The sequence below is a fragment of the Onychomys torridus genome, chromosome 3, assembly GCF_903995425.1.
Source record: "Onychomys torridus chromosome 3, mOncTor1.1, whole genome shotgun sequence".
In the NCBI taxonomy this organism is placed as follows: domain Eukaryota; kingdom Metazoa; phylum Chordata; class Mammalia; order Rodentia; family Cricetidae; genus Onychomys; species Onychomys torridus.
In genome coordinates, this window is record NC_050445.1 from 81,346,195 (window position 1) to 81,490,373 (window position 144,179).

The 144,179-nt window shown below is 40.2% G+C and overlaps 2 protein-coding genes across 2 annotated transcripts; both read right to left on the reverse strand.

The window, feature by feature from the left end:
- Window positions 1-5,852: 5,852 nt before the first annotated feature.
- Window positions 5,853-67,941, reverse strand: Orc5 (origin recognition complex subunit 5). The gene is made up of 14 exons (XM_036182582.1): window positions 67,768-67,941; window positions 65,012-65,104; window positions 63,546-63,746; window positions 58,388-58,462; window positions 53,879-53,990; window positions 50,047-50,177; window positions 44,078-44,126; window positions 43,906-43,996; window positions 41,425-41,477; window positions 40,124-40,236; window positions 38,771-38,818; window positions 29,732-29,842; window positions 15,259-15,371; window positions 5,853-6,656 (listed from the first exon to the last, which is right to left on the reverse strand). Exons 1-14 carry the CDS (start codon window positions 67,837-67,839, stop codon window positions 6,611-6,613), a joined length of 1,308 nt encoding a protein of 435 aa, XP_036038475.1. The 5' UTR covers window positions 67,840-67,941; the 3' UTR covers window positions 5,853-6,610.
- Window positions 67,942-107,636: 39,695 nt separating this feature from the next.
- LOC118580071 lies at window positions 107,637-120,728 on the reverse strand. Its single transcript, XM_036181881.1, is given in 4 exon segments — window positions 107,637-111,442; window positions 111,445-112,123; window positions 112,493-112,800; window positions 120,722-120,728. Coding segments are annotated over 4 exon segments (4,800 nt in total).
- Window positions 120,729-144,179: the final 23,451 nt, after the last annotated feature.

The following is a 144,179-nucleotide window of genomic DNA, read 5'->3' on the forward strand; positions in this document are numbered from 1 at the left end:
ATCTAAGATTCTCCAAGGAACTATGATCAACTGAGCTTGTTTTTTTCTTTTGGGGCCATAATAGAGCTTACTAGTTTATCATTACTTCATGAACTGAAGGGATCAAGGAGTAATATACATAGCACAAAATTAGTAGTTCAAAGAATATAGGTAACAAACAGGCAATTCTTGAAGAATATTCATGGCTACCTTCTAGATTGGTTTCCCCTAATCATAGCATGGGTATTACTTGGAGGACTAACACATGTTAATCATGAGATAACTGCATCTATTTTGGTGGTGCCTCCCTATTATAGATCCAAGTACCTGCTTCACATAAGAATTTCAGTGGTAACATGTCCAACACTGAACCCATAATCTTCTCTACTCCGCAGGCTTGGTGGTCCCCAGAAAGTCCTGTTTCAGAGGATAGCTCTACCAATACTGGCATCAACTGCTGTCCACAGATCTGCTTCCATTGCTCACTGCTGTACCCCTTGCATGTAACACACTGTGTGGCAGGTAGCTGGCATTTAGTTTTTATGCACACATGCTACATTATGGAAATTGTCATTATATCAGACACCCCAACTTCTTGAAAGTGCAATGAAATGGATTAGTTTATTCCAAACCCTAGCAAAATTGTAATGCCTCTAAAGCCCAGGCTCTTCCCACTATCCCAAAGCTACTGCTATTTATTCAAACAGTTGGAATGCCTTTCAAAAGTCCTGCTATTACTGTGCATCAACATGCAGTTAAATGAATGAATTGATTATAATTTTCTCTGCTCTACCAAATCCCTACTTCTCACACTGTGCCTCATGAATGCATGCCACTGTTGGAAAATGAGCACTAACTGTGTATTCAGGGCAGTTAATGCAAAATTTGAGCAAAACGTTGCTATCTTGATAGGAAAGATTTCCTTGAGTCCTACTAAGCATTTTTGAAGGCAAATTGTGTCAGCAGAGTGAAATTACATGCAAAATTATCAACACTATTCACATATGATAGACAGCACCATATAAAGAAGAAACTTTTAAAAATGCAGGAGATGAAGCTAACCATCAGCCTCTAATTGCCTCTAATCCAACACTCAGCTCATGGTAAGGTGTGAAATGCAAGCAATTTTGTACATGACTAAAAGACTTCAGGTAGCACTGGAGGAAGTGTCACAGCTGATTGCACATGCAGCCATTCCTGTATTCTGTCTACTATTTTTAAAACTTACTGGGTGCTTAATGCGGTAAAGGACTTGGTACACTGTACTTCTCTGCATGCATGAGCAGAGTGGTACACATTGAATAGATTATTCTATATTAGTTTCTCACACTCTAGAATTAATTACATACATCAGTAGTTGGTTAATTCAGCCTGTTGGACATATACTTCCTAGTTTTTCACTTATAAGACTTGAGAGCAAACAATGTAAGTCCCAGGTTGCCTGTTCTCTGACTTGATTTCTTAGCTAAACTTTTGACATTCTCACTGGATCCTGAAAAATAAGTAATGAAGTCTACACATGATTTCAACCTTGGTACAACAGACGTTTCTTTGTTTTTATTATTGAAAATAGATTTTTTTCATACAATATATTCTGGTTATGGTTTCCCCTCCCTCAACTCTTCCAGCTCCTATCTGATCTACACTTTTTCTTACTCTCATTATTAAACAAAGGTCTCAAAAAAAAATAGATAAAATAAAAACTAATTAATAGAAAAAAACAGAGTCAAAGAAAAAGCACAAGAAACATATAGACAGAGGCACATTTGCACATACAGAAATCCCACAAGACACAAAATCAGAAACCACACTATATAAACAAAAGACCTGGAAAGGGGTAGGGGTGGGGAGACCAGACAAAGCATTATGAGACAAACAACATCAAAAACCCCTCAAAGAACAAAGAAACAATCCTTTGAAAATACCATTGAGTTTGTTTTGTGTTGGTCATCTAACTGCTGAGCTTGGGGCCTACCCTTAAGTGTGGTTTATAACCAGTGAGACTCCTTTAAAGAAAAATAAGTTTTCTCTTGCAAGTGGCTATCAATTGGGAGAAAGTTTTTGGGTTAGAGATGGGGGCTTGTGTCTGCTTCCCCTCACAGCACTGGGACCCTATCTGGCTTAGGCCTGTACAGACCCTATATATGCTGCCCCAGTATCTGTGAGTTCCTATGTGCATTGGTCTTGCTGTGTAGAGACCACCTTGTTTCCTTGGTGTCTTCCATCCCCATTGGCTCTTACCATTTTTCCACCTCTTCTTCTACATAGTTCCATAAGCCCTGAAGGGAGGGATTTGATGGAGACATCCACTTAGGACTGAGTGTTCCAAGGTCTCCCACTCTCTGCTTTGTCTAGTTGTGGGTCTTTGGATTTATTCTTACCTAGTGCAGGTAGAAGCTTCTCTAATAATTCCACCAGTCTGAGTATAGCAGAACAATAGTATTTGGTTTACTCCTAGGTCCATGGCCTTTCTAGTCTCATGTTCTTGGTCAAACAAGCAATGTCAGGCATGGGTTCCATCTTATGGAATTGACCTTAAATCCAATCAGATAGTGGTTGGTTACTCTCATGAGCTTTGTGCCACTATAACACTAATGTGTCTTGCAGGCACATCAACACTGTAGACTGAAGGGTTTTTGCAGCTGGGTTTGTATACATTTCTCCTCTGGTAGCATATGGAATACCTTCCAATACCATGAACACTAGTCAGTAGAACTGATGGCTTCTAGGTAGGCAACAGCTTGACCTCTCTGTTTAATCATTTATGTAAGTTATGTATATTGTGTACCTTAATAAATTTATCTGGAGTCAGAGAACAGAACAGCCACTACGTTAGACATACAGGCCAGACTGTGGTGGCACACCTGCCTTTAATCCTGTCCTTTAATCCAATCTCTGCAAGTTCAAGGCCACACTGGGAACAAAGCCAGGAATGATGGCACACACCTTTAATCCCAGAAAATGATGGCAGGAAGCATAAAGGTATATAAGGCATGAGGACCAGAAACTAGAGGCTTGTAAGCAGTTCAACTAAGACCCTTTTAGGTGAGGACTCAAAGGCTCTTGGGCTGAGGATTTCCTAGGTTTTTATGCAGTTCAGCTGAGATCCCTTCCAGGTGAGGACTCAAGGCTTTCAGTCTAAGGATTTATGGAAATAGGATCAACTGAGGAGTTGGCGAGGTAAGGTTGGCTGTGGCTTGTTCAGTTTCTCTGATCTTTCAGCCTTCACCCCAATATCTGGCTTCAGGTATTTTTTTTTTTTTTATTAATAAGACCATTTAAGGTTTGTGTTACAGTTGTCTACAGGAATAGAGCCTTATCATCAATTTGTGGAGGGTCTTGGCAAAAGCCTAGATTGTTTAGGGGTTTCCATAGGGTTCCTTTGGTCAACAGTTCAATTAGATATAACCCTTCCTGGTACTGGAGGTTTCACTTGGTGGTGAGAGCTATCTAGTTGGGGCTTTGTCTCTCTGATTATTTGGTGACTAATTCTGCTATAGAATGTATATTTTACTATATTTAGCAATATCTCTAGCCTCTCTGTTTCCCTATACATGATCCAACTGGACAAACTAAAATGTATCTAGAAATGCTAATGTTTCCTGGCAGGCAAATTTGCCCCCACTGGAAAACAACAACTGCTTTAGCTGTATGAACCAACTCAATATTCTCCAATGATTATCAATCAGCTATTGCTGTAACGAAGTACTATTAAAAAGAAAAACTATTATAGCAGTTTGAGAGTTTTGGCTGAGAGTTCAAGTCATGTGGCCCAACTGCTTTGGGATTTGTGGCTGAGCAGTATACTAAGGAAGGGAATGTGTAAAGGAAGCTACTAACTCATGACAGCTAAGACTCAAGGACAGAGAAGGGGAGAGACTCCCAGGATCACTTCAAGATCACACTTTCAGTGACCTAACTTGCGCCCATTATACTGAAAGTCAAAGGTTCCACTGCCTTGCAATAGAGCTTCAGGCTGGAGATAAGCTTTTAATGGTGCTGTGGCACTTATCCCAACCAGGGCAACGAAAAAAAGAGGTGCAGAGAAGTTAGGTAACATGATTAGGGCCACAAAGCCACAGTGATATAACTGGTTTGGCCCAAGGCAGTCAGATTTAATAACTCCAGGGCAAGTCTTTACTTCAGCTTTATTATGGAGACTTGATCCCTTTATGACTTTCAGGCTTAATGTAGTGTGGCCTGGTGTGCCATTGCCCTTTCCAGAGCTGTGGAAAAGAACTTCCTCATCTATGAAGGCTGGTCAGGGAATGAAATGACAAAGAAGGAAGAAGAAGGAAGATGACCTTTAGCTGTGTGGTCTGCTCTTGGTAAATTAAGGAGTGTATTGTCAAAGATTTACACACACACACACACACACAAAAAAAAAAAAAAAAAAAAAAAAAAAAAAACCCTAAAAACTCACAGCTTAGTAACTTTCATCACGTACTTACAATACTTCTAGACTAGACCAAGGTAGAGTAGATAGTATGTAAGTTGCCTCCTCTCTTAACAGAAGTATCTGGCTTACCAACTGTTACCATTCAGAACTACCCCTTGGGGACCTGCCCAGTGTCCCGAAGTCAGCACCCCTCCCCCTTTTCTTTCTTCCTTCCCTCTTCCCTCTCACCATAAGGTTGTGCACACCTCTGCTTTCCCTCTTTCCCTCTCTTTCCTTTCTGTCTATTCCCTCTCCCCTCCACCTTTAATAATAAAATCTTCCATGTGGATGCCATGTCTGCACTGTGTGAGGAACTCTCCACCATGCTAGGCTGCTGCCAGCCATGTCTACACGGAGTGCATCCTTGGCCACCTGCCGCAGGGCATCTTGGCTCAAATCTACCAAGGCCTCTTGCACACCACTTTACAAAACTAGCTAGCATGATTCTCACTGTTATATTTCTTCCTATAATTGGAGAAATATATCTTCCAAAGGGAAGATATCATTTGCAGATGACCCTTGTTAAAATGCTAATATGTGTATTAAGCTCTATTAGTCTTCATTTAAATAAAGTGATCACATTATCTATTCATCTAGCAAAGCTATTAGAAAGTAAATTACAAAATACCAAACTTCTGAAGGCCCAATCAGAGCAGGGAGATGTAATTAGGGTACTGTGGAGAAAGCTACTTCTAGGTCTGGCAATATGGCATGAGATGATTCAGGACAGGAAACGTGCTGTATAGAAAACAGGTAACCAGCTGCCATGAGGAGCAATGGTGTCTCCCACCAGAAACTCCATCCCTGTCTCTTCTTATCCTCAGTTTCTTATCTGCCAATTGCTCCCCTTTCTGGTATCTGTTTCTAACTCACACTTCAACGTGATCATGACAGGTCACTCAGTACCTGTCCCAGGAGGCATTGCTCTGAATGGTTACCTAAAGGCTGTCTATTCTCCACAGATCTCTGCATTTGGAAACCCACATGTGGATCTGTACTGTACACAGCTCTTCCCTGGTCCTGCCTTCACCTAACATCCTGGAAGCAGGGAAACAACTTCCTGGAAGAGGGTGACAAAGCACACTCACTAGCTGTGGGTAGTGCCTTCTGACTGACAAGTTTCCATTTTACATCGTAAGGCAGAAAGCAATTTCATTCCCCCTCTCTCTACTCCTTACCTCAAAATGAAAGTGAGAGGGAAACGACCTGCTTCCTTTGAATACATGTCAGATAATCATTACATAAAAAGGCTTCCTACCTAGGAATGTCAACTGTGAGAATTTTTCTTCAAAAGGTGGAATGGAGTAAATTGCCACCAAAACTTAAACTAGATTATAATTAAGCACTTTAAACTTGTCTAGTTTTATAGCATTGAATGGTAACAGAAAACTACTTTAAAAATATGAACAAGTAAGACAGTCAGAACCAAAGCACATGACTAATGTAAGAGGAAAGATTTTATTGTGGAGCTTTCAAAAGCTAACAATTTAAAGAAAAAGAAAAGGAAAGAAAGGAAAACAATATACTGGTAAAAAGTCAGCTTGGGTGGTTAACTGTGAGAGTGTCCAGATAAGCCTTTCTCATATAAGCACTGTCAGATTAGCAAGCAGAGCTAGACATAAAGCTGGTGTGTGTACATTTGAACAAGCTGCCTTGAATTTGAGAAAATTAGGTTAAAAAGATAAGCATATACAGCTTAGGTTTTTAAAAAATAACATATTTGACAAGTATGATCTTTTAAAATAGTGGCCTTAGGAAATCTGCTTTGGCAAGAGACTGCAAGGGCTCCTGTGGAGAGGAAGTGAAAAGGCTGGGCAGATAAACAAGGGCTGCTGGCACATTCAAAGCGCAGGGGATAGTTCATAGAGCAAAACATAGTCCCAAGTAAATGGGTTTCAGGCAATTTCAGTGTTAAGATAACATCATTAAGAGTAGAACAGATTGTGCACAAACCCTGCTGTTTATAATTAACACATTGCTTCCAAATACTCCCGGGCCCCTGGTAAATAGTCTTCTGCTCACATCTACCCAGACCAATCAGGGTATTTTCATCAGATTCCATGCTGGGCCAGCACCTGTTTGGACAAATCCAATAGAGCCAAAGAACTCCTTTCCCTGGCCAGCTAAGTAGCTGGATGAACACAGCTTGGCTTAGTCATTGTCACAGTGTCCATATGGCTTTGAAGCTTGTTTTCACAAGAAATCATACAAGTATTTTATTATGTCAAAGTTCACCGTCCTAGAAACAAAAACAGATAGTATGTTAGCACCCTCACCTTCTACCTTTCAGCTTCATATGATTGCAAAGCAAGTGGGAAGTAATTTACAAATGGATGATGCTGTCAGATGCACCAGGATAGGGCTGGCATGAGTTTTTTAAATATAACAGAAAACACAATTTTTAAACCATTTTTTGAGCAAATAGAAAGTTAATTTTACTTAAAAACCAAGTTAGAGCTCCTTAACATTTGGTATTTGAAGTATATTGTAGAAAGTTTAGATTGTATTTGAAAGCCACTTGCTTCCTGCTTAATAATCAGAATAAAGTAATTAGAGATGCAAAAGTATTTAAATTTTGTTTGCTTCAGAACACTGTTCATCTTCCAAACCACCTGTTTTATCCTCACATAATGCACAGCTCATCTGTCCTCATTTGTAGCTTTGATTATCTTCAGTCTTTTAACAGCAGCTGACCTGCATGGACATTTCAACTAAATCTGTATGATCCAAGAATATGATACAACAAACAACATAGATGTATATTTTTATACTCTATAAGCAGGCAGAATAAAATAATAGAGGAAGAGACATATAATTATTTTCCTTTCTCCAAACTCATTTTTCACTATAAATATTCAGACTTGGAGGTTTATTATTTGACTAAATGGTCAAAATAATTAGATATAATGATCTAGCAATAAGTATAAAATTAAAGCCTTAAGTATTCAGTTCTGTAAAAATAATCAGCCATGTGAGAACAGCCTTTTATAGTCACTAATTGCACATTCTTATTTATTAAACTATCATCAATTATTCTTTTTTGTCTACTACTTTATAATACACTTTCTAAAAAAGTTTCTACACAAGTGACATACCAAATATTTTTTTAAATATGGACAGGGAACTATCGATACTGCTTTTGAAAAAACATTTAAAATAGCTCAAATTGTGAGATGCTCTGCTTCTGTGGTACCCAACATTAGACTGAAGATTGTCATTGTAACAGTGCCTCCCTGAAAAACACCAAAACTTTCCAAGTAACATAAAGATATCTTGTCACCATCAGCAGTGATAAAAGTGCCAAAAATGCTAACTTAAAGTAAGCTGTCCCTACCCAGACGTGGCTGTGCCATCACAACACTGTTCTGTTTTCACGGCCTTTTACTTTCCTCTCAAATTTAATGGCAATAAAGTCCAGATTTTAAAACAAAACAAAAAAACCAAGCAAACAAAAAACTCTTTTCAGCCAGTCACCTGACTTATCAAGGGTCTTGAGAGAAACCAGATATATGGTAGGCTACGATTTCTCATCCACAAAAAAGAGATGTATTTGTACACCTTTTTGAACACATTCCCTCTGATGGCTTTGAATGGTAAGGTTGGAATTATAATCTAACGGAGTAAAATGGATTTAATGCCTTCTTTTTTATTCGGTCTAGGTGAAAACAATGAAGAAGTTAAAAACAACTCAATTACAGCATTAGGAGGTTCTCTATATTCCAAAGCCGTATTTAAAATGATCAATATGAAGACACATCTACATACTAAGAATAAAAATGTACAGAGAGAACACAGAATCACAACTGTGTTGCAGTTACCACTGAAAAATGTTCATCCAATGGGCTAGTACTAGAAAAATGCATAGACAAATGAAAACAGATTAATTTGTGATAGGACTCTTTTATACATTTCAGTAATTATTTGGATGGCTATAGCACAGTTTATGCAATGAAATTTTAATAGAATAAATGGCATGATTTAAACACCCTAAGCAACTTAAAAGCAGTCATTTATAAAAGATAACCGTATTCTATGTCTCTACTCTGTCAGTAAGCCAGTTCCAAAAACTCAAATCATACTGTATAATTTTTTTCTTAAAGATTTATTTAGGAATGGGTGATGGCTCAGTGGTTAAGAATATGCATTACTCATGCAGAGGACCCAAGTTTGAGTTCTAGCGCCCACACCTGGTGGCTCACAACTGCCTGTATTTCTGGTTTCAGGAAAATCCAATTAAAAACAACAGATTTATACGTAGTATTTACAAAGCCCAGAAGAAAGCAATGAATCCCCTGGAATCGAAGTTACAGATAATTGTGAGCTGCTAGCCATGCTGGTGCTGGGAACCAAAGCCAGGTCCTCTATAAGAGCAGCAAATGCTCTTAACCACTGAGCCATTGCTCCAGTGCCCTTGTCAGAATTTTATAGCCCAAAAAACAACTAAGTGACCAGGGAATTGAATGCGTAAGATCACTACTTTATATAGCATTTACTAACCAAGGTGTCCAAATACTTCTATAGTTCCTCCAGCCCTCAATAAGCAGGCGACCTGCTAACTGACCCCCATCTGCATCTTCTGAAGCAAGTCAGAATTGGACAGCATAACCACAGAGGCAATATCAAATATCATGCTGCATGCAACTACAATAAATGCTTACAGGGCAAACAATCCACTTTAAAGAAAGTTTTGGTCTATGGCACCTGTACACCTGTGTTTACTTCTGGCTCTTCTTGAGTTTAGATACACAACAGACACCTATAAATACAGTTTTAAGACTCTGGATAACAATTACTTAGTGCAGGAGGTTCTGTTTCCCATGAAACACAAACTATTTTCTAAAGGAAGCAGCTAGAAAAAAATAAGAAAATACAATATGGATGATAATTTCGTGTAATTCTTTTTGTATGTATGTATATGTGGAATATATGTGTATATGCAGGCTTGCATGTGTACCTGGGGGCTTGAGATTGACACTGTGTCTCCCTTGATCAGTTTCTACTTTACTTACTGAAGGCAAAATCACTTGCTGAATCTAGACCTCACCAATTCTAGCTCTGCTCAGACACCCTGTCCCTGCCTCTCTTGTGCTGGGATTACAGGCAGCTGCCACATCTGCCCAGCCTTCAGCTGGTTCTGGTGGCTGGAACTCTTGTCCTTAAGCTTGTATAGAAACGTTTTATTCACTGAGCCATCTCCTCAGCCCTCCTAGGGGTAATTCTTAAATCAGAATTGAGAACAGAACTAAACCATGTAAGGATTTAGTTTTATCTGTATCTTTTTATTTCACTTTGGCAATTCTTTTACTCACAGAAAAGATCTTTTTCTCAGGCTTTCATACTTTGTGGGTAGTTCTGAGTTTGGCTTCTTTTAGTAATCTGTTTCTTTAAAATAAAAAACCACTTATTTTACAACCTTGAGACATCGTGCAGTGTCTGGCCCCTATGGAGAGCTGTACACCTAACTTTCGTCTCACAGACTCCTCCTCAAAAGCTCCTGGGAGGTGAGTTCTCTTCATTCTCTACTCCACATTCTGATTCCTCTTTGGAAGCACTTTCCAGTGGCTTTTCTAACCAAACCTTTCCACTGTTCTGGTCCTCTGTGTCTTCAATCAATCTCCCTTCTCTCATTCTAGGCATTAACTAAAATATGGCTCTCCCTGAAGGGCACAGTTTCCTCTTCAGTTCTTGCTAATGAAGCTCTGTCTCTCTTCTATGTGCCAAACAGTTCAGTCAAGTGAAGTTGGTGTCTTTGTGTAAAAACCCTGCTCTTGAGACCCAGACCATCCCAGTCACCACCCTTCTTTCTACCTTGTTACCATTTCCTAGTCACTGAATAAATTAGCATCTAGGCTTTGCATCCTAAGACCTATAAATTCACTGCATATTTGTCTCTTCATCTTTAATAAATATACTGAGAAATAGCCTACCTCTCAAAACATAACCTCTGAGATGTTATTTGTTCCTCTTCAGGTATCTGGGGCATCTAGGGATAATTAGGCTACAAACCCTTCATTTTATTTTGACCTACAGATACTGAGCGTTTATGTGCTAGACATAAAACTCTTGGTTCTTGGCTGCTTGCCTTCCTTTCTATCCAGCTCAGACTCCACAGTTTATCAAGAGCTCACTTGCTAGCATCTACTGAACTCATCTGGCAAGACCCCAATATTATGGGATTTCAATTATTATTCTTTGCAGCCCTGGTACCTAGCATATGGAATACTGCTGGAAAAGATCACAGGCCTCACAGACTGATGCCACTGTAAACTCAGGGTCAAGAAGTTCAAGCTCTCTCAGCATGTCGCTTTTTCCTGGGAGCACTGGCTTCCATGCACATAGCCATTGATTCCAACATGACACACTTTTCTCAAGCTGCTACTAACTCTGCTTTAGTCACAATTTCTGCCTCCTCCTCCATAGAGAAAGCAGAAGAACCAGGTGAGAATTTCCTTAACTTTTTACTGCTAAACTCAGCACCTGACTCTGTGCTGTTCTGTTCTGAGGCCAGAGCATAGTGCTGTCCCGTCTTGGGCTCTGTCAACTCCCTTCTACTATCCAGGCTTACAGTGCTGCAAAGATTTTGTGTTTTAAGTTATCCTTTTTGTTTTGTATCATTAACTTTCTTCTGTTTTCTCCTCAGCATTTAAATATCTTCAAAGTACAACTAATTATATAAACACACACGTGCTGCACCTATGTCATACTTGTTTCTGTATCTCAAAAGGTCTAACACCATGTTTGTTTACAATGGGATCATGAACATTAAGTGCATAAAAGAACAAAAGCTAAACCTGTGCTTGCCGCATCTACTTTCTTATCAACACTGTTTAAATGGCCTGGAATGTGACTTCCACCCTGTCACACCACTCCAGGTGCTGACATTACAAATGAGTACTCCTCCTGTGACCATAGGACTCTGATTACTTGCTCTCTTTCTAAGAAGACACGTGAGAGTTCCTCATACATGTAACTCTATATAACTACTTTATTCACTTATGCTCTACCATGACCTCTTCCCTATTCTTTCTTTCCTTCAAAAGTAAAATTCTTAATAACTGCACAGTATTTTTCCTAAGAAAATAAATTATTAATCAATCTAATAGTTTTTTCTTTGCTATTTTGCTGGCTAGCTGTTATTGTTTTGCTCATTTAGATACAAACTAGCATGATCAGGGGTAGGTCTGTAAGTTCAAGGCCAGCCTGGTCTAAGACAGAGTTCCAGCACAGCCAGGACTACACAGGAAAACCCTGCCTTGAAAAACAAACAAAACCAGAAAGAATAACTTACCAAACCCAAGCTCAGAGCCCCAAACCCATCCTGCCCTACCCACCCTTTTCCCTCCTGCCTCACTGGCTTCCCTCTGGGGTTCGGATCACCCTACTTCACTGAGGAACCTCCTAGATCTTATCCCAACATCACCTTACTTGATGAACATGGTGGCACACAGCTGTAGACACAGATCTTGGGAGACAAGAGGATCAGGAATTCAGTCCATCCTTGCTAAATGGCAAATTCTAGGCTAGCCTGGACTACATGAGACACTTCCTCAAAAACCAGCTAGGTTTGAGCTCAGTTGTGTGTCACTGCCTTGCATTCTGTCCCCAGCAGTGCTTAAAAGCTAGCCATGGTGGGACTGGCCTGTGGTCTCAGCACTGGGGAGCTAGAAGCAGGAAGGTCAGAAATCCAAAGCTTTCAGCCACATACTAAGTTTGAGGCTGGTGCAGGCGAAATGGGATCATTAGACACAAACTATGTAATCTGGGAAGAGGGAAGCTCAACTGAGAAAATGCCTCTATCAAATTGGTCCACAGATAAAGTGTGCAGGGTAATTTTTATTTTATTAATGATCCATTGATTGATCTGTCCTGGGTGGCATAAAAAGCAATAAATGACTCATGGAAAGCAGAGATCCCCCCCCACCAACACACACACGGTCTCTGCATGAGTTCTTGCCTCTAGGTTCCTCCACTGCTTGAGTTCCTGCCTTGGTTTCCCTCAGCAATGGACTGTGCTCAGGAGTGTGAGCCAAATAAACCCTTTCCTCCCCAAGTTGCTTTTGGCCACGATCTTTCTTACAGCAACAGAAAGCAAATTAGGACAGCTGGAGATGCCTGAAATTAGGACCATCTACCTCCCTTTGATAACTCCCCAAAAGTAGGACCATCTACCTCCCTCTGATAACTAGGGACTTCTTCCTTTACCCATACCTCAGTTTTGAATGAGACTGTCTTTTTCACTCTTTCTTGCTGTCACCTCTGAAAGAAGGCCATATGCTTTCCTCCTACCCAACGTTCTGTTGCTATTGGAAAGTACGGGAGTGTCTGTAATATTTACATAGTACACACTAACATTACAGCACTGCACTAGGCCTGATGACAGGGCAGCTATAGACATAAGGACATTCTGAGCTTCAATTTCATTGACTAGTTTTCAGAAAGCTGAAATTTAAGCTGGAAAGCATATTATAAATCAATATGGCATCTTCCCAATTGCAGAGGAAGTGGTGAGGATAGCTCTGGTATGTCTGAAAGGGCTTAAGAAACAGACTGAAATAAAAAGAATATATGATGAACAGAAGTGAAGAAACTGCACACAAGAAGTAGGGAAGCATAAAAACTAGAAAATGCAAGTGTGGCTGAAGTGTGAGTCCACAAGGGTAAGGGACATACAATATAAGGAAAACACAGAAGATTTGTTACTAGAACAGTGAAGTTAAATTTTTATAGATCTTCCTGATTGTAGTGAAGGCAGTAGGTTATAAGGAGATAGGAATAGAAAGAAAATTAATTAGGAAGCTACTAAAGAATGAGGCAACATCAAAAAGTGATATAGTCATGGATTTGTGATCTATGAGAGACTATAGACCTAATGGAACAGTGAGCAGACATGGACAGTATGTGTACTGGGTGGTTTTGTGTGTCAACTTGACACAAGCTAGAGTCATCAAAGGAAGGAGCCTAGGGTGAGGAAATGCCTCCTTGAGATCCAGATGTTAAGACATTTTCTCATTTAGTGACCAATGGGGGAGCGCCCAGCCCACCGTGGGTGGTGCCATCCCTCGGCTGGTGGTCCTGGGTTCTATAAGAAGGTGGGCTGAGCAAGCCATGGGAAGCAAGCCAGTAAGCAGCTCCCCTCCACAGCCTGTGCATCAGCTTCTGCCTTCAGGATCCTGCCCTGTTTGAGTTCCTGTCCTGACTTCCTTCAGTGATGAATAGCAAAGCTGAAGTGTAAGCCTAATAAATAAACCCTTTCCTCCCCAATTTGCTTTATGGTCATGGTGTCTTGTTGCAGCAACAGAAACCCTAATTATTACAGTATGGAAGAAAAAAATGTCAAGATCACTCTCAAATTCTAGAGCTCTGCAGCATGGCCAACTGTAGGACTGACTAGGCAACACTGGGAGTAAAGTCGAATCTTCCCTGCTGGTATGTGGAAACAGGTGAGAATTTCTGAGTTCAGTCTCAAGGTGGACTATAAATGTCCAATAAAGGTCAAAACTGTGAAAAACAAATGGCCTTTAATAATAAGGGGCATTACTGATGGTTGCTGAAGTTGCAGGTGTAGCTAAAATTGCCTAGGAAGGAAAGGTACTGTGAGGAAAGATGCCAGGATCAAGCCCCCAGGAACAGCTCCATTTAAAGGCCAGGTGGGGAGAACAGGCTGGCAAATGAACCTTGGCAAAACCAGTGGAAGAAGGAATCATGGTTTCTAAGAAAACACAGCTTTAAGAATAGAGTGGTCAGTGGTGTCGAGTGCCACTGAGAAACAATATGAGAGGAATGGGCTCTAGGGAAATGGAGGAGGAAGAATTATGAGCACAGGTGACGAACTCCTTAGGTAGGTAAGGTCCCTATCCCTACCATCTCCACACAGGAAAGGAAATAAAGCTGATGGCTTCAATACTTTTATGAACAAAGCATAAAAAGAGGGAACAGAGACATTGTGACTAAATAAAATCAAGAATCTAGTAGGCAGGAGAGGATGCTATAAACTGCACGCTTTCTTCCTCAATGCCTACACTGCTGTGGCTGGGAACCTGAAGCAGGGTCATCTCTCCTCAGGAGAATAAGGAAGCAGATGTAGATTACCAGTCTTGAAGCTAGGGACAGTGCAGTATGGGAGTGGGAACAAGGAGGTTACTGAAATGATTTTGGAAAATGAAAGTTTTGAAGGGCTTGACGTGGAGAGAAGAAATTGCTGCCACTAGACAGCTGCAGGGGCAGTAGGATATACACAGTCAGGTTTAGTTAAGGAAGAGAACTGGGAGACAGTTGGAGCTCACAGGATGGAAAGAGAAACAGGTCAAGTGAGCACAAAAAAAAGCATAAAACGTTACCCAGAGTAGAAGAGAGCAGATGTGGGAAGGGGTGTGTTTACAGTCTAAAGTGTCATGTTTCAACACATATGAGCTTTCACATCCAGTCATCTTATTATTATTATTCTCCCCCCCCCCCGCCCCCGCAACAGGATTTCTCTATGTAGTTTTGGAGCCTGTCCTGGATCTCGCTCTGTAGACCAGGCTGGCCTTGAACTCACAAAGATCCACCTGCTCTGCCTCTTGAGTGCTGGGATTAAAGGTGTGCGTCACCACTGCCATGTCCTCCAATCATCTCTTAAATCTCACCTTCCAAAAGTATTTCAATAATTTTATTTCTGGCATTTAACTTTACATCCTTGGTAAATTTGACTAGAGGATGTTACAATGGAACTTATTTACTCTTGGCAATTAAATGATCTCTCCTTGTTTAAATTACTTTTTATTATTTAGAAAGGATATTCTTATTTAGCACATCATCTGCATAATGGTGACATTTTGCATTAATAGATAATCTAAACTTACCGTGCAATAGCTCTGATGAAATCTAGTGAAACTGTGCATTTGTACTTTGGTCCATCAAGCTGATCATCATGACCAACTAGAGTTAACAGCTGTAGAGTCACTAGGGAGGTAATCTAAAATTGAAAGGATATTTTTATGAGAAATTTAATGAGATTAAACGATACCTTTATTTATTTACAGTGCTACTAATAAAGATATAAATGAATCCACAAAGAATACAAGTATTTTAAGCTTTGTACACCCAAATTTGTATGTATGTTTAAAATCCTAGTTAACAATGAAGGGTACTCATTAAAGAGCCCTAGTGTGTTAACAGATTATTCAAAATATTTATAGCATTTTCTCATGTAAACATCATTTGTGTGTGTGCAGATTCAGGTGTGTGTGTGTGTGTGTGTGTGTGTGTGTGTGTGTGTGTGTGTGAGAGAGAGAGAGTGTGTGTGTACGCAGTTGAATGTGCATGCATATAGAGGCCAAACGTAAATTCGAGTGCCTTCTGTTTTGTTTTTCTTGAGACAGGGTCTCTCCTTTTAGAACCCAAGGCTCATCTGTTTGGCTAGTTTGGTAGGCTAGCGAGCTCCAGGGATCTGCTTGTCTATCTCCTAGGCTCTGAGATCACAAATGTATGCCACCAAGCTCTGCTTTTCATGTGTGTGTGATGATGATCAAATCCAGGTCTTCATACTAGCAAGCACTTTTCTAGAGCTAGCTGCACATGGCAGATGTTTCTACACAAGGAAGCTCCTCTGACTGCTCCAGCATACATGCATAGGCATGCATAAGACAGAGATGAGACTGTTTTCCTATCCAGCTCTTGAGGAGTCAGTGACAAATCTGACACCCAAGAAAGAGACACACAAGAGAGTCATTCCTATCATTAAACTCCTAGAAGCAGAAACTGATTTATACAGCCTCTAGTTCCAGCAAGAAAAGCAACAGAGGAAAGTATATAGGCTATAAATTAACATCATAGAGGGATTTAATCTTTGTTGGAGAAAAGCTTCCTAAACAAAAACAAGCCATACTCTCCTGGAACACTGTAATCTATTTTTAGCACAATCTAGTTTACAGAAGGCCTGTCATTCAATTGAGTTTCAAATTACCCTGATCATATTTCAGAATTAAATACTAACAAAGGCTTACAGAGTTTGGTAAAAAATAACCACAGCAGAAGAAATTTCCAGTTCCAACAAGAGGACAGATTCAGATACACTGCTTCTCCCTGTTGAGTACAACTAGACCTGGATATAGTATATAAGGGTCAACCAAGGAGGCTGGGAAAGGGGAAAGGACAGTGGACAGTGCAGAGACACCAGGTTTGGAGGAGCAATACAAAGGAAAAAAGTTGGAAATTCTTTGCAACAGTACAAAGGAAGTCAGGTCTTGCACAGCTGGTGTGCAAGCCAGGAACACAAGATTCATAGCCAGCCTTATTCTTCCTATGGATAGAAGACAGTGCTGTGAAAATGAACTGATACACCTGTGTCTGGCAAAACTATCATTTGCAAATGAAATGGAAATAGACATTCTTAAACAAGAGAAAATTAGATAATCTGCCATTGGCAGACCTACCTTTAAAGAAAAGCCAAGGGAAATTCTTTAAACAAAAGTCTAAAAGGAGCATTGAGCATCAAAAAGAAAAAATAACAACAGAAAGCAGATACGTAGAAAAAAGCAACAGCTTCTTATGAGTCTAATATTTGATTTTAAATTGTATAGTTGAAATTTTTTTGGGGGGTGCCAACCAGCTCCCAAATAATGACATGGAGACTTATCATTAATTATAAATGCTTGATCTTAGCTTCGGCTTGTCCCACTAGTTCTTTTAACTTAATTTAATCTGTTTCTATTCATCTATATTTTGCCTCAGGGCTTTTTAAAAATCTTTCTTTCATTCTGTATGTGCCTGCTTTCCTGCTTCCTCTATGTCTGGCTCACTGGCTCCTAGCTTTTCCCTCTCTCCCTCCCCCAAAACTTCTCTCTTCTCTCTCTGTGTCTCTGTCTCTGTGTGTCTCTGTTTCTTTCTGTCTCTCTCTCTCTCTCTCTCTCTGTCTCTCTCTCTCTCTGGATTCCTCCTCCTACTTATTCTCTCTGCCTGCAAGTTCTGCCTATACTTCCTGCTTAGCTCTTGGCTGTTTAGCTTTTTATTAGACCAATCCAGTGTCTTAGGCAGGCAAGATAAACAAATGCAACACATCTTTACATAGTTAAGCAAATATTCCATCCCACATCAAAACTGTAACAGCATCATATATTCAAGGCAATGCTATTTAATAAGTGTAAATGGAAAGACCTAAGTAGAAGAGCAACTGAACAGCTTCATATAAAACCCTGAGCACTAAATTTCAGAGTAGCTTCAGTTATAAGAGCCAAAACAACACCCTCCACCAACCACCTCCAAACTAAAACACTTAAATAATTTCTATGTTCAATGGGCTCATGGTACGTTGCATTGCAGAAAATTAAGCAATAAAAACAAACGTGCTAAGGAGACTGCTCAGTGGGTAAAGTGTTTGCTTTTAACCAGCAAAAGGAACCTGACACCTAGTTAGGATTCCCCAGCATCTACATAAAAAGCTGGCAAGGCAGTGTGCCCCTGCAATGCCATCTCTGAGGACTGTGAAGAAAGGTGGATTCCAAGAGTTTGATGGCCAGCCTGTCTAGTCAACTGGTGAGGGAGCTTGCCTCAGAAAATAAGATAGAATGACAGAGGAAGACACCTCACATTGACTGCTGGCATACACACCTGCACACAGGCACACACTACTGATACATGAAAGGTGAATCTCAGTTCCCATAGACTGGGGAAGGAAAGGAAGGTTTAAGGGTACAGCTGTCAATGGAAAATAGGGTAAGCAGATCCTCATGATGATGAAAATGGTTTGTACCTTGAGTGTGGTGATAAATATGCAAACCTAAAGAGGGAAAATTTTTCCTTAACCAAAGATGCAGAAATGTACATAAAGACGAATGATGTAGGGGTTGGAGGGGTAGTGTCTCCAGGGTGTGATCCTTAGTACCAAAACAAAGCAAACATTTAAAAAAGCAACACCTCTGCCTCCCAAACAACAGAAATAAGTATAGGTAACCCCAAACATATAGAAAATGATTACATGAAGAGTGGGGAAACTGGAATAAGATCAGTAGACTGAATCAATGCCAACTTCTTGACTGTGATACTTTTGGCTGAACATTTTGCAAAATGTCCCTGCCAGGGTACACTAGTAAAGGGCACGTGAGAAGAAAGGGTCTGGATCACCTTTTATAACTGTAGGCGAATGTATAGTTACCCAGGGCTTGTAGTCAAAAGTTGAATAAAGTAAATATAAACACCAATAAGGTGTTCAGAAACTCTACAAACCTTTATCTTTATTTCAAAATGTTTATCTATGAAGCTACAAAAATCTTTTAAAATTAAAACATATTGGGCCCAAATTTATCAGGACTCTTTAAACATTCTGGTACAATATGGCCTTAAGTGGGACAGCCAGAGAAGACAATTGTTTCAATGGTGATGAACCACTGGAGTAAGTTTTTAAACATTATAGAAAGATTATCTCCTTATGGTTTTGAAGCCTAGACTCAAGGAGGGCTTGCAGTTAACAGTTCCATGCTGTGAGCCCATATTGGTTTTCACAAATTTGTCTGAGACTGGAGCAGGCAAAACATTATTTCTCTCTCTCTCTCTCTCTCTCTCTCTCTCTCTTTATGGTTTTTTGAGACAGGGTTTCTCTATAGCTTTGGAGCCTGTCCTGGACTAGCTCTGTAGACCAGGCTGGCCTTGAACTCAGAGATCCACCTGCCTCTGCCTCCCGAGTGCTGGGATTACAGGCGTGCGCCACCACCGCCCAGCCGAAACATTATTTCTTAATACTATAGGAGGATTATAGTGCAACCCTCCCCTGAGTCCCCCCCCCCCAATTCTTACCTTTTATTTCTATTCTTCAAAATGACAAAAGTTTTATTTTTGTTTACAAGCTATAAAAACCATTTTCTTCTAAGTATATAAAAAGAAAAAATTTCTATGGTAAAAATAGTTGCAAAAGAAAGTTCTGATGGCTGGAGAGATAGCTTGGAGGTTCAGGGCACTTGCTACTCTAACAGAGGATCCGGGGTTCAATTCCAAACACCACACTGGGTGATGCATAACCCGTAACTTCAGTTATAGGGACCACATTCTGTTCTTGTCTCTGTATGCACAGTAGCATGTATATACATAAAATAAACAAGTCTTGAAGAAGAAAATTTGAACTAGCTCACAGGATATGGAAACCTTAGAAAGCACGCCATAAAAGATGGTGGTCATTTTTAGTCCCCAATCAGCTACTCAAGGCCAACTATTAAGTGTCACAATTATGTAATGTGAAAGTCCATATATGCCATCTTCTAGGTTTACTAGAAACATTTTAGAGTTCTTACAACAAAATTTCAAGTTAAGCATTTCACGTGCAGACTACTTTACATATTAACAGTGTTTAGCCAAAATAATGTCTGACTTTAGGTGCTGATGACTACTGAAAAATGGTTTGCTAAGTTGTCTACTATTGTTTAAAAACAGTCCCGTGTTAGCCTGTTTTATCTTATCTTCTCTTTTACTCTTCTTAAAGTAAACGTCGATGTAAAAGGGTATTCACTCATTCCTCAGGACCGAATCAAGGGCATGCATAGAGACACAGAAAAAGAGCTAAGAGAACTACTTACTAATATTAGTAACCACAGGACGTAAGTGGCATGGACAATGGAATGTCACTTATCTAGGCTCTTTGCAGCCCCTGTGCTAGGTGCCCAAATTTCTCTAGGCCTCACATTTTCTGCTAATTAAGTACTAAAAGCAGCTCTTTTTCCAGATTCAGAAACAGCCAGCCAGGTTGGTAAGTTGCTGATGCTACTGAGCAAAGAGCAGAAGAGTACGAGTTGGAATGTCACCAGCCTAATGTTTAGTGTCTTAACCATCAATCCCTACCTTGTTCCTTTGAGACAGGATCCCTCATTGAACCTGGAGTTAGGTTGGGTACGGGCACACCCCCAATGATCCTCCTGTCTCAAGCCCAACAGTGTTGGGCTATATGCACTTGGATGACCACATCCATCCTTTTGCATGGGCACTGACATCTGAACTCAGGGTTTCTGGCTAGCACAACACATGCTCTTACCCCTGAACCATCACTCCAGACCTAAATGTCTTACTTTATCTCCTAAGTGCATAACTGTGTTGTCATCGATGGTTTTCCTCAAAATAAAAATTCTGTCTTTTCCCCTTCAGTTCAGGGATAAACAAAAATTTCTATAAATTAGATGCATCTTGCTAACAAAATGAATAGTATACACCTGGCTATTTTGGAATTTGAGCACTGTTTTTACTCTATTTTACTCTACCGTAAAATAATCTGATTAAAAACTGAAGTATTCTGTTATTTGCTGTGTCATGGATGGAACTAAAGGATATTAGTTCGACAGCCAAACATAAAAAGACAAATACTGCAAGTTCCTTATCATATATAAAAGCTAGAAATTTGATTTCGCAAAAGTAGAATGCAGAATGAAAGTCACATTTCTGCTAGGAAAGGAGGCCAGAGGAGTCAGATGGCAAGATCTAGCCAGACGGAGGAACGGCTTAATCATCATGTGACACAAAATTTCCTCAGGTACTGCATAATGGACTAGGAATGAGTACAAGGGCTCCTAACACAAATAGATGGTCAGCATGAAAGGAAACAGATGCTTACTGCATGGATTATACACTGTACATACTAAATCACATTATATCTCATAAATGTGCAGAGTTATGTCAATTGAAAGTAAAGTCTTTAATATTAAAAAACTTAAGTGTATAATCCTTTTCCTTTAACTAGCTCCTATGATAACATATATTCACAAAGAAAATTTAAAAATGAAAAACTCTCTCTCTCCAATGCTTTTGATTCATGTTTTAAATGGAGCCACACACATTATTTGCTTAGTTCATTTCCACTGTGTTGTTATTGTGTGCACGTTCTCACTCCTGAGGGAGATGAGCTGATTATTTAGATCTTAACAATAGGAGTTCATGTACCACAGTGAGGATTTTTTTCTTAATCTGAGAGGCAGTCACTAACAAGCTTCAGCTGGAAATGCTTAATGTAAAAACAGTGTGAACCTGTTCCTTAGCTAACAAACTGTTCTTTCTGCCAACAAAAGGAAACCAATTTACAACTGTAATTAATTTTTAACAGGCTCATTATTTTTATACTTTTATATGATAGTATATAGGTCAAGTGATTTATGAAATGCCCCACATTTTAACTGTTCTGGAAAAATTATATGATTTAAAACACATTAAATTATTTAAATAAACTTAACATTAAGTGTCCCTGAGTGAGTTCCACACAACTCAGAAAATACTATAATTGGTTTGGTATCAGAGGTTGTGGTGGTTTGTGGCATAAATTAGCTGTTTGGCTTAGACTTTTGCACACACACACACAGGAGGTAGATGGAAGCACTAGGAAGAGATGGGCAAATACTATCAAAGCTGTTTGGTTTGAAACATTCACTGCTGATTTTGTTTGTTTGTTTTACCTCCAAAAGGAGAAGCATACTCAGGTAACCAAAAAATGGTGTGTCTTTTTACACGAAGGAACTAAAAGAAATGCCTTTGTTTCTGGAAATGGTTGGAAACCTTTAGTGGCTGGGAGGATCCTAAGTACCGATAAGGAGAATGGGAAGTCATTAATTTAGGGACATGATGTATGAAAAAGTCTACACATTCAGGACAGCTGGAGAAAAATACACAGTGAATGGCAGCAATCAATCAGTGTTCTGTTAATGGTAGAGTGAACACAAGTATCTGATCCTAGAGAAGGGATCGAACTGATAGCAAATGGGGTAAAGTGTGGACTTACTGGGCAGACCATGAAGCATAAACAGTGACAGAACTCTATGTGCAGCAATACAAAGACAAGAAAAGTCAGTATGACATCAGAAACAGCTTATCATGAAAGGGATAGAGGAGAAACAACGTGGCAAATGTTGGGTTAGATTGAGCAGGGTCTTACAAGAAAGGCTATGCAATGGAGAGCTGGTTCTTCAGATAATGTAACTCATTAAAAAGTGTAAGAAAAAAAAAGGAAAGAGAAAAGAAAACAAAAAGATCAAACTCAGTTGTAAGGTTTGTGCTGGTGTCTTTACAGAGCCTTAAGACAAGGAGCCCAGATAGGAGCTGGTGGAGGACGAAGTTCTGATGAAGCCTATGATGCAGGACAACTGTAACAGTGCTAAAAAGAATAAAGTAGACTTAATATTTAGGGGAAAAAGCATATTGGATATGGTCAATTAAGCAGGATAAAGGAAAAACTCAGAAGCTACTTCACCATTTGCTGAAGTAACATCTAGAAACACTGTTATTAATTTTTTTCCTACCTGTGTGTCACATTAACACACACAGAGACACACTCAAGAGATGGTGAATCAAGAGATTACCAGTTTTGCTTTATAAATGTGCAAATTTGTTTATTTTTATGACCAGTTTTAAAATTTAAGGCCAAAACTCCACAGAAAAGTTTTAGGGAATGTTCTAATTTATCATACCAGTGTAAGATTTATTTGGGATATGCAGATCAATTCAAATTCAGTCATTAATTTGGATGGAGAACTTGAGATACAGGGATATAAGATAAGGGATATAAATACATAGTCCATACACCATCAAAACTTAAGCAGCATTTGACACTACGGAAATATATAAGACAGTTGCAGAGAAGCTCTCTTCCTTATTCTCAACTATCAGAGTTTGTTCACCTACCATTCTAAGAATTCAACTCACTACCAACATGCCAACCTGTCTGAAGTGAAGGAGCAATTAAGTTCTCTAAGTGACTTGGGCCCAAGAACCCTAATTTTCTGTCAAGGGGAAAAAACAGTTTTCCTGCAGTAGCATGTCTATGAATGGGCAACAGCAGGCTGTGAAATGTGCATGTGTGGTAGGTCTATGGATGCCTGGTGTGGCTAATCTCCTCCAAAGAAAGAATTCCAATGAGCTGCATACTAAGTTGTCATGGGAAACTCCTTTAAGCAGCACCAATTCTTCTATCATATATTTACAAGTGCTCTAAATGTAGACACACACATTTCCATAGTGGAGATTATCCCCCTAATTTTCTCCCTAATCTGTACTCATTCAAACTCCCTTTTCTCTTTAAAACAATATAGTTCTAATGTATACATTTGCCTTTATATAGTCACTGTAGCAATAGTGTGGAATCTCTTAAATATGCATTTGCAAGAAAATATCTATACAAACAACATGTTTTCAGCCCAAAATGTACCATGTTAAATAAAGTGTATCTGTGTTGAATACATTCCCCAACTAAATATAAATAATGGATAAACATTTGGCATATTTATCAGAAGCAATACTATGTTTTGAAAAAAAATGGTTATAAAATATTGCCTACAAGAAATAAGACACCAATGTATTATACAAAAGAAGAGAGCATAATTTATGCAATTTCTTATCACTTAGCATTTTACATGTCATCGTTAGCGTTAATCAATGGTTCTAATTTTCTAGGAATCAGTAAAAACACGTCGAGTCAGACTGCCACATCCACAAAGGTAAAGTAGTTATGCTGAAGAAATTTAAAAGAAGAGTAGGAAGAAAAATACAGTTCTTTTACAAATGAGGACAAGAAAAACATTTTATCCTGCACCAGTAGCATAATGGTAATGAACAGTATTAGCATTCCTAATGCCAAGAGTGCAGCTAGTGGAAATCATTGGTCAACTTCACCATTTCCAATCATAAAGCATCCCCAAACTGTTTTTTGTTTTTAACCTTCTGAGACCAGCACCTACTGTAGTGGTGGGATTGGTAATGTACCCACACTAGGGCAAACAGTAGGTTTCAGAACCTCATCCCCTGCACTAGTGGAGTTGTGCATCATGGTAGTGCTCTTAGCTGCTAAAGAAGAGCCAGCCTCTCTCAAACAGCATCCCTGTTGACTATGCATCAGCAAAGTGGACATTAAGTAAGCCTCTCCATTACCCTGTATGGAGTGGAATGCCACACCAATCTGTTGTGGCTCAGGAGAAGGGGAAAAAAAGATACTGTAAGATTAAGAAATGTTAGCATTTAGTTATTTTCTGTGATTTACATAAATTCACTTGAATAGCACTGAGCACTTCAGTGAGGAATGCTGTGACTCAGAATCCTGGCACAAGCCAGGTGAAGCAGAGAAATAACAAAAAGAAAGCCTTATAGCAGTCTAGTACCAACAGAATCAAGTACTGACTGTCTCCACTAGGCACATAAAAGGCTGTGGAAGCGACAGACACATTCATTTCCTCTTTTACTTTCTTCATCCTATATAGTGCTTGAAGGGTAGCTGACACAAATATCTATTAGATGAAATTTTAAACAAAGAAAAATTCCATTACAAGCAAGGAAAAGCATTGACTTTGGAATCTAATTCAATTAAAATAAATTTTATATGCTTTAGGACTGAAAAAGTATTAAACAACTCCCACCTTCATAAAATGGAAATGAAGCAAACACAACGCATGCCCATCTGTACTTGAAGGAAACTGTCAAAACTCTGGTTTTAGTAAAATAACATGCTAGCCCCTCTGAGCAGCAGAGAAGGCACTCTTGCAGTTCTGAGAGTGAGGGACGGAGCCCCTGCTTCAACACTCTGGTGAGGAAAAGCCAACCTCCATCCTACTTTCTGAGCTCCTATTTAGCTCCTAAAACATGTCAGATGAGCAGAAATCTTAAGGTTTTTTAAGATTACTGAACATTTGGGAGAAAAGATTAAGCTTTTAATAAAAAAGCAAATAAATGCAAATAATATATCCTAATACAAAGGATAATGTCAATTAAAAACAGAGAAGGTAGAAATATTTATTTTAAAAAATAAAATTCATATAGTAACTCATGCTCTAAAATGTTTTCATTAATGTTCACACAAGTAAAATAAATGTATAGTTATTAAATTCTGTACAATTCAATATGTATAATCACCAAGAAATTGTACACTACTGAAAATATAACTTGTCAACATGGTATATGAAACTGTTTTATAATAACTATATGTTTCCTTACCTTTCAACAGCTTCTTTCTATTAATTCCTAGCAAATCTTTATAATATGATAATAAAATAACTGTCATGTTAAACAATTACATGGAAAAATGATAATAAATTGTTTTAAATTTATTTTTCAAAAATTATGTAACATGTACAATTCAATGTCTCTACTTACAATTTTTTTTTCCTTTTCACAATCACTTTACAAGTTTGTAGCAATGATTTAAGAAACAAACTAGCCATGTCATCTTTTGGGGAAAGTGGACTAATTTTAAAGTGAGTGAGGTATGTGACAAATGTAAAAAACTGGACATGTACTCCTACTTTAAAAAACAAAGTAGTCAAAATCTTCCAAATAAGTTCGTCATTTTTCTTCAAATAAGGGAAAAGGAAAAAAAATCCACATAAAAATCATAATGTGGTTTTAATATGCTTCTGGAAAAAAGAACTATATTTTATCTTTGAAGATGGTTTTCCAAAGTCCCATCTCACGGAATTAAAAAATGTGAGGGTGATGCCTATGAACTTTACACACACATGCAACCAAGAGAAGGAGAACAGGACAAACTCCAAGGAAAGTCTCAGCATTTACCAAGGAAAGCCTTTTCCTTATTTCACTTACTGAAAACTTTAAAATGGACTCATGATAATGATTAAAAGGTATATAAGGCTAAAAATTAGGTATGACTGATATCTAAAAGTCTGAAACATTTAAAAGCTGAACATTCACACATTTTTAAGATGTTCAATGTGCTGCTACTACTGTCTACTCATGTAGACACCAAAGCATCAGTGAGTGAACTCACAATACCCATGACAATGATTAGTATTGCCATCATGAATTATCCTCAGAATTCAAAAACTTAAGTCTTCTTCAATATGTTATTTTTATAGTTTCAGTATAAAAGTGATCTAAATAAAATAAAATAACAAGTTTTTCTTTGTGATAACTTTAAATGTATATACCATAAATGATCAACTGTTGTATGAACATTTTTATATATAGTGTTAAATCAAGCTACTAAATAGCATCTTACTATAAAATAAATCTTTAAGATAATAAATAGAAAAGTAATATATTATTATCTCACATAGACAAACAACCTAATTTCTTACCAATCATACTTTTCATGAAAGGATATTCACATGCATGAATACACACAGAACATACTTAATTCCTTCAAGTCATTCTGCCTTCATACAAACAAACGAAATGTGAAAAAATTTAAAATCCTGTCTTTTTAAGTATCAGAAACAAAGTTAATTTCTACTGCACCTTAAAGAGACAATGCACAACACTGCCATCTAGTGTTCGTAAACATAAGAACCAGTACAAATGGACTTAGAACACTACTGTGTATAATTTTACATTGGTGGGCAAGTGTATATTTGACAGATAAATAAAAGGAGAAAGAAAAACAGAACAGGGCATTGACAGTCACTGCAGACCAAATGAAAGGAGAATGTGAGACAATCTCTTTTGGGATGTGATTCCCACCTGCCAGATTTTATTCTTTAATATAGCACATTTTTTTCTTCTCTTGGATAACTTATTGACTAAGCAAAAGCAAAGATCAAATCCTTAAGTTTAGGTATATCTATCCCCATGTTTTCTTCCATCTTTTATATCCTAATAGTTGGAATGACCAAGTTACTAAAAGATTTTATAAACAAACATTCATTTGTATGCTTTAAATATTTGAAACATTGTAAACACCAAGTGTTAATGAGAAGAAGTAACAAAAAGGTCAACAACTTTCACTGCCAAGAATAAAACAATTTTATTTCTCGCCAGATAAAGACACACCTTGGGCCAAGCTGTTTCTAACTATGTTAGTTCCAGTAATGTACACACAAAGATAGGTGTGTACTGTTCGGCATAGTCAAAACTCAGAACAGTTAGTAAATCTCTACAACAGAAACCTGTTTGTAACTGTTTTATTTTTCCTTAGAGATTCAAACTTTTGAAGAGTCTATTTCTAAACAAGTAAGATGCCCTAGGAACTAGAGGCACAGTCCAGGACTGTGTGGGAGGCAGGTGGGGGCGGCACTCTGAACAGCAATTCCAGCACTAGTGTTAAAATGATGACCACAGTGACTGCTACTATTATGAAACAGCTACATCCACTGCCAACCAAGCCCTACAAGTGACGAATGTTTAGCTTTTGCTTAGTTCCAGAACTTTGTCCTACTTCCCCCTCTCTACATCTTTAAACTGCATCCATTCCAAATGTTTTTCACTTGCAAATGAAACTGATTTCATTACTTTTCCTTTTTGCACAATGATTATTAAGTAAATTAGAAATACTAAACAACAACAACAAAACAACATGGCTCATTCTTTCCAGGCAAGCTCCATTCTGCACCTTAGCTGCCATGTCTTTCTTACAGCCTGCCCAATGAAGAAGTAATCATTTTCTTCTTAAAGCCTCTTAAAAGCAGTGTCAAGTCTTCGTTTACAACCTTTTAATACTACTTTTATGTAACACCTCCCCCCAACAAATAAGCTGCAAACTCCCAAAAGGAAATTTCTAAAAAAACCCTTAATTATCTCCGTTTGCTTCTACAAAGGGTAATTTGGGGGCATCTAAGAATTATAATCACATACACTGTCACGTTGTTTCTTTTCTGTTTGGAAGTCATCTTTCTCTAACTTCTCTTCAATATAAGCTGAATTTGTTTAAAAACAGTAGCTCCTGATGTCCAGTTACTGTCACAGCAGAAACAAACAGAAACCATGTGTGCTGTATGCAGAAAGTCACTAGCAGTAATGGAAACTGGAAACGTGGTGACACCGGGACTCAGATGGAAACGGGACAACAAAGCAAGGTCCTGTCTCCCCGAAGAATCACGCGGGAAGGAATAATAAATAGCCTTGTGCTTGACGAGATGATGATCAGAACTTCAGACATGGCAAGTTTTAAAATTATAGGGAAAAATCCCTTTGAACACAGATTAAAACTGAATTAAGTTTTTTTAATTAATAGCACCTGATTATTTGTAGAGCATACCTGACTAGAATACCTTTCAACTGCACACTCAATGTACATACTAATTTTCTATAAATGCTGACTTTCTAACAATGATATAGATCCAATTTCAAGACTGCTGAGATTATTATCTATTTTTGGTACCTTAAGGTCTTATTTAATGAATTAAAAGCTATCATCACATTACAAAGTCTGACATCTATTCTGAGATCAAGTTTTTATAGTAATGTAATTATGATGTAAATTTAATTATTTACATATTACCAACCATAAGACAAACTGCTCACTACATGTCTGGCATGACTGTATTCTGAGATGCCAGTTACATCGTTTTTCCTTTAATATTCATAATACATGACAAGTCTTTCTGAATCATTTAAGAAATCTAACATGACTATAGTTATACAATTTTCTTTAAATGTCAATGAAAAAAAAAAAAGACACCATAACTAGTTAAAATAAAAATTCCAAAACAGAAATCCTCATTTTCTACTTCTGGGTTTATGCTGCCACCTAGTGAAATACTAAAAATTTAGTTATTCTGGAAAACAAACCAAATAACAAAAGGGGCCTGAAAAGTATATATATGAGAAATAAAGACATTATAGATCACTTTTATACACACTTAAAAAGTTTTCATTAAATCATATTATAATTAATCAATTTAATCATCAAGACACAATGATTTTTAAAATTCTTTTACTAAAAAAAGAAAAAGAAACAATAAATTGCTTTTGTCATTAGTTATACTTGTAATTTCTGTGATTACCTCCAAAGAGTCTGTGTTTGGAATTTTCAATACAGCTGCCCCTCAGCATTCTCAGGCTTGGCTGAAGGACTCCCATAGATGTCAAAGTTGAGAATGCACAAGCCCCATGTACAAAATAGTATATACTGACAACGAACCTCATCTTTAGTATACTTTAAATTATCTCCCTACTACTTATAAAACATAATTTAATGTAAGTGCAACAGAAGCAGATATTATACTACTTTTTTTGTTGTTGTTTTGTTTTTGAGGCAGGGTTTCTCTGTGCAGTTTTAGTGCCTGTCCTGGATCCCGCTCTATAGACCAGGCTGGCCTCGAACTTACAGAGGCCTGGCTCTGCCTCCCGAGTGCTGGGATTAAAGGCGTGTGCCACCACTGCCTGGCTACACTATATTTTGTATTAAATAATAAGAAAAGGCCTATACATGCTCAGTACAGAAGCAAGTCATTGTTTTCTTTTTCTGATTATAATTGGTTGAATCAATGAATTCCCATGCCATACAAGGGGCCAACTGTACTTACCAAGAACAGTATTCATTGTCCATAAAATATTAGCATTTACTGAGCAAACGCCTATACCCAGATTTCCACCAACCATACTACCTGAAGAACTGACTAGAAATGGTCAGAAAGACCCTGTGATGAAGCCTACCTGAGAAAAGATATTTGCTGTCGGAGCCACTCTGCTGTCCACAATACTATACAATATTGCTAATAATCTGTCCAGTGGAAATGGTTTTGGTCCAAGGAGGTGATTGCTTGTCTGTAAAGAGAACATGAAACTTTTTCTTATACCATAGCATATGTTTTCTACACTATAAATACCCAGTAGTAACATATTTATATTTTTTTCTCTCAAACATACTAACAAATGTAACCTACACACCTTAAAACATTGCCTGATCTCATAATTATCTTTTGCCATGTTTATTCGCATCCATTATACACAATAGTGGGCTTTATTATGACATTTTAATACACAGATAATGCATGTTGATCATATTCACACCCACCCACTACACTGTTGTCACCCTCCCAGGCCTGCAGATCCTCTTCTTCCTATCTAGCCTTCCTTTATATCTGTTAAATGTGTTTGCCCAAAGAGTTTCATTGTTACTACCTACAGGAGCATAGTCAAAGGGTTACTGGGCATAGGCACCTTACCAGTGGCTACAGCACTGAAGAAATGTCTCTCCCTCCTCCAGCAACTATCAGTTGTCTATAAATCCCCATGCAGGGAGTCAAGACCCCCATCAATTCCACGTTGAAGGGCCCTATCTTGTGCAGATAATGCCATATATTTTATAAAATTTTCTCTGTACCAATAAACATGAAAGAACTGAGCTATCTGCAGTCTTGAGCACTGCTATCCTGCTGCTGATTTTGCCAAATGATTTTTCAAGATAATGTATAACCAAAACTAAGACTTCTCTCTCTCTCCCTCCCTCTGTGTGTGTGTGTGTGTGTGTGTGTGTGTGTGTGTGTGTGTGCGCATGCCTGCCTGAATGTGTGCATGTGCACCAGAGAGAGGCATGCAGGTGTCTGAGGTTCATGAGGCATCGGATTCCCTAAAGTGGGGTTACAAACAGTCTTGAGCACCATTTGGGTTCTGAGAGATGAACCCAAGTGATCCGCATGAGCACCAAGTGCTCTTAACTCTGAGTTCTCTCCAGACCCCCAAACCAGGCTCTTAGTTTCTGGACTAGAGTACAGACTACTTAATTCCCACCATTCCTCCTCAGACCAACTCCTTGAAAATACACGTTCAACATTTAGTTGACACAGTTTCAAAAGAATTAAATACAGTGTAACAAAGTTCAACATAGTTTTAAAAAGATTGATGATTAAAAGTACCATCTTAATTTAGGAAAGTAATGAAACTGTCTAATTAGTGAATAAGCTGCCAGCCTAAAATAACTGAAAATTTATAAAAACCTTAAAGACTATAAATGTTCATATTCATTAGGTATAATCACATGTCACTAGCAAATCACAATATTTGAAATTCCATTTTATAAGCAGATAATTTTAAAAGCAGGTTAAGAATTTAAGGACTTCCTCTTAACAGTGGAAAGTAAATTGGGAAGTACATGCATGGGAGTATATTTAATATTTGAAAGAAGAATGGCCGTAAGAAAAAAAAAACCACGTGATCAAAGCACAAAGCATAGCACTCACTTCAGCTATTTACAGCTAAGAGATAGGTTAGAGATTACTTTCATGTTCTTAAATCTTGTGTGATTCTTCTACCAAATACTTCAAACATTTAGAAATGAACAGAGGTTTAATACAATATCCACATAGTCACTACCTAGTTTTATCAAATCCATCAAATGTTATATAATATATGCAGAGAAACAAAAACTGCGTTACTTGTCAGTTACAATCACTGAGCCCTTTCTTCTCATTGTCCCTCTCTGTACCTGGAAAGCATTCCAGTCTGAAATGTGATGCTCTTAGTCTCATGCTGGTCTTCACAATACTAGTGCTTACATATCTACCAGCAGTATACAGCACTATATGACTTTAAATTCCATATAAATTATATTATTTTGGATGCAGCTTTTTACCATATTACCTTTTCCCTTTAAATTGTTTTCTGAGATTTCCCCAAATTTTAAATGCAGCCCAAATGTATTTTTTATCTTTTTCATTTTTATGACAATATCCCTATCACATCTACTTAAGAAAGCCATCACTTCTACAGATATGGTGCAAATGACAATCTTGCACATCTTTCCTTGTACAAGGAGAAAAAAAAGGCACTGCTGGGAGTTTGTCAACAGTGCTTTTTGTTTTGTCGTCTTCTTCTTTCCTCCTCCTCCTCCTCCCTCTCCTCCTCCTCCTCCCTCTCCTCCTCCTCCTCCTTCTCCTCCTCCTCCTCCTCCCCCTCCTCCTCCCCCTCCTCCTTCCCCTCCCCCTCCTCCTCCCCCTCCTCCTCCCCCTCCTCCTCCTCCCCCTCCTCCTCCTCCCCCTCCCCCTCCTCCCCCTCCTCCTCCCCCTCCTCCCCCCCTCCTCCCCCTCCTCCTCCCCCTCCTCCACCTCCACCTCCTCCTCCTCCTCCTCTTCCTCCTCCTCTTCCTCCTCCTCCCCCTCCTCCTCCTCCTCTTCCTCCTCCTCCCCCTCCTCCTCCTCCTCCTCCCCCTCCTCCTCCTCCTCCTCCGGCATACAGGAAGACATACCCATTTTTACAGATAGAGCGAGGCCATTTAACTGAGTTCTGGAATATGGGTAGAAGTGACACCAGGACTTCCAAGAAAGGACTTCCTAAACGACCAGTCTGTCCTCCTGCTCTCACTGTTGTTACCTTCAGAGGCCACTGTGTTCACCTGACATCACAGTTGGATGTAAGAAGCTATCCAACTCATATTCAATTATATTCAAGCAAAATTCTGTTTTATAAGCCACTCAAAAGTTTTGGGATTTTTTTGTTTTGTTCTGCTTTTTTCTGCAGTGCAGTCTAGCCTCAGCCTCCACCAATATACAAATTTGATTAGATATTGTCAACCTACAGAGTAGTCAGGCTGTTCCATACTGATTTATAGTGTCACTTTCACTTAGAATCAAAACTTGTTAGTTTTGTCAATTCAAGAGTGTAAATGTCTCACTGTTGTTATAATCTGCACCTTATTAGTGAAGATAAGAATTATACCATGTTTGTTATTATTCAAGTTTCTTTTTCTATCATTCACTTGTTTTGTCATTTTGTATCTGGTCTGTAAAAACAGCCACACATTCTAATCACTTGCCTATGGGTCAAGAGAGCAGAAAGCACAACTGAAGGCTTCGGTGTAGGCCTAGAATTGGATTCTGGTTCAAACTATAAAATGGTGAGGAAATAACTGAATTTCCTTAAAACCAAAAAGAAGATGGAGCTGAAAAAATTACCCTTGGAATAAAGTATGCAGAGACCACAAAGGAAATGAAGAATGCAAACCATTTTGAAAAGGACAATAATGTCTAATGTATCTACTCAATGTCTCAAGAAGACATATTAGATAAAGGGAGAACTGGCAACATATTACAATGTTCAGAGGCAAAACTAACTCAAGATAAAAAGAAATTTAACCCGAGATACACTATAGCACAACTGTAACAATAACAAAGGAAGCAAACTGATGAGCAGTAGAGAATATAGACATCAAAAATATACAAAAACCAACCAACCAACCAAACAAACAAACAAACGGGAGTAGACCTCTTTCACAGCAGTAAAAGTGAAAGGCAAAAGATAGTAAAATAAAGTTTTACGCCTGTCCACCCCGGAATTCCCATCTGGACCAGAGGTGACTGCTTGGGGTTATAGTCAGATAGGCAACTGCCCCTGGGTCCCACCACTGGGCACAGGCCATCCCGGGGAGGACCTGCCCAACTTGGTCCCAGTTTCCGGCCAATCAGCGGGCCCTGCAGGAAGGCTCCTCTTTTCTAAGACTGCAGGCAGACACTGCAGTCTGTAGACCCTGCAGTCTCTACACCCTGCCCCCACACCCATTTGCCTGAGACCTCTGCCACTTCCTGAGACTCATAGACCAGCCCCCAGCTTGCATCCTGCCCTGGAACTCCCATCTGGACAAGAGGAGCTCCCATCTGGGCAAAATAAGGAGACTTCCCGAGACTCAGTCCAGCCCCCCAGCTCCTATCCGGCCAGCACTCTCATCTGGACCAGCACTCCCATCTGGCCCAGAGCTTCCATCTGGACCAGAGAGAGGCTCCCTAAACCTGTCAACTCTCTCTGGACCAAGTACACTGATAAAACCAAGAACAAACACAAGAGGAGATGGGCAGACGTCAAGGCAGAAGTACATACAACAAAATAAAGAGCAATACAGCATCACCAGAACCTAGCCCTTCTCCAACAGCTACACCTGAACATCATGGAATGGAAGAAGAAGAAAACAACCTTATAAGTAACATCATGAAGAGGCTAGAGCCTTCTATAGAAGAAATCAAAAATAAAGTAGAGGAACAGACAAACAAAAAATGGGAAGAATGCTATAAAAAACTAGAGGAAAGGACAATTAAAGCATAAGAAAACAATAAATCCTTGAATGAAAATCATGAAAAAGCAAGGGAGACAATCCAAGACCTGAAGAGGGAAATAGAAAAAATGAAGAAGACACTAGCAGAAGGAATGTTGGAAATAGAAAATCTGAGTAAACAAACAGGAACTTCAGAGGCAAGGATAACCAATAGAATGCAAGAGATGGAAGAGAGGATCTCTGGTGTTGAAGATACAGTAGAAGAAATAGATTCATCAGTCAAAGAAAACACTAAAACCAACAAAGTCATGACCCAAAATGTCCAAGAAATTTGGGACACCATGAAAAGACCAAACCTACGAATAATAGGGATAGAGGAAGGAGAAGAATACCAACTCAAAGGCACAGAAAATATATTTAACAAGATCATAGAAGAAAACTTTCCCAACTTAAAGAAGGAAATGCCTATAAAGATACTAGAAACCGATAGAACACCAAACAGACTAGACCCCCAAAAACGTCCCTTCGCCACATAATAATTAAACAACTAAACGTACAGAATATTAAGGGCAGCAAAGGAAAAAGACCAAGTGACTTATAAAGGCAAACCCATCAGAATAACACCCGATTTCTCGATGGAGACTTTGAAAGCAAGAAGGACCTGGATGGATATAATGCAGACAATAAGAGACCATGGATGCCAGCCTAGATTAATATACCCAGCAAAACTTTCAATCATCATACATGGAGTGAACAAGACATTCCAAGACAAAACCAGATTTAAGCAATACTTATCCACAAACCCAGCCCTACAGAAAGCACTAGAAGGAAAATTCCAACCTAAGGAAAGCAGATACACCCATGAAAACAATAGATAACACCACAGCAGTAAACCCCAGAGACGAGAAGTACACACACACTACCAACAAAAAATAAAAATAACAACAGGAACGAACAATCACTGGTCATTAATATCCCTTAATATCAATGGACTTAATTCACCTATAAAAAGACACAGACTAACAGATTGGATACAAAAATAGGACCCATCTTTCTGCTGCACACATGAAACACACCTCAAATTCAAAGACAGACACCTCCTAAGAATAAAAGGCTGGGAAAAGACTTTCCAATCAAATGGTCTTAAGAAGCAAGCTGGTGTAGGCATCCTAATATCCAGTAAAATAGACTTCAAACTAAAATCAATCAAATAGATCCATATCTGTCACCATGCACAAAACTTAAGTCCAAGTGGATCAAAGACCTCAACATAAATCCAGTTACTCTGAACCTGACAGAAGAGAAAGTAGGAAGTACTCTTGAATGCATTGGCACCGGAGATCACTTTCTAAATATAACACTAGTAGCACAGACACTGAGAGAAACAATCAATCAATGGGACCTGTTGAAACTGAGAAGCTTTTGTAGAGCAAAGGACATGGTCAACAAGACAAAGCAACAGCCTACAGAATGGGAAAAGGTCTTAACCAACCCTACATCTGACAGAGGGCTGATATCCAGAATATATAAAGAACTCAAGAAATTAGACATCAAAATGCCCAACAGCACAATTAAGAAATGGGCTATAGAACTAAACAGAGAATTCTCCACATAGGAAGTTCAAATGGCTGAAAGACATTTAAGGAATTCCCTAATTATCTGGGAAATGCAAATCAAAATGACTCTGAGATACCACCTTACACCTGTCAGAATGGCTAAGATCAAAAACACAGAAGACAGCTTATGCTGGAGAAGATGTAGAGCAAGGGGAACTCTCCTCCACTGCTGGTGGGAGTGCAAGCTTGGACAGCCACTTTGGAAATCAATATGGCGCTTCCTTAGAAAATTGGGAATCCATCTCCCCCAAGACCCAGCTGTAGCACTCTTGGGCATATACCCAAGGAATGCTCAATCATACCACAAGGGCATTTGCTCAGCTATGTTCGTATCAGCTTTGTTTGTCATAGCCAGAACCTAGAAACAACCTAGATGCCCTTCAACTGAAGAATACATAAAGAAAGTATGGTACATATACACAATGGAGTACTACTCAGCAGAGAAAAACAATGACATCATGAGGTTTGCAGGCAAATGGATGGATCTAGAAAAAATCACCCTGAGTCAGGTAACCCAGACTCAGGACAAACATGGTATGTACTTACTCATAGGAGGATACTAGATGTAAAACAAAGATGACTAGACTGCTACACAACTCCAGGGAAGCTACCTAGAAAACGGGACCCTAGGAAAGACACAGGGATCACCCAATGACAGAGAAATGGATGAGATCTACATGAACAACCTGGATGACAGTGGGAGTAATGAAGGGCAAGAATTGAGGGAAAGAAAGCTTAGGGGAGCAGGAGATCCCAGCTGGATCAAGAACAGAAAGGGAGAATGAGGAATAACAGACCATGATAAATGAAGACCACATGAGAACAGGAATAGGCAGAGCGCTGGATAGGTCCCCAGAAATCAACAATGATATATCCTCTGTAGACTGCTGGCAATGGTCGAGAGAAAGCCTGATCTGACCGAGTTTGGTGATCAGATGACTAAACACCCTAACAGTCGTCTTGGAACTCTCATCCAATAACTGATGGAAGTGGATGCAGAGATCCTTAGCCAGGCCCCAGGTGGAGCTCCAGGTGTCCAATTGTCGAGAAAGAGGAGGGACTGCAAGAGTGTGAATTGTTGAATCCAAGATTGAAAAAAGCACAGGGACAAATAGCCAATCGAATGGAAGCACATGAATTATGAACCAACGGCTGAGGAGCCCCCAGCTAGATCAGGCCCTCTGGATAAGTGAGACAAATGAATAGCTTGAACTGTTTGGGAGGCACCCAGGCTGTGGGACTGGGACCTGTCCTTAGTGCATGAGCTGGCTGTTTGGAACCTTGGGCTTACACAGGGACACTTTGCTCAGTCTGGAAGAAGGGGACAGGACCTGCCTCTACTGAATCCACCAGGTTTAAATTAATCCCCCGGGGTGTCTTGGTCCTGGAGGACATGGGAATGGAGGAGAGGGGCTGGGGGGAAGGTGGGGGTGTGGGCGGGAGGGGAGAGGACAGGGGAACCCATGGCTGATGTATAAAATTAAAACACATAATAATAATTAAAAAAAAACACACAAAAAAAATAAAGTCCTGAAAACACACCAGTAATTGAGAAGTGTACACTGACCTGCTTTTAAGATTGAGTGAAAAACAACACTGAGCATTAACAGTGTAGACTTCAGTTCAAAGTTCTCCACTTCTAGTCTAGAGTCAGCAGCAATCTGGGTACACCACATAGCTGGAGCTGTCTACCTTCTAAATGCTGTAGGCACTGATTTTTAACCTGGACTCACTAACCTACTGTTAAAAAGTACTTGATGGTATAACAACTGAGCTTTTCTAGATTCTTCAGACAAAATTAGCACGGTTTTGACTGTGATTCTAACATCCTTCCATTTGCTTATTGGCCTGAATATCCATCTACTCTGCGAAATCTCATAAATGTTCCACTTGTGATCACTTTCTTCACACTGGAAAGACAGGGTCTCACTCTGCAGCCCTGGTTGACCTGGACTCTCTGTAGACCAGGATGGCCTTGAACTCACAAGTATCTCCTGCCTCTGCCTCCTGAATTTGAGTGCTGGGATTAAATACATCAAAAGGTACACAAACATAAATAAATTCACCTAAAAACCATTCTTTGTTGAATTCTTGCCATTTACTAGAGACAAGCTAATTTTTGTATAACTATGAAGTATACTTGTTTATATAAATAACCAAATCTTTCGATGCAAGATGTAGAGCAGCTTCAGTGTTCTATCAAGTTGATCAATATTTTGATTTTATATACATTGGTGCTGAGAACATCACTTTGCAAACACACATCAGACAAAATGGCAGAAGTATGCTTATGGTACTTTTACAAATTGCTAGAAATTCTGTCCCAAACCCAATCTAAACTTCATTTAACACAAACAAGAAGGTCAAATAGTAGTTCTGAAATATCAAGTATTCTAAAATGAAACAATGCAAAGATAAACTAAATTGATACTAATAGGCTGAGAAATGATGGTAGAGAAATATTAAAGATTTGTAATTTCCTGTAATTGAGCTATTATATTTTTTAAGAGCAGGAAACTTTATATGTGTAGTAAAAATACTGCGATTCACAACAAACAACTGTCTCAAATCTGAACATATGTGCTTCACATAACATGATGGCATGACCCCTCAAATCATTGCATGTTTAATTTTAAATTAATTTTTGACTGTTTCATGTTTAGAGATCTTTTACTATTGACATATGAGGTCAAGACCCATAGTTTAAAGAGATTTTACAAGCACTTCCAAGTTTCAAATTGTAGAAATCTCTTTCCTGCTTAAGTGTTTATGGGTTTCCCATTTTTATTTCATCAATGGAATTTTTGTAGGTATTTAAGAGGGGAAAAGAAAAAGGTAACCGAGTTTATCCACTATGTTTAAATAATACAGGGAGAACTTTTTCATAAAGTAAGTTATTAAAAACTCCATCAACTCAATCTTATCTCTAGCACCTACTTCTTTCAGTTTGCTTTTGGACTACTGAACAAAATACCGTTACATGAAATGGTAACATTATCAACAGAAAAAGTTCTCATATGCAAATGTAATTACACATTCATCCATTTCCTTAATTATCCTAAATTTGAAAATTAAGGGAATTTAAAATATAAATACCTTCTCATGTTTCTTTAGAAAGTTGGTTTTCTTGATTTTCCCATGATGCTACAATTAAGGAAAATAATTTTTCAGATTAAGAAGCTTCAACTAGAAAAGACATTTTGTTGAAAAGATAGCATACATTATGCTAATTATATATATTTATATATATATGATTTTCAAAAGTTTTATTTTACTTATTATTCTATTACTTATTATTTTACTTCTGGTATGTTTTAGGGTGGGCTTAGACTGGATGCAGGATTACTTTTGCATATAACCAAAGGTTATAAAACACAATAGACAATAGTGATAATTCTTAAAAGAATTTGTTACATTGATCTCAGTACTACATATTCACTACTATAAAAACAGAATTTTCAAAGATAAACAAAAGTACATTCATCACTTAAAGAAGGATGGTAATTCATATACTACACACTGGCTGAAAACATTTGTGCACTCAAGACTCAATAGTCGGGATGGGAGTTGTCCTTGTGCCCCACCCCCCCCCCCCCTCGCAGGACTAGTAACAGTCGACAAAGCAAAACAACAACAACAAAGCCTAATTACTAAGTATTTTCAGTCCAGAGAATTAAGCAGGGTTATGTAAGGGCTGGAGTTCAGATGCCCAGAACTTACATAAATGACAGATGGGTGTGGCAGCCTACCTCTAATTCTAGCCTTGGAAAGAGACAGGGATGCCCAGAAGAAGCCAGCTAGCCACACTAACTAGATTGGTGAGCTTAGGCTTGATGAAGAGACCCAAGATTATTTCCAACATCAAATTCTACATGCATGTGCACACATATGCATGCTCACCTTGCCCACACATGTGCATACAAACATGAAGATACTCATACACACATGAAAATGGAAAATAAATAAAATGTTGTGAGGGAGTGGAAAAGTTTTAGACTAACAGTTTATTCCTGATTTCCTGTCTTCCATAAAGCACTGCTTTCTACCAAAGTTCAGACTGTGTGTAGAGCCGTTAATGAATAGGTCTAAGCGATCTCATAGTCTAACCTGTGTCCCACAGAAGTTTATAGAGAAACTTCAAAGCAGTCATTCCTTAGTATCCACGGAGGCCTGAAGAGCATTCAGACGATACCAAACCAAATACCAAAATATTCAAGTTCCTCATGAAAAAATAAGTATACTAGTTGTATAATATACTCTGCTCTTTGAATCATCTTTAGATTACCTAATATAATTTAAATGTTCTAAAAATAGTTTATATATTATTTATGGAGTAATGATCAGAAAAAATTTCTTTACATGTTCAGTATATATGCAATATTTTTGAACCTCATGAAGACCAACTGTACTCCTGGGATTTTCATAAAAAAAGAAGTGTATTACTATTACCTTAAGGAAGAACCTCCTGTCTGTTCTCGCTGGGTTATAAGAGGCAAGGTATGCAGCCATAAGAATAAACTTAGAGTAATATGGCAGCTCCACGTGGGTGTATGCCGAGAGACCTATAGAACAAAACATCCATGACGTTACTCATCAGGCTGCCAAGAGGTATTACGTATACTCTCCAACTTACCTTCTGGCTGCCATAGCTCTGTCACTGCTGACCCTACTGCTATACTGCTGAACATTATTAATGGCATACTTTGCTTATTTGATCAGCTCTTCCCAATTTAAAGTGTAAGCCCTATTATTTCTTCCCTTAAAGATTATTTTCTCCATAACACTCTCCCTGAAGGCATTATACGAACACAATATAGGAAACTTTCCCTGCACTCTAAGATCCCATGCATGTACTATTATGTCATATGTTAAAAGCTACTTAGATCAAATAATAACCCTACTGACAGACACTTTACACTGAAGAAGCCATATCTAGTATACTGTTCTTCTGTACCTACAATTCTATGCACATAAGAAAGTGTGTCACACACTGGGAGAACTTACATGAGTATTACTTAAAAATCTTCATAGTAATTTAAAGCTAGCTAGTCCTCTCGTTTTTTGTTTTTTGTTTTTTTTTAAATGAAGAGACAGCCCAGTTTGAAGCCCCACAGGAGGAGCACTGATAAATTATAGCAGCTATAACTCTAGTCATTCACCTTTCTCTCCTACAATACACTACTAGAAGCCACTTGTAAATCAGCTGAAGCCCTCAGAAACCAAGAGGCAAAACACCCTCAATACCATTATATCATACCATTTCCTAAATAGAAATCTTTAAATTTTTGAAAAGAAAAAAATATTTTAGACATTTTTAAAAGTAAAATCTGTTCAGTTTGATAAAAATGCAAAATACCTTCTTTAAAAAAAAAAAGCACTTTGAAAGTATAACCACTAAAGAGTATCCCTAAACTGAGCTAATATAAAGTTGGATTTTTATTTCATAAAATTCGTGTACTATTATATATTCTAAGTAAAAGTTGTATCATATAATTGGATTATTTAGGTGAAAACTCTAAAAGAAATATTAATTGATTTTTCACATGGTAGAATCCAATCATGACAGAATCTAAGAAAACAACAAAAAAAATGGTATTCAGTTGAAGGAAAATCATTAATGAAAATATCTTGCTTGAAAAGTAAACTCTTTACAAGCTCCATTTGTTAAATGAAAACTCTTTAACATTAACCACCATGTTTGTAATAATTTAAACAGTGTCCCTGGTAATTCTCTGTATTTTCTTTGATACCTTTTAGCTGTCCTGGGTCTGTGTCATCTTTCTGTAACTTTTCCCACTGGGAACTAAAATAAAATAGAAGAGCAAAAATAGATTGAAAATATAAGAAATCAATATCCTGTAATAAAAAGAGCCCTACAGAACATATCATTTTCATTTATTAAGTTAGAAAATAGAAGAATAATATATACATACAGAATACATGTTTGTACCTATGTACAAAATTATTTGATATATATTAACAGTGTAACAAAATACACAAATGTTAATTTTTTAATTATCATTTTTACTCTGATCACAATAAATAAATACCATCAGTCACTCAGTAAAGCTCCCAACAGTTCCAATCACTGTACTGGATACAACTGTACATTAATTCTAATCTGTGGAATAAGCAACTGAAGTGTGTATGACCAGATCGGAACACTGGGACCCAAAGATTAGTCCTTCAAGAGCACACAGTCAGACTAATGAATCCATATTTTTCAAGAAAGAAATGGAAGAAAAACCCGAAAATGTACAGAAGGCTAGCAACAGGCTAGAAGGATAAAGAAAGGTGCTTTAGTATACTGTTTTGGGCAACAATTTTAGCTTTTTATGTACTTGTCTCTCATCTCTTACTGATAGGGCAATATGTTCTCTCCCCTCCCCCATTTCTCTTGCTTCTTTTTTTGGGGGGTGGAGGTGGGGCTCACTAGGTAGCCTTGATTGGCCTGCAATTTACTATATAGACCAGGCTGTCCTCAAACTCACAGAAATCTGTCTGTCTCTGCCACCTTAATACTGAAATTCAAAGCATGTATCACCAGGCCTGGTCCTCTTGCTATTTTTTTTTAAGCTATGTCTCCAGCTTATCAAGCATGCAATATATACTATTGGCATACTGTTCTAAACTTGTGCTTACCTTTATCTTCACTTAAAGATAAAATTAAATTCAATGTTTACTATCAATCTTGTTTGTGGCTAGTTTCCCTGGTCATCCCTCTGTCATGTCTAGACTGTCACTAGCAGATTGCAGAGAAATGCCTTATGTTTTCTGCTTAATTATGCTTAACCTGTTTTCTATAGCTTTGATACTTGATTGACAGGTTGAAAAGATAAATATGTGGCTTTACTTCTCTTTGGCTTTCTTGAAAATGATGATCAATTTTCAGGTTTAATTAACTTTCTTTTATAAGTGACTTTCTGCTTGAAAGCCTAGAGATGCTTTCCTTTTACTTTTAGTCTAAACAGTTTACAAGTCTCAATAGTAGACTTAATAATGCTTCTTTTCTTTCAAAACTGTTAACAAGTAATTGTGTTGCCTTATGTGTGTGTGTTGGCGGGGAGGGGGGGGGCACCTTAGCAGATGTGGCCAAGTCAGAAACTTTCTCTTACTCAAGTAGTCCCACTGAGATCAACAAGGAGATGAGGTCAGAGAGAAGAGAGAGTGCTTGACTGCTGACTTAATGATACAGTAAAGAGCCACAATCTGATGATACAGCAACTGCTAGAAGCTGTAAGATTGCATCCCTATAGACAAGGCTCAGATCTTTAAGACAATGCATTGTTTTAAATCTCTGTCTCTGTGGTGACTTACTAGAATGCAACAAATTAGCAGAGTCTCAGAATGGACTATCTGGATCACCTGTGACTGTGAACACTTCTGGTGCATGAAAGTAGGCCTTCCATTATTTCCAACATGTTGTCTTTACTTTAGTGTTGAACTTTTTTACAACCCATTGTTTCCTGCCTCCACGAGGTCCAATTATACATGCTGAATCTTCTCTATCATACTTATGTGAAGAAGGAAAACCTGTATATTTTAGTGTAATCGAAGAACAGCTTAGATATGAAGTTTAAATAGTTTAGAAATTTGATATATTCTAGAGTTTAGATTTTGGATTAGGGAGCTTAATTAGCAAATTCTATACAAATATTCAAAACCAAAACCAAACCAAATAGAATTGATGTCTGTAACATACTTTGGATATGAGAGGGCCAGGCAAATATCATCACAATCTGCCCTAATAACTCAGTTCAGAACTAGGCCTCAGTCCCTGCTTTTTGAAACTGAGCAAACAGTTTCTGAGGAGGAGCCTCGAACAAAGGACAATCAATCTCCAACACTCCCAACAGAAAGGACAAGCCACGGTCAACAAGCTCAAGATGATAACCAAGTAAGAACAAAGCCTGGGACTTGTCTAGGCCTGCCCAAAACAGGAAACTATAGTCCTGACCAAACCCTAACTAATCCTAGCCTAGAAGTTACTAACATGATTGCCACTTGCATTAGACAATCATATCTAAGATGACATTCCCCTTAGTTAGGTTTAAAACAAGCCCTCACTTCCCTCCTGGGGTCTTTGCCATCTTGCCTTTGTGAGGGATGGCAGGCCCCAGCATCCTGGAATAATAAATGCTCTTGCTGATTGCATACGTGGATGGTGGTCTTTTGTGGGACTTCTTCAGGACCCTAACAGGCTAAGTGATAAAATTTAAACACATAATTACCTTGATATCTCCCTGAGATAAACAGTCTGCATTGCTTTCTTCAGGTGAGGTTCAATATTTCTCCACAGTTTCCGAGTATCACGTTCACCTGCTACTCCCAGAAGAAAATTTCAATAATTCAAATCTTGTATAATTTTTCTCCAATGAAATATTAATGATTATAGCTAGTTACCTTCTCCTTTAACTACAGGTTCACAATATTTGGGAAAATTAAGCACTGCCTATGAATTTAAAAAGACAAAAAAGCAGGAATATAGAGTTAGAAATTTTTCACATAAAATTTTTATTACAAATTAAGCAATTTTATTTAAAATTGATTCTTAAAAGTAATTCTAGCTTATTACTACAATAAAACAACAAAAATATCAATAATGATAGTATAACAGCATACACATTACAGCCTAAATCCTACCTAATACATTAAACTCATATAACATAATAAGGCATAATTTGTACTTAGTTATAATGATGTTTAATAAAAACATCAAGGCCAGACAATTAACTGCTATTTTCCAGCATGTGAGCACCATCATAAATTAAGCATCATCTAATTAAGGATTATTTAAAGTGTTTGCATGGATGTTACACATACGAGTTCTTGGCACTATCCTGGGCATACTAAACCAACTGTAGGATAAGACCCAAAATCTACTACATGTTTTAACAAGCTCTCCAGGAATTCTATGCATTAAGAAGTGTGAGAAGAATTAACGAATCACAACTACTTAATATTTTTCCATACTAGAATCCTACTGAAATGCAGCTTAGTGAATTGGTAAATGTGCATTTATTAACATTAATCTGATCTCAAGTATTTCATAATGAAAAGATTTAATAATGGAGTCTGGAGAAGAGACAGGCATAATTATAGTGTAAATTCTAACCCAGAGGACAACAGTAAGTACTGCAATTGACTGCAGAGAGAAAGGCATCAAAGAGCTACTCGCCAACTTCTTGCATTAATTTAGATTTTCAGACCTAAGTACTAAAAAATAATACTAAGGCATCATGGTAACAAAGCAAGTTAATAGCCCAGCCAAATTCTGCACTGCTCTCCAACATCATGCCCAATTCTTCTACATTTAGTTCTCAAGTATCAGCAAATTTCTAATATTTTGTGTTAGAATTTTGTCTTAGTTAATTTTCTATTAATGTGACAAAGCACCACATTCAAGGCAAGTGAAAGCAATTAACTTGGGGCAAATCTTTGCAGAGGGTTAGTCCATGACCATCATGGTGGGAAGTATGGTGGCAGGCATGGCACTGGATCAGTAGCTGAGAGCTTACATTGTTATCTGCAAGAAGGAAGTAGAGAGAGCTGGCTGGGAATGATGTGGGCTTTTTAGAACCTCAAAGTCTACTCCCAGTGACAAACTTCTTCCAGCAAGACCACACCTCCTAATCCTTTCCAAATAGTTCCACCAACTGGGAACTAAATATTCAAATATATGAGCCTATGAGGGCCATTCTAATTCAAACCACCACTGATCCACTATAGTAAAACAGAAATTCAAACTCACTAGTACCTTAAGCAGGTTTGCTAGGTTCCATGAAAAACAAAATTATAAGGCTGCTAATAAAAACTACAAAACTCCAAAACCAAGCAAAAAAATCATTTTAGATTGGTTTTGATATTATAAATTTTCACAATAATTGTATATCTCATATGTCCTCATTCTACTTATCAAGTTTAAGAAATCCTTACTAGTTTCATCAATAAATAGGAAAAGTGAAGGACACAGGTGTAACTTTATTAAGAACTGACAACATACTCAGTGAATATTCACATCCACTATAGTAAGAGAAGCACACCATCAGAAAGGATAACTATCACAGCTCCCTGTTGACCTGTTGAAAAGTACACTTTTACTCTACCATCTGCAGGCTGAGGACACAGAAGCAAAGTATACTCTGCCTATAAGCACAAAGAATTCTGTTTACCTAGATTTTAATTGTGAATCTGTGAGGTGATCTGAGAATTTATTTCTAAATCAAAAAAGAGCACACGTAAACATAATAGTTCCCATAGTTCTAAAGGAGAGGCTTGCATTACTTTAGGTGGTCAAACAATCGATTATGAATACTGACAAGGTTGCAAAGGTAGTGCTGGCAAGTTCTTTTCCAACTCTTCCTCAGTGAGATTTCCAGCACGATTCCATTGTGACAGGCAAGATCATTTGGTGGAAGATAGTCTGATACATGTAAACTGTAGTAAGAATTCTAAGGTGACCCCCCAAACTGTCCCTTAGTGTGTCCAAATCTCCCAGTTCAGTCAGACACTAATTGCTGTGCAGAGAGATTTTGCAGATGAAATTAAATTAAGATCCCAAAGATTATACTACTGCAGACTTACAATAGGGAAGACTGTCAGGTGAATCAGAGCTAATCATACAAGTCATACAGGGGAACTCAAGCACTGTCACTGACTGTGTACCTTCTCTAGGAGGCTTGAGGGAGCCATATACCATCCAGTCACCAAGGCCATGAAACTTCATTCTGATAACCCAAAGAATAGATGAATGCACTTAGTAGCAGATATTTCCCTAGAACCTCAAGGTGAAAAATCCATTCCATACAAAATTTTGATTTCAGCTTTATCAAACAATGAACAGAGAATCTAGCAACACAGTGCCTGGTTTGTGACCTACAGAATAGAGAGCTAATAAATGTGTGTTATTTGAGATACTAAAAGTGGTAATTTCATATGTAGTAATAGAAAACCAACATACATACTGAAGTATAAAAATAAAAACACTCCAGAACCAAGACATACTTCTGAATTGTTTTGCATGTTTAGAATCTCCAAGGCTATTTCTAAAATGCTGAAGGAACAAAAATTAGAACTAAGAACACTTGAATTAACTTGAATTAAATTAAAAGAAATTTCTAACAAGCAATAAGTTCTTTTGTGTTCCAGGACTTATCATTCTAAATGCTTAATGTGTATTAACTCATTCAGTCCTTCAAAATATCCAATGTGATAGGCATAACTACTGTGCCCACTTTACAGATGATGAAAACTCTGCTTTCAAATGAATCAAATATAAGGACAGATGAACCCCTTCCATGACAATCAACCTATCTTAAAACAGACATCCAAAGACAGCTAGAAATGAGAAAATAAGCTTAAAGTAACCAAGTATAAAGATATTGCCCCCAACCAAATACGTATTAACTACGAAGGAAAAGATAGCATCCTAATCAATGGTAAAAGGAACAAGACTGACCATCAGTACATGACAAAGACAGAACTGACTCCATGCTACCTGACAGAACGCAAGGAAGATAACAGGACATTTCTGTGATATGCCTATCACATGTACAGTCTGTACCTAATCAGGACAAATGCAGACTGAGGACTCCACAAACTAACTGGATTGTAATATTTAAAGGTCTCCAAGTCATGAGAATTAAAAACAAGAGTTGTTTTCAGATGAAAGTAAATTCAAGACTTAACATTATATGCAACATGTAATTCTGAATTGGATTATTTTGCTCTGGAACATATTCATTCCGACAACTAACATATGTGGAAAGAGGTCTGAAGACTAGTTTGTAGAGAAAAAAATTAATTATTTTTTTGTGTGTTAATGTGTGTGTACACATGCACATGCATACATCTATAGACCAGAGGACAACCCCAGGTATCATTCTTTAGGTGCTATCTGCTTTTCTTTAGACATGGAAGAAGACATGGAACTGGTCAAGCAGGCTACACTGGCTGAGCAGAGGAACCCAGGGATCTGCCTGTCTCTGTCTGCCCAGCTCTGGAATTCCAAGCATTTGTCATCAATTAGAGCTTTTTTTTTGGGGGGGGGGCAGGGAGGGGAGGCTAGGGATCAAATTCAGGTCTTCATGATTATAAGTCAAACACTTTACCAACTGAGCCATCTAGCCAGCTCTCCCCACCCACAAATCAATTCTCTAATTTGACTGTAGTATTATAGTTAGGTGGCAGTAAGTCTCTGTTGGGACACACACACTAAAGTGTTCAGAAATAGCAAGGTGAACACTCTCAAGGGGTGAGTTCTTTTTCTAAGCTTGCAACTTTTCTATAAATTAAAACCTGCTTTTGTTTTGTAAAATAAAATTTAAAATTACTGAATACTTCCATTATCTTGTAAAATAATCACAGCAAATATTAACACCATCAAATACAGTAGTGAATCACAAATTTATTAACAGCTGGTCATCTCTGCATTTTACCAATTATTTTTATTTTGGTACCCTCTTAATCACTAGGCCACTAGCTCTTCTCACTACCCAAAGGGACAAAGAAAACAAGACAGCCTAAGCAGACACTAGTATTGCATTTTAAAAGACTACCTGCTTCTAGCTAAACAATTCAGTCACCTCTGAGTGATTTCTAATCATCTGAAATCTCATGTTGCTATTTTAGAGGGAAAAGGTTTGAAATATAAGAAATTTAAATGCATGACCTGTTTAAAAAATATGCAAAACTAAGGTTAAGCAAATTGGCTATTCTGTGTTCGGCATCTAGGTGAGTATAAAATAATCCCTTTAGCTGGCTTTTCTAACAATTATAATTACTATTTTTGGACTACCAAATGCATTCTCAGAGAAAGCAAATCTAAATGAATATTCAAAATACCATTTTATTTTCTCCTGTCTTTGCTGCCTATGTAGGTAGCTTCTAAATTCCTAAGGCAGATTTAAAAGCACACACAGAAAAAAATTCTTGAAAAGAACCTTATATGGGTTATCTATGACATTTTCAAGAAATAAACCATTTATAAACTTTGAAACAATTGAGAGTACACATGTGATGGAAAATAAATGCTTTGACTCCTTTATGTTCTAGATAGGGAGAAAAATAAGAACACTTCTGCTTTGTGCTATATTTTCTTCAATGTGTAAGGACTTTTTACATTTGTTAACATTACCAGTGGTATAAAGATTTAAAGCATACTTCAAGTTGATGAATATGATATTCAGAAAAGTTGTATTGTAATTAAAAATTAACCTCCAGGAAAGCACAAAGAAACTTAAAAACTACCATATTGAAGTATATATTTTCACCCTTTACTTTCTTTTCCTGAAGGTATTTTCCTTGATTTTTTTTTCCCTCTTGCATAGAGTCCCAGGGGCTAAGGAGTGGCAAACCACAGGTTATTTACTAGGGAAGCAGAGAAGGACGGTCTGTCTCCACCCACAGTGTTGGGGTTACAAATGCATATAGTGCCACACACTTTACCCCCTCAGTCATCTCCCTCGGCCCCTTAACTGAAGTTGTCTAAAAGGAAACGAGACATTCTTGTCTGCCTTTCATAACTCCAAAAGTAAGTAATGGGAAAAGCTAAGCATGATCATCTCCCAAACTTCTAGCAAAATACAAACAACTATTCTAGTCATTTTTCAAAGTTCAAGCCTTTTATACAAAAATCACTAACTCAAGATAACTAGCCAGTGAAGATCTGTAATTAAAGCTTCTTGCCATACTCAAATGGAAAGCTCTTAGGCCAATCACTACAGAATAAAACCTGGAGAAAGGTATTACAAACATTAGCAGTGAGACGCTAAATCACTTGTTATTACATTTCTCTGCTTTTTTTCATTTTTATTTGAATGGGTTTTTAGTTTCTGCAACTAGAGATTGATTCAGTAATTAAAAGTATTTGTTTCTTTGAATGCTAACACCTACATAAGGAGCTGAAGTGGGTGTCACACACCTGTAACCCAGTAATGAGGAGGGTGGAGAAATGAGGATAACTGGGGCTTCCTCACAGCCAGCCCAGCAGAAAAACTAAGCTCTAGGTTCTGTGAGACCCTTCCTCCAAAGAGTAAGTGACAGAGCAGGATACTAACAGCTTCCTCAAACCTCTGTGTGCACAACCCCACACACATGTGCACCAACATAACACACACACACACACACACACACACACACACACACACACACACCAATAAAAACATGGATCTGACAATAAATGCAAATTTTCTCATTAGGTTTAGTATGCACTAACCCACAGATATCCTTGTAAGGTATATTAGCCTCAAAAAGCCTTATCCAAATTTCTGAAGCATTTTCTCAGCTTCTGGCTTGTCTCAAAATCTTCTGAATGTGAAAATATTAAAGGACATACACACACATGTGTGCACACACACAAAATGCTCACTCACCAGATGTCTGAGCTCTTTCAGATCTCGACAGACAGTGTAGAAAACTCCAAGGAGAATATTAATGTAGGCAGCATAAAAATCAGCTGAATATTCTGGAGGATGATCATGGGACAGGATCTTTTGAAGGTTCCCTGTTCACAGGACACAAACTCAAATGATCAGCACATAAACATAATCATTATGTTCCAAAATTTTATAAATTTTTTTTAAAAAACACAAATATTTAGGTCCAAGTCTATAATAGAATAATATGTATTTCTTTTTCTTCATGGCACAAAACTTCTTGAATGAAGCATACCTGAGCTACACTAATGAGGTGACCTGACTGGAGCCTCCAGACAGCTTACAGGTAAGAACTAGTGGTTAGCGTTCCTATTTCTTGACCTTTAGGGAGAAGAGAAAGGCTGAAGGCCAAGTTCATACCCAAGGGTCAAAGATTTAGCCAACTGTACCAATGTAAAAGAACTTCAGATACAGCACAGACTGGTAAATGAATCCACATGCTGGAAACACACCTCAACTTTGCAAGGAAAGAAGTTTCTAGGCTTGGGACCTCCCTGAACCTCAGTTTTATATCTCTTCATCCAACTGTTCATATCTCTCCTTCTTCTTCTTCTTCTTCCTTTTTAATCTTTTACAATGATCTGACAGCAGTAAATACAGTAGTAAGAAAATGTACAGTGCTTTCTTGATTCTGTGAGCCCTACAGGCAAACTGTTAAACCAGAAGACAGGACCATGGGTACCCCAATTTACAGTCAGTTTTCAGAAGTCAGTTCTGCACTTGGAGTTGGCATCTGCAGGAGAAGCAGCCCTATGTGACAGACACTTTAACCTGTAAGGTTTCTATACCAATTTCTGGAAGAAAATTCCAATGAAATTGGCAAACAACTGTCAAAATAGACAAAGCAATTAAAAGAATTGGTTATTGGATGGAGAAAAAAGAAAATAAAACAAAACCTGCAGCATTTGTTATCAGAAGTGTTTTTAGAAAAAATAATCCAGAAAGAGTAAAATAAGTGAAGCTAAAAAAACCACAAATGGCCGGGCAATGGTGGCACACGCCTTTAATCCCAGCACTTGGGAGGCAGAGCAGGTGGATCTCTATGAGTTCAAGGCCAGCCTGGTCTACAGAGCAAGATCCAGGACAGGCACCAAAACTACACAGATAAACCTTGTCTCGAAAAAACAAAAAAAACAAAACAAACCCACAACAAATGTTCTAAAAAGAATCACTAAATGACAACAACAAATATAAAACAATGATACTCAAAGAGAGAAGCTTAAGACTCTTACTCCTGGAAAATAAAAGCAAAGATGAGAAGTAATACAGGCTTTAGTTTATGTTTTTGCCTATTAAGAATTATCAACTAGAAAAACTCCCAACAATCTAGGAAATGCTCTTCATTAGTTGAAATAACATTCATTAAACATGCTTTTTATAATAATCACCATCTAGTCCTGTCCAAAGGACCTGTCCTTTCTCATTATTCCTTTTGTGAGATGTCTTATAAAGATAAAGATAACAAAGATGTTTCTTTCATAGCTCAAATTCTTCCTATATTACATGTTTAAGGTCTTAACTTCTTTTCTCAACATGCTGAACCTAACAGAAAGTAGTTAGCTGGGCATGGTGGTGCACACCTTTAACCCCAACACTTGGGATGTAGAAGTAGGCAGATACCAGAGTTCAAGGCCAGCCAGGTCTACAAAGTGAGTTCCAAAATAGCCAGAGCTAAACAAATAAATAGATAAATAGTGAGAAATGTCTATTTATTGTTCAAATTTCCTCCTCACTGTAGCACTGTCTGACTTCACAGCGCAGGCACTAAGCGTTCTCAGTGGGACAAAGAATATGAAGAAATACTGGCTAAAAGGGTGGCTTAGATTAGGGTTCTCAACATGTGCGCCGTGACCCCTTTGGGATTGAAGAATCCTTTCAAGGGAATCACCTAAAACCATCAGAAAACTGATATTTACATTATGATTCATAACACTAGCAAAATTATAGTTATGAAGTAGCAAGAAAAATAATTTTATGGTTGGGGATTACCACAACATGAGGAATAATTAAAGGGTCACAGCACTAGGAAGGTTGAGAACCACTGGCTTAGATGAAACTATACATCTATAGATGTAACAAAAACATATTAGAATATACAATAAAAGCTATTTTCTTTCTTATTTCTATTTCATTAAAACTGAAAGTATATTACAGGTGTCTAAAAACAGTACCAAGGGACTTCTAGTAAAGAAGGGAAACTTGGGTGGAACTCGGGTAGGAAACTGCAAGTCACTGACTTTTTCTAATTTGTGATCAGAGCAGGACTTAAGCTATGCTGACAACTGAACCAAATCTAACCAAGCACATTATAATCTCTTCAGAGAAAAAACAAAACAAATAAGCCACTGCTAAAGGACCTTTGACATGTGATAAAGACTTTCAAGTGGACCCTGGCAACAGCTGGGAAGGAGGTGTCCTTGAAACCAAATCCCTAAATATGGCATGTCTATCAAGTTAAAGGACAGAGCACCGTTAGCCACTAATCTCTTTGCCCTGATCCCATGCTGCATGTAATTTGTTTGACCAACTAATGCTTCAGTTTTGAATAGAAAATTTATGATTATAGTGCTTATGCTATTCTTAAAAAAGCCCTAAAAGTTAATACACAGATGTAACATGGCTGCATTTATCATGCAGTTAACAGGTCTATTTTCCCACATGACAAAATTAGAAAGATTGCTATATTTAATTTTTTCCTGAAATTCCATCAATGCTGCTTAATATCTTAAAAAAATAACCAGATCCTGGAATTATATTATACTTTTACTTTCATGATGTAGAAAAACCAATACAATTTCATAATTTTCTTAACTTTGAAATACTTTTTCAATATTTGAAACTAAAATGGCACAAAAAAGTCAGTTTAGCTGTGACACAGATCCAAAGCAATTGTTTCCTGAAATCCTTTAAGACTTTCTTTCCTATTCTTTCCTTATTTTGTGATTTGTATGGATGAGAAGCTACTAAAAATAAGGTTTTTTTTAATCTATTTTGAATTCCTTTAAATAAATAAAAACAACCAGTTAATTAGCTAAAGCAGGAGGTGTTATTTGGCTTCTGTTCTTGTGAAAACACGCAGGAATGTGTTGCTCTTAGCAATGAATGTTTATAGCTGAGAGGGACAGGGTTAGTAAGGCCAGGGTCATGAGATGCAATCTCTCACAGTCTGCTACAACCTTATACTTCACAGCTATCATCTTTGAGTCAGCGGTGTCATCTTTTATAGTCATAGCTCAAAATTCATTAATCTACAAGGCTATTAAACTTTCAAAGAGAAAAGTTATTAAAACCTATAAAATTTAAGATTAAATATAAACTCCAAGAAAATAAACAAAAGAACTAGCAATTGGCACAGTAAGAGTTATAGCAATGACAAATAAAATTTGTAGACTCAAGATATTTGGTACTTAATCAATGCAATGTATATGATAAAGATTGCTCTACAATTGTAACATGTTACCAATCTAGTATGATTCTTATTTGTATGGACATTATAATCACAGTATACATACACATTAATGAATTAAAGCTGATGAAAGTATACCATTAGCAAACACATGAGACCTGTTCATTTAGTGACTATGACAGCAGTCCCTTCACCGTTTCAAAATAAAATTTTGATTTTCTACAAATGCTAAATATAAGCATTTTGAGACTGGCAACAAACCTAAACAGTTAAAGATACCAAAGTATTTCAGTCTAAACAGGTATATAGTTTAACATTTTGAGCAAAGGACAATGATTATTTGTTCAAACAATTAAAACTTACCTATGCTATAATCAGGGAAATATAAGACAAATGGTTCAAAGCATCCAGTATTTGGACGGAACTTTTCCCAAATAATCTCACTGAGAAAAATAACTGTCACATTTCTGTCAGTCTGCAAAGGAAAGGGAAGAAAAGTAATTTAGCATTTAAGAATCTGAGGGCAGAAAGTAATTCCCTTTGGATTTATCCTCAACTAAATTCAGCAAAGCTTAACATATTCAACAAATTATTTGCATATTAATAAGCCATATTTTAAAAACCTAATCAGAGAGCTCAACTATTTGCAAATTTTCATACATAATTACTTGGAATTTCCATAAAACTGTAGGCTAATCAACATTTCAGTTATTCATGAACACTAGGACAGTCACACAAGAACTTATTTTGTCGATACTAAGAAACACACCTGCTTGGAAAAATTAAGAGGAAATCCTTCTGTGAGAATTTTTTAAAATCTTGATAGGCTTTTGCTCAGTCAACAACAACCATTTCCCATCATTAAAATAGTTACAGTAACTCAGAGAAAAGGAAACATGGAGTTGAATAAAAGTAGATCTGCCATATTGTATAACTTCATATTATTAAGAAATATTAAACTTTTCTGTTTGTTTTCAAATTGTTGAGAAACACTAATGGCCACTATATATTAAAAATACAAATAACTATAACTAGTAATATCCCCCTAAATCATCAATGCAAAGTAAAAGAGGTATCTTTTGAAATATATTTTTAAAATTAAACTTAGTATACCAAAAATAATAGCTGAATGTGTCCATTATTCTTTAACAGACTGATCAAAAACCTGTGCATGCCAGCTGGAATTCATCTGCACACTCCTTAATTTTCCACATAGGTTTTCATTTGCCCGTATTCTTTTTGGCTAACAATGCAGATGTGGTATCTCTTCTGGTCTATAAGCATCCTTAGGATCCAATTTCATATATCAATTGTACTACATTTTTGGGATAATTTACTATTTGATTCCTAGCAAGTGTGCTTCTTGCATGCTGTTTTGCATTACTTAGAAAAGTAATTCCTTTGATTAACAAAAATAGTTGAACTTAATGAATGAATAATTTCACAGAAAAACTGATCATCTTTATGAAAGAAAGGAAGATGTTGGGGGCACAGAGGTCCTTGTACTCACAGAGAAATACTAAAAGAACCAGGAATGTTAATCACACAGGAATACCTCCTCAAGGGAGGAGATAAAAATCAAATACCTGTATTACATCCAGAAAGCTGAGAGTGGATTTTGTTAATGACCTGGTGATTTTTTTTTTTTTTTTTTTTTTTTTTTTTTTTTTTTTTTTGCTACCTGGAGGCAGACCTCACCCACATTCCCCAGAATAATTATCCCAGACTCACCCACCCACCCACCCCCTCCCCAGACCATTACCTATCCTTAGTGGAGATGTCACCTGTACTTTATGGCCTGCTGACCTCTATGCTATCAGTCAGAGACCACACTAGATTCTACTTTGTAAAAGTTTCTATGTTGTCACACTGTTGTGGAATATCTGTTTACAGTGTGTGAAAATGTGTCATTGTGATTGGTTTAATAAAGAGCAGAATGGCCAATAGCTAGGCAGGAGAGATAGGCAGGATTTCTGAGGAAAGAAAGGAGAGGATGAATCTAGATATGCAGATTATGCCAGAAAGACACCAATGAGACTCTGAAGAAGTTGGACACACGGTATAGAACAGAGGTAAGCGAGCCATGTGGCAGAACACAGATTAGCAGAAACAGGTTAATTTGATTCATGAGAGCTAGTTGGGGACAAGCCTAAGCTGAAGGCCAAAGTTTCATAATTAGTAATAAGTCTCCATGTCATTATTTGGGGACTGGCAATCCAAAGATAGCCTGACAAAAAAGCTTGCTATATCACACCTTAAGCTTAATTGTGCACCAGGGACTGGACTGCTTGTTGCCTGGAAACCTTCCCAAATTGCACTGTGTTTTATTTATTTTTATTTATTTTTATTTTTTGGTGGAGCTGAGGATCAAACTCAGGTCCTTGCGCTTGCTAGGCAAGCACTCTACCACTGAGCTAAATCCCCAACCCACACTGTGTTTTAAATATGCTGATTATGAACTGCCTGACCTGAGATTCCCTGAAGCCTGATCCAGGTTGAGGAAGTCAATCTGCATGGGTTTTCATTCTTATCACTTCCCAATGCTTCCCTGCCTGGATACCTGCAGGGACCCCTCTCAGGAATAGACTTTATTTCTCATAAATGCAGGGCAAAGGCTCCACCACTGAGCTATACACCAGCCCCAAAGAAGACTTTAATGCTTTTATCTTAGAAATTCATTGATTTTTAAAATAATAATTCTGAGTTTACTTAGGCTTAAAAGTATGCCTTATCCACATTCCTGATTATAAAGCTCATGCAAAATCATCAGATTTATTTTTACTTATTTAGTGTGTTCACATGTGTCGGCCCCACTTGAGCACCAGCATGAGTGTGGAGGCCAAAGGAAAACTTGTGAGAGTTGAGTCTCTTTGATCACCCAGGTTCCAGTTAATGAATATGGGTCACCAAGCTTGGTGGCAAGTACTGTTAATACTGAGCCATCTTGCCAGTTCACAAAAGCATTTTATAAAATCAGTAAAACATACATTGAGAAGCTAAAAAAAAAAAAAAAACAAGATCAATGATTTGAAATTGGTAATATTTTCAACTGTTCATCTTAAAGTACTTCCAGTATACAATGTTTTATCGTAATTTAAATTTCATTTGACTTAAACACCTAATGTAAAAAACAGGAAATGTTTTTATTAAGTTCCTCTGAAATGAAATAACAATTCAAAATTAAGCATCCGTTCAGAAATGTTAAACTAATAGTTCCCTTTCCTAGTAGAGATTACAGTAAACCTTAAATTTTCGCCAAATAGTTTCTATAAAACTAAAAAGTGAAATCCTAATTACTGTCAATAGCACCTCAACACCATTACTAGGTATACTGAGAAAAACATGTCAAATACAAATAAACTAATTATTGTAACTGTAATTCTTGCTTAATAACTTTTGTTATATGTAATTTTACTATGTTAAAGTTAAAACTTTCCTTTTTGATTAGACAGAAAGGGGGAAATGCTGTAGGATGTCTTTCTGTATGCTGTCCATATATGTTGCTCTCATTGGTTGATAATAAAACTGTTTGGCCAATGGTGAGGCAGAATAAGGTTAGGCAGTACAATCAAACTGAAGACAGAGATGAAGAAGGGCAAAGTTGGGGCAGATGCCAGCCAGCTGCTGAGTACACAAGATGTGTAGAAAATGAAGTAATAAGCCATGAACCAAGTGGCAAAGCATAGATAAGAAATATGAGGTAATTTAAATGTAAGAGCTAGCTAGTAATAAGCCTGAGCCATCGGCCAATCATTTATAATTAATATAAGCTTCTGAATGGTGATTTGGGAAGCAGCTGCTGGGTATTTGGAAGTTGTTGGCGGGACAGAGAAAGCCTGCATTTATGCTCTCTCCCTCCTTCCTGTATAGGGATGAAATGTAATTAATGGCTTCCTAGCTTCTAGCCTGGCCTCATACTCCTGCTGCTATGCCTTCCCCAAGAGGGGCAGTATCCATTCTGGAATTGCAAGGCAAAATAAACTCTTTCTCCCCAAGGTTACTATTCTATCATAGCAGCAGAACAGTAATTATGTGAGCAGTTTCTCATATTTGGATACTGCATTTAACTTGCAAAGGGTAAGATTCTACCTTGGCTCTCAGTACAATGTTACTTAACACTTTCATACAAATGAACATACAGCTAGAAAGTATAATCTATTTATGTTCAAACCACGGATAAAATAAGAAAACCATATAAATCAACCACAAAAATCAACAAAATTTAAATTACTCTTAACTGAAGAGGACAAACAGTACTGTTCTGCATAGCTAGCTCTTTGTTCTTAGTGAGTAAAACTCTAATGGGGTTATGCATAACTATCCTGAACCCAGCATTCCTTCATGGACACTGAGGACTGAATTCTCTCATCAATTTTCTTTCTTCAAATTATTCAAATTGCTTTTCCCCTAAGATAATTACTCTTATCTGATATTATGCATATTAAATCTCTCCTACTGTGTTTTGCATTAGGTCATGACAAATGCAGTTGTTTTAAAAGAGTTCAATGAGATCATAATAGTAGAGTGAAGAGCTGCATGCTGACACTGAGTGGCTAGCAGACAGCAATCCAGATGATCAGAATAACTACATCATGACTTTTGTAGATAGAAATGATAGTTAAGAATTACTGTAGAATTCAATGTCTAACCCTCTACCATTAATGACTAGACACTTGAAATTCTTTAATAGATAGCAAATTACTTTATAATTAAAACTAAAATAATTTAGTAAGTCTATCAAATCATAAATTAATATTAATATGGGAAAAGACTGAACTTCAATCATGACAGAGAAATATGACAATACAATATATTGGGAAGGAACATATCTTCTGATCTACTGAGGGAAAAGCACTCTCATATATTACTTACCAACTCTTGCAACCTAAGAAACCCAGGCAAAAGATTTGCTTCCATATCTCTTAGATATTCAGCTTTATCTAGAACCTTTAAAAAGAGATATCTACATGAAAATCAATTCATAATGTATTTTATAAAGCATGACACACTGTAAGATTTTTAAACTTTCCATGCTACAAAGAAAAAAATGTACCTTTTTAAAGCAAATTTAAACTTACTTTCATAAGGCTATTTACATTTGTAAAAAGATATTTCAAACAGATTAAGCTAAAAAACAGATTACTAATAATTTATTTTAATCCAAATATCCAAAGAGAAAACACATCACTGTTACATTTAAAAGGCTGCTTTCTAATTGTAGTTTCTCAAAAACATGGTGTGATCCAGGCGGTGGTGGCGCACGCCTTTAATCCTAGGACTCGGAAGGCATACGCAGGCAGATCTCTGTGAGTTCGAGGCTAGCCTAGGCTACAGAGTGAGTTCCAGGACAGGCTCCAAAGCTACACAGAGAAACCCTGTCTCAAAAAAAAAGTAAAAAAATATCGTATGAAGTACTCTGACTCCATTTTCCCCGCTTAAAAAAATGACAAGTCTTTATTACCCAAGAAAGACAGAAGTATACAAAAAAATTCATCATACACAACTTTTCTTCATTGAACTTTACAACAACTACACATACAATGTTTGAACTGCTGGATAACTCAAAGATTGAGTTCTGTTCAGTGTTATAATGCTTTTGTTATAATGGTTTCTAAAACATATAGTCATCAGATATATATAGTAAACATTTATAGATAACATCATATAATATAGAAAAGCAGAATGGTGATGAGTTTGGTCACATTAATAATTACTAAAACTAACTAATGAGGTCATATGGGCACTCTTTTGAGAAATATAACCAGCCACATTATCATACATTTAAAAAGTTACCATTATTTCTTAATATCATCAAAGAACCAATACTCAAATTTCTTATTTGCCCCAATAATGTCCCATTAGTAGCATGGATGATTCAAGATTCATGAATGTATGAGTTCATATAGGACAAAAGGAAAAATACTTGATTCCAATTTTTTATTCTGAATTTTTGCTTGTTTTTTTTTTAAATATTACTAGAGACCTAATGGCTTAAAATAAACTTAAAATTTATTTTCTCACAGTTCTTGGTAGCCAAAAACTTAAAGATAGTTTCACTGTACCAAAATTAAGGTATCAGCAGCACTATGATAACTCTAGTGGCTCCTGGAGATAATCTAATTCCGGCCTTTTCCAGCTTCTGGTAGCCTGGTCCAGATGGCTGTGGTATTGGAATAATGTGGCTTGTTACCCACATCATTCCAGCTTTAAAGGCAAATACCTTCAAACTTCTGGTTGATTTCTGGCATCTTTTGCAGTCTGGTCTTGCCCATCCATGTAGTGCACTTAAGTATCCATCCTTCTGTTTCTCTGATCTACTGACATTTAGGACTAGAGTCTGTGTCCACCCAGATAATCTGGGTGGATCTACCCACCCCTAAGATCCTTTACATAACTTCATGTGTGAAGAGCCTTTTTCCAAATAAAGTAGTATTTCCGGGGCATCAGGGTTAGGACTTGGTGTCTTCTTGAGGCTATTTCTTGCCTATTGCAGTGCAGTAGTAAATTACATTTTCAAGGAAACCCAGAAATTTAGTTTTTGATTTTTAACTATTTATCTAATATGTTCCCACTCAGTTAGCTCATTAAAATGTTTAAAGTTAATTCTTTTAGAACTTCACACATGTACACATGATTTTAACCATGGGCATCCCCACTCTTCTCAAACTCCTGGAATGCCATCCTACCCACATTCTGCTCCCAACTTCATGTCTTCTGTTATTGTTTCTTTTAAATAATCCACGGAGTGAGGTTAGTGCTGCCTGTATGTTCACGAGTGTGAGGTCACCCACTTGAACCTACCAGGGGCCACAACCCTAAAGAAAACTAACCCTTCCTTCCTTAGCAGTCACCAACTGCCAATAGGATAGGGACCTCATGAACTCCTCCCTCAAACATGGAATGCTGACTGGCTTGATCTTGTGCAGACAACAACAGCTACTGTGAGTTCGTGATTTCAATGGCCGTTGTATCCAGAAGACACTTTTGTCACTGGCTTTCCCAATCTCTGATTCTTATAATATTCTCTGAGGCTTGCATGGAGGTATTGATACACATGTCCTATTTATGGCTGAGCATTCCAAAGTCACTTATTCTCTGTACTTCTGACCAATTGTAAGTCTCCATATTCATAAACATTTACTGGGGAGAAAAGAAGCTTCTCTAATGAGGTCTTAGCTGTACCCATCTATGGGTAGAAAGATAAGTATTTAGAAGGCAATTTGATATTATGTCCATTTAGCAAAGAACACTATGTTCTTCATTTCAGTCTATGACTTCTCTAGCCACAGGCTCTGACCAAGCTTAAAGTATCGTTTCATCTTGATGAACAGGCCTTAAGTCTGATCAGAAAGTGACTGGATATCCCAAAGCATCAAAGATACTATTGCACCAATGGCCTTATCTTGCCAGGCTACTTGTTACTGCTGCTCACATGGTTCATAGCTAGGTAAGACTGTTAATGATTTTTCTCCCTCAACAGCCTTCAGAGCACCTGATACTATGAAAGCTAGGCAGAGGGGAAAGCTTCCAGGTTAGTACCAGCTTGATTTAACTCACTTTAAAATAGTCAGATTGTCTTATATTTGGCAGTATAATCCTCTTCAAACTCGCTCCCCTGTTTTTCATAACCCTAGTAGTCATTGATAGTTTCCTAACTTTAAAATATGACAAGATGTTCTGTGCATTATCTGTGCAATACCTGTGGAGAACTAAAGTCTTTTTCTCTAAAAAGGAATCAATTTTAATATCATAAACTTTACACTTTAAAAATAAGTCTTTTTGTAAATTATATAATCATTTAAATTAGTAATAAAATTAAGATGCAGAATATAGTTTCCGTGAATAATCCAGATATTTTATATTCATCTTACTAACAGAGAGCTTCTAACAATGTATGAGAATAATTATATTTAATTCTTAGTTTAGACAAACTAACGCTACAACTTATAGCAATAAAGAAATAAATTAGTTATTCAGCTATACTCTCATGAGGAAATTTATCAATCCCCATTTAAATAAGTTTCTAACCTAGAACACTAACTCAAAAAAACTGATCCACTTTAATGAAAAAACACAAAGCAGAAACAATAAATTAAAAGTCTATTCTTTTAATCTGATGATTAACTGCTGTAATTAATGATTTCATTATTCTAATTAATGATCCTTCTTCAAAAGCTATTATTATATAACTATGATTCAAAAGGAAAAACTGAGATGTAAATATTTTCTTAATGATTTATAGTAGAGTATTCTAGTAGATTCTCAATTTGTAAGCCACAATAAGCAGAAAAATTTTAACAAACAGAAAAATTCTTAGCCAACTCTCAACATTATTTTCTAAGTAGTAATGTTACTTTTTTTGTGGGAGCCCATTTTCAGATTCCTAGTGGCTTTACCCAGTAGATCTGCATAGAGAGGATGATTAAACCATGGGCCAGAGTGCAAATGTCTGAGATGGTCTGCACTTGGCTGTGCAGACTGGGGGAGGTCCTTTGCTCCACCCCTTGGCATTTCTATAAATACCCTAGGACAGAGACAGGAACCATTGGAATAGGTTCCAGGCCCTCTCGAGGCTATCCTGTATTTTCTATCTGTTTATCTCCACAATCTAAATCCTTCTATCTAATATCCTGCTGCTCTCACTCAAGAAAACTCTGGGGAACTGTGGAGTTGGTGGGTAGCTGCCCTACACTGTTTAGTGGTTTTAGTAGTACAGATTTATAGTTATAGACTTGTTCTAAATACCTTTATACTTTTCTCCCCAAATGTTTAGCCAATAACAAATGCTTCTTGGGTACTTACCACAGAGTATGGATATGAAAAATGAGTATTCTCCCATCTTTACCTCAGCTCTCTCTCCTTCCTAATCTAATTAGTCCTGCAAATTCTATATTTACTAAAAGCAGCCATATATTCTAGAACCAATCCTCCTCATCTTCTATCAATTACATCTTTTAATCATCCTTCTCTAAGACAACTTCTCTATACTTAGATATTTCAACTGCTAGAGATGGCCCTCTGTGGATATGCAAGACATTTAGTTCTTACATTATGAGACTATTTTCATAATACTAAAATGCCATTTGCCTTTTTCATCATGTTGAAAACATTTGCACTGTTGGTATATAAGCAACAGCGAATTAAACTAGAGTCGCTTTAGCATACATCAAAGAAATGGTAGTAATTATTAGCAGTCACTGCATTTTTCACTATGCATTTGCATTAAAAGCTTAAAAATTGACTTGGGACTGCAGGGATGGCTCAGATGTTACAAGCACTTGCTACTCTTCCAGGTGACCTGAGTTGGATTCCCAGCACACATATAAAAGCTTGCAACCATCTATAACTGCTGTTCCAGGGAATCTGAGGATTTCTTCTAACCTTCCAGGTTCCAGGCATGCATGTGGTACATGGATGTATATGCAGACAAAATACCCATACACATAAAATAAAATAAATTTTAAAATAAAAAAGACTTCCACTTGTTACAAGACAGAAAAATGTGTTTTGTCCAAATTTCCTGCTAAGTCAAACTAAGAACACTGAATATGAAATCTCTGAAACTTATAGAGAAAAAGCAAACAGCTTTCTCATCATCTTGTTTGTGTTTCTGTCTCACTTATTTCAGACCAAAAGGGCAATGAGAAACCAGAACCAGCCTGTCCTCCCTTCAGTCGCTTCTTGTTAGGACTTGATCCCAACAATGAGAAAATTAACTAGTAATCCACTCATTCTTTTTGGTCTGTCTTAAATATTATCGCCTCATAAAGGTGTACCAGATCACTTATGTCAGTATTTTGCATGCCACGGCTACCACTGCATGTGGTATTCTGCATGTGGTCATATGTGAATATCTGTTATAACTCTTCTGCTAAAGCGAAGCCCCCTTTTGATAGCAGTTCTAACACATTTTTGTATCACAAAAGCACAAAGCACTATACAAAATAAGACTCAAAATAAATACATGGAAGTGGATCTATTGCAGTCATTTTTCAAAATAAAGATGATATAACCACATTAAATTACTTACAATATATACAGTCTGATCCTTGAGATTTTCAGTGCTGGTCACTTGCTTAAACAATCGAACAAAGTCATTAAATGTTTCACATGTTATTTCTGTAGGACATCCTGCCACTGAAGAATTAAGATGACTCAACTTGTTTAGAATTTGTTCCAAAAGTAGCCTCAAAGTAAAACATTCAACACAGTTCACAAAGACATGTGGGAGCTGAAAACAAAAACCAAAACAGGATAAACAAAAACACATAAAGTTTCTGTTGGACAGTCTCTAATTACCTCTGTGAACCTACACCCACCCGGCTGCCCTCCTGTCCCCCCTTTGCTCCAGGAACCTGGCCAATATAAATTACATCATCAGGCCCTGGTAGGAGAAGTCAATACCACAACATAGGGGTACATTTTAACACAGCACTGGAAGTCAGGAAGCACTTCCTAGAGAAGTAGAAAAAAACATGGCTGAATCTGCATTTGTCAATCAATAGTATAAGGAGAGCAAGTTGAGCAGAGGAAAGTCATTCCAAGAAGTAGGAGCAACACAGGCCAAAGAGAGCAGGAACTATATGCAATTCAGTGGGACATCTTAAACATGCATCCCTGGAGCTAAGGTAAGATGAGTTAGCAAACCAAAGCTTGTGGCCTGCACATCTGTTTCTCTGTACTCAGTTGCTGAAAATCATAGCCATGTCTGTTCAAATAGCTATTGCTTACTGCTGGCCTAGGGCATAAACAGATGTGTGGTAATATTCATAAATAGCATCTAAATTTTAATACTTGCTAATAATACTATACTGGAATGCATTTTTTATGTGTTAACATTTACTTATCATAATTCCACAGGTGGTTACTACTTGCACAGACAAGGAAGGCACTATGCAAAAATAGTAGGAAAAACCAAGGGTAAGTGAAGCTGAGACAGCAATAGCCATGAGTAAATACAGGTGAAGTCTTGTCTTCACAATGGAATGTATTTATTGGATTGGTTTAAGGATAAGAAGAGTTTTTTGTTTCTGTTTTTTAAGCAGATTCAGCCAACTGTACTAATGGTTAAGATCATTCAGATAGGAAATATGAAACGAGCAGGATGAAAGTATGTGCAGTTTTACATGTGTGAAAAATCAGAATTATCAGAATCAATATTATAAATAAAAAGTGAAAAAGAAACACTTTATAATGTTAAAAAGTAAATTTTAGTATTTCTAAAAGAAGCTATTACTTGTGTGGCCAACTACTGGGCAACAAAAGAGAGAAAAAATTAGCTCAATTTAAAACTTTCTAACGTCAGAGTTTAAGTTACTTAACAGCTTTTGAAGTTTATACACACTCAAAGTATTTCAACAAGATCTGGGCAGAAATGCTTTATGTAGGTGATGATGCTCTAGAGAAAGGAAAATTAGAATAAGTCATCTAGATTCATTCACTCTCTACAATGTAGGAATAAAGGTCCATTAACATCAGGCTCAGGGTTACCCTTACCTCTAAAGTTTTCAACAAGGTTTGTGTCACATAGGTCTTCCCACTGGCAGTATGTCCGTAAATAAAGATGGATGGAAAGCTGAAATGATGTCTCTAGGAAAGAAAAGACTAGTTTCTATCTGTATGAAACCAGAAATGAACATTTATCAAAGAAAGTTTTATTGGTACAGTATAATACTAAATCCAAGTTATTTCAGTGGTGTACACAGGTAAATTCTTAATATTCTGAACTTAAATTCAACCCAAAGTACTTTCTTTTATGAAATTATCTTGTAAAATTAATGTGGCCATTATTGCCTATATACCTTTATTATTACATGGGTTTCCACATACAAACTCTTTTTTTTTTTTTTTTTTTTTTTTTTTTTGGTTTTTCGAGACAGGGTTTCTCTGTAACTTTGGAGCCTGTCCTAGACTAGCTCTGTAGACCAGGATGGCCTCGAACTCACAGAAATCCACCTGCCTCTGCCTCCCAAGTGCTGGGATTATAGGCGTGCGCCACCACTGCCCAGCCGCAAACTCTTGCATTCTCAACTTTCTAAGAGATTTAGGGGAATTTTCAAGGGAAATTTTGTCTATACTACATTTTTAATCATTTTCAAAAAGAATCTAATGTTCTTGTATGCTACAATTTCATTATACATTTTATTGTTTGAAACTAAAACAACAGAACACAATAGACATTTTTGAGGTCTTATTCCTAGAAATCTTAAATACTTCAGAATTATGCATAATTATTTACCTTGGCATAAGTGTATGTATTTCATCAAATCAAACATTGATGAAATCTACTTAGCAATACTGGACACAGGGTTCAGTGGTACATCACTTGCTTAGAATGTACAAGGTCCTAGTTGATCCCTAGCACCAGGAAAGTTAAATCAAAATGCATACGCACAGAAGGTTCTGTAATACACTAAGTCAGAAGCAAACTGTCAAAGGTATTATTGGCCTATCCTATAACATCAATATGCTTTATTTATTTGATGAATGCCAATGAGATAGCCATTAAATGCTAAAAACTATAAGATACTGAATAGTACAGACACCAACGACAGGTTAGACTCTAAAGGGTTAAAATCTACTGGGGAGACATAAATTTTAAAAATTATTTTAGATATCACTTCACAAGCAAAAATGGAGCTTATGACCACCTTCAACAGTTTTTTTCAAAGCTAGATGAAATCTGCTTTTCTGGAATCCTACCACACTTGTCTGCATCTACAGTTTGGTGCCTAACACACTGTTCCCTGACCTAGCAAGGCTTCTATTACTGTGATAAATATCATGACCAAAAGAAACCTGGGGAGAAGAGGGTTTATTTCAGCTTACATTTATAGTTTATCACGAAGGGAAGTCAGGACAGGAACTCAAGGTAGGAACCTGGGAGGAGAAACTTATACACAGACCATAGAGGAGGACTGCTTATTGGCTTGCTCCTCCCAGCTTGCTCAGTTTGATTTCTTTACCACTCAGACCACCTTCCCCAGGGGGCTGGGTCCTTCCACATCAATCATTAATCAAGATTGCCCTACAAACTTGCTTACAGACAATCTGTTGCAGGCATTTCCTCCATTGAGGTTTTCTCTTCCTAGATAATAACAGTAACTAGCACATTACCCCTCTATAACGATTTTTATATTGTTACCTAGAATTAAAATGAACTCTTATACTGTTACTTTTCATCTTCACAAACCTCCCTAACATCTATAGCAAGCCAGAATCTGGCACAGTGCCTTCCACAGAGAAAGTGCTCAGAAAATACACACTTGCTACACCATCTTCTAAGAAACATGAGCTAGTTTTCTTTTGTTTTGTTTTTGGTAGTTTGTTTTGTTTTGTTTTTGGTAGTTATTTGCTATAGTAGCTCTTTGTATTTTCCACATGCAAATGTCCTTAAAAAAAAAAACCCACTATTTTTTGTTAAACATAATTTAAAGCAAGAGCAAGAGCGAAAATCTTTTCTGTAATCTACTACTAATCAGCACTACCCACCGTTATTTGCTAAAAAAGTACTCCTTTTTCTGAGTACTTTTGGTTGGAGTAATCTGAGTTCATCAATTCCAGTGAAGGAATGCACAGAGCATAACTAAGTATGTATTTCAATTTCAACTCTAATTGAAAGTACTATAACTAGAAAAGTAGATACAGTTGGCCTATATCTTAACTAATGAGACCCCTTTTTGATGAAGGGAGGTACTTTTCCACTAATATTTCACAGGTCACCTTAGACTCACATTGAACACTCAGCTAGTTGAAAGTACTTTTTTAAAACAACCTAAATGATTACTTGTATTTACTCACATTCCAGATAAGACGCTAGTGCAATTAATTCTAATGAATGAGTACAATGCAAAAGGCACATAAGAAAATGAATAGTATTCCTGCCTATCAAAGGGAATCTCTAGCTACGTTCCTTTCAGACGACCTCTCCTCTATAAAGAATCTCATCTGCTCAGGGAAAGAATTCCAAATGAGACCTTTCCTGGCTTTTAAAGGCTAAAACACAGAGTTATCCTAAGTGGTCTTGAAGCCAACGACCTCTCTGTGTTTGACTTAATCATACCTCACTGCAACAGGTGAACCTGCATTTAAGAAGTTTCTTTGGGTAAGTGTGGGACAGACCTACAGCACCTCCATCTTAACATAGTCTTAACGTAAGATGATAAGTCTACCGACTCGCCATTCACACACTGCTCCCACAACGGACCAAGGACGCGTTGGCCTCTGGAATTGGGACAGTCTGACCACAATACCTCTCCAAACAGGGACTGCAGGGCGGACACTTGGGCCTCTCGACAAAGCACCATGCTCTCCATGTGAGTCATTCTGGCGGGCACCACCAGTCAGCGCGGATTCTATCTCTTGGCGTATTTCACGCTACTCAATCGGTGGTAACTTCCCTCCCGGAAGCGCAGACGCTAGGCTGTGGGCGGGGCCGGCGCGATCCAGTGACGTCAGGAGCCCGCGCAGAGAGGACGCCGCTCTATCCTCCAGGCGCCAGTTCTCAGTGGTCCGCGCACTGCGCGCGGTCATTACTTAGCACTCATCTGCTTGCTTTCCACCCAACGCCGGCCAGGACAAGGTGAAGGGCGGGAGGCCTTCTGGGGGCGGCTCACGACCCTCCCTCGGTGGAACAAGAGAGGAACAAGTATTCTTAGAAAACGAGGCTAACCCCCTGGCAAGAAGGTGGAAACTGGGTGACATTTGGCGCTAAAGGGAACTCTGTGGGATATAATAAATTTAGAGTAATTTTTGTTTTTGCAAGCTTGGAACATTAGAAGTATTAGAGTGTTGGTGAGGAAAATAGGAGTAAAAATAACACTATCTTCGGCATATTCCTTTCTTACATTTTAAGACACCTAGAAGCAAGATGTTAGAAAAACCTTGAAAAATCAAGAGAGATTATACATATAGGAAAATTTAGGTTAAAAGACAGGGCTTTAGGGTCCTGAAAAAAATTGGTCTGGGGACATTTACTTAATTTCTGAATGTTGTGACGTTGAGAGAATCTTTGAACTGTTCGTTTAAACTTTCCAATATACAAATTAAGGACAATGTTGGATTATTTCTAAGAATAAAACAATGCACATAGTGTCTGCTACACATAGATTTTATAGCCAGTGCAGAAAGACAAAGAAAGCAAGTGTACCCAGACTGGAAAGAGCAATACAATAACCTGTGGAGGAAATCTCATTGCTTCTCCAAAAGAGACACTCGCCTAGCTCTAATAACTGTCTCCACACAATGGCAGCAAACAAGTATGAATAACTTAGCAATAAAATGTACCAAATATATGTCAGGCCTGCATACTTAAAACTATAAAAAAAATTAGTAAAAGATTTAAGAAGACATTTTTAAAAATAACTGTACTGCGTTGTGAGAATTATGTTTGTTAAAATTAATCTGGTTTTCCCAAACTGATAATGTAGAGCCAATTAAAAAAAAATAAGTGGGTTTTTTTTTATTGTTGCTGTGGTGGTCTGAATGAAAATGGCCCCCACAGGCTCACAGGGAGTGGCACTATTAGGATGTGTGGCCTTGTTGGAGGAAGGGTGTCACTGGGGGTGGACTTTGAGGTTTTAGATGCTCAAGCCAGGCCTACTTTCTCTTTCTTCCTACTGCTTGCATATCTGAATGTAGAACTCTAGGCTCCTTCTTCAGCACCATGTCTGCCTGCAAGCCACCATGCTTCCCGCCATGATGATAATGGACTAAATCTCTGAAACTAAGCCAGCCCCAGTTAAATGTTTTCCTTTATAAGAGTTGCTATGGTCATGGTGTCTCTTCACAGCAGTGGAAACCCTAAGACATTGCTTATTAATTTTTGGTAAAAATTGATTCAACAGCTACTTCATGAAGAAAAGATATGCTGATCACAAGCACATTAAAAGATATTCAGGAACTGGGAATATACCTTTACTTGTTAACCCTGCAAGTTTGAGGACCAGGCTTTGGATCTTAGATGTTCTTGTAAAATGCTTAATGTAGATGGTTCTTGCTTCTCCAGTTCTCGGGAAGTAGAGGAGCAGACACAGGAGGATACCTGAGGTCAGCTGGCCAGTCTAGCTGAATTATTTGCTCCAGATTCAGTGAGAGACCTTATCTGAAAAAAGTTAGGTAGTGATCCATTGAGGAGAACACCCAATGTGAAGACTTAGCCTGCAGTCATACACACAGTCCATTGCAAGGCAGCAGGTAGACTCCTTTGTATCCACACAGTTAGAGATAAATGTCATAAGTATTTTCCCATGGACCACCCTGAAACACTTAGTGCTATAGTCTGGAGAAATGTCACATGATGAAGAGATATTGTGACTGTGAAGTCTTACTGTACAGAAGTGCTGGGATCTAAACTCAACGTTACACTTTCATGACAAGTGTTTCACTGAAAACCATTTCTGCTCCCTCTCCTACTATTTATACCCTTTTAAAAGTAGTTTTGGCCTTTTCCATAGAGTTTATAACATGTTTAGTTGATCACTATGCACATTTATTATTTGAAGAATACTAAGAATTCAGTCTTCACTTACATATTTTGTACTTTTATTGTAGTACCTTTTAAAAATAATTTATAAATCATTGCTACTTTTTTTTTTTTTTTTGCTTAAATCAGTGCTATCAGTAGTGAAAAACTTTCTGTAATCAAGGCAGTCAAAATACCTAGCTAGTTCATGGGTCCCATTTGCCTCTTTAAATATTGGTAATCATACAGATAGCCAAAAATTTTACCTTTTTAAAAATATAATTAAATTGTACATGACTTTTGTCATGTTATGTCATATTGAACAGCACAGATTTTTGGTAGTTAAATATCTTGGAATGGATACAGTAAAAACATTAAATGCATTTATATTAGCCTTTATGTAACTATTTCTGCAACTAGTTTCTCATGCAAATCTGGGTTTCATCTCTTTTAATAAAGGTATATTGGTAACACATTCCCTCAGCTTTTGTTTGAGAAGGAACTCGTTTTCACGTTCTTTTCTAGCAGATATTTTAGCTGAGTTTAGAATTTTGAGAAGATGACTTTGGTTTCCCCAGCATTTAAAGTCATCATTTCATTGACTTCTGGTTTGAATGGTTTTAGACAGAAAGTCATATTATTTTTCCATTTAATGTATATATTTAATTAATGTTCCACTTAGAGTATTTTTTTTTCTTAAGCCACCTTCAAAATATTTTTATGTGGTTTTCAACATTTTGGATGTGATGAGCATAATTTTATTTTAATTCTGTTTCCTGTTAGAATTTCTCAGAGGTTATAGGATCTTTAATTTGATTTTTCAATGTTTTAAAAGGAATTCTTAGTCATTCTTTCTGCAATAGTTCTATTTTCTTTCTCTTCCCTTCTGAAATTTCAGTTACACATGATTCTATTGCATATAATTTATATGTTCCATTTTGGTGCTTTAATTTCAACTACACTCACTAGTTTAGGACTTTTCAAGCTTGGTAATTTCTGTTCGTCTGTAGTCAAGTTTTTACTGACTGTTTTTCCCTCAGTTTTCTCAAATTTACTGGTGAAACTATCAAAGGCATTCACTATCTGCTATTGTGTGTGTGCATGCTAATTTTCTTGCATTGACCATGCACCTGTCACTAAGAATCTTCAAGACAAGTATGTTTTGGGTCCTGATTGTGGGTGAATTCCAAAATGGTGGTAAGGCATGGCAGCAGAAGCAGCTCTCAGCTCTGGAGGCAGGAGCATGAGGCTGTTTGCTTATATCTGAATGGATCAGGAAGCAGAGCTCCTAGAGTTATACACCACAGAGCCAGCCCCTACAGTGATCCACTTCCTCCAGGTAGAGTCATATGCCACAGGGCCAGCCTCTGGGTAGCCTCTGCTTCCTAAACATTCCATAGCTTCCCAAACAGTGTCATCTTCAGGAGATCAACTCAAAACACATGAGCCTTTGGGGAAATCCTATATCCAAACTACAATACGGGTGGAATATTTTTAGCATTTTTGTTTCATCTTTGGAAATAGTTTCTATCTCCCTAAAATCTGATATTCATCTTTATATCAATTATGCAAATTCTTTTTTTTCATTTCTTTTTTATTATATTTGTGTTTTAATTTTACATATCAGCCATGGGTTCCCCTGTCCTCCCCGCTCCTGCCCCCACCTTCCCCTTCCCCAGTCCCTTCCCTCCATTCCCATCTCCTCCAGGGCAGACTCCCCTGGGGATTCAGCTTGACCTGGTAGATTCAGTTCATGCAGGTCCAGTACCCTCCCTTCAGGCTGAGCAAAATGTCCCTGCATATGCCCCAGGTTCCAAACAACCAGATCATGCACTAAGGACAGGTCTGGGTCCCACTGCCTGGGTGCCTCCCAAACAGTTCAAGCTATTCAATTGTCTCACTTATCCAGAGGGCCTGATCCAGTTGGGGGCTCCATAGCTTTTGGTTCATAATTCATGTGTTTCCATTCGTTTGGCTATTTGTCCCTGTGCTTTTTCCAATCTTGGTCTCAACAATTCACACTCTTACAATCCCTCCTCTTTCTCACCAATTGGACTCCTGGAGATCCACCTGGAGCCTGGCCAAGGATCTCTGCATCCACTTCCATCAGTTATTGGATGAGGGTTCTAGCATGAGAGTTAGGGTGTTTGGCCATCCAATCACCAGAGTAGGTCAGTTCGGGTTTTCTCTCGACCATTGCCAGTAGTCTACAGTGGAGGTATCATTGTTGATTTCTGGGGACTTCTCTAGCACTTTGCTTCTTCCTGTTATCATGTGGTCTTCATTTATCATGGTCTGTTATTCCTTGTTCTCCCTTTCTGTTCTTGATCCAGCTGGGATCTCCTGCTCCCCTAAGCTCTCTTTCCCTTGAACCTTGCTCCTCATTACCCCCACTCTCATCCAGGTTGTTCATGTAGATCTCATCCATTTCTCTGTCATTGGGCAATCGCTGTGTCTTTGTCCTGTTTTCTAGGTAGCCTGCCTGGAGTTGTGAGTAGCAGTCTAGTCATCTTTGTTTTACATCTAGTATCCTCCTATGAGTAAGTACATACCATGTTTGTCTTTCTGAGTCTGGGTTACCCCACTCAGGATGATTTTTTCTGGACCCATCCATTTGCCTGCAAACCTCATGATGTCATTGTTTTTCTCTGCTGAGTAGTACTCCATTGTGTATATGTACCATATTTTCTTTATCCATTCTTCAGTTGAAGGGAATCTAGGTTGTTTCCAGGTTGTGGCTATAATAAACAATGCTGCTATGAACATAGCTGAGCAAATGCCCTTGTGGTATGATTGAGCATTCCTTGGGAATATGCCCAAGAGTGCCATTGCTGGGTCTTGGGAGAGATTAATTCCCAATTTTCTAAGGAAGCGCCATATTGATTTCCAAAGTGGCTATACAAGCTTGCATTCCCACCAGCAGTGGAAGAGAGTTCCCCTTGCTCCACATCCTCTCCAGCATCAGCTGTCTTCTGTGTTTTTGATTTTAGCCATTCTGACAGGTGTAAGGTGGTATCTCAGAGTCATTTTGATTTGCATTTCCTGGATAATTAGGGATGTTGAGCAATTCCTTAAATGTCTTTCAGCCATTTGAACTTCCTCTGTGGAGAATTCTCTGTTTAGTTCTATAGCCCAATTCTTAATTGGACTGTTGGGCATTTTGATGTCTAATTTCTTGAGTTCTTTATATATTCTGGATATCAGCCCTCTCTCAGATGTGGGGTTGGTGAAGACCTTTACCCATTTTATAGGCTGTCGCTTCTCTTGTTGACCGTGTCCTTTGGTCTACAAAAGCTTCTCAGTTTCAACAGATCCCATTGATTGATTGATTGTGTCTCTCAGTGTTTGTGCTATTGGTGTTATATTTAGGAATTGATCTCTTATGCCAGTATGTTCAAGACTACTTCCTACTTTATCTTCTATCAGGGTAACTGGATTTATCTTTGATCCACTTGGACTTAAGTTTTGTGTGTACAAGTTAATATGGACCCATTTGCAGCCTTATACATATTGACATCCAGTTATGCCAGCGCCATTTGTTGAAGATTCCTTTTTTCCCCATTGTACATTTGGGCTTCTTTGTGTGTATGTTCATAGGTGTGCGGGTTAATGTCAGGGTCTTCAGTTCAATTCCATTGGTCCACCCACATGTTGGTTTTTATGGCAGTACCAAGCTGTTTTTATTACTGTAGCTCTATAGTAGAGCTTGAGGTCGGGGATTGTGATGCCTCCAGAGATTGTTTTATTGTACAGGATTATTTTGGCTATCCTGGGTTTTTTGTTTTTCCATATGAAGTTGAGTATTGTTCTTTCCAGATCTGTGAAGAATTGTGTTGATAATTTGATGGGGATTGTGTTGAATCTGTAGATTGCTTTTGGTAAGATCGCCATTTTTACTCTGTTAATCCTGCCTATCCATGAGCATGGGAGATCTTTCCATTTTCTCTTCATGTTCTTTTTTCAGGGACTTAAAGTTCTTGTCATATAGGTCCTTCACATGCTTAGTTAGAGTAACCTCAAGGTATTTTATATCATTTGTGGCTATTGTAAAGGGTGATGTATCTCTGATTTCCTTTTCAGCCTCTTTGACTATTGTATATAGGAGGGCTACTGATTTTTTTGAGTTGATCTTGTATCCTGCTATGTTGCTGAAGGTGTTCATAAGCTGTATCAGTTCCTTGGTTGAATTTTTGGGGTCACTCATGTATACTATCATGTCATCTGCAAATAGGAAAAGCTTGACTTCTTCCTTTCCAATTTGTATCTTCTTAATCTCCTTATGTTGTCTTATTGCTCTGGCTAGAACTTTAAGTACTATATTGAATAAGTATAGGGAGAGGGAACAGCCTTGCCTTGTTCCTGATTTTAGTGGTATTGCTTTGAGTTTCTCTCCATTTAATTTGATGTTGGCTGTTGGCTTACTGTAAATTGCCTTTATTGTGTTTAGGTATGTTCCCTGTATTCCTGATGGCTCCAAGACCTTTATCATGAAGGGGTGTTGGATTTTGTCAAATGCCTTCTCTGCATCTAGTGAGATGATCATGTTTTTTTTGCTTTCAGTTTGTTTATATGGTGTATTACATATTGATGGACTTTCGTATGTTGAACCACCCTTGCATCCCTGGGATGAAGCCTACTTGATCATGGTGGATAATTGTTTTGATGTGTTCTTGGAGTCTGTTTGCCAGTATTTTATTGAGTATTTTTGCATCAATGTTCATGAGGGAGATCGGTCTGTAGTTCTCTTTCTTTGTTGCATCTTTGTTTGGTGTAGGAATCAGGATAATTGTAGCTCCTAGAAGGAGTTTGGTAATTTTCCTTCTGCTTCTATTGTGTGGAAAAATTTAAAGAGTATTGGTATTAAGTCTTCTTGGAAGATCTGGTAGAATTCTGCACTGAAACCATCTGGTCCTGGGCTTTTTTTTTTTTTTTTTTTTTTTTTTTTTTTTTTTTTTTGGTTGGGAGACTTTTAATGACTGATTCTATTTCCTTGGGGGTTATTGGACTATTTAAATAGTTTATCTGGTCTTGATTTAACTTAGGTATGTGTAACTATCCAGAAAATTATCCATTTCTTTTAGATTTTCCAGTTTTTTGGAGTAGAGGTTTTTGAAGAATGACCTGATGATTCTGTGGATGTCCTCATTGTCTGTTGTTATGTCCCCCTTTTCATTTCTGATTTTGTTAATTTGGATGCTCTTACTCTGTCTTTTGGTTAGTTTGGATAAGGGCTTGTCTGTCTTGTTGATCTTCTCAAAGAACCAACTCTTTGTTTCATTAATTTTTTGTATTGTTCTCTTTGTTTCTATTTTATTGATTTCAGCTCTCAATTTGATAATTTCCTGGCGTTTGTTCCTCCTGGGAGACTTTGCTTCTTCCTGTTCAAGGGCTTTCAGGTGTGCTGTCAAGTCACTAGCGTGAGATTTCTCCAGTTTCTTTATGTGGGCATTCAGTGCTATGAATTTCCCTCTTAACACAGCTTTCATAGTGTCCCATAAGTTTGGGTATGTGGTGTATTCATTTTCATTGATCTCTAGGAAGTCTTTAATTTCTTTATTTCTTCCTTAACCCATTGGTGTTTCAGTTGAGCATTATTCAGTTTCCATGAGATTGTAGGTTTTCTGTAGTTTTTGTTGTTGTTCAAATCTAACTTTAAACCATGGTGGTTTGATAGAACGCAGGAGGTTATTCCAATTGTTTTGTATCTGTTGAGATTTGCTTTGTGGCCAAGTATGTGGTCGATTTTAGAGAAAGTTCCATGGGGCACTGAGAAGAAGGTATATTCTTTTTTGTTCTGGTGTAATGTTCTGTAGATATCGATTAAGTCCATTTGAGCCATAACATCAGTTAAGTCTTTTATTTCTCTGTTAAGTTTCAATTTGGCAGTTCTGTCCAGAGGTGAAAGTGGGGTGTTGAAGTCTCCCACTTTTAATGTGTGGGGTTTTATATATTATTTAAGCTTTAGTAATGTTTCTTTTACATATGTGGATGCCCTTGTATTTGGGGCATAAATGTTCAGAATTGAAACTTCATCTTGGTGGATCTTTCCTGCAATGAGTATGTAATGTCCTTCATGATCTCTTTTGATTGATTTTAGTTTGAAGTCTATTTTGCTGGATATTAGGGTGGCTACACCAGCTTGCTTCTTAAGACCATTTGATTGGAAAGTCTTTTCCCAACCTTTTATTCTTAGGAGGTGTCTATCTTTGAATTTGAAGTGTCTTTCTTGTATGCAGCAGAAAGATATGTCCTGTTTTCGTATCTATTCTGTTAGTCTGTGTCTTTGTATAGGTGAATTAAGTCCATTGATATTAAGGGATATTAATGACCAGAGATTGTTCATTCCTTTTTTTATTTTTTATTTTTTATTTTTTTGGTGGTAGTGTGTGTGTACTTCTCTTCTTTGGGGTTTACTGCTGTGGTGTTATCTCTTGCCTGTGTTTTCGAGGGTGTATCTGACTTCCTTAGGTTGGAATTTTCCTTCTAGTGCTTTCTGTAAGGCTGGGTTTGTGGATAATTATTGTTTAAATCTGGCTTTGTCTTGGAATGTCTTGTTCACTCCATCTATGAGGACTGAAAGTTTTGCTGGGTATATTAGTCTAGGCTGGCATCCTTGGTCTCTTAGTGTCTGCATTATATCCATTCACGTCCTTCTGGCTTTCAAAGTCTCCAGTGAGAAATCGGGTGTTATTCTGATGGGTTTGCCTTTATAAGTCAAAGCCTTTGGCCTTTGCTGCTCTTTATATTCTTTCTTTATTCTGTATGATTAGTTGTTAAATTATTATGTGGCAAAGGGACTTTTTGGGGGGTTTAGTCTGTTTGGTGTTCTATAGGCTTCTTGTATCTTCATAGGCATTTCCTTCTTTAAGTTGGGGAAGTTTTCTTCTATGATCTTGTTGAATATATTTTCTGTGCCTTTGAATTGGTATTCTTCTCCTTCCTCTATCCCTATTATTTATAGGTTTGGTCTCTTCATGGTGTCCCAAATTTCTTGGACATTTTGTGTCATGATTTTGTTGGCTTTAGTGTTTTCTTTGACTGATGAATCTATTTCTTCTACCGTATCTTCAACACCAGAGATCCTCTCTTCCATCTCTTGCATTCTGTTGGTTATCCTTGCCTCTGAAGTTCCTGTTTGTTTACTCAGATTTTCTATTTCCAACAGTCCTTCTGCTTGTGCCTTCTTCATTTTTTCTATTTCCCTCTTCAGATCTTGGACTGTTTCCCTCATCTGTTTCATTGCTTTTTCATGGTTTTCTTTCAGGGGCTTATTGTTTTCCTCTGCTTTATTTGTCCTTTCCTCTAGTTTTTTTATAGCGTTCTTCCTATTTTTTGTTTGTCTGTTCCTCCACTTTATTTTTTATTTCTTCTATATAAGGCTCTAGCCTCTTCATGATGTTATTTATAAGGTTGTTTTCTTCTGCTTCTTCCATTCTGTGATGTTTAGGTCTAGCTGTTGGAGAAGGGCTGGGTTCTGGTGATGCTGTATTGCTCTTTATTTTGTTGTATGTACTTCTGCCTTAATGTCTGCCCATCTCCTCTTATCAGCTCACTTAGTCCAGACAGAGCTGACAGATTTAGGGAGCCTCTTTCTGGTCCAGATAGAAGCTCTGGGCCAAATGGGAGCTCTGGTCCAGATGGGAGTACTGGCCAGATGGGAGCTGGGGGCTGGTCTCTGAGTCTCAGGAAGTGGCTGGGGTCGCTGTATCTTGTCTAGATGGGAGCTCTTGGGCAGGGTGGAAGTTGGGGGCTCTGTTCAGATGGGAGTTCCGGGGAAGGATGGAAGCTGGGGGCTGATTTCTAAGTCTCAGGAAGTGGCTTGGGTCCCCGGCAGATGAGTGTGGGGGCAGAACGTGGAGATTGTAGGGTCCACCGGGGGTCTTGGAGAAGGGGAACCTTCCAGGTAGGGTTGGGGAGGGTCCTGCCCTATGGCCAGAACCTGGGGCCAAGTTGGGCAGGTCTTCCCCGGAGTGGCTGCTGCCCAGGGCTGGGACGTAGGTGCTGACCTCTCTGGATGTGACCCCAGGCACTCACCTCTGGTCCAGCCATTTATGCAAATTCTTTAGCTTATTAATCATAGGTTTTTGTTTTTGTTTTGTTTTTCTTTGTAGACAAAGTTAAAACTATGTAGTCCTGACTGGCTTGGAACTGGCTATATAAACCAGACTAGCCTCAAATTTAGACATTAACCTGCCTCTGCCTCCTGAGTGCTGGAATTAAAGGTGGGAGATACTTTGTCTCTTAATCAGAGTTATTTAAATCTGCATCTGATGCCTCGCACACCTCATTTGTCTCAGCAATCCTATTGCTTTCCTATCTTTTACAGTGGCTTGTTTTTTATTGTTTACTGAAGTTGTATGTCTTATGCAGGTAGGCCGGTATGTACGTAGAACCCCAAGATTCTGGAAGCTGAGGCGGGAAGATTGTCAGTTCAAAGCCTGCCTGAGTTAGCAAGACAATATCCTGTCAAACAACCAAAAAAGTAATAAAAACAAAAAATGTGGCTGTTTTTTACATTTTTATTGAACAATATCCATCATGTTCAGAGCAGTAGAGACTGGGATAAATAGTATTTGTGCATAAAGATTATTAATGTGAGAAATTCACACATAATCAGGATTGAGTTAGACTACTTTCAACTTCCAAATTACTCTAGTGTTCGTTAGGCTGACAGAGAGGAATGAATGACTAGTGAGAAGGTTTGTTGCCTTTTTGCAAAAGGCTTTGCTCCATATATGACAGGAGTTCAAGTGAGGCTTTCCTTATTTCTCTATTCCAGCACTTTCAAATGTTTGTTTTAATGTGTGTGTGTATGCATGCGTACTCGCGCTTATGTGAAGGAGATGTGTATGTGTGTGCATGTGTTTGATTACATGTATGTGTGCAGATGCATACATGCTTCTGTTGAAGCCAGAGGACAATTTCAGATGTTATCCTCAGGAATTCCATCTACTTCCTTTGGGACAGTGTCTCTTCTTGGCCTGCTTTGGCCTGGAGCTCAATGTTTACTCTAAACTGGCGAGCTATTGAGTTCCTGTTGTCCACTCCTCAGCACAAGGATAACAGTGCAAGTGACCACACATGTCCTGTTGTGTTTGCTGTTGTTGATACATTTATTTATTTTATTATTTTATGTGTGAGTGTTTCATCTGCATGTATATATGTGTGTGCTATGTGCATGCCTGTACCCTTGGAAGTCAGGAGAGGTATGGGATCCCCTGGAACCAGAGTTGCAGATGAGTGCAAGACAAAAACTTTCCCAACTGAACTAACTCCCAGAAGGTGACAGTCATTCTCTTTCTTCCATACCTGCTGTGATTGAGGTTTTCTTCTCCTCCACCCTTTGCTTGATCTTTCTTGTGAGTGTCCAGTGGAGGTCACAGGGATAAGCTGTTGGCTGTGTGTGGATGAGTGCTTTAACTTGTCAGTACTGCATGTGTGGGTCCCACCACCCTATTGTGTCACAAGTAAGAGAGTGCTCCAGCACCGCTCTCTTCCTGTGAGCCTGTTCATTTCCAAATTTTAAACCACTTGGTTTCTCTATGATCTCAGCTCTCTGATGGGCGAAACATTTACCCAGTTTTTGTTGTTAGGATGGGGGTGATGGTCTTTCCAGGTTTTCACATTCTATAATGTAGAACTTGATAGCTATTTTTAAAATATAGGTTCATATGTCTCCTGTCTCATGCCACCACTACCCCCATGCATCCTTGTACTCTTGGTTGGAATTTTGAAATAACTTTGATTATTGATTCCTGAAAAGGTTTAAGAACTTATTAAACCTTTTCATTCATAACCCTTTTATTCTCATAAATTGTTATGCCCTCACTGTATATAGATACATAGAATAGATGCATAAATCAAACGTATAGTGATAATCATAAAAAGATGTATTTAAAACAATTCTTTGGTATTCATATAATTTTATCACATTTAAAGACAAAAGTAATTCTGTACACTTATGTGATGGATTTGTGTCATGACTGCCTCGACCAGCAAGGAAGACGCAACACCGAGCTCTTCTTTCTGCAGTTTATTCAGGAAACTTGAACAATCTTCTGACCCTGGGGAAAGCCCGCCTGCGACCTAAATAGCCTGGGTGGCCAACCCCAGCCTGCCACGTGGGCACTGAAGATAGGTCCAGGTTCATGGAAGCAAGCCAGATCCTAGGTAAGCCAAGTATGGAATTGTTTACTCCCGGGAGCGCTCACCATCGGGAAGGTGGGGGCGGAAGCTGGCCATCTTATGGGTGCAGCTGTGTGCAGCTCCCTACAGATTTGCCTCTTAGTTTTTATGTGAGCAATTAAGTTTTGGCAGAATATTTAATATTGTAGCACCCAAAGCATCTTTAACATTTTCCAGTGTTGAAAAATGATCAAGATTTTGATCTTACAGGTTATTGATGATGAGAATGCCACTTTACTTAAATATGTAGTTCATGGCAAAAATGGCAAGAGTGTTTAGGGACATTTCAGAAATTGTTGGAAATTCTGTTTTTGTCCCAAGCAAAAATGCACTTTAAAACATTTTTATAAAAATGGAATTATCAGGTCAAATGGAAATTTTAAAAATCAAATATTCTCTGATCCAAAGTTATATTAATTTGGTATTTTCATGTCAAGGAATAGCAGGTAATTTTGATTGTTTGTTTTAGGTTATGAAACAATTATGTTTCTGTGAGATCAGAAAAATTTGTACACACACTAAAAATACTGAATACATAAAATAAAATGTGTCAAATCTGAGTGGAGGCCGTGTTGTTGATATTTCATAGTGTGGTGACATGCTCAGTACAGATGACCCCACTGTGTTCAGAGCCAAGCCTGTAGTGAGTTGACCTATACAGTATATGTGTGCTGACAGAAATACCTCAGATTCACTGCATTTTTTATTTTTGAATTTAGTTTTGGTCATTTCACATTAAAAAAACTTACATTTGGCAATTGCTTATGTGATCCCCTGTGGGGTCATGACGTACAGTTTAAGAAGCTGTACTCTAGGAAACCAAACCTAAGAAATCCATATTTCTTTCCCGTCCAAGTTCCTGTTCTGGTTGAAGCTCCTCCTCAACTCCCCGCCTCCATCTCTCTCTCCCCAAACCCTGCCCTGTCTCAAGCCTGCCAAACACAGCTCCTTCCCCAGAGATGCTCAAGACCACTCCCACAGGTATTTAAACTGTACCCCAGAAAACAGGCATGTGGTTTTTCAGTCTCTCTTCCCTCTTTCCTCTGGGGGTGGGGGGAGGCAGAAAAATCATCTGGGAGCTCTTTACCCATTAAATGGGGGCTTCTTCTAATTCAGTTTGATTTGGTCTAATTTGGATTGCTTTGTAGGCAGAGGTTTATTGGGGTGCAGAACTTTTCAGTTCCAACACCATGAAACTTCTCTAACTTTCTCCAACAACAACAACAACAACAACAACAACAACAACAATAAAATCTCTGAAGCCCATAACTTGATTGTTTATATTCACAATCACATCTAAAATTTTGACCTTGTATTCTCCTTGTATTTTGGGTCTCCAACTAGATTAAAACATTCTAATTTGTTTATAAATTCCCTCACTCATTACTGTAGCATTTCCTGTGGAACTAACATTGGTTGGGTCAGAAATACAATATAGCCAAGAGAGACATTGTAACTGTTCTTATTTTTAGAATTCCTAGCCACTCCCTCGGCTACATGACCACACAGGTGCTGTCCAGTAGCCAGGCAAGAAGCTTAGTCATTGGAGGGCCTTAAATCCTATATAATCCATGCACTGAATGATCACATGATCTATGTGCATGCATGGCATAGCTATGTAAGCGCATATGCACATGTTCATGGGACCTATCAAAGCGGGTTCCAACTATTCCTTCCCTCTTTTCCTGCATGGTCATTCCATAGGCCTGTACACACCCTTTCTATTTCTTTCCCTTAACAAACTCTTATACTGGGTTTTGCTGTACCTCGTGGCTTCTCTCACATGGTAAACAGTGCCGCTTAATAAATAACACTATACTGCTTAATAAATAACATTAGTGATATGAGTCGGATTCTCCTCTCTGATATTGAGTTGTTCCAACTGCCCAACTCTGGCTCCAACCTTTACACCTCCTATCACTTGTTCTCAGACTGCTAAGGAACCCGACTCCAGCCATGCCAACCTAGCAACCACTCTCCCTTTGTCAGAGGTGGCCAGGGTGGATGGACTGGTTAAGATTCATGTACCTTTCTCCTTTGTGGAACTTTCTCAGATAGAAAAAACCTGGGTTCTTATACCTCTAATTCTGCTTCCTTTATTAAATAATTCCAATATGTTACCCAATCTTATAGTCTCACCTTTCATAATGTATATATGATATTTGCTAATAACCTACCTCCTGAGGAGTACAGATGAGTTTGGGAGCAGGCTAGGACACATAAAAGATTCATCAAACTAATGAGCATAAACCCAGGGCAGAGGTGGTTCCCAATTAGGACCCACATTGGGATTACAATACCCTAGGTTGCTCTCTAGCTAGGGATTGGTTTACAACCTGCCTCCTGTCAGGTCTTCATAAGGCTGCCCTCAAGCCAGTAAACTATGAAAAGCTAAAACATGTAATTCAAGATAAGAAAATCCATCTCATTTTTTGGAGTGGCTTACAAAGCCTCTCTTACAATATACTAGTCTGAATCCTGAGAGCCCAGAGTGCAGACAGCTCCTTATGACCCACTTTGTCTCACAGAGCTTCCCCAACATCAGGGCTAAACTTAAGTGTCCAGAGAGAGGGCCTCTGACCCCACAGACAGAAGTCTTAGTGGTGACATTTAAGTGGTGACCACGGGGGAGATGAGAACTGCCAAATGCTGGCACATGCTATCTGACCAGCCACCCAAAGGCCTCCAGGTCCCTGTTTTAAATGTGGTAGAGAAGGTCACTGGGCTTGTGCCTGCCCTGCCCCACAAGGGTCACCATCTGGGCCTTGTCCAAAGTGCCACCAAGAGGGACACTGGTCCATTGACTGCCCCCGTGTACCTCATGGCATGGGGACATCAAACAAAGATCACCCTCCAGCTGATCTCCTAGGCTTAGTGATGGACAATTAAAGGTGCCCTGTTGCCAGCCCTACCACAATCATCTTTCACAGGGAACTGAAGGTAGCTTTTACAGTATTGGGGCAATCCATTTCCTTCTTTTTGGACACTGGAGCCACTTACTGAGTCTTGAGGGAGTTCTGGGGCCCGACCTCTCCTTCTTGTCTCCTTATTGTTGGGGTAGGGGGACAGTCTTACCTACTTCACCAGACCCCATCACTTAATTGTATTTTCAGGGGTATCCCTCTCACCCGCACATTTTCAGTTGTGCCAACCTGCCCTGTGCCCCTAATGGGAAGCGATTTTCTAGCTAAGGCAGGAGCTTTGATTTCATTGCCATCTGTTTCTCTCTACTTGTCAGAAGTACTCCTCTTTCTCCCACCAAGTCTGCTAGCTCTAACTTTTATCTCCCTTGCCAGCATCTCACTTGGACCCTAAAGTCCGGGACATCCAGAACCCTCCTATTGCTAGGCACAACCCCTTATTATCCAGTTACAGGACCTACCAGGTACATTACCCAAGCTCAGTACCCTCTCAGACTCTAGAGCTTTAGGTGACTTAAGCCTATCATTTCTGACCTCCTCAGAAAAAAGTTGCTCCACCCAACCTCTTTGTCTTTTAACATCCCCGTACTTGCAGTTAAAAAGTCTAATGGAACCTACCACCTCGTTCAAGACCTCTAGCCCATTAACTCTACAGTGGTCCCCCTCCATCTGGTAGTGCCTAACCCTTATACTCTTCTTTCAACTATCCCTTCAGAGACCTCCCACTTTTCAGTCCTCCATCTCAAGGACACATTTTTTTTTTCTATTCCTCTCAGCCCTCAGTCTCAAAATATCTTTGCTTTCACCTGGATTGACCCTGACACTCACCTGTCCACACAGCTGACTTTGACTGTTCTGCCACAGGGATTCAGGGACAGTCCACACCTATTTGGTCAGGCTCTGGCCTCTGACCTGCTCTCTTTGTCCCTCCCTGGCTCTAAACTAATACAGTATGTAGATGACTTTCTACTCTGCAGCCCTTCATTACAACAGAGCCAAACTAACACCTCTGCTCTCCTAAATTTCTTTTGCAGCTGGGGTTATAGGGTCTCACCTTCCAAAGTCCATCTGTCCACTCCCCAGATCACCTATTTGGGTCTAACCATTATTCCAACCCACAAGGCTATCACTGTCGATAGAAAGCATCTAATCCAGTCTCTTGCAGACCCCTCTACTAAACAGGAGATTCTGTCTTTCCTAGGACTTTCCTAGGCTTCCTACAGTCTTGGGTTCCATATTTTTCTCTCCTTGCTCACCTCTTATATGAGGCACCTCTGGGCTCCCCACATGAACCCCTCCTTCATCCTATTACTAAACCCTTCCAGAAGCTCCAACAGGCTCTCCTCCAGACTGCCAGCACTTCATCTCCCAGACCTAATTGGTCCCTTCTCCCTCTATGTAGCAGAGAAGGAGGGGTTTGCCCTGGGAACCCTAGGGCACCAGCTGGGACCTGCCTTTACATCTGTAGCCTACCTGTCAAAGAAACTAGACCTTACCAGTCAGGGAGGGCACCCTGTATTCATGCTTTAGCAGCTTCTGAGCTCCTTATTTAGGAATCAAAGAAACTAACATTTGGGTTAGTTTAGAAGACCTATTATTGTCTTCTCTCACCATAACTTGTCCCATCTCTTAACTTATAAAGGCTTACAAGCTTTACTTCCTTCTCAGGTTCTTTTTCTCCAGGTGGAATTACTGGAAGATGCCACACTTACTTTCCAGACCTATCCACCCCTTAATATTTCAAGCCTTCTTCCTCGACCTAATGCTGACTTTTCTCCGTCTCATTCCTGCACTGAAACCTTAGAGGAACTGTTACCCCTTCCTTCACATACACAGGAAGGCACATTGCCTCAGGCCACTTATACCTGGTATACAGATGGCAGCTCCTTTTTACACACGGGGACCCATAAAGCCGGCTATGCCATAGTGTCAGATACTTGGGTGGTAGAAACACAGGCATTACCCATGCATACTACTAACCAACAAGCTGAGCTGATAGCTCTCACCCATGCCTTCCAATTGGCACAGGGATGTGGTGGTATTGTATTCCTCAAAATATTGTGCACCCTAATAAACTTATCTGGGGTCAGAGAACAGAACAGCCACTAGATACAGAGGCTAGAAAATGGTGGCACTCACGCCTTTAATCCTACCATTCCAGAGGCAGAAATCCCTCTGGATCTTTGTGAGTTCAAAGCCACATTGGAAACCGCCAGGCATGGTGACACATGGCTTTAATCCCAAGAAGTGAGCCTTTAATCCCAGGGAGTGATGGCAGAAAGCAGAAAGATAATAAGGCATGAAGACCAGAAAACTAGAAGCTTTTAGCTGGTTAAGCTTTTCGGCTTTTGAGCAACACAGTTCAGCTGAGATTCATTCGGGATGAGGACTGAGAAGCTTCCAGTCTGAGGAAACATGATCAGCTGAGGAATTGGCGAGGTGAGGAAGCTGTGGCTTGTTCTTCTCTGATCTTCCAGCATTCACCCCAATACCCAGCTTCAGGTTTGTTTTTATTAATAAGACCTTCTAAGATTCCTGCTACACAGGGGCAATCCCTAGATGTTTACACAGACACCAAATATGCTTTTCATATCCTTTTATCCCATGCTGCTATCTGGAAAGAACATGGGCTCCTTACAGCAAAGGGAGAATCCATATCTAACTCAGGCCAAGTAATGGTCATACTAAAGGCTTCCCATCTCCCCAAGGCTATAGAAGTTATTCACTGCTGGTCTCATCAGACCGACAGCTCCATCATCTCTAAGGGAAATAACTGGACTGACCAGGCAGCCAGGACAGCGGCCCTCCAGGGCCCAGACTCACCCACCACAGGGAATCCATACAGTGCAGCTCACACCCTTGCAGGGAACTCCTGACACTAGGCAAATTCTGTCCTATCTACACCAGCTCTTTCATCCTAATAATCTCTCTTTATCTCAGTTCATAAAAGCCCACCTGCAGCCCACCTCTGAGGTCTTACAATTAATTCTTAAGAACTATTACTCTTCCTGTGAAATTTGCCGAAAGTCAGATCCCAATTCCAAATATCAAAGCCAACCTTTCCTCACCCACCAGGCTAGAGGTTCCCTTCCGGGGACTTGCTAGTAGCTAGATTTTACCCAATGCCCACTGTCAGGTGAAATAAATATCTTCTCATGATGGTGGACTCATTTTTGAATTGGTTGGAGGCATATCTGATTTCTAATAAAAAGATCTACAGTTGTAGATCTCCTTCTCCGGGAAATTATTCCCTGGTTTGGGATTCCTCTCTGATAACGGAATTCACCTCCTAGATTTCCCAGACACTAGCTAAGGCTCTTAATATTCCTTGGCATTTTCATATCCCATACCATCCTTGTTTCTTCATCTATAAAGTCTGTGTGTGTGTGTGTGTGTGTGTGTGTGTGTGTGTGTGTGTGTGTGTGTGTTTCTTTATCCATTTCCCAGACTCCCTCTAACTTTCTATGGCTATTTCCTGTCAACAAGTTGCTGGCTCTGCCTCTTGACTCAACGTTTTATTTAATTAATGCAAACTTGGGGTTCACAGTGTGGTCAAATGTATCCTGAAACAGTGTATTTATTGTCAAGATGTTTCTAACAATTGCTGTTTACTGGGGCTTAAGATGAGTTACACTCCATAAGAACTTCTCCACCTTCAGTCTATCTTCCTGTATGACTACAAGTTTCACAAGTGTTATTTATTACGCAGCGTAATGTTGTTTACTAAGTGGTGCTGTTCACCAAGCAAGAGAAGCCACGAGGCACAACAAAACCTACTGTAAGGGTTTATTAAGGGAAGGGAACAGAAGGAGTGTGCACAGGAGGAAGACAGGGGAGGAATGGGTGGAACTCACTTTTATAGCTTCCCCCCTACACATGTGCGTATGGGCTTTCATAGCTACACCACACATGCGCATAGATTACATGACCATACTGTACAAGGATTTTGTGGCCCTAGGATGACAGCATTTTGCCTCGCTACTGGACAGTACATGCAGTTGGGGGAGTGGCTAGACATTCAAACATTCTAGACTCTGTTTTTATAAAAAAAAAAAAAAAGGTAGGTAAATGGGAATGGGGGTGCCATGTCTCCTGAAACAACTTCCAGCTGACTCAGTGGGCATTGGTTAACGTTTGGAGATATGGAAGGGGGCTCTTGGGAAAGCTGGATGTCCTGAGGTAGTGGATTGCCCTCTGCTGCTTTGGGAATTATCCATTGCCTCCTGCTGCTTTGGGCTCTGTGAAATCATCTGTCACCACTTGGATCTGACAGTTTGGGTCTGACAAAGTGCTGGTGAGGCATAAGAGGAAGTTTAGAAAAAAAATTTCCTGGGGGGGGGGCTCTCTGAGGTGTCCCAGGGTGAGGGAGGGGGGCCCCAGGACCAGGAAAGTTTGAATTATACTTATCTGAATTGGATTTGACCTGTCTAGGTGGATTCAAGCTGGCTTTGGCGCTCAGAAGAAATTTTAAACATATTAAGAAGCAGCCACAGGGAATTTAAAATCTTGAACTGGTAGCCACAATATTATAATGTTTAGTACTCTGCTATCAGAATTTATTGGTTAGTTACAAGAAAGAGGGAGAGAGAGAGAAACCTGGAACATGCTTTTTTGTTTTTTTGTCTTTTCAAGAAAGGGTTTCGCTATCTAGCTGTGGAGCCTGTCCTGGATTATGCTCTATAGACCAGGCAGGCCTCAAACTCACAGAGATCTGCCTGGTTCTGCCTCTTAAGTGCTGGGATTAAAGGTGTGGGCCACCACTGTCTTTTAACTTTTACCTGAGATAAGCCTTCTCTGAGACAACCTCAAGACACCTGTTTTCTTTATTATTTCCAGGAGAACAACAATCTTTCCATTTCATTAAACTGACACTGTTTTTTAAGTTGCTCAAACAAAAAAATTAGAGATCTTATATTTATTCATCTTGATTAATACTTTCCAACTCCTTCATTAGTCCTGGATTTTTCTTTAAAATATAGTTGAAAAGCACAGTTGTAAAGGTCTCTTGAGAGTTCTCCAAGCTTTGAAAATAAGGCATCAATGGTCCTTTCCCTCTAGATTTTGCCTTTCAGGCTGTTTATCTAACAGATATGAAGTCTTCCTTGGAAACAAGGAGACAGGCATGCATTCTGTCTAGCATGGCAGAGATAATGCCTATCTTGGAAGCTAAGAGTAGGTCTGTTACTGTCCAGTACAATACACACACACACACACACACACACACACACACACACACACACACACACACACACATATATATATATATATATATATATATATATATATATATATGTATATATGTATTTATACATATAAACACACACACACACACACACACACACACACACACACACATATATCCCTAAGCTCAGGGGTTTCCACAGAATGGGCCTGTGCTGATGCCATTTGGTTACTATGTGGGAAATGGGACTTGGGAAGCTGACATAAAGTATCTATACTGGAATCAAATGCAAATCATAGGCTTTCTACAAGAAGTGAAATCTGTTATGAATACTGACATACAAGTGAATAAGTGGTAAGAGAAGGAAGTGTCCAGACTCAGTCATGGAGAGTACCAAAGCTTTAGAAAAGCAGAGATGCTTCAGGGCATCCAGGGTGTTGGGTACAAAGTAGAGAGAAAAAAAACTGCAGAAGGCTGGAGGAGAATGTTTAGAGGTGTACAGGTTATTGGTAAGTTCATGCATAATATGCATAATATGATAGAGTACAGACATGACCTTGAAGATTGTGGGGAGTCCTAGGCATTTTAAGCTTGGATATTTGCAATCTTGGAACCATCACAATAGTGGCAGTAACTAAGGATATGGTATTGTGTAGGGAGCAGAAGTCTTGTGTGTTGTTGATATTGGCATGGCCATGCCAAGGATTCCAAGGCCTTTGTCAAAAATTGTCAGAGCTATTCCCTATATGGGTCAGGCTCAGTGAGGGTTTCCTCTGCTTAAGTATGTGGGGTTTTGTTGTTGTTGTTGTTGTTGTGGTGGTGGTGGTGGTGGTGGTGTGTATGTGTGTGTGTGTGTGTGTGTGTGTGTGTTTGGTTTTTTTTAAAGGACAATTATTCTGTTATGGTCTGCAGAACACCCCACAAAACAGAGACCACCACTCACATATGCAATCAGCAAGAGCAATGTTTATTTCAGCATGCAGTGGTCTGGGAGCCAGACAACAAAATGGCTGTGACCCTGAATGAGCTTGCAGGCTCCTTTTTTAGGCAGCCAGGATAGGATAAGGTAATCCTGAACATGATTGCCTGGAGTTTCTTTTCCTGTTTAACAGGGTACAGAAACTAAGTTAAAACTCAGGCCTAGTAGAGGCTGGGGCCAGGAGAAGCCTTGCCATAGTACTGCTGTATGCCCTCATTATAGCTGGAAGTTTCTCAGTCCTGCTCAGCACCAAGGCCACTCCGAGGCTTTTATTAATTACAAACTCTATGATCTTTTAAACTAGCTGTTACATTTAAATTAATCTATTCCTATAAATCTAAATGTTGCCATATGGCCGTGGCATTACTGGTATGCTGGCATCTTATTGCTACTTTGGTGACAGCTGGTGTATCTCCCAACTTGGCCCTTCTTCTCTCTGTATCTCTCTTGGATATCGTGCCTGGGTTTAAGCTTTCTGGCCATAGGCCAAAACAGCTTTGTTTATTGTCCAATGGGAGTCACACATTCACAGCATACAGAAAGATATCCCAAAGCACTTCCCCTTTTCTGTCTAATCAAAAAGGAAGGTTTTAATTTTAACATAGTAAAATTATATATGACAAAACATTTATCAAGCAACAATTACAGTTACAATATCTAGTCTATTTGTATTTGGCAAAATTAAAGAAAATATTTTATCATCTATCCTATTTTGGTGAGTTTAAAGTTTTATATCTAATTTATCTTTTATCAACCAAGGAAAATTGTAATTATAACTGTCTAGTCTTCAACTCCATCAACGACCCCAAAAAGATATAATATTACCTGAGTAAACAGGAAGTACATGTCAAGCAACTTCTATAATTCTAGAAATGACAGAGACATCTGGCTACCTGGACAGTCATCCAAAGTTCCTCTGTAATGTTGGGGCATTGATCTTCAGCCTACAGGTCTAGAGTTTCTGTCATGGCTTTCAGTGAAGCAGGAAATTTCAAGGACTATTCTACCCATTCTGAAAAAGTTCATTAGTCACTTTTCCCTGTGTCCTGTAGACTGTCTGGCAGCTTCTTCTGTGAAGCAGGAACCTGAAGGACCATCTCGCCTTGCAAAGTCCGTGGTCACTTTCATATGGGTCCTGCATGTCTTGTTTATACAGCATCCTGTCAAGCAGTCAGAGTAAGGGCACTTTTTGCCTAGTAGCTAACTTTTGCCACAAAGAAAGCAAACTCCATAATGAGTTTCTTTGATGTCCATCATCCTCTTTGAAGTAATTGGTACTGCCAGGAGTAGACATGTTTCACTGACCAGAAAAATCTAAGTTCTTAAAAAATTTTAAATGGCATATTCTGTAGGTCTTTGAGTGTTTGAAGACTACATACTTAATTGAAATATACCTTTGCATACCTAAAAACTCAACCAACATGACAAAAAGTTCAATTATCATAGATTATCGTTAATCTGTATTTTTAATTATATTTTAAATTTTTAAATGAATTGTAAATATAGTACCTTAAACAAGAGTTTAACAAAATTAACTTTAAATTTGTATCCATAAACTAAAATCCATAGCAATGTAAAACATTTCAAATGAGTTGTTGCTTTTTAAAAGTAGATTCAATAATCTACCCTTTTATTTCATTTTATATATATATATTTTTTTCTATATTTCTATATCATATCCCCCTTTCTTCTTTTACAAAGAGATTGACTATGACCAATGACAATTTGTAACCAACCCCTAATAAAGACAAACATCCATAATCCATCTTGGGGGGTTGCGGAATGTGGACATAGTCCTCTAGGCTACTTCCTGCTGATTGGGGGCACTGTTAATCTTATGGGGATCCTGAGAAAATTCAAGATAATGGTCAAGTCTTGGGAAGACCAGTTATAATCTTTGCTGATAGATACCATCTGTCAAGGTTCAGAAGGTCTCACTTGATCAAATCTGATCCATTTTAAACCGGAAAAAAAATCCACAGCCTCTTGCTTCCTGTGGAAACAAAAGCAGAGCCTCCTTTCCAAAGCAACATATCCTTAGACCCAAATTGTGAAGTCAGGATACTTTTAAAGTTTATGTATTGGCTTAACTCAGCAGCCTTTACAATCAAATGTCCCACTCCAGTTAAAAATTCCAAATATAATACAATTCAGACTCTCTGTGTAATTTCCATCTTTATGTGGTTTAACTCTTATATTACTTTTACTGTTTCTTTAAAGACTTTATTTTTTAAATCTATTAAATTTCTTTATATAACTGCATGTACTCCTTTTCCCCTCTCTTTCAAGCCTATACATTTTTACATACATTGTAAACTGTTTAGAGTTTTATTCCATCTGAATCTGTCTTATTGTGAATCTATAATCCTTCTCTGAGCAGGAGAGATTTTATTTTAAACTGTTAAGATGCATGGCTAGGACTTTGGCTATTGACTCTGCCCCATTTGACTTTCCAACTTGGCAGAGGTACATTTACCACCAGCTCTGGAGCCATGCTCATTGCCAACTCTGAGAAGCAGTGGGTCTGTGCCTCCACCAAGCAGTGTGTAGTCCAGAAACCTTTTTTTTTTTTTTTTTTTTTTGGATCTGTACTAGCAAAAGCTAAATCTACCATGCAGTGCACTGCATGCCTTGGAAACATCTCTGTATACCTTGGTGGGAATTTGCCTTGCTGTAGGTCAAGCCCACACACTGCAAACCCACTGTACCATAGCTTAAGCTTGTACAGGTGTCTCTGTATCACAGCTTGCTTGAGAGACAAAACTAGGAAGCACGTTTTAGCTCCATTTTAGAATCTCTTTTTAAAGCTGTCTCAGGTTTGGAGTGGAAATGCTTGCTACCATGTCTGGGCACCAAATGTAGCTGGAAGTTTCTCAGTCCCACCTGGCCCTGTGGTTCTGCAGCCACTTATAAAATAATCACTCAGAGGCCTATATTAATTATAAACCCTATGGCCTATGGCTTCAGATTCTTGGTAACTAGCTCTTATATCTAAATTAACCTGTTCATATAAATATATATGTTGCCATGTGGCTGTGGTGTTACCAGTCTGCGGGCATCTTGTTGCTCCTTTGGTGGCAGCTGGCATCTCTCCTGACGTTGCCCTTTTTCTCTCTGTGTCTCTCTTGGATTTCCTGCCTGGCTGTAAGCTTTCTTACCATAGGTCAAAACAGCTTTATTTATTATCCAGTGGGAGCCATACATATTCACATCATACAGAAAGACATCCCACAGCACCTCATATTCAGTGTGTACTAAAACTAGCAATTGCAGCTTTCTTCCATAGACATTTCTTCCACTGTCTGTGGTTTTAAGGCCTGGTCACTATTACTCCATCACCATCAGCTTTCTGAGGTCATGTGCTTGGGACCAGTCCCAAGTAGAGTTGCCTACTTTTTTTTTTTTTAAGATGGGAATTAAAAAAACAGCAAAATGACCAAATTTAAACAAGAATGATGCTTGAGAGTTCACCAAGATGAACCAGTTAGAATTACTTGTTACTTGGTCCTGAGATTGCTATCCTCCAGAGACTCCAACTGAGACTAGCCAACCCTTCCCCCTTTATTGTACAAACAGACTGAGGTCCTGGGTTTCAGTGGTAGTGGGTGTGGCTCTATCAAAGTGCCGACATCCCACCTGACCCCAACATTTCTGTACATGTGTTTGTGTATCTGTCCTTTCTTCATTCTTAAGCTGCCCCTTCTCTGGTCAGTTTCAGGGACTTCCTGGGGCTATTTTGAGTTATTTACTTCCTGTTTTAATGAGTTTCTTGGCAGAATACAATGATTTGATCTTGGAGGAAACTACCACACAGCTGTGGAATCAAATAGGATTGGGAGCATAGAGGCATTAAAAAAAATCTCTTTTTAGCAAAATGCTTTAGAAGTTACAAAATTTTCAGGCAATGGGAGAAGCTAGTCAAAGTAAAGACTAGAATACTGCAACAATTATAGTATACTCAACTCTTCTTCCTGCATTTCAAATAACAACATATTGATGGATTAAAAACTGTAGCATGAAAATTCAATTATATTCTAATATTTGATGATTATATAGACTTCTTATTAATCAAATATTAAATTCTTTCACATTTTTAAAAATATTTTTCTTCTCAATATTTTAGAGAAATTATTGGTTAAAGATTAACTTTGTCAGAGTGTAAATGATCATCTTGTTTGGAATACATTGAACTCTTATGTGACATTTTAATTTAATGACTAGAAGACTGGGGAGATTCAGAGAGCAAAGAGCTTGTTATGCAAGCATGAGAATATGAGCTCAGATTCCCAGCATCCACATAAAACCTGAGCATAGCAGAGAACCCCTGTAACCCTGGAGCAGGTAGATCTCTGGTATATTGGTCATGGTGTTTTGCCATAGTAACAGAAAATTAACTAATACACTAAGAGTGTGCTGCCCATCAAATCTAGCTGTAACACCAAACTCAATTTGGGGAATGGCAGAGAATGACATCTGCATTGACTTCTGGCCAACCTTATACAAGTGCACACATACACACCTACAAGCATATGCACACACATATGGTCAGATACCACCTATACCCTGGTTTCTCATTTTCTTTTACAGGTGACTTGTTCTTGTTCAAACCATTTCATAGTTCTAATTGTAGGGTAGAAGGTCTGAGCCCACTTCCTAGTTTGAAAACCTACCAATACCTGGACTTGGCTTGAAATCCTACCAATCCCTATCCTGGAAATCTCCACCCTAGAAAATTCTGCCCCCAAGAAACCCTATATAAAGCCTGCCTCCTGATCAGTTCCCCAATGCTTCTTACCCAAAACAGAGACAGCTACCTTCTTATGTATTTTCCAATAAATCTCTTGTGTGAGGTTTGTTTTGTGGTATGACTCTGGTATTCCTTGGCTCTTGACTGCCAAGATACCTTTCCTTTCAGTGCATTAACACTTACATTGGTTACATGACTTGGTTGGGATATACTGGTTCATGTGCTCTCTCTCAGGGTCTGAGCTGTACTGGGACCATCTCACCTCTAGTGCACCTGCAACAGACTTACCTTCTGGCTTACCATTTGGCAACCCATCTACCAGTAGTAATTTGGTAAGTTCCTTCTTCAGTCAGTGTAAATGCTTCTCCCAGTCTGAAGAAGTGACCAATGAGTGTCTGACACCCCTCTGGTACTCTTGGAGGCAGAGGTACTCCCAGCTATGGTTTTTAGAGCTATGGCAAACCCTCTTCACCTGACCCCATCCCACCACCCTTGGGGCTGCAATCCTGCAGTTTCCTTAGGTCCAATAGGACTATTATGCCCTTTCCTGCCCTCTTCTCCTGCCTCCCTTTTGGAGCATCCCATCATCCACAGCTCCTCTAGGCCCTCATGGCTTTTGCAGTCACCCCATTCCTGATCCTTTTCTGTGGGAGAGACTCCCTCTCCTAGAGCTAGATTTTCATCTTCACCCTCTGGCCTCCATGAAAGCCCTGTACCAGACATGAATCTCTCAGGCTTAGCCAGGATAATCCCCTGACTGGCTTGTGTCTTCCTTGAGTCCTCTCTGAATCCAGGGCATGCCTGTGACTACAGGTTGCAGTGACATTTATCCTTCTCTCTCACCCCTGGGAGGGAATGGTGTCTTCTGTATCCTCTCATTCCCTCTTGTGATGCCTTTTAGAAAATGTCCAGGCTTTCTACCTGGCTGGCACACAACCTGAATGGTCCTAAACTTGCTTACATTTGCAATCAAATTTGGCCTCAATACTATGTAGATAGCCACCCCAAATGGCCTCCTAATGGCACTTGAGATCCCAATATTATTCAGGACCTTTTACAAATTCTATGAGATTGGGGAAATGGAAAGAAATTTCCTACATCCAAGCTTTCTGTTACCTCTGCTCCAAGACTTCCCTCTGTTCTTCCTGTTTCCCAACTCAGCTCCTCTAGCCATGAAACCTAAATAAGAAAATGCATCTACTACTTTTGATACAGCTAATGAGCCTTCCCCTTATCAGTCTCAACCTATAAACCCTTCTCTAACCTCTTAGGTTTCTGTTTCTCCATCCTTAGTGACAGGCCACCCAAATCAACTCTCCCTGGCACCTACTTTCAGCCCACTGGCAGCCCTTAGTCCTCCTACTACTCACTCCTGCTGTACCATGGGGCTAGCCTTACCTCTCACTACCTGTCCTTAGCTGGTCATGGTTCTCCTTTTGTGGGAGGTTGCTGAGGTGGATAGCTTGGTCATTGTACATGTCCCTTTCTCATCAAATAGAAAAGAGAGTGGAGCCTTACACTGCTAATTCTTCCACCTTTATTAAAGAATTCCAATATATTACTCAATCTTCTAACTTTACTTTGCATGATGTTTATATGATTCTCACCAACAATCTCACTGAGGAGCTCAGATGAATCTGGGACCAAGGTAGGGTGCATGCAGATGAAATCCACCAAACTAATGCCACCTGCCCAGATGGGATTGAGGCAGTCCCCTGACTGGGACCCTGAATGGAATTAGAATACCCCAGAAGGCACCCTTGCTAGGAATCAATTTATAACTTGCCTTACCTGGCCAGTGTCTACAAAGGAAGCCTTAAAACAGTAAATTATGAAAAAGATCCAAGAGGTCATCCAGGAAAAACATGAATACCTGTCTCAATTCCTAGACTGCCTTAGAAAGATCCTCTTGCAATACAACAGCCTGGGTCCTGGAACCCCAGATGGGAAGTAACTCCTTCTGATACACTTCTCCTCTCTAAGATTTTCCCTTATATTAGGGCCTAACTTAAAAGTCTAAAGAAAGGACTCCTGACTTCATAGGCAGGAGTCTGAGGCCTTTAAGGAGTTCCATGAGAGAGATGAAAAAGCCTGAAAACAAAAATACCAGATGTAGTGAGTACCTGTTCTGTCACGACCTTGAAGCCCCACCCCTAGAGATGCAGCAGGTGACTGCTCCACCTGCCTATGACACTGAAGTACATGCCCCTGGGGCGTGGCCTCTCAGTGACCCTTAAGACCTGAGTGCTCTCTTTGCTCCCTCGTGGGACTTGGAGGTGAGACTGATCCAGGCAGCAGGGACAGCGTTCCAGAACCTGTATCAATTCTGTTCTGTACAGTGACGTTTCCCCCTTAATAAATCCTTTGCTCTTTAAACAGACTGTGGATTTTGCATTATAACCGAGTGCAAGTGAAGGCCTTTTGACTGTCCATAGCAACTTCCCAGGCTCCCTGGCCTCCCAAAGCCAGAGAACCTCCAGGTTCCTGTTTCAGTGCAGTCAGGACGGTCACTGGGCACAAGTCTGTCTGACTCTCACAAACCATTTCAGTCATGCACACAGTGCCATTGAGAGAACATTGGGCAACTGATTGACCTCATGTCCCTCAGGGCATGGGGACATCAGGCCAGGATCACCCTTCAGCTGGTCCCCTAGGTCTGGCCACAGATGTCTGAGGAGTCCTGAGCTTCCTTGGCCCAACCACTGCCATCTCTGACAGGGAGCTTCAGATAGTCATCACAGTTTCAGGGTGATTCATCTCCTTCCTTCTGGATGCCAGACCCACGTTTTTGGTCCTGACAGAGTTTTAGGACCCTCTTGATCTTCTATTGTTGGAGTAGGGGACAGCCTTACCAGCCTCACCAAACCCAATCCTTCCTAATGGTACCTACCTGTCCCATTCCCTTGCTGGGAAGGGAGCTCCTAGCCAAAGTGGGAAACTCTGTTTCCTTTGCTCCCCAGTCCATTTGACCTCTATGCTCACCAGCTGTACCTATCCTTCTTTTCTTGCAAACCACACAGTCTTTCCTCCCAGGTGGATCCCCAGGTATGGGACACCCAAAACCCTTCTATAGCCAAACATTACCCTCCCCCATTATTCAACTACAAAACCCCACCAAATATATAATCAGGCTCAATACACATTCTCTCTTATCTCTGACCCTTTAAGAAAAAAACTTCAACATCTTCTATATTTCATGTCTTCCCCTTTTAACACTCCCATATTCATATTTTAAAAACTCAATGGAACCTATTGCTTTGTTCAGGATCTCTGACTTATTAGTTCAGCAATCGTTCCTCTTCACCCCATAGTACCTGATGGTTTTTGTGGCGCTCTTACCCTGCAAGGAAAAGTCACAAAATACGACAGAATCCACTAACAATAGTTTTATTAAGATAAGGGAGAGGGATAGATGTGCACAGGCCTGCAGAGAGACACATGAGTGAAGGGGGCCTGGGAATCATGGCACTGGCTTATAAAGGCTGGGCTGCACCTGTGCACACAGGCCCACGTGGCTATTCTATGCATGCGCATAGATCATGGTCCTGGGCCATGCAAGACATTTGACCCAGAAACGACTAGGCTGAAGTGACTAGGTCCCGCCAGGCATGCGCACCCATGCTCAACCAAGGAGGTGTGTTGTAAATTCATATCAGTACCCAACCCCTATACTCTCCTCTCCATCGCTCAGAGACCTCCCATTTCTCTGTCCTAGACCTCAAGGATACCTTCATTTTCATTCCTTCCAATCTCCAGTTGCAAAATATCTTTGCCTTTACTTGGACTGACCTGAAAACTCATCTTTCTACCAAACTCACTGGACTATCACCCCCCAGGGATTGTTGGATACCCTACATCTATTTGGCCAGACCCTGGCCTCTGACTTATTCTCATTGCCTCTTTTGGAAACACAAGTTTATACAATAAATATGTAGACTACCTTCTTTTTTTGTAGTCTGTCCTTGCAAATTAGCCAGGCCAACACCTTTACTTTATTAAATTTTCTGTCTTGCCAGCAATATAGAGTCTTACTTGCTAAGGTCCATCTGTCTACCCCCTTGGGTTACTTATCTGGGCTTAGCTATTTCTCCAATTCACAAGACCATTACCCTAGATAGAAAACACTTAATTCAGTATCTCATAGTCCCTACCACCAAGACAAACATCTATCATTCCTAGGGATGGCTGGCTCCTCACACTCTTAGATTCCTTTTTTCTCTCTTCTCATCCACCTCATTATGAAGCAGCCTTTGATCCTCCCCTACAACAAAGTCCCCCTTGTACCTATTACTAAGACCTTTTGTAATTTCAACAGGTCCTTCTCCAGTTCCCAGTCTAACACCTTCCAGATTTGACTTCCCCTTCTCACTCTATGTCACAGAGGAGGGATATGCTCTTCAGGTCATGGGTCACAATTTGGGACTTTCCTTTGTATCCATTGAATGCTTATAGAAAATAATTAGACCATACTATCTGAAGATGGGCATCTTGCCTGTGTGCTCTGGCCACAGCTGAGCTTTTTATATGCAAATCAAAGAAGTTGACCTTTGAGTCACATATTATTGTCATCTCTCCTTACCACCTGTCCTGCCTTCTAGCATACAAGGGTCTCCAAATGCTACCCCATTCATAACTTGTAACAAGTTTTTCTCTGTCCCACCAGCCAGCTCCCAAATGACACAGAGACTTATTAATTATGAAAACTCAGACTTAGTTTAGGCTTATTTCTAATTAGCTCTTATAACTTAAATTAACCATTTCTACTAGTCTATGTGCTTCTGTGTGGCTCATGGCTTTCACCTCTCCTCCTGCATTCCCTGTTTCCTCTGTGTCTGGCTGGTGACTCCCCCTTTCTTTCCCCCAGAGCTCTCTCTATTCAGAAGTCCTTCCTATAACTCCTGCCTAGCTGTGGCCATTTAGCTTTTTATTAAGCCAGTCATTGTAACATATCATTACACAGTGTAATTAAATATCTCACAACATTCACCCTTTTTGTCAAAATAAAAAGGAAAAGATTTTAACTCTAACATAGTAAAATTATGTATAATAAGAATAATTATCAGATAACAATTGTATTTACAATATCCAGTCCATTTATATTTGGCAAATTTGGAGAAATTACTCTATTATCTGTCTTATCTTGATGAGTTCAAAGTTTTATACTTACACCATCTTCTATCGTAACTTGGATTACCATCCTAAAAATACTTTTTTAGACCTCAAAACATTTTTTTAGATAAAGGATTTAATCTTTTATGTCTCTCCATCTTATATATTTTATGAATTTCTTTTTTGTGAGTTTCTTTTTTAAATTTTGTAGCAAAGAAAACTGTAACTATAACTATCTCCTCTTCAACTCCATTAGAGACCCAAGAAGAATAAAATATTACTTGAGTAAACAGGAAGTATACAGCAAACAACTTCCAAAACTAGAGAAAGGACAGAAACATCCAGCTGCAGGTGGAAACATCCAGGGACAGGCACCCACTCTGCAAAGCTGGGGCACCCATATTCAGCCTATAGGCCTAGAATATCTGACAAGTTTTTGTTGTTGTTGTTTTTGTGGTTTTTTATTTGGTTTGGTTTGGTTTGGATTTTTGTGAAGCAGGAATTTTGAAGGACTATTCTGCCTTATCCTGGCAGAGTTTAACAGTCACTCTTTTTTGTGTCCTGCTTGTCCAGTTTGGACAGCATACTCTCACCAGTCAAAGCAAGAGCAGTTTCTTGCCCAAATATCTAACTTTGCCACAAATGAAAGTAAATTCCATATGGAGGTTCTTTGATACCCATTATCTCTTTTTTTAAAAAACAATAAATTGTTGCTGCCAGGAGCAGATGTGTCTTACTGTCATGAAAAGACTTACATTATTAAAACATTTAAAATGTCATATTCTGTAAGTCATTGAAGTGTTTGAAGAGCATCTGTCTATGTAAAATATGTTTCCATATGGCCTTGAAGACATACCTATCATGACGACAAGTTCATTATAGATGACTAACTACTAACCTGTGTTTCTTAATTGTCCTAAATGGTTTATAATAATAGCTTTTACAGACTGGAACTTCAATAACATTTTGAGCTTCATAGGTACATGACCTTAAACAAGAATAGAAACATATATAGTATAACCAAAATAACCTTAAATTTGTGCCAATATACAAAAATCCATACAAATGTAAAATATTTGAGACTAGTAGTTGCTTTTTTTAGTTTAAAAGTAGATTCAGTAATCTACCCTTTCATCCTATCATTCCTATATCCCCCTTTTCTATTCAGAAAGGGATCCTCAAATCTAATCTCCTTTTTTTAGCTTTTTTTCCCTGACCATTACCAATAACAACTTGTAACCAATCCCCCAAATGATGAGAAACATTCATAATCCACCAAATGACCCAAAACTACCCACCCCACCTCTTGGAAATATGGGTGTCATGTTCTCTAGACTGATTCCTGTTGTTTGGGGGCAGTGGCATCTTTAAGGGACCTTTAGAAAATTGGGATAATGGTCAAGTCCTGGGAGAGCTGGCTGTATCATTTATTGTCCAGTCTCTGTGTGATGGGAAAGTGCAGGGCTTGTCTGAAGTCTTGGCTGGAGAAGTCTGTGAGGCTAGACTATCTCAGGCAGAAATCTTGAAGCTATTCTGGATGCAGAATTTTGAGGAAACTGCAACAGAGACATTCTGAGAGGCTGGGTCACCTGGACTACTTGTCTTTATTGGCATCTGGTCTTTTGTTTTGTTTTGTTTTTTAAACACATAAACTTTTAAAGGTAACATACTTATCTGCATTAACACAAGTATGAAATGAGCAGTGTGCACAAGTCAGGTAAAGATGATTTTTTGTTTTATGTTTGAGCACATAAAAGGCATCTGTTAACTTTATAAGTTTGTTTATACTGTATAAGCAAACTGTAATATAAATCTCTATCCATGCCATATGAAATGATGGCATATAATAATAAGTCTTGAGACCTCTATACGCAACAAGATTTATCATATCTTATCCAGTCTCAGAGGTGTTCCCATGTCAAGGGATCAGCTTACACATCACTTTTCTTATAGTCTTTCTTGGCTTTTTTGATCATGTCCATAGCCATGATCTTCAGGAGGTATCCTCAGTCAAATCTGACCTTTATTAATTTTGACAGAAGCCATAGCTTTTTGTTTCCTGTAGAAACAAAACCACAACCTCTCCCCCAGTGCAACACATTTTCAACTTCCATTCTGAAGCTAAGACATCCCTAATGTATATAGGCTGGTTTAAGTCAGCAATCCTTTCCATAATCCAAGTCAGCTGCCGTTCACTCATCACCATTTGAAAAAATTCAAAGTCAATAAAACAACATACAGATGTCCTGTGTATTTCCCATCTTTAAGTGGCTTATTATATATAATTTTTACTTGGCTCTGTAAAAACTTTATTATTTTTAACTATTATTTTCTGTCACTGTCTATACCCATTTTCTTTTTTTCTTCAACATCTAAGCATCTTTTAAAACACACTGTACCTTTTTAGAGGTTTTCTGTGTCTGTACCTGGCTCAGCTTAGCACATGGTGTTGGTGACTGGCCCCATCCCACAGGCAGCAGCTGGTGGTCACATCTCTGTACACCAAGCCAACCAAGAGACCTTTCTCACTGGGAAGCTGAACCAGGAAGCCACATCTGACTCCATGTTCCGCACTCCATTCAGCTTTCTCAGGCCCATGTACATGGCTGGACGCTGGACCGCACATGTAATGAATCTTTCTCTGTCCCCCAGCCAGCTCCCAAAAAATGACACAGAGATTTCTTATTAAGTATGAACGCCCAGCCTTAGGTTAGATTTGTTTGTAACTAGCTCTTGTAACTTAAATTAACACATTTCTATTACTCCATGTACTGCCACGTGGCTCGTGGCTTTTACCTCTTCTTCTGCATGCCCTGCTCCCTCTTTGTCTGGCTGTGACACTCCCTTTCTTCCCAGAGCTTTCTCTGTCCAGAAATGCCGCCTATACCTTCTGCCTAACTGTTGGCCACTTAGCTTTTTATTAAACCAATCATAGTAACATATCTTTACATAGTGTAATCACATATTTTGCAACAATGAATTCTCTTTCTTTGGGTAGCATTGATAGAGGACACAACACTTACCTTCCTTCCAGCCATGCCCATCTCTTAACATTTTAAATTTCCTCCCCTGACCAATCCTAGGATACTCCCCACTTCACTCTTGCATTGAGACCCTATAAGAGTACTACCTCATTCCCTGCATAAACACTAGGGAGGACTACCTCAGGCTAGCAACACTTGGTACATAGACAGTAAGTAGCTCTTTTCTACATTAAGGAGTCTGAGATGTGCCATTGTCTCTGACCCTATGGTGGTTGAGACATAAACCCTTCCAGCCTGGATTAATAGATCTTACTTGTTCCTTTCAACTAGCAATGGGACAGTCCCTAAATTTAGACACACTCCAAGTGTGCTTTTCATACTCTATTGTCACATGCAGCTGTTTGCAAGGAGTGTGGGCTACTAATAACAAAAGCAGGGTCCATAACCAACTCAGACCATATTATGGCCCTGACAGAGGACTTTCATCTTCCCACAGCCATAGGAATTATTCACTGCAAATTACAACAAGCAGACAATTCCATTGTCTCCAAGGGATATAACTGAGTGGATGAGGCAGCTAGACCTGCTGCTCTGGGGAGGCCTTGATCACTCACACATGTCAAAGGACATCCAAACTTTACAGCCCACATCATCCCCAAACACTCTGCACTAGCTCTTTCACCCTAGTAGCCAAGCTTTGTCTCACTTCATTAAAACCTATTTCCACCCCATTCCTGAGGATCTATCTTTTCTAAAACCAATCATTACTTCTTGTAAAATGTGTCAAACTTCTAATACCATCTCCTGGCATTGGAGCCCCATGCCCTTTCCCACTCATAAAGCCAAGGGATCCCTCTCTGGGTCAGATTGGCAGCTCAACTTCACCCACATACCCACAGTTAGACACTTTTCAGATACCTTTTAAACTTGGAGGACACATTCTTAGGATAAGTAGAAGCTTTCCCCACCACCAACAAAAGATCACAGACAGTCTCTGGTCTCCTTTTTAGGAAAAAAAATCCCCTGCTTCAGAGTTCCAGTTTCCCTTCAATCAGATAATGGCCCTGGATTTACTTCTCAAATCTCTCAAACTTTATGTAAACTCTTAATATCCTGTGACATTTCTATGTCCCCTATCATCTTCATTCCTCAGGCAAGGACAAATGAACCAGTCATTCTCTCAAAAATATTATTATCAAACTCCCACAAGAGCTTCATACTGATTGGACAAAATTTCTGTCTTTGGCTCTTTTACCACTAAGAACCTATTAAAGACTATTAGGGTCCAGCCTCTAATAGTCGTCTCACAGGGTTCCAGAAGAGATGCTTCCAGCAGCAAGAAATAATCTGAGGGAATGGCTCTAAGTACACCAAGCTCTCAGTCCATTCACTTTATTTTTCCAAGACCTAATTTGCCAGTTCTGTGAGGGAACCAGTCTTCATATACTTACAAGCAATAATTATTTTACAATACAATGCAAAACTTTCAAGGTTCCCACAAGAGCAGCGATAGTCAGCTTCATCTGCAACCAAAAAGAGAAGTGAATAAAGGAGGTGGGGTCAATTAAAGGCTGGAATCAGTTATATCAGAAAGGGGATTTATGTGCTCAAGTTATATTCTTAGAAGTGGTTAGGTGAGACAGTCAGAGTTACAAGTCATCAAGTCATGAATGTGCTCAAACTATAATCTTAGAAATGGTTAGGTAAAGTGTTAAGAGCCACGAAAATAAAACTAACTTTTTTTCCTATGTCACCATTTTCTGGCAGGGTTGGGGATGAGTGGCTAGGCAGCCTGCATCACAGCTTGATACACCTGGAATGAAAAGGCCCTTTGTTCTGAGCAAATTGTTCTAGTGGAAGCCTATATTTGCTGCTTGGGCTGTGAGAGAAAGGGGGTGGGTGGTCTGAGCTTAGTTTGCTTTGCACAAGAAACAAAGCTATGTACCTAATGTTTACCTGGCCTAGGGGTATCTCTGTGTGGATGTTTACCTTAATTCAGGAGACTAGCAGGTGGTCTATAATGCTTATTCTGTCCTTGGATGTCCTTGTAATGCCATTTGTCCTTGGATGCTTTTGTCCAGAGCTAGCCCTGGCCTTGGATGCTTGCTAAAGGAGACAATTGCAGAAGGCAGCCATCTGATTCTAATGCAAAAAAAGAAGAAACAAAAAGCCTAGAAGAAGGAAACCTTGCCTGTGTGACTGTTATCTAAATACCTTAACTGTATATGGAAAAACTATGCCCAAAGAATGATCAATCCACACTGTTTAGAAGTTCTTAGGAAAAAGAATCAATTGGAGAAGCTATGATAATGTACATGAAATTCATAGCAGAAAACAGCTGATATAAAAAGCCAAATAACATCAATACTCATTGAGCCTTGGCTTCCTCTGGAAAAATTCTTGATGCTTCCAGGTAATAGCTTTGCTGTAGTCAGCAGAATTCCTATTTCATATTACTACTGTCTGTAGCAAGAATCCATGCAAGGAAACCTTTCCTCATTACCCCCTTTTTGAATTCATGTATTGATGGCCAGTTCTGCCTCCTGGTCTCATGTCTCAGCTGTCACCACACCATGATCACCTTCTTACCCTTTGGTATGCTATCTTCACTCTCTTCTTTGGAACTTCAGCCCCATCCTAGACCCCCTTTCCTCCTCAATCAACATCAGGGCCTTGGTCCTCCTCCCTAGTCACAGCCCCCCTCCTCTTTCTTCTAATGGACAGGCCCCTGCAGGGTCATCCTTACTACTAATCACCACTAAGCTTGATGTTTTCCCCCACTGGATTTGTCTTTCTCATCTCAAACCCTTTACACCACTGTCTCAAGATAATCTTTTTTTCTTTTCTTTTCTTTTTTTTTTTTTTTTTTTACATTTCAACTCCAACAAGACCTCACTCCCTCAAATTTCAGAAGATACCAAGGTAGACCAGCTTGCCTCCAGTTTCAAAGAATGAAGTCTCACACACATCTGGTGAGACCTGAGCCTGACCCTATTGGGTCATGCCCTACCTTTCTTTCTGTCTCCTCCTGCTTACTCTTGTTGGACCCTAATTATCAGCAGAACCTCCATTTCATCCCATTCTGCCCTTCTGCCCTGAGCTGTAGCCCCAGAAACCTCTCACACAGGTGTAAACTATAAACATTCTACCCCCTTCTGATTGGCTGGCTCAGAGCTGGTCCAACCTACCAAACAACAGAACTCCCTGACAGACCGGAAGTGTTGTTAGGGTCAGCGTCCAAAACAGAGAGCTTCACTCTGATATTGGGTCACAAAAGAAGCTTTATTAACACGAGCTCGTGGGACACCAGTGCGAGGAGTAGCTGGTGACCCTGAGTTTAAGGCTCGCAGGCCTTTTATGAGGCAGTTCTACCAGGGCAGGGGAGTGGGGTCACCCAGAGTGCAGACATCTGGACGCCAGATGTCTCCACGGTCTTTCTCAGAGTCTGGGTAGGTAAACGAATTCCAAGCTTATCTAGCAAGGGGTTATTTGGCAAGCATTCTTCTCAAGCAATTTATCTTGCAAACACAACCGCAGGCAGTCATCCTGCAAGCATCCTGTTAGCACAGCATGATGGGCTAACTTTTCTGGTATGGGGGATGGGGGCAGAGTGCAGTATTTTCCACTGAATCTACAATTAGCAGAACTAGTGGGGGAGGGCCTTGTTTCCCTTACAATGGCCTTTCATTCCCCCCTTTCTCTTGTGCCGACCTTTAATCCTAAAGGTCACTGCCAAATCCTAAAGGTCACTGCCAGATACCGGCTGGTATCGTTGTCTCAGGACCATCATCTTAACCCCATTTACCTGGGATTGTACAAAAGCCGAGATTCGATTGAGGATACATGGTCCAATCATGAGGATAAGAATTAATACAATAAGTGGTCCTGTGAGGGCTGACAATAATGTAGTTAGCCATGGGGATTGATTATACCATCTCTCAAGCCAAATTTGAGAGCCTTGTAAGTTCTTTTTTCTGGCATCTAATCTTTCTCTAAGTTTGGTCGTCGATTCCCTTACTACACCTGTATGATCTGTGTAGAAGCAACAGTTTTCCTTCAGGGCAGCGCACAGACCACCTTCCTTTAAGAACAGTAAGTCCAGTCCTCGTCTATTTTGCAGGACCACTTCCGATAGCGAAGTTAAAGACTTTTCTAGGGCAGTAACGGAGTTCTCGATTGCTCTCAGGTCTTGTTGGACTGCCGCTTCTAGGATCCCCAACTGCCTAGGGCCTTCAATTAATGCTGCTGCTCCGGTTCCTACCCTGGCTAGCACTTCTGCTCCTAGCAACACGGCTAGGGTGGCACTGACAGGTTCTCTGGGGAACCTAGTCCTGCCCGCAAAATGCTCCTTGAACTCTTCAGCTGGGTAATAGACTAGCCTCGGGTAGATTCGGACAAGGACACAGAAGTCTCTAGACTGGTTGAAACTTGCAACTGAGACACACGGGGTAAGTCCTGTACTGCATGCCCAATATAGGCCGAGGGGTGGGACAAGGAAGAGGGACCCATTTGTGGTTGTTATGTTCTCTGTGCAGGCACAGAGGGGTCTCCCTGAGGTAGGGGTATGTCCTAGACAGGTTCCCAGGACTGTTACTTCGGGTAAAGTTAACATATGCTTGATCCGCCAATCACAGCTAGCCGAGGTGTTGTAAGTGAAACTTGCATTCATAGCCATCCCCTCATAATAAGGAGGGCTGAGCTGAAGGCAGATCCAGCAGGACTCAGTGAGATTGGGATAGGTTGAATTCAAAGCCTGATATCCTCCTTTGATTAAGTTTATAAGTCTTTCTCCTGTCCCTAGGCCTGGGGGAGTTGTTGGAGGGCCTGAAATGCTTTTCAAGGGTGTGGGGCGAATCTCAGGCTGATAGTTTTTAAGCGTGGGCCTCTTTTGGTCCGGAAGGACCGAGTTTGGGCCAATAGCCGGGCGTACTAGTGTATTATCCTTGTTTAGCCTTATCTTAAAGAGAAGCCCAAAATCATGTCCGGGAGCATAGAATCTCAAACCCCAAATCCGACCTTTGTACCATTCAGCTAGAGATGTGGATTTTTTTCCTTCAGTAGTGAAGGTTATGTTTAGTACATTACACAGGGAGGTGTTCTGGCATCCTGTGACGTGCTTACCCTTAGGTGCAAGGTCATCTGGGTGGCAAGGATGATGAACCAGATAAGGGCCCCTGGCCAGTTCAGGATAAGTGATATTTCGCCCTACTCGGATCCAATCCCATATAGAGCTAGGTTTCCAATATGTGGTTCCAGTGGTTTCGCATCCCCAAGCCTTACAGTATAGGGATTCTGGTCCCCCGCACCTATGAATCTCCCCTCTTTTTCTACCATCTTTGGGGCATACATAGAATGACAAATAATTGAGGAGGCATCTCCTCTGGGGGGTGGCACATCCCTGAGGCCTTCCATCATTTATTTTTCCTTCACTTGTTATGGGGAGTTCGCTACCGGGTTCCTTCCCCTGCAAGTCCCAGGTGTCTAGTCCAGCTGCTAACTGACAGATATCTGGCTGGAGTGTAGGCTACCAGGTTCCCAGCGGGTAGTCCAAGCTAGACACTATCCACACCATATCCCCCATCCCAGATATCACTTGCCAAGTTTGTGGTTGTGGCCGGTGGGGGTTTGTCTGGCCGGCTTCTGCGCCTAATGCAGAGTTGGAGGGGATGCTCAGTCTGCTCCACAGTCCAGTCCAAATCAGCATCCAGGTCAGGGGCAGGTTTGAAATGGGAGCCATGAATCCAGGCAGCAATCCCGTCCACCTTGACTGCCGTCAGGATGGTCAGCAGGACTTGGTATGGTCCCTTCCACCGGGGTTCCAAAGTCTGATGCTGGTGTCTGTGGATGTATACAAAGTCCCCAACGTGGAACTGATGGGCAGCGCTATCCCCGCCGGGTTGGTACGCCGCGGACAGCTGCTTCCTCAGTGTATGCTGGACAGATGCTAAAGCTTGCAGCCTGTCAGACAGAGGGGAAGGCATGATTTCTCCTTGCTGGATGGTTAGGTTCTTAACTGGGGGTGCACACCCAAAGAGCAGTTCAAAGGGGGTAAGACCCATGAAGGAAGGGGTATTTCTAGCTCTAAAGAGGGCATACGGTAGGAGCATCGTCCAATCTCTAGAGCCAGTCTCCATGGTCAATTTGGTTAAGGTCTCCTTAATGGTCCTGTTCATTCTTTCTACATGTCCTGAGCTCTGGGGTCTGTATGCACAATGCAGCTTCCAATCAATCCCCAGTATTTTTGCCAGTCCCTGACTTACCTGGGCCACGAACACTGGGCCATTATCTGACCCAATTACCTGAGGCAGTCCAAATCTTGGGAAGATTTCTTCCAGGATTTTCTTAGCGACTATTGCTGCAGTCTCCTTTTTGGTGGGGTAGGCTTCTACCCATCCTGTAAAGGTATCTACAAACACTAGCAGGTACTTTAGGCCATACTTAGCTGGCTTTACCTCGGTGAAGTCTACTTCCCAATGCTGGCCAGGGCGGATTCCTCGTAGTCTTTTTCTGGGGGCCAGTTTCCCAGGATATGCATTTACCTGCTGGCAGGCCCGGCAAGCAGCTACCACCTTCTCTGCCATTTGTTTCTTCTCAGATGGGGAGAGAGTCTTATCTTCTGTAGTCAGCTGGATCAATTTTCTGCTGCCCAGATGGGTTAATTTGTGGATCCTTTCCAGAATGTCTTTCAGAAGTTCCAGGGGTGGAGCCTCTTCAGGAGCTGGATCCTCCAGAGTCGAGGCATGAATGGCTAGGCTCCTTAGATCCCAGAGGGCAGCCTCCTTTGCCTCTTGATCGGCCTTCCTGTTTCCCACTGCCACTGGGGAGTCCCCTTTTTGATGCCCAGGGCAATGTACGATGGCCAGCTCTCAGGGCAACATTACAGCCTCCAATAGGGCCTCAATTTCTCTTTTATTTTTGATTTCTTTTCTGGCCAATGTTAGTAGCCCTCTCTCCCGATATATTGCCCCATGCACATGCACTGTTGCGAAGGCATACTGGCTGTCAGTATAGATTGTGGCCCGTTTCCCTGCAGCCATGGTGAGAGCTCGCGTGAGCGCGATCAATTCTGCTTTCTGGGCTGAAGTTCCTTCCGGGAGGCTACTAGACCAAATTACCCGATTTTTGTCCACTACGGCTGCTCCTGCTTTCCTCTGCCCCTCACTCAGGAAGCTGCTGCCATCCGTATACCATATCAGATCAGAATGGGCTAGAGGCTGATCTGTTAGGTCCTTTCGGACCCCGGTCTCTTCGGCTAGGATGGCCTCACAGTTATGGACTAATTTATTCTCACCCTCCTCCGGGGAGATTGGGAGGAGAGTGGCCAGATTCAAAAGGGATGGGGGCCCAAATGTGATGCGGTCTCGGTCTAGTAGCATTGTCTGGTAATAGGTGGCCTGGGCATTGCTCAGCCATTGTTCGGACGGCTGGCGAACAGTGCTCTCCAGCGCATGGGGAGCAATGATGGTCAGGTGCTGCCCCAGAGTCAATTTGTCCACGTCTCTAACCAGAGTAGCCGCTGCTGCCATTGCCCAAAGGCAAGTAGGCCATCCTCTAGCCACTGGGTTGAGTCGTTTGGATAAGTAGGCGACTGGCCTTTTCCAGGGTCCGAGAGCTTGTGCTAGTACACCAACCGCCACCCCCTTTTTCTCATGGAGGTACAGGGTGAAGGGCTTACTCACATCAGGAAGGGCGAGGGCAGATGCTGACAGGAGTGCCTTCTTCAGTGTCTTGAATGCTGTCTGGTGTTCCTATTGCCAGACAAAGGAGTTCTTTTCCTTCAGTAAGGGGGAGAACGGCTCAGTTATGGCAGCGAATCCTGGGATCCATAGGCGACAGAACCCTGCCGCACCTAGGAACTCCCACAGTTGACGGCGATCCGATGGGGCAGGGATGTTGGCCACTGTTTTCTTTTGGGCGTCTGTCAGCCATCTTTTCCCTCCTTCAAGAGAGTAGCCGAGAAAGGTGACTCGGTTCTGGCAAATTTGTGCCTTCTTGGCGGATGCTCTATATCCCAATTTTGTCAAGGTACCCAGCAGTTTCTCTGTCCCCCGCCTACAGGCATCTTGGTTGTCAGTTGCCAGTAGGAGGTCATCAACGTATTGGAGGAGAGTGACCTTGGGGGTTGTCTCTCGGAACTCTCGGAGGTCCCGATGCAAGGCCTCATCGAAGATGGTTGGAGAGTTCTTGAATCCCTGTGGGAGCCTGGTCCAAGTTAACTGCCCTGTTCTCCCTTTCTTGGGGTCTGACCATTCAAAGGCAAAAAGTTTCTGAGAGTCCGGGTGAAGGGGCAGGCAGAACAAAGCATCCTTCAGGTCTAAAACTGTGTACCAATTTCATTCTGGGGGCAGCGTACTTAGAAGGTTGTAGGGGTTGGGCACTGTGGGGTGTATGTCCATTACTCGAGTGTTTACTTCCTGTAGGTCTTGGACAGGTCTATAATCATTAGTTCCCGGTTTCCTTACCGGCAGGAGCGGAGTATTCCAATCCGATTGGCATGGTCTTAGTATGCCAAGTTCTAGGAATCGTTCTATGTGGGGTTTAATGCCCTCTCTGGCCTCTCGGCTGAGGGGGTATTGTCTTACCCGAGCCGGAACTGCTGTGGGTTTTAAGGTGACCACAATGGGTGGCTGTTCTACTGCCAGTCCAGATCCTCCCGTCTCTGCCCAACCCTCCGGGAACCTGTGGATCCATTCTTCATTTTCCAATCCTGTGGGGACCATGGTCAGTTGGGCTGCAGGGATGGAGGTCCCATACAGCCGATATTCCTCTGTTGCTGGGAGTTCTAGAGTGAGGAGGCAGAGGTCCCTGACCATGGGATAGGCAAACTTTAATTCAGGTCCTTGGGTAGTGAAAGTTATTTGGGCTCCTAATTTTGTCAGGAGATCCCTCCCCAGGAGAGGTGCTGGACAGTAAGGGAGGACCAGAAAAGAATGTTGCACAGTACCTTTCCCCAAGTTGACTGTTCTCTGAGTGGTCCAGGGTCTCTCTCTACTCCCGTTGGCCCCTTGGACTAGAGACTTGCGGGAAGATAGTGGCCCAAGTGGTTGTTGTATTGCTGAATAGACTGCTCCCATATCTACTTCAAAGTCGACTGGGGTCCCCTCCACTTCAAAGGTTACCCGGAGCTCGGGGAGGGGTTCCGAACCCTGACTTCCTCAGTCCTCAAGGGCCAAGACTGACCGGCCTCATCCTCTCTGTTTTTTGGGGCACTCTCGGGCCCAATGACCCTCTTCCTTGCAGTATGCACATTGGTTAGGCTTTAAAGGCGGGCGACCTCCTCTGCCTTGAGGTCCTGAGTTGTCCTTCACTGCCACTGCCAGGATCCGTGATAAATTTCGATTTTGCCGCTTCTCTCTTTGTCTTTTTTCTCTCTTCTCTCTTTTTTTAACCTAGCTTCTTTTTCCTCTGCAGTTTCTCTTTTATAATAAACCTTTTCTGCTTCCTTGACTAAATCTCTCAAACTCAGTCCCTGCAAACCATCTAATCTCTGTAACTTGCGTCTTATGTCTGCAGCTGACTGTCCTATAAAGGCCATCGCTACCGCCCCCTTTTGTTCTTCAGACTGTGGATCAAAAGGCGTATACCTCCTGTATGCTTCCATGAGCCTTTCAAGGAAGGCAGAGAGGGTTTCGTCAGGCCCTTGGAGAACCTCACCTACCTTAGCCAAATTAGTGGGCCTTCTGGCCGCCGCACAGAGACCCGCCATTAGAGTCTGGCGATAGAGGGACAGATGCTCCCTACCTTCCGGGGTATTTGGGTCCCAGATTGGTCATCTTAGTGGGAAGCGCTCATCAATCAGGGTGGGGAGTTGAGTCGGTCACCCATCTGGCCCAGGGACTAGTTTCCTGGCTTCCAGGAGAATGCGCTCTCTCTCTTCCGTAGTGAAGAGGATCCCCAGGAGCTGCTGGCAATCATCCCAAGTAGGTTGGTGGGAATACATGATGGAATCTAAGAGACCTGTTAATCTGGAGGGGTCCTCAGAAAATGGAGGGTTATTATTTTTCCAGTTATATAAGTCAGAGGAGGAAAAGGGCCAGTATTGGAGAGCGGGCATGTCACCCCCGGCCCCATCATCGACCGTTCCCCCAATGGGGCGCAAAGGCAGTGTGATAGCCGGGGGTGCCTCATCCGTGGGCCTTGCTCTCCTCTGGCGGGTTCCCTGTGCTGGACCCGACAGAGAGACCAAGACAGACTCGGGCCCAGTCTCTGCCAGAGGTCGTGGTTCGGGCCGATAGGGAGGTGGTCGTGGCGGTGGTGGGCAGTCTAAGGCAAATGAAATGAGGTCATTCTGGGATTCAGGAAAGGGGGGTTGAGGAGGGGATGGAGTCGGTAATGGAGTCGATTGGGAAGGTTTTGTCACGAGAATCGGAGCAGAAGTGAGTGAAGGTGCTATAGGAGCAGTCAGGAAGGGTCGGACCCACTTAGGAAGGTCAGTCACCAGATCCTCCCATACCCAAATGTAGGCCTGCTGGTCCGTGTGTCCGTGCAAACCTGGAATGAAAATCTTTTGTTTGACTGCCCTAATTATATTAAGATCAAAAGTACCATCTACTGGCCACCCAACTCCCAAGGTGGGCCATTCAGACGAACAGAAAGTCTGCCACTTTCCCTTCCTCACCCAAACCACCGGGTTCAACGCTCGGTCCGTCACTGCCGACCAATGAGAGAGGGTTAGGGACAAATGGGTGGAGGCAGACTTGGCGGCAGACTGTCCCACTCCAAACAAGTAGAAACAGACACAGAAGGACACAAAAATCGAGACACAACACACAAACAAGACAAGCCAGCAAAATGGTAGGGAAAATGAAGCCAAAAGATTGTCTATTGGCCCGGGCCATCTGAAAAATCTCCTAGACAAAAGGCAATCAGATGGGGCCCCTGTCTCAGGGTCCCCACACTCCAGAGCGTCCTCCAGATCTGCAGCCTGTGGGTTCAGGACACGTCTGTCCCCCACCGTCCAAGGGTCCTCATGGGCCGCTTAAACAGCTGCTTCCCCGCCGACTCACCACCATCCTTACCAATCTCGGTGGGACCTCCAAATGTTAGGGTCAGCGTCCAAAACAGAGAGCTTTACTCCGATATCGGGTCACAAAAGAAGCTTTATTAACACGAGCTCGTGGGACACCAGCGCGAGGAGTAGCTGGTGACCCTGAGTTTAAGGCTCGCAGGCCTTTTATGAGGCAGTTCTACCAGGGCAGGGGAGTGGGGTCACCCAGAGTGCAGACATCTGGACGCCAGATGTCTCCATGGTCTTTCTCAGAGTCTGGGTAGGTAAACGAATTCCAAGCTTATCTAGCAAGGGGTTATTTGGCAAGCATTCTTCTCAAGCAATTTATCTTGCAAACACAACCGCAGGCGGTCATCCTGCAAGCATCCTGTTAGCATGATGGGCTAACTTTTCTGGTATGGGGCGTGGGGGCATAATTCAGTATTTTCCACTGAATCTACAATTAGCAGAGCTAGTGGGGGGGCCCTTGTTTCCCTTACAATGGCCTTTCAGTGTGTCACTATGGAATGTCCCCAACTGCTTCTCCCCATGTTACATTATAATTGGATGGGACTTGGAAGATGTCTTTCTGTGGTTTTCCCCTTTAAAATTAGCTGCTGCCCCTACCTTGGAAACATGGCTTGGAGCCTGAACCTGGCTGCCTCTGTGATAAGTTTTTCTAAATAAATTTGGTTTGCTCCAACCTAGTCTTCTACCAGATTCTTGGACCCTAACATTTGGGGCCTTATCTGGGCAGAATCTGAAGGTCCACAGGTTTGAGTCTCTGCTTAGGCTGTCTGCTCCTAGCCCTTGTGGCAATCGCCAGATGTAAACACTAGAGATGTTTGGGTATGGTGGCTTTTTTTTTCTGGGACCCAAAAGAGGAGAAACTGGACACAGTATTGCTCCTGGGATCAGAGGGAGATGAGAGAAGTCTCGACCTTCTCTGGGGGACTCAGTCAAAGAGACAACTGGGCTGGGCCTCCAGACTACTACTGGGGAGTGTCTAAGTCATCTGGTCCCTGGGGCTGAGTCAGCTGACCCCTAGCCCCTCCCAGCCAAGAGTGTCTGGGCATCTGTGTTCTGAGGACCAGCCGCTATTGTTCACCTTCATTATTTCCAGATCATGGGACAAACTCTATCTTTGGGTCCCAATTCTCCCCTAGACCCTGTTTTACATCACTTCAAAGACTTTAAGAAGGCTTAGGGATCAGGAGATTCTGTCTTCCCTAGAAAGTTCTTCATTCTGTCAGCTCAAGTGGCCAATATTCACAATTGACTGGCTCCATGGGGGCATTTTCAACTTGGCTGTTTCTCTTGTAGTCCATACCAAAGTCTTTGGCTGTCCAGGCCACCCTGACCAAATGCCTTTTATTGTGGCCTGTATGCTCCTCTTTGAACTTCCCCCCAAAATGGCTCCAGTCTCACCAGTGGGGCCAATGAATAGGGAATATCTATCTTGCCTCCCTCAGAAGAAGAGCCCTTCACCCTTTCTTATGTACCTCCACAAGAAAAGGCAAACACAGAGGCTGCCGGGCTCCCTCCCCACCAGAGCTTTTGGGTTCCCCATCCTACTTCACTTTCCATTGACCCAAAAGCTGCTGTGGTTCAGGACAAGCCAACATCCTTCCCTCTCCTCACCCCCCATATTGCTACAACACCATGGGAACTGCCTCCCTCTCTGAAATTACAGCTACAAGAAATAATAGTATTGTCTGTCTGTTTTGAATGCATGGATGTGGCACTGAATGTTTGTTTTTGACTGGTCCTAGAATGTATGTGATTACTGTGTTCTGTGTGTCTTGGCTGCAGCTTAGCTGTTACTGTTGCAGCCAGCTACCAGGGCTCAGAATTTATCTCTGGATGCTCTGGTCATTGGATCTGATGTAATAGGGATTCAAATGCCAATTTGATATGAATAATGTTAAAATTGTTTTATGCTGTTCTTTTTTATTGTGGAGTTGGCTCTGGAACTGGGTGTTTGCTCACTATTTTTCAGATACAGACTTGCTTTTAAAGTCTCTATGTCTATGTCCAGGGTCAAAAATTGGTGGGCAGGAAGAACAAAATATAAGTTTACTGGATATGGTTAAAATCTATAATATTCACAATAAAAATGTTAAGTCAAAACTTAAATACAGGGTTAATAATCAAAGTTACATAGGCAATCTTAAAACAAAGACCCAGTTCATCAGTGTTGATAGTTCTAAGCGAGTATTCAAATATGTTAACCTTGTTTTTTTAACCTCATTAGTTCTGCTTCTATTTTCCTTAACTGAAAAATGTCAACCCAAACATGGTTTCAAGGCTCACCCTGAGAAAGACTCCAGACAGCACTGGAATCCCAAACACCCAGTCAATCACTGGTCAACTAAAATTAGGGTCCCAACTGTTAAGCAACAGAAACTGGAATATTCCTATTTTATGATACAGTAAGATGGTGACCTTAAACAGTCTGGCAAAAAAACATGCAGCAGTTTTTCGCCTATGGGCCATGACCTTTTGGGGAAAAAGACATTTTTACAGGAATATCCTAGGGTTGCCTGCATACAAGATGTTTGAATCATAATTCATAACAATGCACCACAAAAAGTTGAAAACCATTGGTTTAAAGGTTTCTGTCTAATCCTCTTGTTTTTGCTAGCATTGTTAGGCTGTAGCTATTTTCATAAACTGAGTCCTACAGGGAACTGTTGTGTTCTAAAATGGTATAATATATAAGGGTCAGGAAAGTTCCTAGTCTCCTTATGGACTAGTTTATGAATTAAAAAGTCTATCTTGAATAGGGCAGTGGTGGCACATTCCTTTAATCCCAGCACTCGGAAGGCAGAAACAGGCAGATCTCTCTGAGTTCAAGGCCAGCCTGGTTGACAGAGTGAAATCCAGGACAGACACCAAAACTACACAGAGAAACCCTGTCTTGAAAAACCAAAAAAACCAAAAAACAAAAAACAAAAAAACAACAAAACAAAACTTATCTTGATACTAATAGCTAGTCACCTGCTGTGGGATGTCCTGTATGCTGTAAATATGTGTTGCTATGATTGATAAATAAAATGCTGATTGGCCAGTAGCCAGGCAGGAAGGATAGTGTAGGCAGGACAAGGAGGAGAATTCTGGGAAGAGGAAGGCTGAGTCCAGAGAGGCCACCAGCTGCCGCCATGACAACATGTGAAGATGCCAATGAGCCACAAGCCACGTGGCAAGGTATAGATTAATAGAAATGGGTTAATTTAAGATATAAGAACTAGATAGCAAGAAGCTTGAGCCATTGGGCCAAACAGTTTAAATAATATAAGTGTCTGTGTGTTTATTTGAGTCTGAGTGGCTGTCAGCCCTGGGCAGGACTGGAAATAACTCCAGCTACAGTCACCTCATAAAGGATCGAATTCTTTGATATGTTCAGATGAGCTTCTTATATATGTTTTCAGGGTGTTTAGAACTACACTTTAATACATAATGGTCCTCAGATGACTCAGAGATCTGAGAATATGGCATTTAAAATATTTAGTGAAAAAATCTTCTCCTGACAGAGAGATGTGCTGGCTCCTGGAAGCACCCCATCTCCTCTAAAGAAAATGATGGGCACAGAAGAACCTCCACCTAGAGCTTGCTTTAAATATGGTAAGGCTGACCACTGGACCAAAGGAAAAACAAAAACAAAAACAAAACTCTTTTCACCTCAACTATGCCAAGATCCTGTCCAGACTGTGGACATTCAGGATACTGGAGAAATAGATTATCCTGCTTTGCCTAGACAAGGTAGGTCAGTCCCCTCAAGTTCCTGCTCCACAGGAAAATCTGTCAGATCTTCTGGACCTAACAGCCAAAGACTGATGCTGCCCTCAGACCTCTGCTCAATGACCATGGAGGAATCTGGGGTGGCTATCTAGGTAGCCAGTAGGTCCCTGTCATTTTGGTTGGTCATTTTTTCAGGACTCTGATAATGTTTGATAACTAGGCTAATGACAGCTTTGTCAGTTTAACAGTTCATTCTCCCAAAGCTGCAGCCACCTTGTTAACTCATTAGTCAGGTAATTATTAGTTAAAGCTACTAGGTTTCTTGTTTTAAAAGGACAGACAGGTTTGCTTGTTCACAGGCTTCCTGTTAGAGGATAAACAAGTTTCAGGTGTTACTTTCTCCTAAGAGAACATGCTTTACAATGACTGTTCTCTAATGATTACTTATGTCTCTGGTAAATGATTAAAGTCCATAGTCTCTGTGCTGATGTTCCAAAAAAGTTCTAAGATATATAAAGGTCTTAGGATGTAAAAACTTAAATAAATTCTGAGGGTCAAAAAAAAAGTTTACACTTTTAAACTCAAAGCTATAGCCGTTGCTGTGACTCCAGATGTAAATCTGTTCCAGCTGTTTTACAGACACTTGTTAACTGCTTTTTCTATAATGTGAATTTTCTGTGGAATAATCCTTTGGTACAGTGTGAAAATTTGTCACTTGGAATGGTTTAATAAAAAGCTTATTGGCTGGTAGCCAGGCAGGAATTATATGGGGACAACAACCAAACTAGAAGGAGAAGGAGAAGGACAGAGTCAGAGGAGATGTCAGCCAGCCTCTGAGGAAGCAAGGTGTGTAGAAAATGAGGTGACAATGTGATGCATGGTAAAACATAGATAAGAAATATGGGTTAATTTAAATGTAAGAGCCAGTTAGTAACAATCCGGAGCAATTGACTGAGCATTTATAGTTCATATTAAGTTTCCAAGTCAGTTATTTGGGACAGGAAAACATGAATTTATAATGCTAATATATCTACAACTTTTATCTCCTTTGATAAACTAAAATTCATGTAAGATTCAAGGAATCAAAGTCATAGGCTTGGATCCACCTGTCACAGGTCAAATGAAAAAAATCTGAATGTAATATTTTTCTTTAAGTTCCTGAATTTTAACCTCTGTCCCTAGTCTATATCTCAGCATATTTCCCCTTGGCTGACTGACACACTACCCAGGCTGTGCCTGCAAGCTACAAGCTGCTGAGCTCTAGACTTGCTGAAAGCTGGTGTGGACCAGTCCAGCTGATGTGATTGCTCCCTGTCCCTTCACTTGGATCAGCTAACCAGATGCTTCTGATAAATGGCCCATTGCCCAGCCTTTGACTCATTTTTCAGCTTTCCTGGACTCTGACAATTGACACCCCAATTCAGCTGGAAGCAGCTACAGAAGAGAGTACACCATCCCTGCCCACATACCATGCTGAGAAGGGCTTAATCAAAAGGAAACTCCCTGACATAAAGAACAAAATGGTTACTTTTAATGCAAATTGATAATAGAAATGGTGGGGCCTTTCATTGAAATCATGTTATTATGCACCCTGGCTACTGAACTTTACCTTCCACTTCATTCAAAGGAGGATCAATGCACTTAAGTTCCTAGTACTTTGGGCCCAATATGATACCCCTGCAGGACCTAGACCTCTGACATCAATGATTTGATGACCAACTAGAAGAGAAGGAGTTTTAGATCTTAGAGCATTTTGTTCCAGTCTGCCATCCTTCCCTGAGCTGCTACCCATAATACCTGAGGCTAGACTGCAGCCCCTCAAATCCTTCATACAGGTATAAACCACAACCATTCCACTCACTCCCTTCTGATTGGTTGGCCCAGAGCTGGTCCAAACCACCAAACCACAGAACTCCCTGACAGGCTGAAAGTTTATCACCATGTAAAGTCCCCAACTATGTCTCCCCATATTACATTATGATTGGAATGGACTTGGGTACTGTTTCTTCATAGTTTTACCCTTTAAAACTGGATGCTGCCCCTGCCTGTGGGGTACGGTTTGTAGCCTGAACTCTGCCACCTCCAAGTTTGGTTTGCTCAAACTCGGTGTTTTGTGTGGATTATTTCTGGATTCTCAGACCCTAACACTCCCATCAGTGGCAGGGTTAATGTATGGAGAATTGAGATTCAAGAGACTTATACTCAGCAATTTGTCCAGACTGCCCACATGGTGGGACCTGGAAATTGCTTACCATCAGGTTGCCAAAAGGAGATACTAATCTCTAAACAATATATACTGATTTCTAATCCACTTGTCCCCTATGCTTGCTTTCTTCATGATCAAACTTGAGATTACTGTTGATATTGGCCAGAGAGTTAGGGAAGTTGCCATTATTGATCCTGTAGGGGACATAATGCATATTCAGGAAGGTGTTGTACCTTTTATGCAGAGTGGGTGATTTTTGCATCCTAATTAAGAACCGATGGCACCTCAGGTGGGAGATAAGAGTCGTGAGTAAGTTTTACTATAGCACCTATCACAGCTGTCCATCTGGCATGATCAAAGTAAAATGACCCATTCTCTCTACCATTAGGTATAGACAAGGTAGAAGAAGTGGTTCACTCTCCCCAAAGGTCCTTCCATCCCTAACATCACCTATCTTAGATGATATAAATCCCACCACTCTGTCTTCATGGTCATTTCATCTCTTGTTTCTGACCTCAAACTCTGATTATCAATTACTAAATAACACTCTGCCTGGCCAATGTAGAGAATATTGTTTGTGGAATCCTCCTGGGTCAAACTTGCAACCACCATTCACAGCTTCACTCATTGGACTACTAGATTCTCTCACCTTGTTGCTTATTAACTTCTCTGAGCTAAATACCACTCTCCCCCATTTATCTCTCCCATCTCTTTCTTTATGGTACTGCAGACTGTTTAACTCCTCAGGGACACAGTTTATTCTGTGGATTCCTCAAACTGTAATAATTCCTTGACCCTGTTCACAATGCCTACCTAGATCCTGTATTGATGCCTACCCCCTATGTGGTCTGGGACTTGTACCCTGGCATTCATTTTACTAAAATTAGGAGTAGTACTTGGCAAGGAACCCATGCTGGTTCCCATCACAGGGCTTATAGTGGCACAGCATGATAAATAAGTGGTTTAGGTCTTACCCCTTCTTGTGGCCCTAGTAATGACCACTGATGTTGCCACTAAGCAGTGGGACTGATCGCTGTGGAATGTTTAAAGTAAAGATGTGTTACTTTTTTTATACTGTGGAATATTACTTTAACTGTGTAAAGGTGTGTTATATTCGTTTCTGCTGCCTTTTTTTTAAACAATGTAAAGATGTGTTACTTTTGTTTATGCTGCATTTGTTTAATTATGAAAAGATGTGTTGCTGTTTCACCATGCCTGCCTAAGGCACCTGACTGATCTAACAAAATAGAATGGACAATAGCTAGGCAGGAGAGGGGTAGGCAGGGCTGGCAGACAGAGAGAATAAATAGGAGGTGAAATCTCGGCTCAAGAGAAGAAGAGAGAAGAAGAGAGGAGAGAATGAAAGAGATGCCCAGGACCAGAAGTCAGGTAGCCTCCAGTCAGACAGACATAGAGATAGCAGGAAAGTAAGACAGAAAGAAAGAAAGGGAAAGAGCCCCAAGGCAAAATGAAAATGAAGAGAAACAGGTTAATTTAAATTAAAGAGAGCTAGCCAGAAATGTGATGTGCCTAAGTTAGGCCAGGTATTCATAACTAATAAAAAATCTTTGTGTCATGATTTTGGAGCTGGTTGGTGGCCCAAAAGAAAAAGCCTGGAAAAACTGACTATTTCTCTAATTGTCTATTATCAGTTTTTCTCCCAGTATCCAGGATCTCCAATCAATGTCTCAGACCATCCTTACCCTCCATGGCCAAATGACTCAATGTCCACCATAGTGTTACAAAATTGGTGAGGATTAGATTGACTAACAGAGAAGGGTGGTATTTGCCTCTTCTTCAGGGAGGAATGCTACTTTTATGTCAGGTATAGTAAAAGATAAGATTCAACAACTCTAGAAGGTTCTTTAAAAACACAGGGAACAGCTCAATGCCTTTGGCCAGTGAATCTTTGACAGTCCAATATGGAATTGGATACTGCCTTCTTAACCTCCATTCTCTTCCTTTTATTAATCTCACTAAACTCACCCTGCTTTATAAATTTCTTATCTAGATTTCTTCAATAACAGATTCAAATATTTCTAACCAGACTTTTAATCAGTTGCTATTACAGGATTACTAGCCCCCAGCTACAAAGTCAGAGGCTTGCACCTGCCAATTATAGAAGATCAAGTCACTCCAAGGACTTCGATGACCCCAATCAGGAAAAAGTGGTCTAAGGTAATGCTTCCTAATTTCCCAGCCACTGATTGTTTATTATTAATTTTTTAAAAAGGAAGAGAAATGTAGAGTAAAATGTCTGAGTCCATTTCTTTGTTTGAAAACCTGCTAAAACCCACCAAAACCACACCAATTCTTGAGCACAAAAATCCACCAGTCTCTTGAGTTTGAAATCCTACTAATCCCCACCCTGGAAATCTCCACCCTAGGATACTCCAACCCCAAGAAACCCTATATAAGTCTGTCTCCTGCTCACTTCCCTGGTACTTCTCATCCAAGCAGAGGCAACTACTCTCTTTGTCTCTCCCAGTAAATCTCTTGTGTGGGGTTTGTTGTATGGTGTGACTCTGTGGTATTGCTTGACTCCCAACTTCAAGGTTACGTTTCCCTTCAGAGCTGTAACACTTACACTAATAATGAATGCTTCTCCTACTGTGAGTATATGAGGAAAACATATCTGCATAATCAAACTCTGTGGACATGATCTGGCTCTTGCTTCTTTGGGGAGTGGGATGATGATAGTGTAACTCAGGTCTCTCTTTTTACACCTTTTACATGTGTGATTGACAGAATGACTGAGTCCAAAATTTCCTTCTTATTTGGTACACTAAGTGATGCTTCCCTCAACCCTTTTAAAAGTCAGAAACAAAATAAAGAAGTCTGCAAAAAAGTCCCATGACTAAGAAAACTAAAAAGATTCTGAAGAACATCTATTTAGTAATTTCTTTTGTTTACATTTATTTATTGATTATTTCTTGGGAACAGGATAGTGCAGACACTTCAGTATTTTGACCTTAGATTTCTGTTTATCAAGTCATCTTTTTGTCAGATGTAAGTAAAATTCTTTTTAAATTTTTTTAAAATTGCATTTGTTTATTGTGTGTGTGTGTGTGTGTGTGTGTGTGTGTGTGTGTGTGTGTGTGTACAAGCATATAACACACAGTGCTTTTGGAGGTCAGAGGACAGCTTGTAGAAATTGGTTTCTTCCACCAACTGAGATCTGGCATGGTGTGAGTCTTGGCAGCAAGTGATTTCACCTGGTGAATTCTCTTGCTGGCCTCATATGAAGGTAACATTCTTACTTGAGAAGCAGCCAAAGAGGTGGGAATTTCTGAGGGCTCCACACTCTGCTAGTCATGAGGTGTAGGGTCCTGGCACCCCAATTTGAGTAGCTGTTGCCTTGCTTGCTGACCTTGACCTTGATGTCCTCCCTGTGCTGATTCCCTGCCGGTCTCCACCCTCCTGAAAGCTTAAGGGAAGTTCCTTGTTTGTGTTTCCTGCATTTGGTGTAAACAGCTTAGATGCAAGAATGTAGAACATTGGGTAGCGAACTTCTGCCATCTGGGGTTCCTCAATTGTGCTGTAAGCCTGTGTTTAAGGTTTCCTCCCTTCTTCAATAAACGGCATTTGGCATTCTGCGGACACGAATGAGCCGCTGTCTTTTGTCTGTTTTTCCATCCACAGCCCCTCGCTGTGGTGAACGAGTGGTGGTAGCGCGGCACTACCGCAACAATGCAGTTTAACCATTATTTGATAATCCAACACCAGGAAGAGATTTGAAATGAAGAAAAAAAAATCACATATTCCAAAGCTATTTAGAAGGCAGAAGTGACAGATTTATTTCAAGAGGAGGCAAGAATGATGTCCAAGATTCTGAGAAGAGCACTGACCATCACTGACCTAGCAAACGCCAAGCACTTTGGGGAGGACAGGTTTGGAAGAGTTCAGTTTCCAGCAGGCAGAATTTTAGGGACCTGGAAGACATTCAAATGTTAATGGTGCCTTGGCTAAACGGTTCTGGAGCTTAGGGAAATTCATTTAAGCTCATTAACATTTGGGTGGTTGTTAAACTCACATAGGTTAACTCACTCAAGGAGATTGGATGCAAGGAGTAGTTAGAAAGACAGTGTGGGAACCAATATGACAGTTAAACTAAATCTGGGATTTCTGCCTTGAACCAGGCGGCGGTCTGGAATATGGTGAGTGGCCACAAGTCAATAATGCTGCCCAGTAGAAGTGAGTGGATAGCCTCTTGAAAGAAAAGCCTGCAAGATGGTTCAACATTTATGCATTTGCTGCATAAGCCTCATGATGCAAATTCCATCCCCAGAATTCACGAGCACACATACAATTATAAAGTCTTTTAAAAAATTAAAACCATCTGACAAAGACTCAATAGATTAAGGTCAACCATTTTCAGAGCCTGCCTTTCAACATATATTGAAAGACTACCAATGCGGTCGGGCAGGCACACCCTCCTAGTTTCTTAGCTAGAGAAGATAACTTCTCAACATGAGGCTGTACATTTGCAGCAGCTTGTCAAGAAGTAAAATCCCTCAGCGGAGCAGAGATTGTTGGCTACAATAGTGACTTCCAGGCCCTGGGCTGAATTCCTTGGATGTTTCCACATTGCCACAGCTGTAGCAAAGAGAAAGCACGAAAAGATTGAGAGACCAGTGTGGCTGGACTGGTGATATAAGAAAGACAAAAGCTGGGTTGGGGATTTAGCTCAGTGGTTGACCACTTGCCTAGCAAGCGCAAGGCCCTGGGTTTGAGCCTCAGCTCAAAAAAAAAAAAAAAAAGGGTTTCTCCGTGTAGTTTTGATACCTCTCCTGGATCTTGTTCTGTAGACTAAGCTGGCCTCGAACTCGAGGAAAAACCTGCAAGTTTTTGGAAGGGAAGAAAGACCTTTACACAAGAGGTCAAGGAGACTGGGAGATTCTGTTCCCTTTAAGATTAGGGCACATTGTTCTGGCCTACCAAAGGAATTGCCTCCTAGTCCAGGAAGATGACAGTAACCCACTGAGCTTTAGTACTATTTTGCAAACTAGAGTCAGCAGGAGGGCCCGTATCTTGCTCAGCTCTGTTTAGATTAGAGAAAGACAAGGGTGGGACCTGGTTACCTGCCTTCCTCACTAAGATCCATCTCTCTTCCAGGAGGTAATACTAACTCCACTAGCGGATTTAGTTTGGAGTCCTTTGGCTGAACAGTGTGACAGCTCACCATGGTTCCTTGATAATGGCTTTTAGAATGGAGGACCAAGTCTGGATGAAATGCAGTGTGAAATGTGAAGGAGTCGTCAGAAACTGGCCCTTGGCCACTGTACCCCGTCAGCAGTTTCTGTCGCCCGGAAAGAGGACTTCTGTTTGATGATAAAGGTAGCCTCGCAGCTATACTTTTCCGTCTCTAGATGTCGCTCTTGGAATCAAAATACCAATTCCTGGATCCAGGACGTGATCCTTACTCCAAGCCAAGGCAGTAGAAGCTGGCCTCAGGAAGGAGAGAATCCTAAACACAAATGACTGCTTTCTTTCTACCTAAGTCAGAAACGTGACAAGAAAGATTAGCGGGTGGGAATGCACCATAGTAATTAGCTGTGACTCTGAGAAGTCTGTTTCTCTCATCTGACCCAGTTTGACAGGGAGCTAACTCCAACTTGAGAGGAGAGGCTATGACTTCGGGACCAAGAGCATCTAAAGAGTAAGGCTTCTCAGAAAGAATCTGTAAACAGCCAGCATGTGAATTAGCTTTTCTTGAGCATTAAACCGGTTGTTCACTGAGAAAATCTCAGGCTCGCCCTATGAAGAGGGGGTGTCCCTTTACTCCAGCACTTGTATAGGTCCCCCCACCCTCTACCGCTTATTCCTTAATCAGGCCATATGTTGTTGCAGAATTCACTATTAGCTACATCACCACATTGCTGAATACAAACACAAAGGCAAGATCATCAAAGCAGGAAGAAAAAGAAATCAGACACCTAATATAAGTCACAAATACGTTAGTAGATAGCCTCCTAAGCAATGACTACAGAGGGAAAATGCCCTCAGCAACCAGAAAAACTTCTAAAAATGAGAGAAAAAAAGTAATTATCTTTGATAAAAAGAAACTTGATTCTGTAGATGTTGTACTTTAGAAACTTATCAGAAGAAATGTATGGAATGCAAGGGGCATGTGAGGAAAAAAGGGGTAACATAATAAAAATGTCTGAAAAAATGTTAGTAATAGTAGAAGCAATGTCTAATTTGTGGGGTTTAAAAAGAACAGATTAAAACATGGGACATGAATAACATGCAGGATGGAAGCAAGTAAGCTATTAGGGGTCTAAGTGAATGTTTGAAAGTCCGTTTTCCATAGTGGAATAAAGTTACAATATCAACTTAGACTTGGCATAGTTAAAAAACATTTCTTGTTGTAGATAAAATCTCCTTTTTTGGTAAACTTTCATAAGTGAAAAAGACAATGCAAATAGGAAACTTTAGAAATATGTAAAGTGTAAATTGAAAATCTTTGTTATTTGCATTCAGCGTGTTGTTGTTATTCAATGCTTATAAAGCACTGTGCATGCAACAAATTTCTAACTGAAATAAGTTCAATTTGCTTTCACACTCAGGAATAGTTATGGATATTTTTCCGATTAGTACACATGTATCTAACTTATTCTGTTTAACATCCACACAGTATTTTAATTGTTTAATGATAAAGTATTACTATATTATTGATAATTTTATTATTGCTGCTGTTGTTTCTGAAAATGTTTACTTAATAATGTAATAAATACTCTAATACATATATTTGTGTCATTTGTGCAATTATTCCTACCAGATACATTCTTAGGAATGTATCAGATAATATATACAATTTGAATTTTCATAGTTGCAGATAAGTTTTTCTTCAAATCACAGTTTTACAGAAAACATGTATTGCCTTCATACCCCTCAACAATGAATGTTAAATATTCCTGGCTTTTTTCCATCTGATAAACAAAATGAATTTTAAAATTCATTATTTTAGATTATTAAGGAAGTACCTTCTTATAATTTTATTGCCTATTGACTTATTTTTTGTGAATTGGCTATGCATGTCTTTTATTTATTTTTATTTGTGTTTAGTCCTGTTGAGTTAATTTAGTAAGTTTTTAAAGGTAGAATTCACATATTTGAAGTACATAATGGATAAATTTTGAATAGTATCTGTGAAGTTGCTACCACAATCTACATTATAACTCTCACTATCACCTGATAAAGACTGATTATGACTCTTCTTTATTGAACTCTCTTGTTCTGCTCCAGCTTGGTTACCATTGATCTGTTTCTGTTACTAAACATTGATTGCTAGAGTTTTATATAAATGGACTTGTACTTATTTTATATAAGTGGACTTAGACTGTTTATGAAAATAGTGTCTTTTGATCTGGCTTTTTACACTTAGCATATTGATTTTAAAATTCACCCATGTCACTGCTGATGAGAGAGAGTGCTCTTTCTATGTTATTAATAAATATTAGTCTTTTTCTGTTACATATAATTCAAAGCTGTTCTTGGGATTCTGTCTGTATCTTTTTGTGGATTTGGAAGTAGATTTTTTTCATTGTAAGAGATTAATTTTTAAATTGTAATCTTTATTAATATTTTGCTTTATGACTATTTCATTCCAAAATTTAAAAATCAACAGCTTAGAGTTTCCTAGTTTGTTTAAATTGAAGTTACATGGGATCATAGTTGGAAGGAGAACGATACCTATAGAATACTGGATTTTGCTGTTTCCATGTCTTCATATCTCTGTCTTCCACTAATATATAATTTTTAATAAAAGTTTTTCCTTTTCATTTTTATTCTATTTACATGAATTATAAATTTAGGATAATTATTGAGAATAATCTTCCTGTATCTTTTTTTTTTTTACCAAATTACTAATTAGATTATGATGTACATATTTATTGCTGTTCTGGATTTTATAGATATCAGCAATACTACATACTTCTATAACCAGTCATCACTTTGGACAGTTTTAATCTGCACATATACCAGATACATTCTTTATTTTAAAACAAGTTTCCCAAGTTTGGCTCCAGTTTCAGCTACTGCAAAGTGCTAGATGGAAGTGAATACATGCAATGCATATTCCACAAGTCAGTTCATGAAGAACACATGAGCATCCTCATCAGCTATCAACCGCATGACTTCTTTCTGTGTCTGTTCATGACTGATAATTGCCTGTTCATTGTTAACATGAACAGAAGAATAATGTAGATGTATTTATTGCTTCCTAGTCTCCCAGTGATAAACTCATATATTTTACAAAATGGGTGATATAGATATAATAGTCTGAAAGGGTAGATTAAGGAACTTACTTCTAAAGAGCAACAATTTGTTTAAAATGTTTTACATTGGTATAGATTTTAGTCTATCGATACAAACTTAAGGTTAATTTTGTTATACTGTGTGTATATTACTACTCTTGTTTAAGGTATTATGTTTGTATAGCTCATTTAAAATTGTAATGGATAATTAAAAATAGATTAATAATTAATCATCTGTGGTAATCATACTCATAGCCATGTTAGTTAAGTCTTCTGGGTATACATAGAGATATTTCAGATAGATAGGTAATCTTCAAATACTTCAAAGACTTCAGAAGGATATAATATTACCTGAGGACTGGGAGAAGGATGCAAGCAACTTTCAGGAGTCTTGCAGGGTAGACAGAGACAGCTGGCAGCCTGGACAGTCACCTAATGTTCCTTTGTAAAGTTGGGGCATCTGGCAAAGGTATAGCACAGTTTGGCGGTGTTCTCTGGAGAACTCTGCTTGGTCTACCTCCTGCGTCCAGGGTCCCTGAACCAAGAGAGCTACCTCCTCTTGATCCTCGGTCTTCCGCTCCCTCCTCTGCCCCGCCTTGTGGGCGTGATCATTACTGAAGCCTCAATGGGGGTTGGAACTTCCAGGCCAATGCTAGGATGGCTATCCACTACAAATCCACTCAGAAGAGTGGATTTGGGCAACAAAAAAAGTCCAAGGAAGAAGTAAAAGTGATGGGTGAGAATATGAATGAATCACCCATCAGAACAGGTTCAGAAGAGATGATGTGGGTGCTGATATTATTCAGGAAACTCTAAAGCAATTCAGGTAGGGAGCTCTGTGAAGGAGACATAGCTGTCAACAAATGATGGACAATGAAAAGTATGGAGATGTCCCAGAGGAAGTAACACTGGTAAAAAACCCTCATTCCCTTTAAAGGGACACTCAGAGATGCTTCACAACATTGAAAATTGAACTGACCTTTAATCCTAAAGGTCGGTCTCTGGTATAGGCTGATATCTTTGTCTCAGGACCATCATTTTAACCCCGTCTACTTGGGACCCAACAAAGCCTGAAATCTGATTCAGGACACATGGTCCAATCATTAGTACTAGGAGCAGGACAATCAGGGGCCCTGTGAGGGCTGAGAGCAGAGTGGCCATCCAGGGTGATTTTTCATACCATTCCTCAAACCAGCTCTGGGAGCCTTGTAGGGACCTTTCCCTTGCATCCAGTCTCTCTCTGAGTTTTGTCATGGATTCCCTTACCACCCCTGTGTGGTCAGTATAGAAACAACAGTTTTCTTTTAGGGCAGTGCAAAGTCCTCCTTCTTTTAAAAAATAGTAAGTCTAGGCCACGTCTGTTCTGCAAGACTACCTCTGACAGGGAGGTTAAGGACCTTTCCAGAGCAGTTATGGATGTTTCTATTGCCCTTAGATCTTGTGGCTTCTAAAATCCCTAGCTGTCTAGGGCCCTCAATCAAAGCTGTAGTTCCAGTCCCGACCGCCGCCAATATACCTGCTCCTAATAGAACAGCCAGGGTGACACTGACAGGTTCTCGTGTGAACCGAGTTCTGCCCAGAAAATGTCCTTCAAATTCTTCTGTTGAATAATAAACTAACCTTGGGTAAATCTGGACTAACACACAAAAATCCTTAGATTGGCTAAAGCTAGCAATTGAGACACACAGTGTGATCCCAGTATTGCATGCCCAGTATAAACCTGTTGAGAGGACTATGTACTGGGATGTGTCAGAAGAGGACACACTCACTGTATGTGCACAGAGCTTGCTTCCCAGCACTCGGGAGTGTCCTAGGCATGTTCCTAAACCAGTCACCTCAGGTAAGGTTAGCATATGCTTTGTTCCCCAGTCGCAGCTGTTGGAGGTGTTATAGGTGAAACTCACATTAACAGCTATCCCTTCATAGTATGGGGGACTTGCTTGGAGGCAAATCCAGCAGGATTCAGTAAGGTTGGGCTGAGTAGAGTTGAGGGCTTGGTATCCCCCTTCGATTAGGTCTATCAACCGTTTTCCTGACCCTGGTAGAGTGGGATTCGTGACAGCCAGTGTAGTCAGTGGGGGGGTGGAGGGATTCTGACAGGTTGAGTTAGATGAGGGTATTTGCCTAGGGGGTACCCGTTTATTTTTTTTAGGAGGAGGAGCTTTCTGGTCCTGTAATACTTTATTAGGGCCTATCGGCGTTTACTATTAACTTGATTTTGAATAGGACTCCTGGATCATAGGCCGTCTGGTGATATACCCTCAGGCCCCACAGTCTATCTTTTATTCAATCTCTTGATGCTTTTCCTGCCCGGGTGAAAGTGATGTTCAAGGGGTTGCAGGTAAACTCTGTACAAGGTCCCGACCCATACCATAGGGTTGTGACTGTCCTAGGTGTGCTCTGGCAGTAATCTTGAGAGAGTGGGGGTTCATTCCCACCTGTCTCCCTCTTTACCTGTATCAGATCCCAGGATGAGCTCGGCTTCCACCAAGCGTCCCCCGTAGTTTCACATCCCCATGACTTACAATAATAACTTTCATGCTGCCCACAAGTGCGCGCTTGCGACCTGCTTCTCCCGTCCCTAGGACACACATAAAACGATTTCTTTCTCAGGGCCGCTCGGGCCCTCGGGTCTTGGCACCCTGCCGGGTAACGCGAACAGGGGCAGCGTCTACTTTGGGTGCACACTTCTGGTTCACCTGGGTTGGCTGGGTCAGTGGTTGGGATGTCAAAATCTTCTGCTTCAGCCAGCATGTGGCAGAGGTTGGGTTCCAGGGCAGGCCACCAAGTCCAAAGGGGGTGCCTACCGGTTTTCTCCCAAACCACATCCCCTGCCCCTGACAGTACTTGCCATGTTTGGCTCACAGGTTGGTGTGGATTAGTTTGGCTGATTTCCACGTCGGATCCAAAGCTTGAGGGGATTGTCAGTCCATTCAACAGTCCAGTCCAAATCCACATCCAGAGCAGGAGCGGGCTTAAGGTGGGAGCCATGGATCCACGCAGCAACTCCATCAACTTTAACTGCCGTCGGGGTGGTCAACAGGACTTGATAGGGTCCCTTCCACCAAGGTTCTAGAGTCTGATGCTGGTGCCGGCGGACGTACACAAAGTCCCCTACATGGAACCGGTGGGCAGGACCATCTCCACTGGGCTGGTACGCAGCAGACAACTGTTTCCACAGGGTGTGCTGGACCACCGCCAAGGCTCGCAGTCTGTCAGATAGGAAGGAAGGCATGATTTCCCCTTTCTGGAAGGCTAGGTCCTTAACTGGAGAGCACAACCAAAGAGTAGTTCAAAAGGGGTAAGGCCCTTAAGGGAAGGGGAATTCCTAGCCCTAAAGAGGGCATATGGTAGGAGCATCGTCCAATCTCTAGAGCCAGTCTCCATGGTCAATTTGGTTAAGGTCTCCTTAATGGTCCTGTTCATTCTTTCTACATGTCCTGAGCTCTGGGGTCTGTATGCACAATGCAGCTTCCAATCAATCCCCAGTACCTTGGCCAGTCCCTGACTTACCTGAGCCAGAAATGCTGGGCCATTATCTGACCCAATTACCTGAGGCAGTCCAAATCTTGGGAAGATTTCTTCCAGGATTTTCTTAGCGACTATTGCTGCAGTCTCCTTTTTGGTGGGGTAGGCTTCTACCCATCCTGTAAAGGTGTCTACAAACACTAGTAAATACCTTAGGCCATATTTAGCCGGCTGTATTTCAGTGAAATCTACTTCCCAATGTTGGCCAGGCCGACTTCCTCGTAGACTCTTTCCAGGAGCCAACTGACCAGGGTATGCATTAACCTGTTGGCAGGCTTGGCAGTCCACTACCACTTTCTCTGCCATCCGCTTCCTTTCAGACGGGGAGTGGGTTTTATTTTCTTCAGTGAGTTGAACTAACTTTCGGCTACCCAGATGGGTCAGCTTGTGGATTTGTTCCAGCGTGTCCTTCAGGGATTCGGGGGATGGGGGTTCTTCAGAGACCGGGCTTTCAGGGGGTGATAGGTGGACTATCAGGTGCCTGGTGCCTCGGAGAGCTGCTTCCCTTGCTTCCTGGTCAGCCCTCCACTTTCTGACCACGATTGGGGAGTCACTTTCTGGTGCCCTGGGCAGTGCACGATGGCCAGTGCGCGAGGCAGCATGACGGCGTCTAATAGTGCCTCGATTTCTTTTTTATTTTTAATTTCTTTTCTGGCTGAAGTTAACAGTCCCCTCTCCCTGTATATGGCCCCATACACATGCGCAGTTGCAAATGCATACCGGCTGTTTGTGTAGATGGTAGCCCATTTACCAGCTGCCATGGTAAGAGCTTGGATGAGCGCAATCAATTCGGCTTTTTGAGCCGAGGTTCCCTCTGGGAGGCTGCTAGACCAGATAACCTTATTTTTGTCCACTACTGCTGCTCCTGCTCTCCGCTGGCCCTCATTTAGGAAACTGCTGCCATCTGTATACCATATCAGGTCAGGGTTGGCCAGCGGTTGGTTCGTTAAATCTGTCCAGACCCCGGTCTCTTCCACCAGAATGGCACCACAGTCATGAACCGGCCCCCTCTCCTCTTCTTGTTTAGCAATTGGGAGGAGGGTGGCCGGGTTCAGGACGGATGGGGGCCCGAAGGTGATGTGGTACCGGTCCAGGAGAGTTGACTGATAATATGTGGCCCGAGCATTGCTAAGCCATTGGTCAGGTGGCTGGCGGACAATGCTCTCCAATGCATGGGGAGCTATAATAGTCAGATGCTGTCCCAAAGTTAATTTGTCCGCATCCCGCACCAACATGGCTGCTGCAGCCACTGCCCGGAGGCAAGTCGGCCATCCCCTGGCCACAGGATCAAGCCGCTTGGATAGGTAAGCAGTTGGCCTTTTCCACAGACAGAGGGCTTGTACTAGGATGCCGACTGCCACCCCACCCTTCTCATGCAAGTACAAAGTGAAGGGTTTACTCACGTCTGGGAGAGCGAGTGCCGGAGCGGATAAGAGCACCCTCTTTAACTTTTTGAATGCGGCCTGGTGTTCTTCCTGCCAGACAAAGGGGGTCTTTTCTTTTAACAAGGGAGAGAAGGGCTCTGTGATGGCAGCGAACCCTGGAATCCAAAGTCGGCAGAACCCAGCTGCACCCAGGAATTCACGTAATTGCTGGCGGTCTGGTGGAGCCGGTATGCTGGCCACGGTTCACTTGCGGGCATCCCTGATACTAAAAATTCCTTGGTACTTGCTCATCTATGTTACTGGGTCAGTAAAAGAAAGTAAAAGTACTTGGACTCAAAGCTTTTTCAGAAAGGTCTTTTCAGAGAGTTTCTCTCCTGGACAGTTCTCCATCCTATCCTGGCTCAGCTCCTCCCCCAGAGAGAGTCCCAGATGCCACAGCTGAGAGACTCAGTTTTACTGCTTATGCCATGCCAGCAGTTTCCTGCCCCACTAGACTCTCTGTGGCTCTCTGCCTGCACTTACCCAAGTTCTATGGTTAGGTTCTAGCTTCAAGAGGATTTTTTGCTGCTATTTTTCTACCTTAGAGAGACAGGGCATAGCAGAAAGATTTGTCTAGTTCCAAGAGGTCTTTTTGTTTTATCTTAGAGCGAATCACAGGTGAAGTTCCCATAGATATCATTAACAGGTAAATTTAATTTTGTTCTTACAGAAAGAGAAACTGAGAAAGAAAGTTCAGAAAGACTTTTGGTTTTTCAGAGAGAATGAGAAATTAAGTTTTTCCCCAGAAAGCTTTCAGTTTTTGAGAGAGAGAGAGAGAGAGAGAGAGAGAGAGAGAGAGAGAGAGAAGTTTTAAGTTTTCCCCAAACTTCTGTTCTCTAAACTTTGTGGCCAAGAGGGAACTAATTTTGTTGGGATTATGTTTCCATACAGTGGCAGCATCTGCAGAGTGAAAAGTTTCATTTCACTTGACTTTGCTTCAGGGAAAATTATTTTCTGCTGCTTGGGGCTCAAAGCTTCCCACAGGAATCCTTCTCTCCCCATTAAGCTCCTCTTTGATAGATATTTCCTCTGATTCTTCCCCAGGATTTTGCATTTGTAGCCTCATAGTTAGGAAATTAAGGATATAGTTTCTCTGTCTAGTTGTTAATCTTATCCTGTTTTACCCTAAGATTTTTCTTTCTTATATTTTTGGTTGGGAGCCTAGCTTTTAATGGCTGAGCCATCTCTCCAGCCCATATTTTTCTTTCTTAAACTATATTCCTAACCCAGTATTTCTATATACTACTGTGGTGATGTATTGTGTCCTCCAAAATATTGTGCACCCTAATAAAGTTTATCTGAAGATCAGAGGAAAAAGCCAGCCACTGTATTAAATATGGAAATCAGGTAATGGTAGCATATGCCTTTAATCCTATCATTGCAGGGTTGGGGGGAGGGCAGGGATCTGTCTGTATCTCTGTGAGTTCAAGGCCACACTGGGAACAGAGCCAGGCATGGTGGCACACACCTTAAATTCAAACATTAGTTAACCATAAAGGTCTGTACAGATTGATAGGAAGTGACAGAACTGGCAGGGAGAAGAAGTAATGTAGCTGGATGAAGAGAGGAAATAACATGCAGAACAGAAAGGCATATAGGCGTGGATATACAGGAAGCAGGTCTCTTTGGCAGAGGATCTCCAAGTGGTAAGAATGTTTCTAGGTTCTTTCTACTTTTCTGGCCTCTCAGATTTTCACCCCAATATCTGGCTCTAGGATTTTTTTTTAAAATAAGACTGTTTAGCACTTTATCCTACATACTACCTTACTCTAAATTTCTTCCTGCACTATTTTTCTATATTCTATTTTTTATTTTTCCTTAATTTCTATAAGTAAAAATTAAGACAGAGAGAGAGAGAGAGAGAGAGAGAGAGAGAGAGAGAGAGAGAGAGAGACCTTGATAGAGAGAAATCTATGCTGCAGCTTTCTTAGGACACACTTTCAGCCCCCCCCCCCCTTTGTTTTTCTTTTTCTCCCAAGGATAAAACCTCCTGCCTCATTTATCTTTTTTCACTACAAAACCAGACTGGTCCAACTGCTTTCTGGCAGCGACCAACTCCTAATTTCACCAAGTATCCTGGATTTTCTGTCCTTTTTGTCTTTGTCTTTGTCCCAGTTCACTGGTGCCATCTGTGGAGGGCCATCTCACCCCCACTTTTCCTCTGGGTACTCTGGAGGAGCAGCAGGAAATATGAGATAGAAATTTAGAGTGGAGAGAAAAAGATGGAAAACACAGAATAGCCTTGGGAAGGCCTATGGATCCTAATCCATCAGGTTCTGACTATCTCTGCCAAAGGGCTTCTAAAGGAATGCCAAGGGGTGGAGCAAAAGACCTCCCCCCAGCACAACCAAGTGCAGACCATCTCAGACACTTGGTACTCAGACCTGTGGTCCAATCATCCTTTTTATGCAGACCTGCTGGGTAAAGCCACTAGGAAACCTAAACGGGCTTCAAAGTTAGTTCAATCACCAACCACTACAACTGGCACTGATCAGCAGCTCCTTGCTAGCTACTGTCTTTAACACAGGCCCATAGAAACAACAACAACAAAGAGAGAGCTCTGAAAGCTGAAATTTTCTGTAATTTGTAAGAAATAGTTCATCTGACTTGAGGCAATTATGTTCTCAATTTTATTTATGCCATGTAACTAGTTTTCTATCTTGTTGAAAAAAGAGCAATGTACTTTATCACCCAGACTTGCTGGGAGTATGAAGTCATGGATGGTTTATGTACTATGTTTTCTTTATAAAACTTTCAAAATTCCAAATTCCAAAATATTTAACTGTAAAGATTTTAGAAAGATGATTGTGGAACCATACTTTTTTTTTTTTTTGGTCTTTTGAGACAGGGTTTCTCTGTAGCTTTGCACTTTTCCTGGAACTCGATTTGGAGACCAGGATGGCCTTGAACTCACAGAGATCTGCCACCTCTGCCTCTCGAGTGCTGGGACTAAAGGCATGCGCCACCACCACCCATGGAACCATACTTTTTATCACATTGGTTCATACACAGAACAACTGTTCTAGATAAACAAGCCTTTTTTCATTTTTCTTTATTAAGAAATTTTCTACTCACCCCACATGCTATCCACAGACCCCCCTCCTCCCTCTTCCCACCCCCCAGCCCTCTTTCCTAAGCCACCCACATCCCACATCCCCCAAATGGAGGTCTCCCATGGGGAGTCAGCAGAGCCCAGCACACTGAGCCTAGGCAGGTCCAAGGCCCTTCCCACTGCACCAAGTCTGTGTAAGGTGTCACACCACAGGCACTGGATTCCAGAAGCCTGCCCATAGACCAGGGACAGATCCTGATCCCCCTGCCTGGATGCCCCCCAAACAGTTCAAACCAAACAACCATCTTCCATGTCCAGAGGCCTAGTCCAGTCCCATGGGGGCTCCACAGCCACCAATCCACAGTTCATGGGCTTCCACTAGTGTGGCCAGTCATCTCTGCATATCCTCCCATCATGATATTGACATCCCTTGCCTGCAGTATCTCTCCTCTTTCTCATCAATTGGATTCCCAGAGCTCAGCCTGATGCCTGGCTGTGGATCTCTGTATCTACCTTCATCTGTCACTGGAAAAAGGCTCTATGATGATAGCTAGGTTATTCACTAGGCTGGTCACCAGAGTAGACCAGTTCAGGAACCCTCTGGACCACTGCCAGCAGACCAAGGTGGGGTCAAACTTGTGGATTCCTGAGAGCCTCCCCAGTACCCTGCCTCTTCCTATTCCCATGATGTCCTCATCTATCATGGTATCTTCCTCCCTGCCCTCCCACTCTGTCCCTGTTCCAGCTCAACCCTCCCATTTCCCTATGTTCTCATCCCCCACTCCTCACCCTCTGTCACTCCCAGCCCCCCACACCCAGTCCACTCTCCTTCACAGGATCATCCATGTGTCCCTCCTAGGGTCTTTTTCTGTTAGCTAGCCTCTCTGGAGGGGTGGGTTGCAGTCTGGCCATCCCTTCCCTCCCACTTAGTATCTACTTATGAGTGAGTACCTATTGTGTTTGTCCTTCTGAGTCTGGGTTACCTCACTCAAGATGATATTTTCTAGATCCATGCATTTGCCTGCAAATTTCGTATTATTTTTTTACTGCTGAGTAGTACTCCATTTTTTATATGTGACATATTTTCTTTATCTTCTTCAGTTGAAGGGCATCTAGGTTGTTTCCAGGTTCTTGCTATTATGAATAAAACTGATATGAACATAGTTGATTATGTGTCCTTGTGGTAAGATTGAATCATCAGGGAAATGCAAATCAAAACAACTTTGAGATAGCATCTTACACCTGTCAGAATGGCTAAGATATAAAACACGGAAGACAGCTTATGTTGGAGAGGATGTGGAGCAAGGGGAATGCTCCTCCACTGTTGATGGGAATGCAAACTTGTACAGCCACTCTGGAAATCAGTATGGCAGTTTCTCAGAAAACTGGAAATAAGTCTTCCTCAAGACCCAGTTATACCACTCTTGGGCATATACCCAAGCCATTATTTCTAACTAGGGGGAAATAAAACATCTAAGCAGAGGAAAATGTGATCACCCCAGAGGTTAGTTAATTTAGAAGCCTAGGGCAAAACCTTGAGAGGGAAGGTAGTACATACTGGGAATCCTGTGGTCTCTATGGAGCATATAAACCTACCAGCCAGGGCAGCAGTATATCCAGGAGAATAGCAGCTGTGTGTTGGCTAGACTGTATTCAGGCACTGGGGATTGAAATGGAAACTGAGGTAATATTCCATGACTTTCAAGAGGAAGGTAAGTGTAGGGAAAGTGAGTATTCAGTCACTGTGACCCAACCTGAGCTTATTAGTAGAAAGTAGTATTTCAGGATTTGGAACAAAAATCTAGGTCTTTAAGCTTCCCACACAGCTTCTTAGTGAGACAGACCACACAATTATTATATATGAAAAAGAAGTAGTAGTTAGGAAAAGAAATCTGTGAAGAAAATTGAGTATGGCTGCATTTCTGTCAGAAATGGTTTACTTTTTATAGAGAAGACTAGAGCTAACATTTAAAGAGATGTTCCAAGAAGATGTAGACAAGAATCCAAGAAATTCAAGAAGGAAGATGCTTCACAGAGTGATTCTTCCTTCAGCTGTTTCAAAACCTGGAAAGATATCTAGGGTTTCATTTCACAGCTTGAGGATGCATATACTGTGAAGACTATTTTATGAGCAAGTTTTAACTCCACTTGTTCCAATGCCTTTATGAACAGGGGATACATAAATAGATAATAAGTGTCATTTAAAAATATCTACCATAATGTATATGAAAATATCTTACTTTGGAAAATTTCAGCATCTTTCTTACGTTACAACATTACTATCTATGATCTGTAAAAATTCACCACAGAGTTAACTAGCTTAGAGTCTTCCATAACCATTTAGTTCTTGGAAATCTGTCCACTCTGTAGAGATTCTTATTAACTCTGTATTCTAGACTAGTATTTGCTCCATGGTGCCCATTGAAACAGGCAAGGAAAGAAGTGGAATCATTTCAGGCTTACTTGATAAGTAGATCAGAGTAAGACTTAGGTAATGTTTCCATTTTCCTACCTAGGAGGTGTTTTCCCTAGCAACTCCCCAAAGGCTACTGGCAGGTTTCCAGGACAATCTGTAGAACAACCCTGGTTCTTATCCAGGGTCATCTCTGAACAGATTTAGTATACCTCAGCCCCTTGATCATCTTTCTGAGAGATAATACACTTTGGTTTTTTTTTATGATTCACATTCTGTGCTGTGCTATCCTACCCAACATCTCCTCACTTATTTATATAGCTAAAGACCAGAGACTGCATAACACATACTAGACAACTCAGTGAATTTTTGACAAATTGAAAACCAAATCAGCCAAATCAGTTTTCACATTATTCTCAGCCAGTTGCAGGTATTAAAAATGCTTTAATGACTCAGGGTTTTGATTTTTTTTCATTTTTAGCAAAATGAAGTAGGATGTGATACAGTGAAAAATATCACCATGTATCATAAAACAGAATGTTATTTTGTGAAACTCGTGACCAAAGTTCACAGTCATAGGATAAAACTATAATTTTAATAATGTAGGCTATAAATGAAAATTTTAAAGGCTGTGATGGTTAATTTTGATTGTCAACTTGATGAGATCAGTCTTCAACTAAGGGGCACATCTCTGGGTGGTTGTACAAGTGTTTGCAGAAAGGATTAACTAAACAGAGAAGAAACCCTGAGAAACAGACACCTCTAAATGGGTGGTGTACAGAGATAGAGAGGTCTGAGGAAAGAGCAGCTTTGCTTACCGGCATTGACTGATTGATTGATTGATTGATTGATTTTTGCTGGTGAATAATCTATTCCTGCTGTTGTTGTTCTTGCTGCTTTCCTTTGCCTACATCAGACTCTAACCTCTTCAGCTTTCTCATGGGAACCAAACACTAGCAACTTCACTGGCCTCTCCTAAGTCTTCAGCCTTAGGTTGGCATGGCTGAGATATCTGGCTTTTTGGACTAAGCAGCTTCCAGGGTTTCAGATCCTTTAGAATGAAGGTAGATATCATTGTTAAGTTATTTAGCCTCTAGCACCTTACCCAATGTAATACCACCCTCCTGCCCTTATACAAGTGTGTGCACACACTATCAGTTTCATTTCTGTGGAACCCTTACTAATATAAAGGCCATGAATTAGATTGCAGAGTAGGTTGGAATTAAGTAGACATTTGTTCATTTTGTTTATCTAATTTCTTGTCCTACTTTATATTTGGCAATAGAACCACTTACAAGCATAGTTCCTTGGACTAAAATCACCACCTGAGGAAGCCACATAAGACACCAATATGTCCAGTCAGAGTCCTTCTCTGGGTTTTATGTGCATTGTATACTAGAGATTAGAATCAACCCCTTCCTTCCACCAAAGTGGCTTAGATGACAACACATGAGTTTTAGGCCAAATTTAAGGCTACCTATGGATATATTGGACAGATTTTGGTAAGAAAGGTGATAATCCAAGCCCCAAGTATTATTTCAAACTTTTCTACTGCATTAGCAAAATCTTTTTCTTCCTTCCTTCCTTCCTCCTTCCCTCCCCCTCTTTCTTTCTTTCTTTCTTTCTTTCTTTCTTTCTTTCTTTCTTTCTTTCTTTCTTTCTTTCTTTCTTTCTTTCTTTCTCTCTTAATTTTCCATGCTTTACTTTGGGTCTTTTTCCTCTTCGCAATCAAAGAACATGGAAGAAGGAGTTGAAAATCCTGAATTTATGCCTAACAGTGCCACATAATGGATATATGATTCATGGAAAATCTCAAAAAAGTTTCTATTACCCTCAGTTTATTTCTTGTCTGAAATAGGGGAAGTGGCTCAAGTTGGTAGTTCACTGTCCTTGCTTATTCTCACGGTACTCTGTTAAACTAAAATAAAAATGTGAAGAACAGAGATGCCTAAGCACCACACTAGCCTTTTCTGAATTAACATTTATATGAGTGTAACTTAAGCAGGTTCTAGTAATTATTTTTTTATTTTACACACATGGGCATTTTGCTTACATGTATGTCTCTGTAGCACATGCATGCCTTTTGCTCTTGGAGACTAGAAGAAGGTCATGACTCTCCTGGAACTGGAGGTGCAGATGGTTGTCAATGGCAATGTAGGTGCTTGGAATTGAACCCATGTTGCAAGGTCCTTGCTGTTGTTCCCTTTGGGGGTGGGGGCCAAGTAGGCACAGAGTCAAACCACACAGACTCTGGGAGAATATAAAAACAACAAGCTCAGTTTATTGAGGAAGAGGCAAACCTTATATACCCTCCATCCCACCCTGGGGGGAGGTCTGATGAGTATGCATCTGCTGGTGTGACATGGCTGCCTTTCATTGGTCCAGATCATCTCCAGACCATATTTCAGCTGCTGTTGCTAAGGCCCTTAGGCAGACCCAGGTTGGCTCTCAGAAAGTATCTTATTACTTGTTTGGCCTGGCTGGCCCTCAAGCCCGTTAGAGATGAGTCATCCCACATATCCACCTCTTTTTATTATTTTATGGGACATGCTCAGTGGGAGCTAGGGTGCATTGCCCTAACCTTGTTGACCCCACCTCAGGGGAGCTCAGCATAATGGACTGTGTCTATCTTAGGTTGGCTTGCCAAACAAGCTCATATCCATCATTGACTACGAGCCCTCAAAGACCATCAATCCTGGAAAGCTGTCTGGGTGGTGGGCTTTAGGCAGTAGCCTTCTGTATCTCAGTGAGCCATATATGCATTATCTCTCTAGGAGGACTTTGATCTAGGTGTCTGAGAGCCAATAAAACCTGTAGGGTCACCTTTGTGGCCACCTTCTGTTGGTGAACCTGTTGCAGAAGATATTTGAACAAGAGAAGGATTAGTCAAAAATTTCAATCTCAAGGACATGTATGGGACCCCAATCATTTTTATCGCATAAATTGAAGTCCTTCTGGTGATGTATAATCAACCTTGTAAGGGGTGAGGCAATTGCTTTATATCTAGGGTCACATGCCAGCAATGACATGACCTTCACTAATGTCACAGTAGCAGGGCAAATCATACATTACCCCTCTGAAGCTTCTTTGTCCAAAGTCTCTTGGTCTGTTGCTGGACACATATCTCTGTAGGATACCCATATTGGTGTGGTGGTATTCTGGGAAAAAATGCAGGCATATCCTCGCCCCCAGGTTAATAAGGTAACAGTGATGACACTGAAGGATGATGAGACCCCTTCAATGCACCCAGGGCAATAGTGTCTCCCAAGGCAAGTAAATAAGTGTGTTGTCCAATTTGGGCTTGTATGACAGGTTTAGCATATGGTTCTCAGCCTGTGAGCATCTCAAGAGAAATAGCAATGTTGTGCTGTATATTAAAATGAGCCTGAGCCTCAGCCTGGTCATCATAGGCAGCTCACCAATTAAGGAAGACCGCAGGCTCCAACACAGCCTTCATCAAATGGTGTCAGTCATAAGTCTGTAAATGCATTGCCCATTGATGTAGGACTTGCTCAAAATATGGTGAGTCAGGACCTGATTCATTAGCAGCCTTACAGACCAAAGATAGGTCCAGAAGAGGGCTAGGGATCCATGGGTGGTTAGCCACATTGGGGTTCACATTAACTGGAAATGCCATGGTGGGTATGTGTGGCACCATAGGTAGAACAGACTGGGAGGTATGCACAGCAGCTGTCTCAGCAGGCAGACATCCAGTCAAATCACTCTGTGGATACTGCAGTGAGGGGGTAGCCACTTGAGGCAAGGTGGGAACAGAGGGAGGGGCTGCCGGTATAGGCTTGGGTGCTGTGGCAAGCATTTCCTCTCTCTTTCCATCCCTTTCCCTCACTTTATGCCTATTCTCATGCCTCTCTTTGTCAGCAGAGGCAGAGGAAATATCAGTCATGGATGGAATGAAGGCAATAGATAAGTTAGAGTTACATTGTTCCTGGCAGTGCTTATTGTGGGCCTCAGTAGAGGATAACTTTAGGCCAGCAATTATAGCCAACAAAATGGGCCTAACAAACAATTGGAGAGTTACTCCTGAGGCCACTACCCTTTTTCTGGCCAGGAACAGAACTTTCATCCACAGAACAGGTTCCCACATGTTCTCTGGAAAAGGAGCACAGACTCTTAACTACTGAGCCATCTCTCCAGTCATCACAACCCACAAGTACACACACACACACACATACACACACACACACACACAAAAAAAAAAAAAAAAAAACCAAACAAACAAACAAAAATACCAAAACAAAAAAAAAAAAAAAAAAAAAACCTAAAAATAGACTGTGGCTGTTGTTTCCTGAGGGTCCAGCCCTTATATGGAAATGCTAGGCAAGCCTGAACAAAAGTATGTGCCACCCTTACTGTACAGACAGATTCACAAACAAGACAAACAGAAAGAAGAAAGTGGGGGTCCCAGCACTGACCTGCTGAAGGGACCGAATTTATACAACGTAGAGGGCCTACTCTCCAAAACATACTGCTCAAGGGGGCTTCTCAACCAGCACCGCACATGAGTAAAGACCCTGTTCAAGTACCAAATGTCCCGGGTTTTGGCATCAGATGTAGCAGGGACCTTGCTGTTGTTCCCTTTGGGGGCGGGGGCCAACTAGGCACAGAGTCAAACCACACAGACTCCAGGAGAATGTTGAAATAACAAGCTCAATTTATTCAGGACGAGGGAAGCCTTATATACCCTCCACCCCACCCTGGGGGGAGGTCTGATGAATATCCATCTGCTGGTGTGACATGGCTGCCTCTCATTGGTCCAGGTCATCTCAGATCATGTCTCAGCTGCCGTTGCTAAGACCCTTAGGCAGACCCAGGCAGGCTTTCAGAAAGTATCCTTTTTTACTTGTTTGGGCCACAAGCCTGTTAGGGATGAGTCATCCCACAAACCCAGGTCCTCTAGAAGAGAATCCAGTGCTCTGAACTACTGAGTAATCTCGCCAGCCCCAGATACTTGTAATTTTTGTTTGTTTGTTTGTTTGTTTGTTTGTTTGTTTGAGACAGGGTTTCTCTGTAGCTTTGGAGGCCATCCTGGAACTCGCTTTGTAGACCAGGCTGGCCTGGAACTCACAGAGATCCACCTGCCTCTGCCTGCTGAGCACTGAGATTACAGGTGTGAGCCACCACTGTCTGGGTAGTACTTGTAATTTTTAAAATGACCTTAGGTAATTCTCACCAATAACCAAGCTGGGTAAGTCTGAACTATGTAATTTCTATAATGTTTCCCCGTATAATAATGCCCAGTGCTCTGTGTTCCTAGGGATCACTCAGTTTGACTGAATTCTTATCAATTGATATAGTGACACATGTAAAATATGAACTCTATTTTTGTTGACTGCCTTAAGATAAGTAGTGCAATATAGATAGTGGTGATGACTGATAAGGCTATGCAGTATTACTATTCCAAACTAGACTTTTAGAAAATGTACACCAATAAATGAATTAAAATTTCTCAGTGTAGATACTCACTTGTAGGATGATCTGCACAATAACAAACTTTTATTCAAGTAGTATGGGTATGGGAGAAAGTGCAGGAAAATTGCATGATTACATTTGCTTTGTGTTACAAAGATTTATAGTATCCAGAAGTGTCACATTCCTGTGTCAGAGCATAAATTTAAATTAGAAATGTGAGACAAGTGATAATACAAAGCCTTGGTGATCTCTCTTAAGTAATTTTCTCCTGCCCAAAATTTTCATTCTGTATGAAAAATACATATTTCTGTCATTAAGAAAACCCACAGAGATAAGTCTCGTTACCCCTGCAGAATTTTGTCTGTCTTCCTTTTTATACACTTCAGGATACTTTATTAGTATGATCATTGTTTTTCACAAGAACACTAATGTGCCGGGCAGACTTGAAACCCTTTGTCTGGGAGATGGGTGTCTCAATGTATTTTCCTTATGCTTCCTCTACTGCTCCCCTTTGTGGAAACTGCAGCAGTTACAGGATAGCTGCAGAGACAAACACTGCCCTCAAGCGTACACAGTCGTCTCTTCTGTGTCTGGAGGCTTTGAGGCAGCGGTCACAGGGGCAAGAAAAATGTGTAGTCTCTGTTTGTGAAGAGTTAGAAAAGACCTTTTGGGAGAAGAGAGGCAGGTTCATGGGGACATCAAGTAGGCAGACTAGATGGGGGCAGGAGTATGGGACGTTTTTTACATCCAAGGAAATAACTATTTTTGAAATACTACTGTAACTTGTCAGCCTTGACTACTTTTTTTTTTCAGATTCCCAGGAAACCAGGATGAGTAATTACAGGCAGTGACTGTCATTGTCAAGATAGCTCCATAATTAGAGAAATACAAAATATGTCTCACTCGGAGGTATCTCACTGTCAATTACGAAAGGTTAATAAAGTCAGAACAGCCAGATAATGGGGAAATTGAAGACTACAGATGCTCTGTCCTTAAGACACAGGGTTCTTTGCTTTAGCAAACCCAGCAAGAGAAATGGGTCCTGAATTCCACAAT

Bases quoted from the DNA above. Each gene is read 5' to 3' on its own strand.
- Orc5 (XM_036182582.1), bottom strand. From the start codon at position 67,839: ATGACTCACATGGAGAGCATGGTGCTTTGTCGAGAGGCCCAAGTGTCC. The intron at 40,237-41,424 runs GTATCAAAGAAA...TTTGTTCTATAG, and splicing joins AGACCCAGGACAGCTAAAAG to GTCTCTCGGCATACACCCAC. The intron at 29,843-38,770 runs GTATTTATATTT...TTCTCTTTACAG, and splicing joins TTCTAAAGAAACATGAGAAG to ACAAGCAATCACCTCCTTGG.